At 41.2% G+C, this 144,179-nt stretch overlaps 1 protein-coding gene across 2 annotated transcripts; it reads left to right on the forward strand.

Moving 5' to 3' along the window:
- Positions 1 to 13,311: 13,311 nt before the first annotated feature.
- Positions 13,312 to 102,966, forward strand: BCAS1 (brain enriched myelin associated protein 1). 2 transcript variants are annotated; one of them, XM_075011497.1, is made up of 14 exons: positions 13,312 to 13,378; positions 14,017 to 14,145; positions 19,869 to 19,945; positions 20,509 to 20,596; positions 34,521 to 35,110; positions 45,079 to 45,213; positions 46,042 to 46,086; positions 52,643 to 52,783; positions 57,396 to 57,431; positions 57,757 to 57,969; positions 75,478 to 75,645; positions 88,139 to 88,204; positions 92,581 to 92,832; positions 101,997 to 102,966. In XM_075011497.1, exons 3-14 carry the CDS (start codon positions 19,874 to 19,876, stop codon positions 102,069 to 102,071), a joined length of 1,881 nt encoding a protein of 626 aa, XP_074867598.1. In that variant the 5' UTR covers positions 13,312 to 13,378; positions 14,017 to 14,145; positions 19,869 to 19,873; the 3' UTR covers positions 102,072 to 102,966. The 2 variants fall into 2 exon arrangements, with proteins under 2 accessions (XP_074867598.1, XP_074867599.1); XM_075011498.1 differs by lacking the exon at positions 52,643 to 52,783.
- The last annotated feature ends 41,213 nt before the right edge of the window (positions 102,967 to 144,179 follow it).

Here is a 144,179-nt window from a genome sequence, read left to right on the forward strand (position 1 = left end):
TAGTAATGCGGCCCCACAAGATCGTAAACTTTTAACATTATTATGTAATTTATATACATTAACTATATTATATATTTTATATGCGGCCCAAGACAATTCCTCTTCACTCAGTGCGGCCCAGGCAAGCCAAAAGGTTGGACAGCCATGATCTAGATCATCCCTGGCAGATGTTTATCTTACCTGCTATGAAATATCTCCAGTGATGGAGATTCTGCAACCTCCCTATGTAATTTACTCCAGTGTTTAAGCACCCTGAGAGGAAGTTTTTCCTAATGTACAACCTAAATCTCCCTTGTTCTTTCACTCTTAGCTCATAGGTCATGTTTTCTAGACCTTTAACCATTTTTGTTCCCCTTCTATGAACCCTATCCAATTTCTGTACATCTTTCTTGAAATGTGTTGACCAGAACCAGACACAATACTCCAAATGAGACCTAATCAGTGCAGAATAGAGCGGAAGAATTATTTCTCGTGTCTTGCCCACAACACTCCTCTTAATTCATCCCAGAATCATGTTTGCTTTTTTTTGGCAACGTCACACTGTTGACTTATATTTAGCTTGTGGTCTGTTATGACCCGTAGATCCCTTTCTGCAGTACTCCTTCCTAGACAGTTGCTTCCCATCTTTTATATGTATATAAACATATTTTTATATTGTTCCTTCTATGTGTAGTCCTTTGCATTTGTTCTTATTAAACTTCAGCCTTTTTATTTCAGACCATTTCAAATTATGACTCTCTCCTCCAAAGCACGTGCAACCACTCCCAACTTGGTATTATCTGCAAACTTTATAACTGTACTGTCTATGCCATTATCTAAACAGTTGATGAAGATATTGAACAGAGCCTGTCCAAAAACTGACCCCTGTGGAACATCGCTTGTTATGCCCTTCCAGCATGATTGTGAATCATTAATTACTATTAATAATTTTCTGAGAATGGCTATCCAGCCAGTTACGCCCACCTTATTATAGTCCCATCTAGGTTGTATTTCCCTAGTTCACTGACAAGAAGGTCAAGTGAGATCATATCAAACGTTTTACTAAAGTCAAGGTATACCATGTCTGCAGCTTCACCCTTACCCATAAGACTTGTTCTATCAAAGAAACATGTCAGATTGGTTTGCCATGATTTGTTCTTCACAAATCTATGCTGGCTGTTACCTCTTAGATTGTCATCTCCTAAATGTTTGCAAATGAGCTCCTCAATCATTTGCTCCATTATTTTTCCCGGTACTGAAGTTAAACTGACTGGTCTGTAATTTCTTGGGTGGTCCTTGTTTCTCTTTTTATAGATGGTCTCTGTATTTGTCCCTTTCCAGTCTTCTGGAATCTCTTCTGACTTCCATGACTTTTCAAAGAGAATACCTAATGTCTCAGGTACCACTTCTATCAGTTCCTTCAGTATCCTAGGATACATTTCATCAGGTGCTGGTGACTAGTTTTTCATTTGTCCCTTTACTACTTTAACTTCTAAACCTACCCTACTTCCACTAGCATTCACTACGTTTGGCATACCAACACCATTAACCTTCTTGGTGAAGGCACGGTGGCACAGTAACCCAGTAAGCACAGAAAAGCTACAGTTCAGACAATCCAAGCAAAATGACGGAAAGAGAAAGTTATGAGATTCTTATTTTTCAGAAAATACAACTGCCCATGCTACATTAGAAAAGACCCAGCAGATAACTCTGCAGCATCAAATCCAGTTTCAAGTCTTCCTTGGATTACATCGAGATTCAATCTGCATTGGAATTCAAACAACTATTTCTGTCGTGGAAAAGGTGGGTGAAAAGGGCTGGAAGGATTCACATATTCTTTAAACTAGGGGAAATACTGGTGTAGTGTGTTTGAGGGGATGGGGAGGTGGATTCTAAACTGTGGACTATATCCCTGATGCCTCAGGCCTTGCTCTGAGTAGAACATCAGGTAGTGATTGGTAGTGACAGTATTTTGGGTAGTTTCATGACTTCAAAAAAAAATCTCACACATCATAGAGCTCTTAGTTGAAGATGTATGTTTTCAGGTTAAACAGTGAGGGAGAAAGGCTGAAACAGCTGTATGAATGTGAATTCATCTGTTTCAGCAAAAACGAGGACTCCTGTGGCACCTGAAAGACGAACAAGTTCATTAGGGCATAATCTTCATAAATACAGAAAGGGGAATGTAACACCAGTGGTAATGAGGCTAGTTGAATCAGAGTGGACGTGCCCCCTTCCAACAGTTTCTAAAGAAGAAAAATACCTACAATTAAGTGTAATGAGCTAGCCATCCCCAGCTTCTATTCAGGCCCATTCTGACAGTGTCAATTTGCATATGAATTCCAGCTCAGCAGTTCACAATGCCGTCTGTGTTTGACGGAGTGAGCTGCAGCCCACAAAATCTTATGTCCTAATAAATTCATTAGTCATTAATGTGGCACGGACTCTTCATTGATTTCATAGGATATGAACAACCAGCAGTGCTTACATGCTACATATTTGAAATACAAAAGGAACACAGTTATTTCCTCCTCTCACACACCTCCCCAAGAGCTTGAGCACCTCCTAGTGCTCCCAACTGCCCTTCAAGTTCTACAGCAGGGAATTGAGTGCACTCTGCACTCAGCATCATTGGACTGTGTCTGGGTCTAGTGCCAACAGTAGGCTTGCTTCTAAGTGTTTGTGAATTTATGCTCACCTCACCCTTGTGAGGTAGAGCATCATTGTTATTGTAGTTTTCAAATGGGAAACTGATGCACTGAGAGAGGAAATGGTTTGATCAAGGTCACAAAGAAATTCTGAAACAGAGTACGAAACTGAATCCAGATTTCCAAAGATCCTGTCCTACGAGACCGTCCTTACTCTAGCAGTAGAGATGTCTTGTTTTGAGTGTTGAATACCATATTTGAACAGCCATTTTCTGGAGACCCATTTAAATGAGATGTGAGCCTTTGTCAAAAAGATGATAAATATTTAAATGTCTAAAATCAAGCCCTTTCTTCAGACAGAAAAGGTCGTTCTGAATGTGATTCAGCTTCAAAGCACAACCTTTGACACTTGACTTTTCACCTCAGTGCAAAAAGTAATTTAAGTCCATATCATTTAAAAGACAAATTTGCAGGCCAGGAGTCTTTGGTTTTGTTTCTCCAGCTTTGCAAAGCTCTACTTCAAATGTCAGTTCAGGTCACAAGTGAAAATCAGCTTGGTAGCTTTTTTCATCTGTTTTCCTACTGGAAATTGGCCCACATTGCAAGATGATAAGCACATCATTTTGCACAGCTGTGTGTGTCAAGGGCACAGCAAAAATACTACAATGGCAAGTTAGAGCAAAGCTATGAGTATCAGAGAGGCATGTGTAGAAGTCTGTGTCAATGCTGTGTCTACTATGCATGGCAGTAACCAATGCTATTCAGTAGGGCCAACAGTCACCAGGGGCCCCATGGCAAGGTGGGAGGGGGACCCAGCTCCATGCTCCTGGAAAAGGCAGGGCCAAGGGCAAAAAGGACAGGGCCTAGGGTAGTCAGATGTTAGTGCCACCCAGACTGCTACACTGGGCCCCCCTTCTTCCTTCCCTCACAGCTGCTTGGAGCAGCAGAGCAGTACTACTATGCCACTGAAAGACCGGTCCTGGAGGGCCATTGCCCATTTGCCCACCCCCACCGTCAGCGGTCCAGACACTGTTATTTCACAGCCTTAAAATACTACACTCACTCATAAATTATACATTTAAAAACAATTGTATCCCTTACGAAAAGGATATTTATGTCTAACATTGGTGAATTTATAGTGGGACACAGCTAGCAGGAATGCCCTTCTGCTCGTTAACTGAAATATAATCTTGAATTAGTGATATGAAAATTTTATGTTTCCTTTTTGTCACTGCTTTACACTGGCAAGTCCCCTCCTCCCCTTAACTGATTTTTTATTAGAACACTTCAGAAGGAAGAAACAAATCACAAAGGTATCTATGACACATTTAAAATCAAAACAGGGTAGAAGAAGCCTGGTGTGTCAGCCTGGTGGGCGTGAAAGCATAAGTTTCTGGAACTGAGAAGAGTTTAGCAGAAAACTTTCTCACCCCAGGGATAACTCCTCCTTGTTCCTCCCAGTTCTCTGTTTTTGACGTCTAAATGTTGTGCCAAATCCTCAGCTGGAACAAGTCAGCACGGCTCCACTGACTTCAAAGGGGTGCTAGAAATAGGCAAATGAAAATCCCAGTTCCTAACAATAATAGTAAAATTGCCTTAGTATTTACAAAGGTCTTTGTATCCATTAACTGAAAAAACAATATTGGAGTAATCAATGATTAAGCTTTGGTCTCGCCAGAGCACTACAGATACAGATGTCTGTCTTGTATGTAATCTTGTATTTTTCTTTGTCTTTTATTTACTGCAGCAAATATCTGAAGGGAAAAATGTTTCCATTAGCCCTTGCCCTACAATAACTTAGTTCTCCACTCTAATGGAAGACAGGCCCACGAATTAACTATAGTATACAGTCACTCTATTTGCTCATTGTCAAGGCTGTTCCTCACTCTGACATGCTGAGTGCAGAAGGTGGGGGGAGTAAAAGTGACCTTAAAATACCTTACCCCATAAGATTCTGCTTAAAAGCTTCCCAAGTTCAGGGATTCCCTGACCCTGGGAGGTAGCTGCCACCACCCAAGTGAGAAGAAAAAAAATTAAAACCCAGGAAGGCACACTTGGGATGTCTCCCTGTAGAGCAACTCCAAGCTCTTAACTTTCCCTTAGGAGAGAGCTTGAAACAAAAAGGAAGAAATTAAACTGGAATCTGATAGCTCAGCTGTCAGTCTTAGGCCTGGATATACACTGACACTTCTCTAGGACACAGGAATCAAATCACTGCCTTAAAAATTAGTTATTAACAAAATAAAAGATCGAGTATACAGACAAAGTGATAACATTGTTAGGTGCTAGGTGTTAACACTGCAACTTGAAAAAAAAGGTAGATAAAAGTACAGAGAATTACTTCCCTGGGATTCAGTTTAGAAGTTACAGTGTATGGGGGTACATCAGCCAGCCTGAGAAGTCCTGCACCAAACCCAAAATAAGGTGGGGAGGAACAAACTGGCAAAGGAGTTAGCAGCAAAGAGCAGCTTAGAAGCCAGGTTCTTGAGACTGACAGTTGTTCGGAGCCTTTAAGCATAGAACTCTCGTCAGTGTGATGTGCTTGTCAGGAAAAGACCCAAGATGAGGATTGAGGAAAGTGATGTTGCTCCAATTATGTATTTTTTAGTCTTGTACATCTGATGCTGGACTTGCACACCCTAAATTTCATGTGTGTTTTTCTTTGTGTTGCTTTAGTGCTCATCCATGTGATCCATGCACACTAACACTGCCACGCCCTTTATAATTACCCACTCCTTGTGTTAACACTACTGCTGAATTGCTCAGTAGGAATTGTTTGCCAACAAGTTGGCTTCTCAGAAAAGCAAGGAGTGATCTACTGCAGCCTTGACATGAGTAAGCCATTTTAGGGGAAATAGGGTATTTCATGTGTCATGCCGAGGAGGATGATGGAAGATATCAAAGAGAACACTGTCGTCATGTAACTTCAAAAGTACTGACAGCTGGGGAAATAATTATTTGGGCTTTGCAGAAGCTGTATTAATGAAGTGAAATATTTAACATAGTACTGTTATCACCAGTGCATATTTGGTGGGAACATAAAATGCTCATACAGGAGAATGATTGTGGTTACAAATGCCTGTTCCACCCACCAACCCACTGTACATACAATAACTCCCTGTTTCCGTTCTGACACAGCAACCTTTTATCTGCTCTGGAAGCTCCCACATGAAGAAATAGCTGATTTATATTTTATAACTTGCTTTCAGACACAGAAGTAACTTTTTTCTCCTGGGGATAAGGGAGAAACAGACTTTTTTACATCAACAGTATGAACCAGAACTCATTTGATGGGGAGACTATAAATTATTTTATGAAACTAACATCCCACTCCAAATTGTCAGTTAAAGAACACTAGCAAATGCCTTTTATTTTCTGTTGTATTTTGTTGCAAATGTAGGCTATGTCTACACTTGCCCCTTCCTTTTGGAAGGGGCATGGTAATGAGAGAGTTGGGAAGATGCTAATAAGGCACTGCCATAAATATGCAGTGACTCATTAGCCTAATGGTGGCCGTGCACGATTTGAAAGTGTCACTACCGAATCCTGCTCTGCCTGCGTGGACGGCAGCCTTTCAGAAGGACCCCCCAGACTTTGAAAGCCCCTTCTTCCTATTTGGTTTTAAGAAGAAGAGGCTTTCAAAGTCTGGGGCGGTGCTTTCAAAAGGCCCCCATCTACACAGGCAGCACACTGGAAGAAAGGGTTTTTGAAGTCTGGGGAGTCCTTTCGAAAGGCCTCCATTTACACAGGCGGCACACGATTTAAAAGCAGCACTTTCGAATCACGTGTGCTGCTATTATGCTAATGAGATGCTGCATATTCATGGCAGTGCCTCATTAGCATCTTCCCAACTCGCTCATTTGCCATGCCCCTTCTGAAAGGAAGGGCTAGTGTAGACGTAGCTGTAATGTCTGGGCCAAATTCTGTCCTGACCCCAGGATAAACCTGGAAAGACTTCCTTGAGGGTCAGTGAAGTTATCTGAGCTCTAAATAGAGTTTGACCCTACAGAAATATTAGCAGTATGGCAATAACTTCTGATGACTCTGCTTTCCTAGAGCTTCCTGTTCTGAAGCAATTATTCCCTGCATTTTATACGGCTATCTAGAAAACTATCCCAGGGTAGTTTGAGTACTAAGTAAGTGTTCAATGGACAAAATTGTCTGACCCTGGGAGTTCCTGTGTTACTCTCCTAGAAACAATGTTGTAGCTGGGAAAAAAGACAGGGCATTGTTTCTTACAATATAAGTTGCAGGGCTTTATCAAGTCTAGATGTAAACGTTAGCAAAGATGGAGCCTCTGCCATTTCTCTCACAAGGCCAGGCAATAGCCCTCATAGTGAAAATATTTTTTCCTGATATTCAGTATACATTTTTCCAGCTTTTTAAATCCTACTGGGCCAGATCCTAATGCCTTTAATAGGGAAAAATCCCACAGAGACATACAAATACCTTAGTGTTAAATGTTGCATAGAAAAATTACATGGACGCCTGTGGGGACATTGTTCACTGAGTTCCATTAGCTTTAGCCTATTATCAAGAGTGACTTCTTCTTAGTCACCTTTGTCTTCCTTCAGCCTACACTCCCTTTAGATATTTGCAAATTGTGACTTTGAAATCACCAAATAGTTACTAAAGTTGATCAGGAATTTTTAATTTTTTTTAATTAAAAAATGCAGATTTGTCAAGACCAAAACTTTTTGTGGAAAACTATATTGGATTCATCTTTCAGGAGGAAGGTTTCTCAGGTTTGGCTGAGAATTTCTGCTCTGAGAGAGTAATCCGTCCCCAGCGTAGTCAATAGCCCAGTGAGAGGCCATTTAACTCACACCTGGATCTCCCACATCCCAAGTCTGTGCTCTAATCACTGGATGAGAGAGACCCTCTCTGTATAAGTAATTAAGTATTCATAATTCCAGAGAGATTGGCTCCATAACCCTGTGGTGAGGGCACTGAGATGGGATGCCAGGATCCTTGTTTAATTTGACTGCTCTAACTACAGGGATATTAATTATTCTGGGCCTGTCTCTTTCATGGCTTCCTGTGGAAAACTTCCAACGGGTTTTGGTTCCATTCCATGAAAAAAGAGTACATATTGTGTAACCTCAACTTTCTGTGAAACAAAATTATGTTCTTGCCAGCCTATCTGTCACTATATCAGCTTCATCCCAGTTAAGTGACTCTTGAGAAGTTCTGTGGATTTTAAATGGTTTTCTCAAGAGGCACATAAAGATGTCAGAAATGCCCACAGATCACCCAACGTCAGGCGTCTTGGGTGATAATGCACTTAAACTCAGTGAACATAGAATTTCTTATTGTTGAAATCCTTTTATTTTGCAATGCCCATTCGTAACTATGAATTAAGCATGCCCCAGCACAGAGCTGACTCAGACTTCATAGCTGAATTAATGAATCATACTACAGTGAACTCAATGATCTATCCAGGAACCAACAAATATTGATTCATCTCTTGCTTCAGTGACTTTGCTTAGAGAAGATGGAAAGTGTTAGACACCAGTCATTCCTCTCCTTGGGGATCCCTGTGCAGACTCTAGAATGCCAGGGTTGACTCAGTCTTAGCCCTACTCAGAAAGGGAGGAGATGAGAAGCTCATGCCCCCAAACTACCCATCTGCCAAGTGAATTCTTGCACTTTGGTTGAAATAAGCAATTCACTAGTACAATTAAACTGAATCACAGCTCCACCTCATTCTTCTCCGCCATTGTCCCCCCGGATTCCTTACTTTGCTCCCTCTAGTGTTGGATTGTAAGTATTGTGACCTACTTATTCTTGTTCCAATTAATCAGTTTTAATAGTCCCTATCTCCATCCCAAATGAACGGGTCAGCCCTGTTACTGGGAACACAGATAAGGCAGGGAACAAAATGGATGCACAAAGGACCTAACCTCTACTCAGTGTGAACATTTGATTTGTGCTGGCGTAAATTTTGGACATGAATAAATTACAATGCCTAGTAAGGTGATTAATGATCAGTGACCCTTTTCAATCTAACAGGAAGGGTTCTGAAGCTGTCAGATGCACAAGTTTGAGTTGCTCTGGGATGCAGTTTCTGCACAAGATTTTGACAGTGACGGTCTCATTAAAAATCCCTGAAAGAAAAAGCAGCATTTTTGATTGCTGGAAGATAAATTGAAGCTATTGTGCCTTGAGGAGGAGTAATTTTCCCTGGCACCCACCTTCCCACCACCACTCCAGAACCTTTAGTCAGGGTAAGTAACTGCATAGCTAAGAGCATTGTCCAGTAGCTACTACCAAAGCCTGGATATTAGATTAGATGGGCCAATGATCTGTGCTGCATGTCAGTTTCTATCTCTGGTGTATTACAGTTCAGCATCACTGTGAACTATATGTAAGCAGTACTGATTTTTTTTTTCCTCAGAAATAGTTATGGTCTGGCAGTGGGTGATTGTATATTAAGAGATGTCTGTGGAAAAATAAAATCCTTTTAACGGAAAGAAGACTAGGTTCTGCTTTCATTTATGGGCCAGATTCATCCCTGGTGTAACTTCCTTGACTTCCATATATGTAACTTCTGGATGACTGGAAGAAGGCAAACGTAGTGCCCATCTTTAAAAAAGGAAAGAAGGACAATCCAGGGAACTATAGACCAGTCAGCCCTACCTCAATCCCTGGGAAAATAATGGAGGGAAACCTCAAGGAATCCATTTTGTAGCACTTGGCAGAGGGGAAAGTGATCAAAAGTAGCGAACATGGATTCACTGGGGGCAAGTCCTGCTTGACCAATCTCATTAGCTTCTATGACAAGGTAACAAGCTCTGTGGACATGGGGAAGTCAGTGGATGTGATATACCTTGACTTCAGCAAGGCATTTGATACAGTCTCCCAAAGCATTGTTGTCCCTAAGTTAAGGAAATATGGATTGGATCCTTGGACTATAAGATGGATAGAAAGCTGACTTGATGGTTGTGCCCAATGGGTAGTGGTCAATGGCTTGATATCTGGATGGCGGTTGGTTTCAAGCAGAGTGCCGCAAAGCTCAGTTCTGGGGCCGGTGTTATTCAACATCTTTATTAATGACCTGGATGAGCGACTGGATTGCACCCTCAGCAAGTTTGCGGATGACACAAAACTAGGGGGAGAGGTAGATGCATTGGAGGGTAAAGAGAGAATCCAGAGTGACCTGGATAAATTGGAGGACTGGGCCAAAAGAAATCTGATGCAGTTCAACAAGGAGAAGTGTAGAGTCTTGCACCTGGGGCGGAAGAATCCCAAGCATTGTTACAGGCTGGTAACTGACTGGCTCAGCAGCAGTACGATGGAACGGGACCTAGGGGTTATGGTGGATGACAGGCTGGATATGAGTAAACAGTGTGCCTGTGTAGCCAAGAAGGCTAACGGCATACTAGGGTGCAGTAGAAGGAGCATTCTGAGCAGATCTAAAGAAGTAGTCATTCCCCTCTATTCGGCACTGGTGAGGCCACATCTTGAATACTGTGTCCAGTTTTGGGCCCCCCAATGTAAAAAGGATGTGGATTTGCTGGAGCAGGTTCAGCAGAGGGCAACAAAAATGATTAAGGGGCTGGAGCACAAGACCTATGAGGAGAGGCTGAGGGATTTGGGATTGTTTAGTTTACAGAAGAGAAGACTTAGAGGTGATTTAATAGTAGCCTTCAACTTCCTGAAGGGGAGCTCTAAAGAGAAGGGTGAGAAACTGTTCTCAGTGGTGTCTGATGGCAGAACAAGGAGAAATTGTCTGAAGTTGAAGAGGGGGAGGTGTAGGTTAGATATTAGGAAAAACTACTTCATCAGGAGGAGGGTGAAGCACTGGAATGCGTTGCCTAGAGAGGTGGTGGATTCTCCATCCCTCGAGGTTTTTAAGTCCAGGCTGAACAAAGTCCTGGCTGGGATGACTTAGTGGGGGCTGATCCTGCTTGAAGCAGGGGGCTGGACTAGATGACCTCATGAGGTCCCTTCCAGCCCTGTGATTCTATGATAACTATAGTTTTTGCAGTTTCAAATATTTCTTACCAAATCAGGGAAGAGAAAATTAGTTAAAAGGAAGCATGGGGCTTTGACTTCAGATACCTTCTGAGCTCAATAAGAGCTAAGGACCTTCACTGCCTGGTTTGGGAAGATGCTGGGAATCTAAGTGAGATCCACACTCAGTCTTTCACTTTCAGAATGGGAGAAATTGGGATTAGTTTGATAAAGGATGCAGATTTAACACTGCCTCGCATCTGCAGAGAAGCAGAAAGCGAATAAAGCCTTTAGATTAAAATGTTAAATAAGTTCCACCCACAGCAGACTAAATCCACTGCTAGGGTGAAGGAAAAATGCGTGGGTTAATAATGGTGAAAAGAAAATACCTTGGTAAATAAAAGAAAGCAAACAGTTGACTGTGTACATACCATAGGTGACTATGAAGAATGTCCTGCATATGGACATAGACAGTGACCAGTGCTGTTTAAATGTGTGACACATGATGATGCAGATGACTGTTGTGTAGAAATCCCTGGTCCTTACTGTGCTTCACCTCAGTGCTTACTCAGACAGTCTCTTAATGGAGACTTGCCTGAGTCAAGATGGTTTTTAAATCTAGTTTTTAACTCTAAGAAAATGTTTGCAAGGTATGGTCCTAGATTTGAAATCAGAGAATAAATGCCTGTGCTACTCAGCAATTTTCTGACATTTTTCCATCAAACTGCCAATTTGTCAAACAAAACTCTTGGTGGAAATGTCAATTTTGAGGCATGTTTCTCCCTATTTTAGGAAAAAATAATCGTTCAGTGTTTTAATGTCAAAACATTCAGTTTCCACATTCTTAGAATTGAAGTTTTGTTTTTTCATTTGAAAGCAGCTTTTTTGTTTAAATATTTTATATTTTTAAAAATGACACCTGTCCAACTGGAAAAAAAACATTTTAATTTTATTGGAAGAAAACATTTTGGGGTCTTTTTTCCCAGATTTTTAAATGGGAAATTCCAAAATATTTGTTTTCATTCTGTCTCAGAACAAGGGAAACAACTCCAGTGTGTGGAATTTCCCCCATAATGGAAAATCCATTTCCTGCCCAACTTAATAAATATTAAGTTACATCTCACGGCTCTTTGATAACATATGGCAAGTACAGAGAACCATACAACACACACTAATTGAAAAATATTCAATTGGTCCCCACTGGTTTGAGCTTCCAACTAGGTTTCATAAATAGCCAGGATCCTGGGGATAATGGCCATCCCATCTAAAAAAATGAACTCCAAGGGAAGCAAACAGAGACAGGTTCTATTAGATGTAACTAGAATTTGGTAGTTGGTTTATATTGTAACTCTTTACTCAATTTACTATTCACCACTGCATAAGTGATTTCCAAATTGCTGTTCAGTAGTAACTTAAGATAATTTTTCCATTGTACATCACAGCACTATGGCTTGAAGAAACATAAAGCTTCTTACATGCAGCAGCACAATCTAATACTCTGCATATCACAGAATCATAGAACACTAGAACTAGAAGGGACTTCAAGAGGTCATCAAGTCCAGTCCCCTGCCCTCACAGCAGAACCAAGTACCACCTAGACCATCCCTGGTAGGTGTCCACCTAACCCATTCTTAAATATCTTGAGTGATAGAAACTCCACAACCTCCCTAGGCAATTTATTCCAATGCTTAACCGTCCTGACAGGAAGTTTTTCCTAATGTCCAACCTCAACCTCTCTTGCTGCAGTTTAAGCCCATTGCTTCTCGTCCTATCTTCAGAGGCCAAAAAGAACAATTTTTCTCCCTCCTCTTTGTAACCCACTTTTAGGTACTTGAAAACCACTATTATGTCCTCTCTCAATCTTCTCTTTTCTAAACTAAACAAGCCCAATTCTTTCAGTCTTCCCTCATAGCCCATGATCTCTAGAACTTTAATCATTCTTGTTGCTCTTCTCTGGACCGTCTTCAGTTTTGCCAAATCTTTCTTAAAATGTGGTGCCCAAAACTAGACACAATACTCCAACTGAGGTCTAATCAGCACAGAGTAGAGCAGAAGAATGACTTCTTATGTCTTGCCCACAACACTCCTGTTCATGCATTGCAGAATCTTGTTTGATCCTTGTGTGATTCTTTTCCCGCCTCTGTGTTCCACTTTCCCCATCTGTAAAACAGGAAATACTTGTACTTTGGAAGCCTCTCTGACCTGCCTTCATGCTCCAGCACCCTATTGTGCTTGATCCTGTACAAACACAGAGCACAAAGACAGTCCTCGTACCAAAGTCTATATATAAAATAGTAAAACCTACGTAAGTGCATAATGAGGATTAAATATTTAAAATTTCAAATGATCTGCCAATAAAACTAGCTTTTCCAGAAGGCAATTTAAGATCCACCTCCTTGTCAGTGAACAGGAAAGCAAACAATGGTTTTCACTTTGTCTGTTTCACCAATGTGCGGGAGAACTGTGCTCTTTCACATAGTGTTCAACAAACAGTTGTTCTTCCCAGGGTGAGAAAGAATTTATTGCTGCTCTGACAGCCCAGTGTTAGAACTCAGCAGGGGGGAAAAGAAAAAAATCATGAAGCAAATGGATGTAACTGAACAGGTTTGAGTGGCCCTGAAGTCCAGAAACAGAAAGCGGTTTGACAGAACTGGTGGAGTAAAGCTCTCCACCTCTCTGTATATTTGCACCTAATGTTAGTGAGCACACTGACAGCAGAGTATTAAAGGTGCAACAAGCTACAGTGGGCAGCTTTTTGCTGAGGGACTGCAGCACCTCCAAATGAACAGCTCCAGGTTGGCACAGTGGTTGTGGGACTCTGACAATAGTCTTATAAGGTCACTTGCACTGGAATGGTTTCTCCTGTATCTTGGGTTGTGCTGCTGTTTTCCTGATGTATTATTTCAATACCACAATTCAACCTAGATCTCTCTGTTCTCCTAGGAGCCACTGCCAAGTAGGCAGCTGCAAAGCTGTATGTCAGTTTGTGTATTCTTCAGTGTGGCTTGTGCATACTGGCTTTTGCTGAGCATCAGCATTTGTGACTTGATGCTTAGTGCAAATTGACAGAAAGACAAGAGGAAATAGCCTTTCCAAGAGTGACTCTTACCAAATTGCACATAACTATTAAGCTTTCTTAATATTTGTTAAACTGTCATTTCCCTGTTAAGATTTCGCATGTGAGCATGAGGTGTGTCTGTAAATGCCAGCCTTCGCTAGCTTATCCTTCGCACTTGATTAATGCATGTCTGGCAACACGCTCCTCTCTTGCAAAGACTGAATGGGAAATTTATTGATTTCAATTTTGCACCTTCTAAATGGAGAGCACCAGCTTTGTTGCTGTTTAAATTCTTCTAAGGTGGCTCTTGTTTGTTCAGAGTGAGTAATTTCACTCCTCCCTTGTTGTGTCCCATCCCTTCCCTTCTGTGTACAGTGGACAAACTCTCCTTCTTTAGCTGAAGTTCAAGAGTGCTGTTCTGCCTCCCACAGTTTGTTGAAGCCCAACTCCTGTGCCAGCTATCTTCTGCCAAGGGTGACTGAGAGCTGGATGACTTCTCTAAAGGTAGGAAGGGGATTTTCTGAAGGTCCTGACCCAGCCCTAGTCCTCCCCTGGTTGCCTTTGGGTCAGATCAAAAGCTTCTTGCTCTAGTTGGATATTTATGTAGGAACAGGTCCTCCTACTCATTTGTTCTGCATTTATTTTCTCTTTCTCACCCCAGCAGCCTATAGAGCAGATCTCATAAGATATGCTTACGGGATTTTAGGATGCAGTCCTGTTCTCACTGAAATCTGCAGCAAAATACGCTGTTCCTTAGGCACAGAACAAAAAGTAAGCCTGACTAATTGTTAAGGGACTTTAAGAGAAGCATATGGGCTAGCTCAGTACTGAACTAACTGAATGCCTGACATCCCTGTGTACTGTACTTTCCTGTGTTACTGAATGCTCTGTGATGCAGTGTGGTGTAATTAACTTAGGGTGGTTAATAAATGGCATCTAAAGAATCAGTTTCAGGCAGGCTTCATGCAGCCTGGGCAAGAGATCGCTTTTTGTTTATTGCTTGGTCCGTCTTTACTCTGCAAAACCACATATATACACAGCAGAACCAAATTTACGAGTTTTTGGATGGTGGGGGAAGGGAGGTTGACATTTGCCCATATATAGGGAGCCAAACAAGGACTCAATTTCCCTGTTGGGGAAAATGCATTGGTTTGGGGAAAACAAAAAAAAAAAACCCTCAAAGCAAGTTGGAAAACACATGCTATTTTTGGGGGGGTTTCTTTTCCTGATTCTTAATCACAGAGGTAAAAATTTTCCAGACAGGAACTGCTCATGGATTGTTTCTGACTTGGGGATTAATAGCATGCTTTCCTTTTAACCAGTCAGACCACATTCCTATCTTCCAGATATGACTGATCCTCCTGCAAAGCTACAGTTGCAACTTGATATAAAAAGCTGTAGCCTCTTCCAAGAAATATCCAGGCTGATGACAAAATTACCTTTGTATTCCCCCACATCATAGCAAGGAATTTATCATCCCACCCAATTCCCATGATGGTGTGTCACTCTACTGAAAAAAAAACCCAAAAAAGGAAAAACAAACCTGCTCACTCCAACAAAAGGCTGGGTCTGGGAGAGGTTTGCTAGCAAATTGCATGGGGAATCATGTTTTGCCCACATGCTTGTGCCTGAGGCAATCTACAAAAGTGAGATCTTTCAAAAAAGCCGGGATTCCTCCAAAAGATCCCGCGGATCATCTGCGTGCAAAATGCATTCTTGCGAAAGAAAATCAAAAGAACATGGCTCTTCTTTTGGAAGTGCTCTTCCACTCCCGGATCAGGAAGAGTGCCTTCTTTTGAAAGATTCTTTTGAAGAAAAGCATGTGTAGATGCTCTGCGAGGCAGTTCCTTTGGAAGAGCAGTCCTCTGTGGCACTAGCCACCTGGAGCCCACAGACATCCTGGCCAGTGCCCCGGAGCTCTATGCTCCCTGCATCCAGACACTTTGAAGCTACAGAGACCTAGAAACCCGTGGCAGGAAGCTGCAAGCATTGCTGGAGCACAGACACAAGGTGCCCAGAAGCATGCCCTTGCAGCCTCCCCCTGCAGCCAAGAGATGCCTCATGGTGAGCAGCCAGCATGTTCTATGTCAGTTGGAATTATATTTTTCAATGAAATTTATAAATTTAATTTTATGGAGGAACATAAAATTCAGAGACCATACTCTGAGCTCAATAATTTACCATTCAGATGCAAATGAAATCAGAATCATACTGATATCAAACTGAGGCAAGTGAGATTACAATCAGATCCCAGGCTGTTATGAAAATAACTAGTTACCGTGTTCTTTTCCTTTCAAAAGCACATCTATTAGTTACACCTAGTGCATGAGTGTAAAGTGAAGCACATAGTCTGCAAATAAAACTTAGTGTGTAAGGTTTGTAGTCTGCTTGTGAAATCAGGTAAATCAGATTACACTGTGCCTGGAAAACAGAAATAAAATCTCCAGATTCAACTCAATCCTGAATTTTCCCACTGAGATTAAGCAGCAGGATCTGAAAAATCCTTTTTTAAAAAATCTCCAGATAGCATACTACTTAATGTTGCTAGGCAACAAAACTACCCAACAAGGACAAGAGGCCATTATATATCCGGGGGGAAATACTGGCTGTTTTCCACAATAAGTCTAAAGTCCTGGTGTAGAATTGAATATCAGCTAAAATGATAAACCTCTTGTAAAACTTCTCTGCAGACTGAAGTCAGGAATTAATGCTACTCACACTCATACTCTTACTGAAATCAACAGAAATCAGATGGGTTTATATACTGAAATGAATTGGTATTATTTCAATGTTCACTTCAGTCCAGTATCAGTCCCTTAAACAGAGCAAGGCAACAAGGATGTGTGAGAGAGGATCAGCCATGATCTCACCATACAAAAGGAAGCAGCTGGCAACTAACCCAGACTAGGAGGGAGCGGGAAGAAACCCTACTTGTTGAGGTTTAGCAAAACAACCCCAATCACGGAATCAGAATTCTGGAGCTAGAAGAGACCTCAAGAGGTCATCTAGTCCAGACCCCTGCCTAAAAGCAGGATCAAACCCAAGTTTTGACCTACATATGTGATTGGGGTTGTTTTGCTAAACCTCAACAAGTAGGGATTCTTCCTGCTCCTTCCAAGTCTGGGTTAGTTGCCAACTGCTTCCTTTTGTATGGTGAGATCGTGGTTGATCCTCTCTCACGCATCCTGGTTACCATGCTCTGTTTAAGGGACTGACACTGGACTGAAGTGAACATTGAAATAATATCAATTAATTTCAGCATATAAACCCATCTGATTTAAACCCACCTATCTAAGCAGAATTTGGGCCCTAACTGTAATTTATTATCAATCTTAATGGCTTCAGCTACAGGGAGACCTTGTTCTGAATGAGGTTTGCAGAACCAAAGTCTGCCCTAAGGGTTTAACCATCACTGCATTTCTTCGAAACTGAATATTTAACGATTTGTCTAACCAAAACTCTTAGAAAAAAATTCTTCTCTGAGGTATATTTGTACAACAGAAAATGAGCCATTTGGGGGTGAGTGAGAGAACTCAGCACTTACGGTCTAAATAAAACAACAAACTGGATCCCATTTTTCAAAGAGAGAAACACAGAACTGCCTGTCCTCGCTGACAATTTGGGCCCAAGATTGCTTGGTTTGTGGGATGAAGTACTAAGGGTGAATCTACACTTAGCTTGATCTACACTAGGAAAGAAAGTTGATTTCCAATACGCAATTCTAGCTACGTTCTTACCAGATTTACCCTTACCTGCCGATCGACCACACTGGACTTCAATTTTGCCACGTGTGTTAAAACACGGCAAAATTGATCTCTCCGGGTTCAGCCACCAGCCCTGGTACTCCACACAACATGCAGTAAAGGACACTGGCATGAGCCTGAAGAGCCCCAAGCTACACTAGGTAAGGAAGTCGACTCTGATATATCGATTCTAGCTACAGTAATGGCATAGCTAGAATTGTGTATTGGAAATAGACTTCCTACCCTAGTGTAGACCAAGTCTAAGTTGGACACTGACTATTGAACTGCACAGTCCCCAAATACTTGGGAGTTTCCTGTTTCAAGGTCTGCTTCAGGCTCTTCTCTTTTTATTTATGTAGCTTTACTGGCACATAGGCCCTAATCCCAAGACCAAGCAAGGCAATAGCAACCTATCTACTGATTTCATTTGGCTTGGTCTTGGGCCCATTATGCTGAGCAAGCTGCAAGTCCTTTCACTGAATAGCTTACAGTCTAAAGGCCCAGAGAGTTCAGGTGATAATAAAGAAGTCAAGTAAGGACCTAGCTGATTAAGTGAAACTTATTGCATATGTCTAAGCCAATCATTTAAGGCATAAACTAAACCAAGGAGTCTCTTCATTGACTTTTATGCACATTGGATCCTGTGTTCCCTGTAAGACGAGTGCTTGAGCAGCTGCCCACAAGAGATTCAGGTGCTGCCCAGCAGATTATCAGAGTGCTAATAGCCACCCACAGCTGGCAGCATGTGTTTCTACTGGTGGTGCACATCCCTGTATGTGTTGGTGCACACAACAAAATTTATTCTGCCCATGGACGGAAAAATAAGAGGGAACCCTGGTTGGACTGTCTTAATGAATTAAATTATTACCTAACTACAATATCCTACCTAGACATAAGTCCCATATTTGGAACTGTAACTTGATCTACCCTGCTCTTGTGCCAGGGAATTCTATCCCTGACACTACCAGATGCTCTTATATCTGCTCCATGACATTCACCAAGCACATGAGGCTGTTGGGGAGGAAGAACATCTGTAGGATTTGCCATATTGCAGAAGTCATTCCTCTGACAAGAGACAGACTTTCAAAATGCACAGTCCCCCACCTGCTTTTAATTGCCTTTTGTAAGAAAGCTGCTGAGATAATCTCCATACCTTCCCCCCCACCCCGACCATGTTTCAGTAGTAGATACTCATAGGCTATGTCTACATTAGAAGCATCTGTCGACAGAGTGCATCTACATATAAAAGCAGATCAAAAGAGCAAGCTGTTTTGTTGACAGAGAGCAGCCAAACTGCCCTGCCCTCCCTTGACAGAACAGCTGACCAGAAGCTCTGCAAACAGGGCTGCCCAGTGAACTGGAAGCCCTCTCTGTTGATAGAAGTGTCTACATTGCACTTTTGTCAACATAACTCTATTGACAGAGTGTTATTCCTCAAAGCTGACTTCATTAGTCAGGACTTCATCAGTAACCTCCCATCACCCTGATTACCATGCCCCCCCTTCGAAGAAGGGGGCAAGTGTAGATGTAGCCTAAGTGTATAAATGCTCCCTGAGTTTTGTCGACAAAAGGACACTTCTGTCAACAGACATCACCGTTGACAGATATTTCTTGACAAAACCTCTGTCGACAGAGCATGTCCACACCTAACAGAGGTTCCCCCTGTTGACACCTTCTGTCAACAAAGAGGGGCCAGACTGTCCAGCCCTCTATCGACAGAACAGCCAAGTGGAAGCTCTGCAAACAGGCCTGCCCGGTGAACCAGAAGTCCTCTCTGCTGGCAGATGGCTCCCCAGAACTTCTACACTAATATTTGTTGTCAACAGAATCTGTTGACAGAGGCACTATGCCTCATATGGCCATGACAGAAGTCTGCCGGTAACATTGAGAACAGAGTCTTGACAGAACACATTTGTAGTGTGGACACTCCCTGGTTTTGTCAACAAAAGGCCACTTCCATCAACGAAACTCTGTAGTGTAGGCACATAGTGTTTTGCCTCTCCTCTTAATAATCCTTGATCTCACTATACAAAAGGAAGGAGTTGGGAACTACCCCAGACTAGGAGGGAGTGGGAAGAAACTGAACTTGTTGAGGTCTAGCATACACTTGCATACCCTATGTCTGCTTTCCAGGTAGCAGACACAGGCTCTGTGCTTTTATTTCACACATCTTAATAATTTATATAGTCTTAACTAGCAACCCATGTTGTCAGTTCCAATTAAACTTTTTGAAGAAGCCACAAATGTTTGTGAACCTGCCCTGTGAGCAGTGAGCAGCTGTCAATAGGGCAAGCTGTCTCCAAGTAATGAGGCCTGTAGCATCAAAGAAACAGTGATGTAACATTCTGCAAAGCAAATGGGACTTTATGGGATTTTTAAGGTGCTTGTCAAAACCTGTGGTCTGTAGCTTTCTCTTAAATTTGACAGAGTCCTTCATAGACAGGAATCAACTTTATATTAATAAACTGTTTTGTATTTGTGCAGCAAATATGGGACAAAATTTGACTGTTCAAGAAGAGGCTGAAGACCAAGATAATGTGTGTACAACAGAGAATTATCAGGTAACCTGGAAATCTTCATTCCTTGACTGTTTTCACACTAATAAGAAAAGCGCTCAGCTTCAAAGACACCCCTTTGGTGCATTTGAAATTCCCACCCTTATTGTATAGAACTTTTCTATACTTAGGGATTGATTCTGGATTCCCTGTGCCCATGTGTATAGTGTGGGAGGAAAGGATACACACCAGACCCCAGAATCTTGAGATGTAATTTTGTCTTCATTGATGTCAATGGGGAAATCCTTGTGGACTTCATTGGGGCCACAATTTCACCCCAGTCTCCTTTGATGGGAACAATAAAGCAATAAATTCCATTAATTTAGATGCCTAAATGCCTTATGATCAGGGCCTCTGGCATGAAAACCCAGACTTGCTATTTAGGTATTTCTGCACTCAATTTCTAAGGTTTCTAAGTCAAGTAGAAAATGGGACTTAGAACCCTAAGTCACTTAACCACTTTAAAAATCTTCATTAGCTCTCTTCTGTTTTAACACGGGTGAGTGCAAATTCATGCAAAGGTTTAGTCTAAGGCATGCAGCTGAGCAATCTATCCCTTGATGTTCCAGGTTATGTCTGAACCACCTGCCGGTACTAATAATGGACCTGTTGCAACTCAGGCTTTAAAGGCTGATTCTTCTGAAAACAATGATAAAGGTGCGTACTGGGAAGGGAAGACTGTCACATCCACTCTGCTTCTGCTACAAGCTAGGAAGATGCAAGGTTAAAACTGAAACAATAGAAGCAATGTTCAGCATCAGATGCAAAGATCAGATCGTGTGTCATCTCAGACTTGTGGTTTCCAAAGCTTAGGCCTTTCAAGAAGATACAATAGCAAAAAGTGCAGCTTTTTTCAAATACTCTCATTACTCTGTTTGTTTAATCAAATTAGGTGTCTGGTGCTGCACATTGGCTACATCTACACGTGAACGCTACATTGAAATAGCTTATTTCGATGTAGTGACATAACGTCTACACGTCCTCCAGGGCTGGCAACATCGACGTTCAACTTCGATGTTGGGCAGTACCACATCGAAATAGGCACTGCGAGGGAACGTCTACACGCCAAAGTAGCACACATCGAAATAAGGGTGCCAGGAACAGCTGCAGACAGGGTCACAGGGCGGACTCAACAGCAAGCCGCTCCGTTAAAGGGCCCCTCCCAGACACAGTTGCACTAAACAACACAAGATCCACAGAGCCGACAACTGGTTGCAGACCCTGTGCATGCAGCATGGATCCCCAGCTGCAGCAGCAGCAGCCAGAAGCCCTGGGCTAAGGGCTGCTGCACACGGTGACCATAGAGCCCCGCAGGAGCTGGAGAGAGAGCGTCTCTCAACCCCTCAGCTGATGGCCGCCATGGCGGACCCCGCTATTTCGATGTTGCGGGACGCGGATCGGCTACACGTGCCCTACTTCGACGTTCAACTTCGAAGTAGGGCGCTATTCCCATCCCCTCATGGGGTTAGCGACTTCGACGTCTCGCTGCCTAACGTCGATTTCAACTTCGAAATAGCGCCCAACACGTGTAGCCGTGATGGGTGCTATTTCGAAGTTGGCGCCGCTACTTCGAAGTAGCGTGCATGTGTAGACGCGGCCATTGTGCCTGAACTAGAAAGAGCTATATAGTAGACAAATATTTCAGACCTGATTCATTATTCCCACATCTACACCTGGGCTATACACCTCTTTTGCCAGGCTGGGACAAAGGGGCCCTCTGCCAGAGCTCAAAGTTCAGAGGGTGTCCTGGGTTGGACTAAGGATGAACTGAAGTTGGTGGACCAAAGAAGGTAGGGGGTGATTTAATTGTGAGAAGCAGCATAACTGGGACATCTTAGTTCCCAGGTATTTTGTACTGCTCATAGCCCCTTAAGAACCATTGTAGGAAGGAGTACAAGTGAGGGCAGCCCTGAAGGCCCCATCGGTCCTTGCAAGACCTCCAAGAGGCCACAGCTGCTTTTTCTCTGTCCTGGCACTCACAATCCAGCCAGCATAGGGATCCATCTGTGCCTTCAAGAGGCTCTGAGATCATGGGTACATGTGGGAAAGTGTTTCTCAGAATGGGAGGCAGAACATTGAGCATTTTGATGGTAGCCAAAGGTTCTTGTGAGCAACAGTGATACTCAGTGTTGAGTTGCTAAGTTATTTCATTGGACTTGTGGTGAGAGCCCTGGTCACTGGCTTGGAAACTAATCAGTAGATGGGGAAGGCAAGAGACAGCCAGCAGAAGAACAGCTATTAAAAGGTGTCAGGACTGGAAGTTTCCTCTTCACGACTGGAATGTCTCCCTTATGGTTCAGCTGAGGATCTGCTCTTCACTGGTCCACAGTCCCCTCCTTTAGCTCTTCACCCTGTAGTTTCTCTCTCTGTTCTTCCAGATTAGATTACTCCCTCTTCATGAGCTTGGCCTCCTCACTATAGTTCCAGCTCAGGGACACCCCTCTATCTGGCAACCATATAATCTACTCACTCAGTCTCAAATCCTGTAGTTATTTTCCCTGGACTCCATTCTGTTTTTCTTCATTAGTTTTGGCCCCCAAGTCTTTTTCTGGAGCTTTCTCTATTCCTTGGAGCTAATCCGCCACCTCCCACATTCTGGTTAGAGACTCTGCATTCCCAGGCAGCATCACAGAGTTTACATTCCCTTGGATGCCTCCTTCTTTTTCCCCCCTAACTTCCCACCTCTCTGTAGTTCTTTCCTACAACCCCCTTCTACTACTAACTTCCTTTCTTTAAACTTAGCCCAGTTTAGCGTCATATGCCATTAGTCCTTATCAATCCTGACTCTTCTCCAGGTACAGACAATCATGGGGTTAATTGGCCCCTTTTTCCTATTCAGGCCTTGTGTGGGGTAGACAACCCATCTCAGCTGGGTTGGAAGAATGAGGTTGCACTGGTAAGAAACATATTAGGGGTTTAAAATGTGCCTGTCTCACTGTTTCTAATAGAATCAGACCTATACGAAACAACTATTTGCTTAATCTTAGTCCCTGTGCAGCTCTGCCAAAAGTGTTCATAAGTGGAGGTTGTCGGTGCTCAGGGCTGCTCAAGAATTGGCTTATCATAGCTTCACAAACAAAAAGAAGTCCTGTGGCACCTTACAGTCTAACAGATATTTTGGAACATAAGCTTTCATGGGCAAAGACCCGCTTCATCAGATGCCACAGGACTTCTTGTTGTTTTTTAAGATACAGACTAACTCGGCTACCTCCCTGAAACATACCTTTACAGTCATTGTAATATATATATAAGTATGGATGTTGCAACTGTAAATGTTTCATGAGCCAATTCTTTTTATACATTCAAAACAGGCCAATCAAATGCCCTGAATTTAAAAGGTTTTTTTTTTTCTCCTGCGATTACCTGATTCACTCTAATGATAGTGTCAACATAGGTGTGGCAGAATTGTGCAAGCCCCGAAAGCAAGGATACACCTGATATTGACAGAAGATGGAAGCCGGTGAAATGAGCTGAAAAAATATTGCAGCCCTGTTACAGTGTTGACTTGTTTGCTAATGAGTCACACAGGTAGATTATTTGATCTCCAGAAGGAGTATATGCAAGATGAGGGCATGGAAAACAGATTGGGGAGGGAAGAAATTTTAGGCCAGATGATAGTCAGATGGTATAAATCAACCTAGCTCCATGATCTGGATTCTAATCTGCTCACATTGGCTATAGTCTGATTTATCAATATCCAGCCAAACTGTTTCTGGATTTAAGATCTATTTCTAGATTGCTAACGAGACTGGGCTGTAAGGGACAGCAAGCTGCACGGCATTGCAGAGGCACCAAATAAGGTCTTTAGCTGTATATGGGATAGCCCAGGTGAAGAAGATGGTAGATTTTGAGCTGATCCAATAAAATACATTACTTCTCCCACCTTGTTTCTCTAATATCTCTGGACTGACATAACTATAATAATAACTCATAGCTACATGTGTGACTGACCACAAGGACTGCAGCATGATTTGGAAATATGGTTAACTGAGGATTTAGGATTACCATATTTGAACTTTCAAAAAAAAAAAAAAAGGATACCCCTGAGAAGGAGGGTATCTGCATCAGTATTTACCAACTCACATATATAGTACTATATATACTATAACACTTTAGTACAACATGAATTGGTAGATACTGATACAGATACCCTCCTACTCAGGGGCATCCTCTTTTTTAAAACCTCAAATATGGTAATCCTAAATTCAAGGATTGAGTCACATTGATGCTGCAAGACCAAAGCCTGTTTTGTGTTTGGAGACTATCATAATGTAATCCAGCCCTCTGGTCTGTTTGACTATAATAGTCTGCACTAGGTTGTAATTTACAGTTTTGCATATAACTATAGAGCATAGGTGGAGCCTTGTCTTTTTGTACATAGAACATATGTCGATATCATGTATAAATTGTGGGTGTTAACTCAATACTGGAATGATTAGCACTGTTTGATATGGTTCAGTTCACATCTAGCTTCCTTTTCTTTCCTGTTTTCCAATATATACAGTCAGCCCAAGAGAATGAGAGATGCACATGTATGCTGGGGTGTGGACCCCTCAGATAAGGTTGCACTACCCAGGTGCTTTTGTGCCCATCCATGGGACTCAGCTTTAGAGCCAGTGGCATAGCTAGGACAGCAAAAGTGGGTAGGCCCAGCTTTCATGAGGGTGGGTAATGATGGGACAGGGGAGTGAGATGAACAGCCATGAGGGTCATGGGAGGAAGAATTAGGTGCATAGGAGGGATCCAGTGCCATGGGGAGAGGGTGGGAGGGACCCAGTGCTATGCAAGGGCAGGAAGGGAAGGGAGAACAGAAGGGATCCGGAGCCTTGGAAAGTGATGTCAGGAGGAACAGGGGTATTGCCTCACTCCAAGTCCACTTTGCTACTTAGCAGGCAGCCCTGCTGCATTGCTGCCATGCTGGGCTGCTCCAGTTTCTGCCCCATGAGGCATTCCCCCCCAACCCCCCGGCCAGAGGGCTAGCACAGAGGCCAGAGATAAGACTAGCAGTGCATGGTGTTCACAGGAAAGTGATGCAGTCAGACTGTGGAGTTAGGGGGCTCTGGCCCTGATTTGGGTCGGTCTGGATGCTCAGGGGTGAGGCCATGGCCCATTCAGAATCACCCAGAACTATGCAGAAGCAAAGAGCTATCTGCCGGTATGACCTTGTCTGGTACTTGGTCCCTGAAGCCTGCATATTAAGGTGGAACTCCTAGTTTATTCAATGGAGCGGTATATCCCCAGTGCAAGAATGTTAGAAACTTGGCTGGTTTCCCCTTAAGTGAGCTACTACAAGGGAGGAAAGAATGGAGCTTTAATCAGTTACTGATACATGCATGGTCAGTTTTCAAAGTTGCATATATGTACACACCTCTTCTGCTGAAATGCTAGATCCTCTTTGGTATAACTGTGAATCTACTTTGTTTATGTTTGTCTCTCTCACACACAAACACACACACAGAGCTCCACTGTTACTACCATGTAGCTTTTCTCCAAATTTATCTGTGCTGAGCTGGCAGGCAGTTAATTAAGATATTGGCCAGGCCCACTGACAGAGGGAGCAAAGGGGAAAACTGCCCCCAGGCCCTTTTGAATTACCCCAGCAGTGCTGCGGCACACAGCTGCAGTGGGGCAGTGCTGTGGTCTGGGTGGTGCTGAGGGCCAAATGTCCGTGGCCCCACCCCTTCTGACCCTGGCTCGCCCCTCACCAGGCACAGAGCTGGGCCTGCCTCCCGCCTTGCCCTGGGGCTCACGGCACCTCTCAGTACTGCTGGTCTTGGTCAAAGGCATGGTGAAATTTTTGAAGTGGGGAACTGTGCACGTAGAGTTTATTTTTCCAGAGCCAGGGAAAAATTCTCCATGACTTTGAGTTTCATCATTTCTTTTTTTTTTCTTTTGAATTTTTTATTCTTGGTAAGTTAATGTATGAATGTATTTAAAGCGCCTCCAAACTCTGCAAATAAAAAATCCATGATATAAGCCTTTTACCCTGAGTCTTACTGATGTATTCTGTCACTTTCTAAACCCTTGAAAATGTAGCATGGAGAGGGTTTTTAAAATGTGACTACAAACGGTCAACCACAGGTGTGCCATGCTGCCAACCGTAGCTTTTAAATGTCACTTTGCTTTCCTTTTGGAAATGATTCAATTTCTCTTCCCACTTGTTATTTTTGAAGCCTTGTCACACATCATGCTATGTGCTGAGAACGCCCTGGTTCACGGCCTTACTGTTTCAGTTCACATCTCTACAGATACAGCAGAGTAAATGTTACTAGAGTTTCTCCTGTGTGGGACGGTTTCCCTTTCTCACTGCTTACGGATTGTAACTGTTATTAAATATTGTTTCCAATAGTATCTAGAACTTTATTAAGTGAAAACTACCCGTACGTTACAGCCAGTCGAAATATCTGGCCTTTAAATTTTTGCCAGAACAGTAAGAAAAGGTTTGGCTGCTTTATTGTGTGTAGTGCAGGGGTCAGCAATCTGTAGCTCCAGCGCTATGCATGCATGCAGCTTTTTAAGATGTCACTTGCAGTTCCCCGTTTTGCCGTGGCTGAAACAATGGAACTAAACTGTATTGGTTTAATGCCAAGCTGGGAAATGGGAGGGATCTGGACATTAAATCAATTACATTTACTTCCATTATTTCAGTGTGGTGGACAGGGGGAAGTGAGCAGGAGAGCTGGGAGAAGGGGTGGCCAAGTCTGCTCTTGCTGGAGCCTCACAGCCCCACTGAGAAGGTGGCAGCAGGGGAGCAGCCGGGGGAGGCAGCAGCCAAGTCTGCCTCTGCTGGAGCTGTGCAGCCCTGCTGAGAAGGAGGTGTCGGGAGCAGGGGGAGAGCAGCATGCACCCAGCTAGAGGAATTCATCTGGCTGAGGCATGTTAATTCTGGGTTTGCAGCTGAGAGGGATTAAGCCTGGGGATAGGGCTGGGTTTGGGGCAAAGAGGTGCTAAGCCTGGGGATATGGAGTGAAAGTAACAAACTTCTAACTGGTACAAATCATTGTGTGTGCACTGTTCTTAAAATAGGAGTTACAAAACGTACCGTTTGACTTTATTGCTTAAGGACTGTCTCATATTCACATGCATTGTGGCTCTTGAAGTATTGATTTTATAACTGAATTTGAAAAAATGGCATTTCTTGCTCTTTTGGTTGCAGACTCTTGGTGTAGAGCCTCAGTTCCATATTGTTTAGTTGCAATACATCTTAAATAGCTTGTTAAGGCCAAATATATATGTATGTAAAAATTGTATGGCTGCTCAGCTCATAGAGGATCATCATCATCTCTCTAAAGTTATCATCATCACTTCATTTACACCAGGATATGGACTAATATAAATGCAAATTTAAACTATCTAATTTGACCCTCAGAATTTACCCGATTAGTAGAATTAATAAATCAGTTAAATAAAAGGAGCTCAGAAAAATTGTTACTGCCCTCCCTAGTATGTCTTAGAGATACCTAGTCTCTTTTCAGTATTCTATAAAGTCCTCATCTGGCATTCAAACACACCTTGAGGTACTATGAAAAACACAAAGCTGATCTAGCTTAGCCAAGATAGCAGCACATAAAAATGTATCTGTTGCTTGTAAATAAGAACAACGCCTATGAGAATTCTTCCTTTTTCTTAGGGGGAAATGAATGAATTCAGCTGCATACCTCTGGAACCTTAAATTGCATTCCCACCCCCACTATCAACAAGTATGCATCATCTCAAACTGGTCCAAAGCTTTACCTTACTGTGTTTTCCAGCCATGCCCTTCACATGAGAGTTGTTTGTATTTAACAGGGTAAATAGGTGGATGCCACACACCCATCTACTAACATAACAAAAGCAATCCAGAGAGTTAAACTATGCCTGTGATACAAGCAAATGGAATAATACTATTTGGAAGGCTCCATGACCATCTGGTAGTCATCTGTGTGTGCATATTGGTGACATGTCCCTAGGTATTGTGGAGGCAGAGGTAAAAGTACAGTACAGTTATATAGGATTGCAAAGCTTTTCTAGCTTAACAATGAACTATTGGAAAAGCAAAAGGAAAGTAACACAATGGCTCTTGAGAAGCAACCTTCCTGCAAACATTAAGGAGCATATTGCAGGTCAATGGCCCTTATCCAGGCTTTGGCCCGAAGTTACCTGGCTGTTTGCAAAGAGAGCAAAACACTCCTGGGGAGGAAGATCAAACAACTGGGCATTTTCGCTCTCCTTAATGTAGACCTGACCCACCTTATCTGTCTAATATCTTGAGATAAACAGCTTTACAGCAACTCAGCATGTGTAAGTACATACAGCAGTGGGGGTTGTTAAATGTTCAGCAATTTTAGGAATGGAATAACAATGGTATTTTAAATATCTGTGAGAAGAAATTCACACATGCGGATTATGTACACTGAAAATTACATTGAAAATGTGAAATTTTAAAACAGAAAAATTCATTATTGTATTACTACAAATTTAGAACCCTTTAAACTGTGGATAATTTACCAGTAATACTTTAGTGGCTCATTCAGGGCTGATAAAAACCATCATACAAGTCAGCACTGATGGACTTTTAAAATGTAGAATGTTCCCAAGAGTCCATAATGGTTTCAATGCGGCCATTAAATTCTGTTCTCACTTTGATTTTGAGTGGACCCCTAAGAACAAGACAATGTAACAGCTGAGCTGTTTATCACAAGCTTGTAACCAAAATAGAAAAAGAAAGAAAAAACAACCAAAAATTACATTTTAAACTAAATACTCAAACCATATTTTAGACTGACACAAAATTTAGTTTCAGAAAATAAGGATGTTTTTGGATTGTAGGAAAGGTACCATGTCTGGCATAAAATTAACTTACCATTATTGTGTTTTGCAACCAAGTAAGAGAGACAAAGTGAATGACTTAATATCTCTGCATAATCAGCTTTTCTTGGTGAAAGAGGCAAAATTTCAAGCTACACGGGTTAAGCACTAAAAAGAGATCTAAAAGCGATATCTTGAGAGCTATCTAGTGGGACAGATGAATATGGTAGTGTCAAATAGACACAGAGAATGCATTACGCTCCAGTAACAAAAGGAGGCCAAATTGTTTGCTATGTTTAACAAGTGATCTGAGCTCATTAAAAGCAGAGGCTGGACCTAAGGTTAAGATTTGATCAAGATTCTGTTCTCAGATGCACTGAGTTAATCCTACATGTGTTTCCAGTCAGAGAACTTGTATCACAATTTATTTGTCTGCAGACCTTTACTGTTTTATGACTGAGTTATAAAAACTACAAAGCAGAGTATATAGGAGAAACTCTAGTGACTGACTCTTCACTGGAGTGCACTGAAGACTTCTTACTTCAAAAAAATGAATGTGACTGAACCTTTCCCAGCAAAAGGCCTTTCAAGATTCAGTTTTGCTGGTGACTCCAAACCTCTCTACCAAAGCTAATTATCACAGGGTATGCTCACTGGTAGGTTGCTTCTTACTAATATCTCTGGGAATTAATCATTCACCTGCTGTGTCCTCCTCTCTCCTCTACTGTCTCTCCACCCATCTCTGCAACTGCAGAGATTCCTCCTTCATGACTTGGCCCTCTGCCTAGGTCACCAAGCAGGGTATCAAAATCTCTCAGGGCAAACTGTCCCAGGCAGTCCATTCTGCACTGCCTGGTCTGTGCCGTTTCCACTGTCTGACAGGAGAACTCAGGCCTACCTTCAATTTCAGGTTCCATTCCAGGGCAGTGTTCTCTGTAAGCGCTGAGCTTGGGAGGCTATCCAAGGAGATTCAGGGGCTGACGAGCTGATTAGCAGAGCAGGCATGATGCCTCAGCCAGCAGCATTATTCCCACTGGTGGTGCACATCCACACAGGCCTTGGTGCAGATAAAATTTATTCTGTGCATCTATGATAAAAAATTAGAAGGAATATTGCCTTAGTGGCCTTCTCATCAGCAGCTAGGCTTTGCAATATCCTGTAACTTGCTACAGTAAACTCTTTCATATCTGAAAGCCCAGGGACTGGGTGGTTGCCGGATATTCAAATATTCTGGACAAGAAAGAGGTATACCTAGCAATGCATAACAATGAAGAAAAACAAGTTTAGATATTAAAAAACAAACTAAAATGTATGCAGAGTACTTTATTTACCAACAATAGTATTGTATGTACATTGTAATCTTATCCTGTATTTGCTGTATCTATTTATATTTACTTTCACTATACTGTACTTACTGAAAAAAATTAGTTATGGTTAAAATGGTGGTTATTTGAGAGTTCCAGATGATAGAATGCTGGATATGAAAAACTTTACTGTAATTTTCCCCTGAGATTTTAGAGCTCTCCCCACTCTCAGGCTTTGCTTATCCAAACTCCATCCTCCTGGTTACTATGATTTTTTTCATTCATGTTAGTAACCAGTATAATATAGCTTTACTATACTTCCAGTACAGCACTTGATCGTGCTTTGATACTGAGGCAAGGTCCCTCTTCTTGAGGCCTTTACATGTCCTGATTAGCATGCATTCCAGATCACTGACTATGAAACCTGTCATGAGTTCTTCATCAGTTTTATGGGTATGTTCTTTAAAACTGGTTGGAACCAAAGTTTCCATTCTATGGAAAATTAACAAAATAGTCATTTAGGAGGAGACTGAAAAGCCAAACTTTGGGAATTTCCAATAGAACAAAAATTTCATTTTTTAAAATTTGAAGTCACTGCAGTGTTACATTTTGATAACATTTTGTCATCTCATTTAGAATGTTAATTTTAAAATGTTAAGTATTTTAACGTTATGTTGAATATACAAGTTGAAACAAAACTAATCAATATGATAAACCAAAATTGAAACATTTTTGACAGTATTGAAACAAAACAAGAAAGTTGAAATTAAACTTTTAGACTTATAATTGTGAACATTTTTTTTGAAATCAAGATTCCCCCAAACACTTTGATTTCAACAAGACTGCAATTTGTGGTGGAAATGATTCCACCAAAAATTCAGCCAGCACTAGTCATGTACTTGCATTAGCTGTAATTCATCTACAGGTTGAACCTCTCTCATCTAGCACCTTCAGGACCTGACCAGTGCCAGACAAGAGAATTTGCCAGACAACAGGAGATCAATATTTTTTTAGCACATTACTAACAGTTCTGCTGTTTACTGGGCTCTTAAAAGACATTTAGGGATAAATCACAGCTAAATAACAGCACAAAATTCTAAGAGCCAGGACTGGTGGCTGGAAACAAACTTTATGGGACCACTGGAAACTTGGCCACACCCATAATTAGTGGTCATCTGGCTAACTAAAAATCATGCCAGATTACGGATGTTGCTGGACGAGAGAGTGCAAGATTAGAGCGGTTCAGCCTGTAGTTTGTTTACTAAAATTAACTTGTATAAATTCATAGTTAGATGTCAAATAAAACTCATTTGGGATTGTCCGATAGTCACGGGTGATCCAAATACTTGGAGGCTATTAAAGAGTAAAGATTCAGTTTTGAATGTCTTTGTATTTATGGATTTAAACTAGATTTTCTTCTTGATTGGATGGGTGCTGGGTCGATGACATACCCTAAGTAAAGGCCAGATACCGCAGTCCCTTGTCAGGCAAACACCTGAGGAAGTTCAGAAACTACACTAGGCACTTTAAAAACTTTCAGTAGGTATCTAGCTGCACCTGGAGATGCCTAAATACTTTTAACAGTCTGGTCCTGTGTGCTTAGAGAGAGCTCAATAGTTAGTGGGCCTCAACAGATCAGGGAAGTAGCTATTGAATAATTGTATACAAACTGCTCTTTGTATGCACAGATGAATGAACAGATGCACACTGAATATCAAAGATGCAATTAGATAATATAGTTTTATTAAAGGCTAACAAAACTGTTGCCACCAAAAGTCAGTGAGGGCATAAAATTTACCCTTTCAAGTATGGACTTGGAAAAGGGAAATCTGTTTATTGACAAGCTATAAAACACTAGATATTGAAACACACACACACACACACGACAGACAGAGGAAGGAAGCAGAAAAATGTCATGAAAGTGGCAAAAGCAGAGAAACTAGATGAACCAGTGCTTTTGGCACCTGGTAAGAATCTGGCATTGGTGATGAATTTCATTGTCACAGCCCTCCCTTTTAATCAGCTGTTTCTTTCCTTGCTGGCAAGCCTTTCAACAAATTCGATTTATATTCACCCTGGCATATCAGCTGATTAGGAAAGCTCTGTCTCTTTCTTTTCACTCCATTTTATGGAAATTTCCCACCTACCACTACCTGATAGGTAGCACTGGAATGGAGACATCAGTGTTGCACATCTAAACTAGTCACTCAAAGAGTTAACTTAATGAAAAGAATGCAAATTTGATTTACTTGTGCGTGGATCAAGGAGCCCTCTCTTTATTTTGTGTTTGTACTCACCTGGCACAATGGGGTATACATCCATGCCTGAGTTCCTAAGGGTCTGTCCTTGGTAGACCCCACCTCTATATTTACTGCACCTCCTCAGGTGTCCACAGCTCTCACTGGCTGTGGATCACCATTCACAGCTAATGGGAGTGGCGGGAAGTGACGTCCTGGTCCATGCTGTTTCCTGCCACTTCCGTTGGCCACAAACAGTGATCTGCAGCCAACGAGAGCTGCAATTGCCCAATACTATCAGAGGCACAGATAAATATAGTGGCGGTGGCCTACGAGGGATTAATCCTGGCTGGCTACTACTTTTTTATTGCCCATCCGTGTCCTAAGCACTACTACAATATAAATAATAACATATGCATCTTAGCTACACTGTGCATGCTGCTGTAAACAGGGTTTCTCTTGTGCATGATCGAGAAAAATCCTAACATAGCCATCCTGTTGTTCTTCAAGGACAATGATGTCCTTACTGTTCTCAGGCAATGGGAAAGGATCAAAACAGATATTCTAGGCAGTGGCTTTCAACCTGTCAGCTGCTGCTCAACCATGTCATTGAATATGAGCTGCTACTTTATGCTGCTCCTTCTTAGGTGATACTTGCTAGTCCTTTAACCTCTCATGCATTTCATCTGAAGGGTACAAAAAAAGACAAGATGTTTAAGAACATGAAATTTGATGATTTTTTTCACAGCTCATTGCCAACTAGACTACAGCCTGTTTTACTGAAAACTGGTAATTTTGCACGGGGTTTTGGCTAAAAAAAGCAGGGTGGGGGGTGATTTTCCCTAGAAAGAGCCCATTGCAAAGCAAAAATTGGCCCATTTTACATGAAAATTTTTAAAATTTGAAGTTTGAAATTGGATTTTCAAGATCTGAATGTTTTTGTTGTTGTTTCTATTTAAACTGGACATTTTAATAAGTTCTACACAGGCACATTTGCAGAGTACCTAGCACAACAGGATTCTGTTCTGACTGGAATCTTTAAATGCTGCCACTATGTAAATAATAGAATACAAAATAAAGCAAAATGTAGAGGGTGTCCAACTGGCCATAATGAGAGAGCAACAATTTTTCCTTGAAATTTTGTAGAGAATTGTCACCAGTTTTGTGTAGCTCTAAAGTGACGGGATCTAAATCATGCTTAAATACCGTGGTGATGGTTGTCTGATAGACTAGATTATTTCACTCACACTGTGCAGAATAATAACAGAGAGTAAGCCGTGCGAGTCTATACACTATCAAAACAAAAAGCAGTCAAGTAGCACTTTAAAGACTAGCAAAATAGTTTATTAGGTGAGCTTTCGTGGGACAGACCCACTTCTTCAGACCATAGCCAGACTGGATATGGTCTGAAGAAGTGGGTCTGTCCCACGAAAGCTCACCTAATAAACTATTTTGCTAGTCTTTAAAGTGCTACTTGACTGCTTTTTGTGCAGAATAAGTAAATCTTTTCTTTTCCTTTTCTTCTGTAAAGGAAAGTTAAATGCTGCCTTTGGTTTTTTTTTTTTTTTTTTTTTTGCTAAACTTTTGCAGTACAAGAAGGTGTCAAAGTCTTTATTTATCTTACATACTACTTGAGGTTGACAGAAATATCTGAACTCCCAAGGATCTGTAATGTAGCTATCTTCACACATACCTTTGAGGTAGGGCACTGCAATTATTCCCCTTTTACAGGTGAAATGAGTCATAGGAAACAGTTAAGTGACTTGCCAGGGGATCACAAGGGAAGCCTGTGGCAGAATAAAGTACTGAAGCTAGGTGTTCCAAGCTGTAGGCTAGTGTCTTAGTCACTGGGCCATCCCTCTTCTTCAATCTCATTGTGCCTCAGTTTCCCCTCTGTAAAATGGAAATAAAAATATTTCCTCCTCCCTCCCTTTGGTAGTTTTTGTCTAGGTAGGAGATAAGTCTAAGAAAAGAAATAATGTATTTGATGCAGGGCCTGTGCTGAGCACTAAAGCTCCCACTGACTTCAGTGAGAACAGAGAACACTGGAAATTCTCATTAGGCCTCAAAGCTAAGCAGAAGCTCCTTTTGTACCAGAGAACATCCCATTTACTTAACACATTGCAGTATATATTGTCTTCATGCAGCCTTTGCATTTCAGAATGAGTGTATTAAAGTTCTCTAGACCACCATGATTATAAGGGTATCTTCCCTGCTTAGTTAGATAATTGCTGTTTATGTTTCTCTTTGCAGTGGACTCAAGCACAAGGATTGAGCAGAATAATGTGACCATTTCATCCCAGAATACAATGGAGATAAGCTCCACTTCTGATGCAAACGGAAAGAATCTTGGGAATGAGGCCAAGAAACCAAAGCCAGCTGCAAAATCTCATTTTGTCTTTACTTTTTCACGGTCTGTACCAGGGCGTACTGAAGAGCAAGCTACAGACTCATCAGTTGGACCAGCAAAGCTTGATGTCAGTTCAGAGGTGTCTGAAGTGAACAAAGCATCAAGTGAGAAAGGAGAGAGTCCTGCAACAGCTGTACTGCAGAAAGGGTCTGATAAAAACCTAACCCAGCCTCCTTTTGCAGCAGAACTTGGTGAAACTGAACTAAAAGTGTCATCACCACCTGAGACAGAGGACACAGCCCCATCCAATGCAAAACAAGTAAGCTTCTTTGACAGACTCTTCAAATTGGAAAAGGGAAAGGAGAAGGAAAAGAATCAGGCACAAGCTGAAACCCAAGAGGAAAGCCAGCCTGTGGAAATTCCAGACGGTGGTATCACAGCAGAAGAGGCTACTGGATTACAGAGCACACCAAACAATGTCCCAGAGGGAAAGGCAAGTGTTTGAATAGAAATATCAATTTCTTCCTTAATGAACTCTCTTAGGAATATTAATGGTGCAGGATAGCTACATGTTCTGAGGGTTGTGTGAATCAGGCTGCAAATACTCTTTCTTTGTAGTGACTCCCCACGTATCAGGGATATCTAGCCATCTCTGGAAGAAATGTAGCACTTTAAAGACTAACAAAATGATTTATTCAGTGATGAGCTTTTGTGGGACAAATATGTCTGATGAAGTAATCTGTCCCACTAAAGCTCATCACTGCATAAATCATTTTGTTAGTCTTTAAAGTGCTACATTTCTGCTGTTTAGTTTTGTTGGAGGACAGACTAACACAGCTACCTCTCTGTTACTTTTCAGATCTGGAATGCTAATAACAGCTGTGGCATCTGTGCTTGACAAAATTGGATGTGTCTGATCTACAGCTTAAATTCATTTGTATTTTTTCTGAAGACTTGGGCAAGATAACTGTATTCATGTTCCATTAGTCTAGATCACTGTCTCTTAAACTATGTTCCACAGAACACTTGCATTCCATGAACAGCTCACAGGTGTGCTGTGTGCATTTGGAAAAATAATTCAAAGTATATAATTTCTCATATTAAACCCAGACACAATGTTACTTATTCATTGTTATGATACCTGATTACATTACTTCATTTTGTTTTTGCTGTATATGTTTCTGGTTTGTTGTTTTTTTTTCTTTTTTCTTTTTTTTTTTGGTCTGACAACAATTTTTGAAGAAAATTTCATAAGTGTTCTGCATAAAAATATTATTGTCTGGTGTTCCGTGTTCTCAAAAAGTTTAAGAAACACTGCTCCAGATGATGAACATCAGCTGGTTGCAAGTATATAAAAAATGACTGGGAAGCACAAGTGACTTTCATGCTTTAAGAGCTTAGAGTCAGTTACTGGATGGCTTCAGGAAATTCTTTGGGCATATTTCGCATGAAGCTTATAAAATACTCTTTTGATGAAATGGCTACCTATTGCACGTTATACAACCTTTAATGAAGACTAGACTACAGTTAAAATTCTTTGTGCTTTATATGTGTAGTGCTCTTCATACAAAGAAAAGTCTTTAGAATGGGTAGCAATGAATTTTAGAAACACAGAAAATAAAGCATTAAGGACTTAACTGACTTGCCCAAGGTCATATGCTAGTCAAGAGCAAAGCTGGAAATACATGTTGACACTTTTGTGTGCTCTGACAGTAGAGCTCAGCATTTGAGATAAGCAGCTGTTTTTTGTATCTATTGCAATTGTTCTGATGCTAAAATTGAGTTGCTTTATACTTATTGCAAATATGGTGGCTTATTTTACTGTTTCTGCAGAATTGCAGGTAGTAGCAAAGAGAATGTGAGTGGTTTATTTATGAAGGACTGTCAGCACTTTGAAGTAGAATTAGTGGAATGTGGTAGCAAACGTGATCTGAATTCTCTCTGGCTTTATATTCATTATTATGTTCTTAAACTTAAGGGGCAAATCAACATAGCATCATTGACTTAAAAACAATAATAGTACTTTACAGCAGCTGATTATCCAGCCCAAACTTTCTCCAAGGGATGAAGTCAGGCTTTATCTGTACATTTTCATACTACCAAAATTATTAGAGAGTGATTTTACATGTCAAGGTATTTCAAGCATAGCTATGTTGCTCAAAGGGCCAGACCCTCAGTAGGTGTAAAGTGGTATAATTTCACTATTAGCTTCAATGTCCAATCTCCATCAGCTCAAATATTCTAATAACTTCTGGAAAAAATATAATCAGCTGGACTGCTTTTTATCAGACCTATGGGGGAAAAGGGAATTTTAAGAGCAGTTACAATACTGATGGACCCAGCATAACTCATGTAATTCCTAGAGTATCACTTATAGCTGCTTTGGGCAGCTTTGGCTAGATCTCTGAAGGAGATCTGTTTGCCTTCTGAATATATTATTGCTGTGTGGTTTTGAAGGTGAGTCTCCTTTTTTCCATGCTGACATTCATGCTTTTCTCCCCTCGTCTCAACCCAGTTTGGTTTTTCAGCTCTGGGCTCAGACTGGAGGATCTCAGCTCCAGAATACATCTATTTATCATTTTTTAAAAAGCTTGATAGTTTTACTGTAAGACTATGAAAGAATAGAAATTTACAGATAACAAATGTGTTTTAATACGAGTCTTCCAAAATTGTGCACATCAATGGGTATCTCACACAGCTAATTGATGACATATGGGCTATAATGCCTGTGCACATTTGTGTATATGAGTTTTGACATGGACTCGTGGAATTTAAAAACCCACTGTTTGAAGCACAGCTGAATGCAAAATCCACAATGAACAGTGAAAGCCCGATATTCTCCCCATATTGAAAGCTATTTACAAATGTCTTCGAAGTTTAAGTCTTGGCCTATAGCTGATTAAAATTGTTACCTTTACTGTCAAATATAAAATTCACAATTCATGTTTTGTTTGTTACTCTCTTTAGGCCTGGCCTATTATGCTGTTTCACTTAACTAGGAATGAATTGCTCAGAGGAGAAAGTCCTGAGAGGATATGTCACATACCAGAAAACGAGGGGTTTTAGAGCTGTATCTTATGCCTGTTCCCCAAACTAAGTGACCTATATGAGCAAAACAATATGATTGCTCGTATAACTGCAACTACACTCAGGCTAGGTCTACACAAGAGGGTCTTTCTGGCAAAACTGGGCTTTTGTCAGAAAAACGCATGGAGCATCCACATGCAAAAGGTGCTCTGACAGTCTGTTGATGAAAACTTAGCACATCGGCCAGCAGCTTGATACTTCTCTGTGTTCAGATATAACACCTTTCTGTCAACAAAACAGCCATGTAGATGCTCCGGGGCCCTTTTGTCAACGGACATGGCTTCTGTTCACCAGATAGCCATTCTGTTGAAAGAGGGCTGGGTAATCTGGCTGCTCTCTGTCTACAGAGCAGATTTCTCTTTTGATCTGCTTTTATGTGTAGATGCTATCTGTTGACAGAAGTTTTGCCAGGAAATCCCTTCCAACAGTCACTTCTATCGACAGATGCTTCTGATGTAGATGTAGCCTGAAGCTTTTAGGTAGTATAAAAATGTTGTAAAGAATCACACCCCTAGATATTTGGCAAACACTTACAGTTGGCCTATGCTTCTCTTTTTTCATTAACACTTAAGCAACCACAAAACCCAAATTTCAAATTTCATCTTTGATTATAAAATGTGCAGTGTAGAGGGCATGCTGTGTTGGTTGGTGCAAGCAATGAAATGTGAAGCATATGTACATTCCAATGCGTAACCAAAAGTAGATTTTCACTACAAATCAGAGTTAAACATTTGCATGCTGTAAACAAATTCCCACATCTGTAAGCTTCAAATGCATGTGCGTGAAAAGTGCACATCAATGCATTAGAAATATAGCCAAATCAAAATAAACTTTTCAAACTCAAACAATTACTTGTTAAAATGCTTCAGCTATTCACACAGCTGTAGTTGAGATATTTGGACAGCTGCTATTTTTGTTCATGTTGAATACTACTTTTGAACCCAAACCTATGCATGTGAAATCAATGGGACTATCAGTGTAGTGGAGTTAAGCACATGCACAAGAGTCTGCAAGATTGAAGCCATAATTTAAATAAAGAAGTTGAGCCCCAAGAAATAGCCAGTAACACTGCTGGTAAGAGGAGGATAGACACCACCCTTTTAGCTTAGGAGCTGCACAAGCATTCAGTGTTTGACAAACTGTTCTTTTTTCATGGTCTACAAAACTACATTCACATCACAGCATAATTAAAACAAGGAGAGAATTCATGAATTGATGAAGAATTTACTATTTAAGCCAAAGAAAAGATAAATTATTTGCCTGGAACGTTTCACTGAGCCAGGATTCATACAAACAAAATGCGTTGGCAGCAAAGCATTCTTGTGATAGGTTTTTCTAATGATTGAACTTAGACTATAGTATAAGCCCTTAATTACTCACAAGCTTGTCTCCTTACGTGAATGCATTTGGACCAGAACATTTACCCAAGGCCATTTTGTTCCTAATGTTGACTTTCCTCCTATGTTATTTCCAGAGGTTTCTTTCATTAGCTTTTCTCTTTGCAGAGCACATCATGGAATGCACCAATGCAGAGTTTTTTGTGGGTATTTAAGTATGGCACTAGAATGTGACATTGTGAGGGTCCATATTTATCATCTACTGCTGACTTAAACCCTAAAGGCTTGATGTTGCATTCCTCACTCCAGCAAAATTCCTGTTGGAAGTAGTGATGGACTAATGATTAAAACTCCAGATCAAGACCCAGATTTGGGTTTTCAGTTTGAATGCCAATGGGGACTAATCCAGATTGAAGTTCTCTCGTCCAGCACCCTTGGGACCTGACTGGTGCCGGACAAGAGAATTTGTCAGATGACGGGAGGTCAATATTTTCTAGCACATTACCAGCACTTCCACTGCTTACTGAGCTCTTAAAAGACATTTACGGGTAAATTACAGCTAAATAACAGCACAGAACACTGAGAGCCAAGACTGGTGGCTGTTATCAAACTTTATGGGACCACACGAACCTTGGTCACACCCATGATTTGTAGTTGTCTGGCTAACTAAAATTATGCTGGATTACAGAGTTTGCTGGCCAAGAGAGTTCCAAACTAGAGAGGTTCAACATATAGTATATAGGGAGGTCCTCATGCAAAACATGTAATTATAATGCACAGGTAAACCAATAAGTTAGGGAAATCCTCATACAAAACATGTGATTATAATGCACTGTGTATGCAACTGTCCACTGTCCATACAGGAAGGTATCTATTGTGAGTACAATTTTCTTGTTTTCTCCTATGTGCACCTATTTTTCTTATGCAACTTGGTTACCTAGGTATGAAAACAGGAGCTTAACTATGCCGTGTGTGTGTGTGTGTTAAGGGAGAGAAAGAAACAGTGATACAAAATATAGTCATGCTCTGTGTTATGCTGAGATTTGAATTGGCTCTGGGTAGCAAGGTATCCCAGGCTCTGTACTTCCTTCACCACTCTGTACATTGTGCAGTCTGGCTCTACTGAGAGTGTGTTTCAGGACCACAGTGAGATATGTTGGAATGACTGTATGAATGTAAAAGACCTAGTTCGGTTTGATAACGGTAGTTGCTAGAAAGTGAAGTATGTTGTGTATGTGTCTCTTTCTTTCATTTCTATTTGTGTGTGAGAGAGAAACTCGGGTTAAAGACACTAGAGAATTCCACTGAAGTTCTTTTGCTGATGTCACCATCTTCAAGCACTCTGTTGAGGTTAATTTTGTTTGGCAATGTATACTCTGCATTCTGGTTTGTTATTTGTTTTTGTCTGGTACCTCAGATTTTTACTGTCCCTTTTATAAATGAAGCTTTTATCATGTGTCCAGTAATACTATAGATGACATCCTTGGAGGAATGGCCAGTGAAGCTGGCACAGACTGCATGCATTTTGCGTGGGACATACTGTTCTTGGAAAGGTTTTGGCCTATAATTGGCAGCTCTGCAAACAATTGTGTCTTGTCCTGACAATAAATGTCTAAATAGCCATTGCGATGTATATTCTTTCTGTGACAGATTTACAAAATGTTGGGTGGGCATTTCAGCAGCTAAAAACCTGTTGTTGCTAATGAAACCAGTATACTTAACTCCTTGCTTACAGGTCTATGAACGTACCCCACTCTATGCACATTTCTCAGTGCCGAAGAAGGTCCATAGTAAAATCCTTTAACTGCATTCATAATTTTACATGCTCAGAATTCCACACCCCTTCTCTCCCTACTCACCCGCTTGCCCATATAAATATATATTCATTTGTAAATCATATACATAAAGAGTTCTTTTAGAATTCCATGATCTTGGTGGTCACTCAGTAATAAGTAGGACCCGTTCATGTCACCCTCCTATTTGTGAGCCTGTTGATAGCCGATCAGCCCAATTCTGGAGCTACAGATTTTACCACAGAAGGGGCAGGTGTTGGTGGCTGTTGGGGGAATGCGGGGTAGTTTCTCCTCTGCCTCTCCTCATCTGCACTGCGGCAGGACGTCTCAAATTGTGCCAGCCCCTCGTGGATTACCATTCTCCACTGGGGATGGTCCTGAGCAAGGCTCTCCCAAGTGTCAACGCCAATGCTTCTCTTTTTCAAGTGTGTCTTCAGCATGTCCCTTTATCGCTTCAGCTGGCCCCCAACGCTCCTCTGTCCTTCTTCCAACTTGGAAAATAGAATCTGTTTTGGAAGGCACTGATCAGACATCCAAACCATGTGACCAATTCAATGAAGTTGATGATGGATGATAATGTCTTCAGTGTTGGTCATGTCTGACTCTTTCAGGGTGCTAGTGTTTGTGTGCCTATTCTCTAAAGAAATGTTTAGGATTCTCCTGTGGCAGCATTGGTAATATTGTTCAAGTGCCTTCAAATGATACATGTGTGTTGTCCAGGTTTCATATGCATACAGTAGCTTTGGAACAACCACTGCACAGTATACAAGTTGCTTTGTCTTGGAATAGATGTCCCAGTTCTCAAAGATCCTCTGTCTTAGGCAGGAGAAAGCAGAGCTCGCATGGGTCAGACAATGCTGGATTTCCACGTCAGTGCTGACTTTAGTGAAAAAAATGACTTCCAAGATATGGGAAGTGCTCCACAATGTTCCTCAGTTCTCCACTGACTTCAGTAGAAGGCACATAAGATTATCCCATCGGTGAAGGTTGATGGGGCACCTTGGTCCTTTTGATGTTCAGTGTGAGGCCAAGATTCTCATATGCTTCAGTGAAGGCACTTAAGATGGTCTTAATGGTTGCAGGAGAAACAGCAGCAACCATATTTTCATCCACATACTGGAGCTCCATGATCAAGGTCTTGCTTTTAACTTTCAGTCTTCTGAAACTGAAAAGCTTCCTGTTTATTCTGTAGACAATCTTCATGCCATCTGGAAGCTTGCCAGCAGTGAGATACAGAACGGTGATGGGGCAATGATGCAGCCTTGTCTGATTCCTGTTTTGATGGCAAAGGGGTCACTTTGGGCTCTGTTGTTGCTCAATACTGTGGCAGTCATGTCATGAAGCAGCCTTGAGATGCTAATTATTACTACTTTCTGTGTCATAATTTTTGCTGCCTCTGGTAAATCCATACTTCAGTTTCAAGAAAATATACTGCAAGCAACCAGAAGGCACACAATATTATGGTTTTTATTTATTTGTGTTCAGATAATGTTTAGAGGCCACTATCAAGATCAGGGGCCACTTGTGCTAGGCACTGCAATTGCGCATGTGTGTGTTCATGTGAGCACATGACCTATGAGGGGAGGCTGAGGGATTTGGGCTTATTTATTTTGCAGAAGAAAAGACTGAAGGGTGGTTTGATAGCAGCCTTCAACTTCGTGAAAGGGTGTTCTACAGAGGATGGAGAGAAACTGTTCTCAGTGGAGAGAGAGGCCAGAACAAGGAGTTATGGTCTGAAGTTACACAAGGATAGGAGTAGGTTGGATATTAGGAAAAACTGCTTCACCAGGCAGGTGGTGAAGCACTGGAATGCATTTCCTAGAAAGGTGGTAGAATCTCTATCTCTAGAGGTTTTTAAGTCCCGACTTGACGTAGTCATGGATGGGATGACTTAGTTGGGGTTGATTCTGCTTGAAGTAGAGAGCTGGACTCAATGACCTCTTGAGGTCCCTCCCAGACCTATGATTCTTTGTGTATGTCTGTCTGTATCTGTGCATGGACAGCCAGTCCCTGCTCTGAAGAGTTTATAGTCTAAACAGACAAGGCAGACAAAGGGATAGAGAAATATTGTATTTATGCCACCCCCACTTTATAGAGGAGGAATTACACTCAGGAGATTAAGAGGTAGAGTTACAAAGGTATTTAGGTGCCTAAACATGCACATAAGTGCCTAATTCCCAATGACTTCCAATGGAACTTAGATGCCTCATCTCCATGGGTACTTTTGTATCTAGAGCTAGGCACCTAGCTGCATCTTAGTGTGCCTAAATACCTTTGTATTTCTGGCCTTGTGTGATTTGCCAGGATTATACAAGAAGCCTATAGCAAAGCGGGGGAAAAAAGTCTGATCTCTTAAGTCTAGAGCCTACCTCACTGCTCAGCTTTTTGGTTATCAGATTTGCACGAGTGTCCCTTTCTCATCTTGTCCCTTAGTGCTGTGCAAAGGATGTAGATAGCCCCTTTATTACCACTTAACTGCTGCTGGAATGTTCCAAAATGGCTTCTGGTATTTCTGTCAGGATGCACTGAAGGGGGAAGCACAATGAAGGGTGTCAGGAAGCACAGCAAAGGGCAGCAGGGGAGCCAGGCCCTCTATCCATAGCCAGCTCAGAACAGTGACCCAGCAGCCATGGCTTCTCCTTGTGACCATGCCGAAGACAGCAGTGTGGGGCAGCTTGACGGCCAGGGGTCAGTTACCTGCATCCTCACCCAGTTGGGAGCCTCTTTAGTCATTTTGGCCCTGCAGCCTTACCAGGGGAGGCCAAAGCATGTGCAGAAAAGAGGAGGCATCTGCTGGGTCTACACTCAGAGTCGAAAAAGGGGGAGGCGTTGGCACTCCTTGTTATACCTTGTCCATGCCTTCCCTATGGTCAGCACCACAGGCACCACACAGCTTTATTCCCACCTAAGTGTGGGGACCCTGTACCACTGCACAGGCTGAAGAGACCTAGCAGAGGTATAGAGACCCTCCCCCATTTGCTTCCAGCAAGTCAACTCTGAATGGTGTCTTCCAGGTTTCTTTCTTTCTTTTTTTTTTTTTAAGGACACAAGCACTGCTCTGGATAGCAGCCCTCATAGTAAACATCCCCCAAAACAACAACAGTTTCTCCTTGTGTAGTGGATGTATAAGGACCCAAGGAACCTTCTTTCCATACTCTGCCTATGGCCCAACTTGTGTAGTACCCCTAGATCTGAGGCTGAATTCAGTCACTGTGCTCTCTGTGTGCAAAAATCCTCCCCACTTACTAGGGAGGTAGGTGACCACTACCTAAGGGATTACAGGGAAGAAATGGAGCCAAGCACCCAATGCCCCACAAGGGAGCAGGTTCCACCTATGACTGGGGAACTCTAGGTTCGCAAGTGCCATTAGCAAAACTACCCTCTCCTGGGAGACTGCCTTTCTTCTGACAAACCTGTGGCCCACTCAGATGGAGGGCCACTCATACAGCCCACTCACTAGCTTTAGTTGCCCCTGGTTGACCTAGGGGCCACATTTTCTAAGAGTTCCAAGATCTTCCGAAAAGCTCAGCATAGTGGATATTGTGATCTTTTGAAAATCAGGTAGTAAATGTCCTAATGGCAGCTATTGAACACTTCTGAAAATCAGGGCCTGATTCTCTGCCTATGTGGCAAGTGGGCTTCTTTGAAATTAGATTCCCAAGTGTGAATGTGGAACATAAGAAAATCTGTCCTGATTGTGCTATTTGGAAAGTCCAGCCCTGGATACATGAGAGACAGCTATGTGCAGCCTAAAAAGCTAGCATTATTGTTAATGGTTGGTGGTGATTTGTTCTTTTTAACACTGTGTGTTCGAGATAAAAAATATTTCTGGAAACTGCAGTATATCAAGGAGCAAAAGCTTTGTTTGTATCTTATAATCAGACACTGAGGCTTTAAAGGCCAAAATCTCAGCCATTTGTTACCATGAACAAGTGTTAAACCATATTAATAGAAAAGGAGGATTGTTTTTGATGATGTATGTAACTTTACTGGCTGTGTGTGTGTTATACTCTGTAGCTCAGAGCAACATTCCTTGGCCAAGTGCAAATGCTTACCACATTAGACAAGAGGGGCAAAAAGATGTTTGTGAATGCTTGATTGTTCTGAATATGTAGGCTGCAGAAGTATGGCTGGAATTGGGGTTGTGACTCTGAGAGCAACAGGATGCAAATCACAAGTATTACTTTTACATTTCACTGGAAGTTAAACAAGTTGGGACTGAAGAAGCTGTGCTGTGTTTTTAGGACATAGATGACTGCAACCAAAAAGCTGTGCAGCAAGGTGTCGATCCTGACGAGGCAGCAGTAAAACAAGAGAACTCCAAAATATTTGCCTCAGAAGACTACAATAATTCTGTCATGAGTTTCTTTAAAACGCTGGTAAGTCTTTGTCTACAGTTCTGCTTCATAGTGTACACCTAAAAACAAAGATTGCTTATTAAATTCCAATTAATATGCACCTGTGAATCTCTCATGTTCTTACCTTCTCAGGTACCAAAAATTAATGTTCTAAAGCTGAACAGATGCCTTATGCAGTGCTTGGATTGATAGAGGGAGACAAACTGTGCAATAGTTACTTAATGATATTCATTAGGAAAGCTTCCTCTACTCTCATAGACTATTTTAGAACTGAAATTCCTTTCTGTTCAAAGTATTTTCCATGTTTTAACAATTGCTTTGCAAATTTCTAAATATACCATCATTAGTTACTGGCAGCACAAATGTAAGTCCGGAAAGAGAAAGGAAACCCATGAAATACAAGGAAGAACAATAGTTATTAATGAGAGTGGAAGCTTAGTAAGGAAAATACTAAAGTAGCAATACAAAAGAACAGCAAATGACATATGTTATAATCTGGGAGGATCAGAATTCATGATTGAGTTCATCTTTTGGGAGTAATAAATCATGCAGATTTGTCTAATGTATACTTTTAGCCTTATTTTTTTTCCATACCAGACATTAACTCAAAATTACATTCAGGAAATGAATTTCTCATATTAATAAGCAATAAGTCTTCCCCATTTGGAAAGCAAAATATAGTTTTGTATTTGTAAGTTATACATGTATTCTTTCCCTAATTCTTATAGTTACACCTGCTAGGTTCTAACTTATTGATGAAATTTCAGATCCTTCTTTGTGAGAGAAGAAGAAAGAATTTAGACATATTTCATCCACTGTTACAGTATTTTGTTTTCTCAAATATTTTAGGTTTCACCAAGCAAATCAGAAGCCAAAAGAGATTCTGAGGACAAGGTAGGCAGCTTTCTCAATGCTTTTCTCTCTGTTGTTGCCATTACATTGTGCTCAGATAGGCTTCAAATGCTATCCTTTCTTCTCCTGTGCCTTCTCTTCATCAGTACATGAGGTTACTGTTCGTTGTACTGAAACAAGCAGTACCCTCTCAGAAATTAAAAAAAGAAAGATGATCATAAACCAATCTATTTTTTTCCATTCTGTTTCAAATATTGTACTGAATGTACTACTCAATTCACTCCCCCCTCAGAGACTTGAAACTGAAATAGTAATATTATTTTATTGGAAGTTATTTATATTTTCAAACTAGGTGACTTTGGGGGTTTGGGATTAAATTCTGACACCCTTTAATATAATTGCAAAAGTCTCACTGGGGTTTCTGATTTCTTTTTGAATTTGCTTATATAGCTGTGGAAAGGTACCAGTTTTCACTTCCCAATTATTTAAATGTAAAGATAGAAATTGTTCTTGAGACCTTGCATACAGGATGACATTCTCACCTGCTTGAACACAGGGCCACAGAAGTCCTTCCGCATAGCAGAGCTGTAGCTATTCAGTACAGGGTTTGGACAGATGTGGAACAGTTACATAGGAAGACAACAACATATTCTACTCTTGCTGGACCAGGTATCAAAACCCAATGCCATTGGTGGGAACATGCCCACAAAGGGTCTGACCCAACTCCCAATTTAGTCAGTGGAAAGACTTCCAGTGATTTCAGTGGGACCAGATCCTGACACCTTCATTGTGTGTCTCTAGCAGTTACAGCTGGAGGGGCTATACTTTTGCTCAGTAGCTGAAACCTGCACCCTGATCCTGGTTTGTGAGGTAAATTCTCTCCTCCGCCCATCTCTGCATAATTCCTTCATTTATTCAGGTTTTAGAGGCTCTGAGGAAGTGAGAGACAGTTTCTCCATAATGACTATAAAACGGGGTACAAAGACTGTCCAAACTCTCTCCTTGCCTCCCTACTCTTAGCAGCTCATGAAAATCAGTCTAACCTTCAGCGGCACAGACCTTATTGGATCTGTATATATATTCTTTTATACTAGTTGAAGGTATGGCCTGTTGTGTCAGTTTCTAAATGCTGTTACATCAGTGTAACTCTAATGTCTTGCTGCATAAAGCAGAAGAATGATTCTGGATTTACATAATGTGACAGAAGAAAAACGGCCTCTCAAATGTGTGAGTGCCTGAAATCATTATCATTGTAGATCTGTGAAGTATTATTATTGTAGTAAGGACTGAACCTCTCTGGTCAGGTACACTCAGGAAATGAGTGGTCCCAAATGAGGAGCTTTGCCAGACAGGGGGAGATCAGGCCTCCAGGCTGCCCTGGGAGGGGCCACCAGCCTGCTGACCAGGCTTCCCTCCTGGCTCCCTACTCTCAAGCTGCCTGCGGTGGTGGGAGCACCACTGCTGCCGGGGCTGCCTGCCACCGGGCTCTTGGGCCAGTGTTCCCCATAGAGCTCCCCAGTCAGCCCAGCTTCCAGCTGGGGAGTTGCTGGTGGAGCTCCATGCCCCAGCTGGGCTCCTCAGCCTGGCTCCCCACCACGAAGTTTCTGGAAATGCTCCCCAGCATGGGCCAACTCGTCACCACCTGGGAGCTGCTGGTGGGGCTCCCCAGACCCAGCCAGACTCCCTGCAGGGGGCTCCCTGACCTCAGCTGGGCTCCCCACTGTGGGACTCCCTGGCCCTGGCCAGGATCCTCCCAGTGGGGTTTCCCTACTTCAGCTGGCTCCCCACTGCAGGGCTGCATCTGAGACCCCCCAGAGCTGGCTGCCAGCAGAGCCCTTCTTGGGCCCAGTGCAGCTGGAACTCTCTGATCCAGGTGATCTCTGGCTCAGCAACATCTGTGGTCCTGCCAGCTGGATGATAGAGTTTCAACCTATATTTTTCTTATTGTGCATATCTGAAACTTGGTATTGTCCGAAGTGTATGCATCTAATTTGTGCAGATTGCACATGTTCTGGAAACTGTTTTTAAAAACACAAATCATTCTAACAGAAACAGGTATGGCTTTAAGGATGCTCCTGATCCCATTCTAATGTCTGTATCAAAATTATAATGGGTTTAAGAGCAGAACTGGACCACGCAGGATATTTAATATAGCTTTACAGTGCAATGTTACAGTAGCCTACAGGAAAACTGTTGACAGCGTGAAATAGACAGGAATTCCAGGTGAATCTGGTAATCAATTCATATGACTATAACTAAATAACCTCAGATTATTTTTATTAGTTAAATTTTATCAAGTGAATTCAAAGAAAAAGGAGCATGGAAAACGCTTTTGTGAGTAGCATCATAATTCTGATATTTGGTAATAAAAATGACTGTTATTGTTCTTTTTTTATACCAACTTCCTGGCATTCTTTATGCCCCTTTAATGCTAAGAACCAGTCAAATTTTGATACTTTGGGCATGTAAAAGATCACATGCACAATTACCTAATTTACGCAACTCCGGCAAACTGCCCCTAATGATTGAGGATAACATTTTAAAAGGAGCCATAAGGAGTAAGGCACCCAAATCCAATTTAATTTCAATAAGGTTTGGATATCTAACTATCCCAGGAACCTCTGAAAATCACAGCCTACTTATACAGTTGCACATCTGACTTTCTGAAAACCAGCCTGGTATTTGTGCAACATGTGACTGTAGTTATAAATACGCTGTAGTTAGGAAACAAATACATTGTTTGGATTTGGTTTGCTAACACACCTGTAAAAAAGTAAACATGTCTGGGTGCCTCCCACAGGATATGCCAGTTAGCCTTTGTGCACAATATACGGAGACCTCTGGGAGTGTTTTCTACAAATAACATATTTTTACTCCCAATATTTTTTTTTCTCAATGTTAATTCTGGAGTAAGTATTTAGATTGTCAAGAAAATTAAATCCTCACTCCTGGTGAGAAATCACATTTTCACTCAATTCAATTAAAATAAAATAACAAGGAGGTATCATTTTGCGGGTCTGTAATATTTTACACTCAATTTTACTCCCACTCTCCCTGCCCCCATTTCAAAATCAGTTTGGTAAGGAAAGAGTGAGGAACAAATAATGACTTTCTGATAGAGGTGAATTCATAATCAATGCTTTTGCTCAGAAAAGGAATTTTTCCACCATATTTAAAATCCTGTCAGCAAATGGGAGTATTAAAATTTGACCCCAATTCCAGTTAGGGCTTGGTCTTCCCCTTAGTGAGATCAATGGGAAATTTACAATCAATTTCAAAGGGAGCAGGAGAAGGCTGTTCTTCAGGAGTAAAACAGAATAGCTTTTATAATGCAACTACTTCATCTGCAGAATATGTTCTCTCCAAGTATGTGTGTTCACTTCAGAGATAGCCCACACTCTTACTTACCTGCCTCCCCTAATTCTGTTCTCCTCTTCTCACCCAACTTGGTGGTGCTTTCAACCCAAGCTAGTTGGCAGAGCTAGTGTTATAGGTTACATAGAATCATAGGGCTGGAAAAGACCTCAGGAGATTATTGAGTCCAGCCCTCTACCCAAAGCATGACCAAACCTAACTGAATCATTACAGCCAGCCTTTGTCAAGCCGGGACTTAAAAACCTCTAGGGATGGAGATTCCACCGCCTCCCAACGTAACACATTCCAGGGCTTCACCACCCTCCTACTGAAATAGTTTTTTTTCCCTAATATCCAGCCTAGACAGCCCAAACTGTAACTTGAGACCATTTCTCTTTGTTCTGCCATTCATCACTTCTGAGAACAGCTTCTCTCCATCCTCTTTAGAACCCCCACTTCAGGAAGTTCAGGAAGACTGCTATTGAATCACCTCTCACTCTTTACTTCTGTGAACTAAATAAGCCCAAATCCCTCAACCTCTCCTTAGAGGTTATGTGCTCTACCCTCCTAATCATTTTCTTTGCTCTCCTCTGGACTCTCTGCAGTGCATACACATACTTTCTATACTAGGGAGCCCATAACTGGATGCAATACTCCAGATGTAGCCTCACCAGTGTCAAATAAAGAGGAATAATAACTTCTCTGGATCTGCTGCAAATGCTCCTCCTAAGACACCCCAGCATGTCATTAGCCTTCTTGACTACAAGGGCACACTGTTGACTCATATCCAGCTTCTCATCCACTGTAATCCTCAGGTCCTTTTTCTGCTGCACTGCTACTTAGCCAGTCAGTTCCCAGCCTGTAACAATGCCTGGGATTCTCCCATCCCAAGTGCTCTGCACTTGTCCTTGTTGAACCTCATCAGATTTCTTTTGGCCCAATCGTCTAATTTCTCTAGGCCACTGTGGACCCTATCCCTTCCTTCCAAGATTTCTACCTTGCCCCCCCCCAGTTTAGTGTCATCCACAAATTTGCTGAGGGTGCAATCCATCCCCTCATCTGGGTCATTAATAAAGATATTGAACAATACTGGCCCTAGAACCAATCTTTGTGACACTCCACTTGAAACCAACCACCAACCAAACATTAAGCTATTGATCACTACCCCTTGGGCCTGACCATCTAGCTAACTTTCTGTCCACCTTACAGTCAATTTATCCAATCCATACTTCCTTCATTTGCAGGCAAGAATATTGTGGGATACTCTATCAAAAGCTTTGCTAAAGTTAAGGCATATTACATCCATTGACTTCCCCATGTACACAGAACTAGTTACCTCATCATAGAAGGATTTCATTCTAGTTACATTCTGGGTTCTATTTCATCTCAGACTGGTTGCCTACCTGTTTTACACGCAGGATGCATTTGAGTCTCACAGTCCTCCAGGGTCTTCCCACAATTCCCCCCAGGACAGATATTTCCTCAAAATTCCCAGGGAAGGCATAATAGAGCAGCTCTAAGCACCATTCAATAGGCCCCCAAAATTCGTAGAGGGACACAGCTGTGTGCAGCACTACTGATGACCCAGTAACTTGGACAGGCCTTTGTAATGTGGCTAATGAGCTGGGTAACTCTGCAGTGAAAACATTGCCTTAAATCTACCCAAAGATCATTACGAGACTCCTCACCTTCATGCCTGCAAAGAACAAATTAAGTTAGGGTTGAATTTGGCATCTTCAACTACACCAATATGCTGTTACCCAATAAATGTATGGGTTTAACCTATTTTTAAAGACAGACATGCTCTCCTAACATGGGTGGCACTTTAATGATGTCATTGGTGTTTCACCCACACAGAAGCAGAATTTGGCCAATACAGTAACTGTGTACTTTTTATCCTGAGCTGAATTACATTGTCACTGGATTACCTGGTTCTTTACAAGCTGCTATTGGCTAAAGTTATCGACTTGACTGGAACAAAATTGCCCTCAACTGAACATCAATTTGACAATTTGCAGTACTCCTGAATCTCTTCTGCCCTTTCGAGGAGTAATTGGAGTATCAAAAGCACTGCAGAATGGAAGAGGGTAAAGCAGAACTGGCCATTGTTAATCGTAATAGCTAACTCAACTATCACATAGTAAAAGATCCAGAGATAGGCTGCAACAGATTTATGGGCAACTACATGTCAATGGAATATCTAGGTGTCAGGATGATGTCTAATTCTATGTTGGTTTTACAGCTTCATGCAAAATATTTCATATTATTCTGGATGAGCCAGTGAACAATATGTCTTTAATTTTGTTGATGGCATGATGGACCAAATAATATGTATTAGAACTTGGACCATTCAGTGTTCTTCTGGTTTCTTTGTCAGTCAACTCTGATTGGTCAAAGTTTCACTAAAGTTGGTAGTTTTTCATTTTGGAGTTGATTGTTTTAGTCTGTCATATTAGTAATTTTGAATGAATTCAGCCTGATTTCTTATTCATTCATGTACATGTGAATCAGGAATACCACGTACAAAACGAGTGGAATTACAATGGGGTAAGAGATCAGAACCCAGTCCAAGTGCACAATTAATACCCTTTTATTATTATGTATGTTATTCAGAATTATTTTTATGTAATCATCAGAATAGCATTAGAAAAATCTTAAAGCTAAACCCTGACCTTGAAAAAGATTTACATACCCACTTAATGTTAAGCACATGAATAATCCTTATGAACTCAGTGGAATTATTTTGCTTAAAATTCACGACATGTTTTGATTTTTGTAGAATTGGGGACTTTGTATAAAGATGAATCTGAGGGGCAAATTTTGATTTCATTTATTTCAGTTTAATCTGGAGTGAAGTTAATCTTGGATTTTATTGGTGTAAATTAATTCAGAGTTTAGCCCACTGGACTACAATTAGACATTCACATTCTTCTCTTAGTTTTAACTCTGTACAAATCACCTAAATTCCACTGAAGTAACAGGAAACAGGAGGTTTGCCAAATGATGACAATCAGACTTTTGTTGCTGCTCACCTAAAACGAAGTGAATGAGAACTGTGTGATAACTTCTAAACAAAACATGTAACATTCTTTTTACACATTGTCCAGGATGAAATGTAATGTTTGGCTTTAATAGACCACATAAGTGTTTTATGATATATTAATTAATACTTCATTATGTATAATTAATAATGCATTAAAGGAAATGGAGTATGTAATAGACTATGAATGCTGTTACACAAAAGGAATCCAAAGTGGAAAAGGGCCATGGTGAGCTTCCTGCTCAGAAGACAGCAGCAGAATCCCAAGCTAAAGGAGCCAAGAAAAAGAAGCCAGAGAGTCCCATGTTAGGACACAAAACATTTAGCAAAATCTTTAGGCATAAGGTCTGTATATTATTCTAGCAAAATGGAACCCTGAGTATTAACAGATGGCTCTTGTCACAGGACAAAGTATTAAAATAATTTGATGTAATGTGGTGTGACTGAGAAAGGAATCTGGTTGCCCTTAAATAATTTGAAAAAATAATGAAATGAGCATTTACCTAAAACCTATGGAGAAAAATATTTTGTAACATGGAAAATAATTCCTTCTCATACCATCTGTGAATTCAGGATTCTGAAAAATCTGTCTAATCCTCTAAAACCAATGTTCTTTTACTATTGTAATAAGTCATTAATACTAACTAAACTGACAATGGCTATAACCAGAGTATGCAGAGGATCAGCACTGACAAACAATGAATTGATGGGCTTCAATGGGCTTCTAGCTCTGAGGCTGTCTAGATTGCCAAGAACTGTCAGCAAAAGATATGCAATTGTGCAATGCGTTTGCGTCCATTTTGCCTACAGTTCTGTTGGGGTTTTTCTGACATTTGACCTGTTCACACAGGGCCAAATGTTGGAAAAAAAACCCTCTGTTGAGACTTCCCTTCTTACTCGTGGAACAAGGTGTACAGGGATGGGACATCCCTTCTTCCTCATGGAATGTACTGGGATGAAGTGTACAGGGATGTTGATGGAACACTCCCAACTGTTGACAGAACACTCCCAACAGCAGAAGTTTTGTCAATGGAAGTTTTTGTGTAGACATAGCCTTTAAAAATCCAATCCAACTTCCACTAAAAATAATGAAAAGATTCCCATTGATTAATTGGATGATTCACATACTTAGCGTTAGGCATATACTTAAATGCCTTGCTGAATTGAATATCACCAAACATACATTCAGTAGAGCAGCTTGGAAAATGAGGTATTTGCCCACAGAAATGTTTGATTTTTCATTGTAAAACTGAAACATTTTTGGCTGAAAACTGAATTTTGTTTTTGGTTGAAAATCTGTTTGTTTTGTTCCCTCTAGTAAAAAGTTGAGGAAAGCGACACTTTCCATGAAGATTTTTATGTAGCTGAAAATCCAGTTTTCCGTAGGAAAAAAGAAGTGTTGACAGAAACAGACTAAATATTTAATATGTTAGATCTTAATCAATGTTTCTGTCTGAGGATGATCAAGATTGGTGTTGTAATGCACTGTGGCTGTGAGACAAAGAAGAGTTGCATTATATCCTGAAGAACGTAGAGTCCGACACCCTTCAGTTGAGGGAGGAAAATAATATTAATTGCATGCAAAAAGTCTACTCAAACACCCACTTGGAATTTTTTGAAAATAGGAAGCTTTTATAAAAGTTGGGTTTGGAAGTGGGGAGGAACCCCATTAAGACAAAAAAGAATACTTTATTCTCCACTGTTCACTAAAAGCTTCATGTTCCTTAAGTTTGTTTCTAGAGCATAAATGCTCAGTCTCATTATACCTCAGTGAATGGTAGCAGTCCTTACGCAGCAGTTAAAACCAATGGACCCTATTTAGACTACAAAAATAGGTCATGATTTGAAAACGTGACAGCTAACCTATTTTAACTAAATCATTTTTAAATAGCATAGACCATTTAATACACTTAAAATAATATAGATGGTCTCAGTGAGTCCCTTTTGCCCTCACTAGTGTCAGATGTGTGTAACTAATATGCTTTTATAGGTATTTATAGGGCATACTTTATAAGTTGAGGCTCATATGTCTTCTATGGAGATAATTTTCTTGTGTTTTTCAAAATATGTAGGTGTTTTGTTGTTAAACATAAAAGAAACTACCACACTATAAAATAAGTGTAAGTAATATTACAACTACAAAGCATGAGACTCTTCCGTGGAAGGGTAGAATGTTCAAAGTAGAGGCTAAGATTCGCCTCCATTAGTTGTGACAGAGATCTCAGTTCAGAACACTATCTTTTGTGCCTACAAAGGAATGTCAGTCCTTTGTGTTGACTTGCTTCAAAGTCTTAAATTACTAACTTTAATAACTTAAAAATGAAATTCCTCGTGTCTTAATGTCTGGTTCTGTGACATGACACGGTTTATGATTTAAGCATGACATATCTTCTGAGATAATTACTGTAGGTAAAATAAAATGTACTCAAAATGACACTTAATTGATTTAATAAAAAAATTAAATATGAACACTTCAGTCTAAGAACCTTAGCTCCTCTAAGGCTATATCTACACTAGGCATAGTAAGTCGACTATCAATACATTAATTCTAGCCATAGCTAGAATTGCGTATCTGCACTTGGCTGCCCCTACTGAGGAATACAGGGGTTGACTGCAAGGTCTGAGAAGTTGATTTCATTCTTCCTGACCTGAGCAGGTCAATCTTCCCAGCTACTGTAGACTTAGCCTAAGAGAGGGGTGTGTGTGTGTGTGTGTGTGTGTGATGGTCCTTCCAGCATCAGTAATCCCCCTACGGTGCGCATCCTAGTGAAGAAAAAAAGCAATGATTTTGAGATTTTTTTAGCCATTGTTATTCAGTGTTGTTTTTATAGAAAATACTAACTTCTAGTCAAAATAAGCATATTAAAACTAGTTTCACGTGGCGCTTGTGAGCAGTAACATAAACCCTAATAACTGGACACATGTTAAGCCTAGTGCCCTGAGATTCTATCAGCTTTGATGGAATTCTCCTGGCTGGACCCCTGCACATCATGCTATTTAGATCCTGTGTGTTGCTTTATGTTCAGATCTGGTTTTTAAATGTAACTTTATTGGGTCACAAACTTCCAGCTGGGGAGCAGAGAGTTAGTTAATTAACTTTCAGGTAGTACTGCTGAAGCTGGGTTTTGGCATTCACCCTGCACTTCTGCAAATTACTCTGAATCATTGGCGCTAACCACAAAAAGGGGAAGTACTTATCTCCAGCAGAATACTCACACCTGTTCTCTCAAGAAATCTCCCAACAGCAAGGTTGGGTGCCTAGATTCAGAGAAGCAGGAAGAGCATTTGCCCAATATTCTAGTTTATTTCCTAATATAAGCTGCACTGTAATTTGGAGCGAGCAGTTCAAGGATCTCGACAGCTGGTTCAGATCATTTTCTGAAAATTAGTCTAGTGCAATATGGATCTGGTGGTGTAAACGATGTGCTGCAATAAAACCAAAGATCACAATTTTTGTTTGACCTAACTCCCAACTCGAAACACAAATCCCAGCCAGGACCATTGAGTTTTGCCTGATTTTTTTTGTACATAAAATTATTAACTGGCTCTGAGTTAACAGGCTTTGGATAGGGAACTCTGCAGGGATGGAGGGAAAATGGAATCAACATCCAACTACCAGTGCTGCCTCTCTGTAGCCACACCACCAGATTTCTGAGGAGGGAAATTTTGAGGAGTAAAGGCACTTCGAAGTGCCTGCAGCTACACGCATGCCTGCACTTCAAAGTTGATACTTCGAAGTTGCTGCAGGGGAGAATTAGCCTAATGAAATGCTGCATATTCACCACAGCACTTCATCAGTAATCTCCCATCACCCTAATTAACAGGCCCCCTTTGAAATTGGGGGCAAGTGTAGAAGCACTAAAGGTCTCAAGAGTACAGATCATTTGTCTTCTATATTGAATTAGCATATACAGTGCTTTGCAAAACTTTGCAATAGGACCAGATGCTCAATCAGACATAAGAAAAAATAAAAAATCTACTTAACCTGTTATTGGTAATAGGTTTGGCTAATATTTGTTCCATGCCTCAAAACACTAATTAAAACAAACATTGCATGGCCCCATGTAGCCATGAATCCATCATAGGCTACTCTGCCTCAGCACACCTAACATAATCAGATCCAATAAAATAAAAGGCCTGATAAAGCAATTACTGCAGCACAACTTGCAGTATCCTTTCTGTATTTTTCTACAAAATCTAGATCACATTATAGCATTTCTTTTTCAACTTTTCTTATCTCAGAAATTAAGACCCAGATTTTCAAAGATACCATTTTACAAACTGTCCCCATATAAAAAAATAAGACAGGGTTTGTACACGTGCCCTGATGGTTATATGGGCGTGTCACAAACATGGACATACATACACTAATGTGTGCCTTTGAAAAATTATATCTATTTTTTATTATTTGTTATGCCTTATACTAGGAAATGAGCTAGGGTTGTTTTTTCCCCTAGGAAGTACAAGTCTGTGAACATAAATGCACAAGAACGGGCCACAAAACAACTTGATGTGAAATTGCTGGGTTACTAAAATAAAAATAGGCAGATTTGAAAAGGACACAGAATGTGTCAAAAAAAGTAAATGGTTTATTAATGGATGATTTGAGTTTGATCATTTCCATGAAGTTGCCAATCAGCTAGCTCTACTCTAGTAAGGTCCAAGACTAAAATTGATGAAGACTGTATTATTCTCTATTAAAGGGGAATTTCTTTAGGTCAGGCAGGTGGTTTATTGCTGGAGCTGCTCAAACTACAGCTGTCTTTGTTCTTACAATAGTTGGTAGAAGCAAAGTAGTGCAATTTCATTTATATGGTAGCAGGAGTCTGGACTTTCACACACACAAATACTCGCTGAAAAGAAAATAATTAGCGATGCAACCAATTCCTAAAGTGTGTAACTGTGAAGAATGGTGTTGTCCGAAACAAACTTGCCTTTGTGCTTTGTTTTCCTTTAGTCCACAAAAGAAGCCCAACAGACCACTAATGCAAAAGTGAGTAGGATTATTTTCAATCATCCATGTATGATGTAGTCATTTTGTAACTAATATCACTGCCACATCCATTCTGATGCAATATATGAATGTAACAATTACCAGTCTTTGCAATGGATAGATTGCTACTTCATTTACATCTTCCTTGCCAGGAGTTCACTGCAGTACTTAACTCAGAAGGGTATGGCAGTGCAGTTTGTATGAGTGATGTAATATGAGTTGTGCTGTGCTGGGTTTGTTTCTTGGGATCCTGCAATATGTTTTGAGTCTGTTTTCCTTTACAAAGTTCTAATGACACTATTATGATTTATGTGTGCGTTTCTAGGTTGCTGAACAACAGCCTGTCACTTCTGTCAGTGTAAAATCAGAAAAAAATGCCCCTCCCTCTCAAGAATCACCGATGACAAAGCAGAATGTAAAAGCCCCTGAACCTGCAGCTCAGCAGCAGGCAGCAGCAACTACTGAAGCTTCCAAAGATACGACTAAGGAGAGAACTACTCCTGCTCCCACACCACTGAGCAAGCTCTTCAGAAAAAAGGTATGTGTAGATTTCAGAACTGGTTCGTCCACTACCACCACCCTAGTTTTGAGGGATTTCTGATGAAGGACCCACAGCCAAAAAGTTAAGTAGAATTCCATTTTTAAACAAGTTAGGTGAGTGTGAGGGTAGGTCTCCATTACGGGGTGGATCAGTGCTGGGGTGATTGATTCACTGGGATTGATTTGGTGGGTCTAGTGAAGACCTGCTAAATCAACTGCCAATCATTCTCACATGGACTCCGGTACTCCACCAGAATGAGATGAGTAAGGGGAATTAATGGGAGAGTTTCTTCTGTTGACACAGTGCAATATGGATCTGATTCTAAGTAGAGCTAACCTATGTCAATTTGAGTTACACTACTAACGTAATTCAAATTGTATATCTTAGATGAACTTGTCCCATAGTGTAGGCACACCCTGAACTTTTGTGTGGTTATGACCACAGTGCATGTGGTCTGTATAGTTGCATGTGCAAATGACTACTGATGGTAATTTGCACGTGTATTTATGATCCTCCTATTAAAGTCCCATATAATTTAATAAAGAGTAATAACTTTCTGTAGAATTTTGACTAACTCTATGAATAGGCGATATAAAACTATTAAATTATATAGGTTGGTTTAAAAATCCTTTAGATATTATTCTTTAATAAATTCTATAGCTTTTAGAGTAATTTCTATAGAACACTGTTTTCTTGTATAGGATTCACTTGATTTATTTTTACTCATCTTAAGTGTATCAAAAGCATCCCTCCCTGGAGATGTTTATTCTAATGGGTTTCAACCAAAGAATGAACTTGCTTTAAGGTTTGTGAGTTCCAATTGACTGCTTGGAAGCCCTTAGTTAAAACAAGGTATATGATAGAAACTAGCAGGAATTATGAAAATTATTGCTTGTTTGTATTTAGATGCCAAAAACGAAAAGCTTCCAGATAAATAGATATTGATTAAGTGAGGCCCATGAGATTCTTTGGCTGTACTTGCTTGGCTGGATAGAGGAATAGCAGATAGTTGTGCATGTGACTTATATTGAACATTTATACCACTTGCTAGTTCATAGATGAAGCAAGCGTCATTTGGTTGTTTAATTTCATATTTAAGAGAGTTTAAAATATTTCTCTAGGTTTAATATTTTTCTATAGCATTGGATGAATCAGGTTTTTTTAAATGAAAGGAAGCCTGGCTGAGACTAGCTTCTGTCAGTGGGGAAAGTGATGCTTGAGAGCTCTTATTGTTACCATTGTAACAGAAATCGTATCCACTTTCTGAATATGTCTGGCTCAATTGAGATGCAGACTAGGATGCATTGAGTCTCAAGATGGGATAAGAGGAGAAATAGCTGAAGACCAAAGGGACAAATCTATTATGTTGTAAATCTGTTGATGTTAACGGGGTTTATACCAGAAATCCATTCAGTCCAAGATGTCATTTTTTTTTAAATAAAGTAACCTACTGTGTAGGAGGAAAAGAAGGGAAATGTAGATCTGTCCCCCAAAGTTAACTCTCACTGAATATTTATGGGCCAAAATTCCATTAGGACTAACAGGAAAGATTCTGCCCTTTACAGAGAGTCAACACGAGGCCTGTGTACTAGGAAAGTCCCACTAAACCCTTCTCTGTATTACTCCAATTGGGCTCAAGTAGTGCAGAGGCCTTCTGCACTGTGGTGAGTTCCATCCAATCTGAATGTCAGCTGCCTTCACACACCACAGCCCTGCTCAAATTTGGCAACTCTCTTCAATTGTGTTTTTATTTTTCCTAACCCCTGTCAATCTGAAGGGAAACTGAAGGAGTATGAGGCCATCTCAAGGTCCTTCCTGGTGCAAAAAAGCCACAGAAAAGTTTGACCTTCCTATCAACAGTTCCTTGTTGCCCTCAAAATTTGGAACAAAAATATACACTCTTATTGCATGGTTCCATTCCTCCTCTACCCTTGGGTTTATGATGTTCCTCACTACATTGTGAAAGGTGATCAGGGTGGAAATTTGCCCCATTGGTGGACAGGAACTGTGAAGAGCTCCCCATATCTGTGTGCCAACCTTGCAAAGGGTCTAAGGGTCATGGATGAGCCTCAAGACTTTCTGTGTATAGATGGGTCTTTTCCAAACACCTAAATCCTAACACTCAGGGACTTTTGAGGTATTTGAAACTTGGACCCAAATTTTGCTGCACGGGCCCATCTTTGCCTAATTTTGAACTATCTAAACTTCCTGATTCTGCAATTTTTGGCTGGAAGTCTTGTGAGAACTGTGGTCCCTCCTGCTTGTAAAGGGGATAGAAATATCACGAGCTAATTGTAGCCAAGTAAAGGGACAATGAAAAATAACAGAAAATGGGAAAATTGCTCAAACTTTTACAAAACTCAGAAAAAAATGTGTTTTGAATTTTATATGAAAACCCTGTCTTTTTTCTCATTTAATCCAAACTAGTGTTCATCTAACTAGAAAACTCTTTGATTTTTCTCACAGATGCTGTAAAATATTTGCATCATTAGCTAACATGTGTTGTTCGTAAATGTTTTGTTTTCTTGGTAAGAAACAAGGCATACTGTAATTACTTCATAGTAAAATCCCTGGTTTGGCATTAACGATTGAAATAACGTATTGCACCAATCTTCAACTCCCCTGTTGGTTGTTCATGTCCATTCATGTTCTCACTCATTATAGCATAGCTAATGTAAAAATGCATAAAATGTGACTTTTGTCTCCATCAATGAAGCAGGTGTTGTCAAAGGGAGGTTGATTGTCGTAGAATAATTATCTTATCTTATATGTGGCAGGCACAGTCAAAATTAGGTTATTTAAAATATGAGCCAGATCCACAGCTGGTATGAATTCACTCTTCATTAATTCCAGTGGATATCTTTTATTTTACAAAGACCAAAAAATAACAAGAGAAAGACAGAAGGACAGTTAGCAACCCTATAAATAAGTACAAAAATTAAAAAAGGACTGTCCTTCCTTAAAGCGTAAAAAATATTTTTTATGGACAAGAAACACAAAACAAATTAGATATTTAAAAAATATTTAAATTGTGTTTTTTACAAATTTGTTATTTTTACAGAAATCTACTGGAAAATAAAAGTAAGGAACATTTGATAGTTTTTTGTTTTTTAATGCAAAGAGTGTTTTTGCATCTTTTGACACAAATCTGCTAAATATTAGGGACAACGCTGGAGAGTTGGAGCTTCATATCAGGTGCAGCATGATGTGATTTTTTCTGAACACAACTTGGGCTGAAGCAGTCCGAATTGACTCTGATTGTTTTGACACAAGTAACATAACAACTATACCATTATGAATCTTGATAAATATTAATACCTGCAACCTAAATGCCATTCAAATAGCTTAGTATTTTGACACACACAATTTCATATTTAATATTTTAGAAGGAAAAATATTGCTAGCATTACATTTTTTTCACAGAACACCAGTATTGCACGGAAAAGGATGGGAAACCCTGCTCTAGACCATTTCTGATGGGTGTTTATCTAACTTGCTCTTAAGTATCTCCAGTGATGGAGATTCCACAACCTCCCTAGCCAATTTATTCCAGTGTTTAACCACCCTGACAGTTAGGAACTTTTTCCTAACTTCCAACCCAAACCTCCTTTGCTGCAGGTTAAGCCCATTGCTTCTTGTCCTATCCTCAGAGGTCAAGGAGAACAATTTTGTCCCTCCTCCTTGTAATACTCTTAAGTACTTGAAAACCGCTATCATGTCCCCTCTCAGTCTTCTCTTTTCTAAACTAAACAAGCCCAGTTCATTCAGTCTTCCCTCATAGCTCAAGTTCTCTAGTACTTCAATAATTCTTGTTGCTCTGCTGCGGACCTTTTCCAATTTCTCCACATCTTTCTTGAAATGTGGTGCCCAGAAATTGACACAAACTCCATCTGAGACCTAATTAGTGCATAGTAGAGCAGAATGACTTCTCATGTCTTGCTCACCACACTCCTGTTAATGGATCACAGAATCTGCTCACCACACTCCTGTTAATGGATTCCAGAAATATGCTTGCTTTTTTTTTTTTTTTGCAACAGCATTACACTGTTGAGTCATATTTAGCTTCTAAGCCACTATGACCACCTAGATCTCTTTCTGCTTTACTCCTACCTAGGTAGTCGCTTCCCATTCTGTGCGTGTGAAACTAGTTATGCCGTCCTAAGTGGAGTACTTTGCATTTGTCCTTATTTGTCATAGGTCTGCCTAAGACTCAGGTTGCTTTAGAGTTACTACTTGTTAGTTTTTACTTTTACCTTATTGATTCCTTTTGCATACTTAACATATTGTTCTCTTTAGTATTAGACAGCAGAAACTAGTCTCACTCAAAATAATGTGTGCAATTGACACCAATATGTAGTTTTGCTTTTGAAGTAACAAACAAACCACCATCAAACAGATCCAGTTACTTCTCCCTTTTCAGCAAGACCCCCTGGAATCTAAAATCCTTGCCTCCAGAAGGATCTTTCACTTCAAAATATAATGAATGAAGTGACTGTCAAAAGGCTGTAGTGCTAATGCTTTAATGAGAGCTCAGTCAACAGTGCAAAATAATAGCTCTGAGTGCTTGTTTAGCTTTCCAAATGAATTCACCTCTGCTGTGTTTGGCCCTGTTTTGTGATCACTTCCCAGAAATATTCTCACACACAGTTGGAATGTTTGCCAATATAGCCTTTTAATTTTTTTTAAGCAACTGCTGGATACTAATTGAAAAGCAAAGTTTTGCATTTGTAATCGCAAATGTTTGTGCTGGAAACCTGATTCCACAACTTGAACATACCTAGGCATAAAAATATACCATATGACCATTGTGAATATAGAATAATTACAAACAAGCTGCAGGCTAAGAAGAAATCAAAGGAATTTGTCAGTGAATTATGTAAAATAATGGATACATTTTGGAGGCGGGTGGAGTCCACAATTAAAAATGTTACAGTTTTAATATGGTAGATAGAAGACCTGTATCTCTTACCAAGAGGGAAGGATTTATCTATTGGCAGTACAGGCATAAGCCCAGTCCAGCAGAGATAATAACCACATACCAAACTGCAACCTTGAGCACCAAATCATTAGCACAGAATTTGCAGAGCAAACAGTAACTGCAGGGTGGGAATCATAGAGCAGGGAAATGAATATGTGGGTGGGGAAGGTCATTACAATGTATTCCTCAATCCTTACCAAGTCTCTGAAATGCTTTGTCAAACTCCATTACAGAATGTGCTAACAGCAAAGTTGCATGGAAAAAAAGGGTGAGGATATCAACCATACTCTGATCCTTTTATCTTAATGGGGCCGCAAGAACATGAAGGGACTTTAAAGGGGCAGTTCCCTTGTGCATGATCTGGGGAAGAAAGGCACTGACTGTTTTCTGAGCAGCCCCTTGTAATAGGGTGACCACATTGCCCCATGGCAAATATAGGACACTGGTCTCCAGTGATGGGGGGCAGGGCTGCTGTCCTATATGAGGGCTCCCTGGTGATGGGGGCTGCTGCTCCAGGGTGAGGCACCAGGTATGGAGCTCTGCAGCTTCCAGGGGGGAGGCACCAGGGATGAAGGGGAGTGGAGGATGGGGGCTCCAGAACCCCCTAGTGGTGGTGAGGGGGCTGGTGTTCCAAAGCCTCCCAGAAGTCAAAACAAGGAAATGATGCAGGAGCTGCCTCCCTGAGGTGTGGGAGTCTGTGGAACAAGGCAGACAACCATGGGGGGGCTCCCTTGAAGTGAGAGCTGCCTCCCCTAAGTATAGGGCACCAGGGAGTGAGGCAGCCACACCGTTGTGGAGTTTGCTGGCAGCAGGGGCTGCCACCACGGGGTGCCAGGGAATGGGGCACCTGCCCCACAGAGGAGCTTCCCTGCAGCAGGAGTTTCTGCTGCAAGGTGCAGAGCTCCAGGGAACAGGGCTGCCACCACTGGAGGAGATACCTAGCAGGAGAGGCTGCCACCCCAAGACACAGGGTTCCAGGGAACAGGCGCCCCACAGCCAATGGGACAATTTGCCTATTTTCTTTAAAAAAGTCAGGACACTTGTGAGACAGCTTAAATAAGGGACTGTCCCAGTAAAAACAGGACAGATGGTCACGTCCCCTTGTAAGCCCTACAGTAGCGGGCATGCTATGATGGGGCTAGGGATGGGCTGGGCCACAGCATGTATTACTATAGAAGTTCTTGACAGTGCCACACCCCATAGGCAGGCATGGGCAGGCTCCTGTAACTTAAACAGACCCTAAGTCATGCAGGAGCCACCCAAAGCCAGGACACATAAATGGCACTTAAGCAGCAGAAATCTAAGTCACACCCAGTTGCACTTTAACTGAAAAATTGCAAAAGGGGAACTCATCGTAATACTTATACATGAAAAGAAAATACAGTTTGCTTTGTTAGATAATGAAGGCTACGTCTGAGAAAAATAGAAAAGTAGAATCTTATTGAGGGTGATATAAAATAATTTATTAGGTGATCTGGTCTGAAGAAGAGGGTCTGTCCCACGGAATCTCATCACCTAATAAATTATTTTGTTAGTCTTTAAAGTGCTACATGACTTCTGGTTTGTTTTGTTTTGATAGAATACAGACGAACATGGCTACATCTCTGTCACTTATATAGAGGGTGGAGATTAGACTCAACTAGGGAGCACAAAGCTGAACCTACTATATGACTCTCACATGGAAGACAAGGTATAGGATTTCCTTCATACTTAAGGAAGGATGCCCTGTGAATAAAACAAAGCCTTATCGACAGCTCTTTAAGTCAGGCCCATTTTCACATTCACAGTATTTTGTATCATAGTAACATAAAAGCAAACACTGAAATGAAAACTCCTAACTCCTAGTGCCATACCAATTACTGAATTTTTGGAAGGCTTCAGGGACTTGGAAGTCAGAGGAAGGATTCAAAGTTCAGACAACAACTTATACACATACCACTGCGACCATTTTAACAAAGATTTTTTTGCAAAAGAAACAGGAAACAGTGTCTTGTAGGAAATAGAACAGTGCTTTTCAACTAAGAAAGCCGCAAAAAAGCTGTAGAATACTGGTGTAAAACACAACAGAGGCAAAGAAAATTATTATTTTAGATAATACAAATGCCCGGGTAGCTCTGCAATAGTGAGGCTCTACTGGGTGGATTTAAACTAGTTTAGGATTTGGGCTGCTCTCTGCAAAGTTTGTTTTCTGTCTTTTTAAGGAATTTAAACTCAGTCACATTGGTGCCAATCAGGATTAATACTTGCATTTTGAGAAATTAATTCCACTTTACAACTGTGTCACTGACAGCAGCTTTTTAATTTAGAAAGCTCCGTCAATGTCTATTTATGGCACCAGTAATATCACTGTATGTTCAAGACAAAGTTGATAGAATTTTCTCCCTAAAATGTATTATTACACAAATTGTAGGTTCCTCCTTATAAAACTACTCACAGAACATAGTATCATTTTTAATTTTTATTTTTGCTTCATGGAGTAGAGACAAAGACAGGGCCAATACCACACAAGAGAATATAAGTGGATGTAAAATTATTCAAATTTTATTGACCATTCATCTTTGTCCAGATTATCCCATTAACTTCAGCTGCTGTCAAAAGCATCTCTGAAGATCTCTGGGATGGTAAATGCAAATATTTTTCCCGGCCTTCCATCAAAAATAAAGCCTTAAATGTAAGTCAAAAATAAAGTTAGTTATGTGAAGGGGTTGTTTTCCCTTTGGAAAACTGTACTCTGAATTCGCTTAGAGGAGTTATAGCCTCTCTGCTGTCACATTCCAGGATTCTGTAAAATGTAAGACCACTTGGCCTCTCTTACTGTGTGGGGATTTTGTCATGCCTCGCTCTGAAGTGTCCCTTTGTATAATGCCAGGTTTGCATTGCCTGCTCTGACTCTTTGTGGAACTAAGCTGCTTTCATTTAGACAAACAGACAGGGACAATTGTCAGAAGGGACAATTGTTATCATCTAGTCTGACCTCCTGCACGTTGCAGGGCACTAGGCCTGCCGACAGGGGGAGGGTGCAGCAAAAGGGGCAGTTGCACAGAGGTCTGGCATTTCAACGCAGCCTGGAGCTCCAGCTACCGCTGCTGCCACTTCAGTACTCCGGGTCCCTTGGAACTGCACAACAGCACTGCTACACCACTCCATGCAGCTGTGTGTATGTGGGGACCCACCTGACTGGCACTAAGAGCTGACTTCCCTTGGGCCCCACCCTTGGCCCCGACTCTTCCAAGGACACAGAGGTGGGCCCCCTCCCACTTTGCCCCAGGGCCCACAATGCAAGACACTGAATCTCACCCAACTGCTCCTGTGGTAGATCCCTAAACTCTGGGTGAGTTACTGAAGTCCTCAAATCACAATGCAAAATCTTCAAATGACAGAGAATCCACCATTTTCTTCACAAACTGGTTTCTTATTTAGTCTAACATTATATGTAAGGAGATCCATTAGAGAGACAGCCTAATGAAAGATCATCTCTCTTTAGAAAGCCGTTATCATGACAGCATTTTCAATTGTTGTTTTATAAATATACAATGAAAAAGTACACTTTGAAAGGGTTGCTTATGTGGTTTCAACCACCATGCTCATTCATTGTTCCACAAATAGCGAAATAAACTCTTCAGGACCTTTCACAATCTTCCAGGGCCTAAACACATATTAGGTAAAAACATTCAAAACCTTCTTAGGCTTGGTCTACTCTAGCTGTGGAAAATCAAAGGCTTAGGTTCGATCTTCCGAGGCACCATTTCTCACATGCATGAAACTGCATATTCCAGGATCAGTGTTGAAGCAGGAACTCCTTGGGAGCTGCAAGGATTGAGGAATGTCAGTGGGAGGAGCTCTCCCATCGACTTTCTTCTGTGAGGACAGGGATCAATGTCAACAGCTGCAAAATCAATTTTAGGTACTCAGTTGGCATACCTAACATTGCATAGCAGCTGTTGGCATTCTCAGTAGGTGTAGACGTAGCCTTATAACAGTGAAGAGCTTGTCTACATGGCACAGCCTTGGTTAGAAGTACTATGCTGGCATAGCCTCCTGTTGGAGATGCACCATAAGCTATCAGAAATTCTTCTGCTGGCATAGCTTTACCACCTACAAAATGATATTAGCTAAGGCTTTGTCTTTAATGCATGGTGGATTGATGCTGCAGTGCTTGAGCCACTGGCTATCAATCTATTGCATCTACTGCAGGTGTGGTAAATTGATCTCCAAGCTCACTCCCGTTGACACCAGTACTCCCCAAGCCAGCAGAGTAGCCAGTGTCAACCTTACTGCATGTAAGATGCAGAGGAAAGTATGTTGAGTTTAGCCACACTATTTGCATAGCTGAAGTAGGTCAACAGTGCAGTTAAGTGTAGGCAAGGTCTTAGCCAACCAAAACACTCTTTTATTGACATAGTTGCATCTACACCAGAGGTTTTGCCACCATAACAATGTCAATTGTATAACTCAAAGTTTAGTCAATTGCTTAACTACTGCAGTTTGATATTTAAAATATTGTAGAGACAAAATAACTAAACAGCCAATTTATTGTCTGAGGATCAAGCAGTATAGTACAGGAAAAAGTAAGTATATCACCAACCCATTCAGAAAGTAGTTTCTTGCAGACTATTCAGTTTGCAGATGATGAAGGTCTAACTCCCAAATATACCCCCAAAATTACCCCTATTTAAACTCTTTCTTATCTGGCAGCCCTGGAACCGAGAGGTTGCCAGATATTCAAATAGTCTGGATAATAGAGAGGTATACCTAGCAATGCACAACACTAAAGAAAAACAAGACTAGATATTAAAAAACAAATAAAAATATATGCAGAGTACTTTATTTACCATCAACAGGACACTGTAAAATTGTCCTGTATTTGCTGTATTTATTTGTATTTACTTTAATTATATTGTACTTAAGGTAAACGTAACCAAAATGTACTTACGGTTAAACATGCCAGTTATTTGAGAGTTCTGGATGGTAGAATGCTGGATATGAAAGAGTTTACTATATATGTACACACACACCAAGTCTGCTTACAAGTATCAGAGGGGTAGCAGAGTTAGTCTGTATCTTCAAAAACAACAAGTCCTATAGACTAACAGATATTTTGGAGCATAAGTTTTTGTGGACAAAGACCCACTTCATCAGATACATGAGTCAGGGGCTCCAGAGGAGGGTTTAAATATATGGGCTTATGAAAAGTGGGGAGTCCTAATCAAGAGGAGGGCCTCCTCTGGAACACCCCCCAACTCTTACATCTGATGAAGTGGGTCTTTGCCCATGAAAGCTTATGCTCCAAAATAGCTGTTAGTCTACAAGGTGCCATAGGACTTCCTGCTTACAAGTAAGAACTTTCCTCATGTTGCCAGTTTTAACTCACTAGTTTGTAGTGGTTCTGTCCCTTTCATTATCTTTTATTTTGGGGAGTACATCCCAGATGCCAGTGGATGTTGAGGCACATCCCGAGCCTTTACCAGGAAGAATATTTATGTATCTTGACTTTCACAGGTGTTTCTATCTCCCTGTGTCAAATGCTGAATTGTACTGTTACGATATATTGTGGTGTATAGTTTAGCATAAGTTAGTAAGCAATACATAATACAATTTAGCGTGACTTCCAAACACTCTCATTTAATACATACCATGTTAATACCAGGTGCATATTGCCTACTAATGTGTGTGTTGGGGTGGTACAGTACATATAAGCTATATGTATTGACTAACAGCTGGGAGGTATGATTTTACTTTAACCCTCCTAGCAAAGATAGCTATGTCAGCAAAACTTGGCAGTGTAAACTAAGTCCCACTGAAAGACACTTGGGTATGTTCATGTGATCCATTACTAAAAGAAATCTACTTTGACCTTTCTCTGCATTATATTATAAAAGTTCATGTGGGATATAATACTGTTCTGTGAATGGATTCTACAACCTAAATCAACATGTCAGAGTCTCCTTCTACAACCTACTGAGGGGATGTCAACTGCTCATCATCCAAAGTCAGAGATCATAGACCAATGTACTTTCTGTCTTAATCTGAGGTACTTACATGGCCCCCATCATCATTGTGTCTGGTTGACTCTCAATATCCCAAGGAGGTTGGGTAGTATTTATATTCCTGTTTTACAGATGGGAAACAGAGACATGATACTTGTCTGCATGGTGCACTAATCTATATAAGCGGTGTGTAAATTCTACTGCACACCAGTGTGTTGTGTACCAACTGTCCATGTGGATCCCCACTGGCTTGTTGGATGAGCATTGACACAGTCCCAGTAAATTAGCATGCATTGGGGAACTTTAATTACGAGCAAGCAGGGTCCACAGAGACAGTGTGTCACACATGAACGCAAACTAGAATTTACAGCCTAGCTGGTACATACTATTGCATCATTTCAACAAGCCCAAAGACCCAAATCCTCAAAACACATTTAGGTGCCTAACTCCCATTGCAGTTCAACCTCCTATTGTTCCCTGTTCCTCTTTCAATAGAAAATTTAAGTAAAATGTAAGGTGTGTGAAAATTAGTGTCTGACCCCTGAATCTTCCCTGGGTCTAAGAACCTTGCCAAAGGTCAGAGAGGAAGTCTGTGGCAGAGTAGAGGAGGGTTTCTGGAGTCCCAGGAACACAGCCTGTGTGCCATCTTTCTGGTGAGGCTTAATGGTATGAACAGTATAATGGTTTAAATTTTGAATATTGTATTGGGTATTAACCCCTTATTGAGGTAGCAGGGCTTTGAGGAAATAAGTCTTCTGGTTTTCTGTGTCCAGTGCCCTCCCACTTCCCATGGATAACCAAACAGGAATAAGGGGATTGCGAAGTGTGTGGGGTCCTTTTGAAAAGGACCCTGTGTAGATGAGCTGTGTGCGATTGAGACTGGCACTTTCGAAGCGCTGCGGCTGCCATTATACTAATGAGGCACTGCATATTCACTGCAGTGCCCCATTAGCATATCCCAAAGTGTCTTGTTAGTATCCTCCTCTCAAAGGTGGGGTGTTAGTGTAGACACAGTCTGTAGGCTTAGCTATTTTGAAATAGGGGCTGTTAAGATAGGGAATAGAGCCTTTTTTGAAATAAGTCATAGTGCACCCAAGGGCTCTATTTAGAAATAGGCTTTGTTGTGCATAGACAATGTATTCTGAAATACTAAAGGCTATTTCAAAATGCTTTTTGTGTTTAGCAGTGTTATTTCAAAAAAGGCTATTCCAGAATAGCTCTTCTGGAAAGGCTTATTTTGAGATGTCTGCTATGCAAACATACCCTGAGTCTCAATGTGTGTATGTTTACATGTGTGACACAGAGAGAAAGATCAGTAAAATCAGGAGTTTCGAAAATAGGTGTAATATGACATGCAATTGTACATCAAATATGTACACACACATCTAGTAGCAGCACTCCAAATGGCTATACAGATTTCATCTGTCAGTGACTGGTTAGGTGCATGGGGTGGAATTCTGACATAGCTGAAGGCAAAGGAAAAGCTTTTACTGATTTCAGTAGGGTCAGAATTTAAGTTCTGATGAGTCATAGCACAGAAGCTCTGAGATTTGCAGTAGTGGGTTGGGCAAATTAGACATATACATACACAGCCTACAAAGTACACACAAAGTTTCTGTCTCAGAATAGTGGAGCAACAGGTATGTAATGCAAAGTACGAATGTGGTAGTGAGTGGTAATTATATAGCCACATCTACATTTGTAAAATAATTCACAGATCTGCTGTGACATCCAAAGCCAGCACATATTTAGCATTTAAAATCTTTTAGATTTGGTATATACTTGTAAGTACAGGTTGAACCTCTCTAGTCTGGAACTCTCTCCTCTGGCAACATCTGTAATCCATCATGATTCTGATTAGTTGGACAACCAGGTATCATGGGTGTCGCCAAGTTTCCCATGGTCCCATAAAGTTTGTTTCAAGCCACAAGTCCTGGGTCTCAATGTTCTCTGCTGTTATTTAGCTATAATTTACCCCTAAATGTGTTCTATCATCCCAGTAAGCAGTGGAAGTGTTGGTAATGCTGCTAGATAATGCTGACCTCCCAAGGCCTCAAATTCTCTTGTCAGGCACCGGTCAGGTCCTGAGCAAGCTGAATGAGAGAGGTTCAACCTGTATAAAGAAACCACGATGTGACAACTGTTCACAAAATTTCATTCAAAGAAACTATTCCACACCAAGTTAATGATTATATTTTGAAAACTGTGAAGGGGATTTTAGCATATGTACATACACATATGCAATTGTACATATAAACATAACCAATTTATTACAAAAAAATGTCATTCCTAATAACAAGCTAAGAACTGCAGGTTAAGGCACCTTTTAGCTTATTCAGAAACACTGTAGTATACCTAATTAAAATGTATATTAGGAACACTGTTCGAGTAAAATGAGAGATTTAATATACATTTGTCATCATAAATTAGATGGGCATTTTGTACATTTCTGTTTTTAAAAAAAATCTGGCTCTAATTTTTTTTTAAGATTGAAAGTTCTCTTTAACTTTCCTAAAGCTTTTTTTACACTAACTTTCCAACCCTTAAATTCTACAGGCCTGACATCAAGGATAGTGTTGTAAACATGGCATTTTCAACAAATAAATTTCTCTGAATGGCTGATTATCTCTTACTATTTTTTAACAAACAACACTTCTTTCTCTCTTCCTTCTCTCCAATATTTGGCATTTCCTCCCAGGATGCAGTGGTTATCCTTGAGAAACTAAATCCCTGCACAGAAAATGCTTGAGAGAAAACTCATTTGGGCTTCAGCTGTAACAGCCATAGCTGTAATATAATTCTAAATGCTAATCTCTGAAAGATGAATTCCTAAAAGCTAAGTCACTGCTTTACTGAGCCACTTTTCCAGCTCATGCAATGAATCAGTTCCTTCTAAGGAATTGATTGTGTGCATTTATAAGGCAAATCAAATAGAAACACAGATTAAAATTACTGAGATTAACTGTTCCATTACATTTCATACATTTAAATTCTGTTCACAGCATAATTTAAGAACATCCTTGATAAATTTTTGCAGGTCAGGTCCATAAATGGCTATTAGCCAGGGATAAAGTATGGTGCCCTAGCCTTCATAACAAGGGCAGGAGATGGATGGCAGGAGATAAATCACTTGTCTTCTGTTCTCCTTCTCTGGGGCGCCTGGCATTGGCCACCGTCGGCAGATGGGATGCTGGGCTTGATGGACCTTTGGTCTGACCCAGTATGGCCATTCTTATGTTCTTATGTTCTTATGTACACACCGTAATTACTATAACAGGAACATTTTGATGAAAATTAAGTGTAATGCCGACAAAAGATATGATTTTTGAACATTTAACGTTGATTCCTATCAAAAAAAGGAATTCACATCCCAATGAAAAAGCGGAAAAGTAGCAGAGAAAGAATGGATCAAACAAACCCATGTTTAGCAATATACCACAATGGCTACGTCTACACTAGCCAAAAACTTTGAAATGGCCATGCAAATGGCCATTTTGAAGTTTACTAATGAAGCGCTGAAATACATATTCAGCGCCTCATTAGCATGCGGGCAGCCACGGCTCTTCAAAATTGACGCGGCTCGCCGCCGCGCGGCTCATCCAGATGGGGCTCCTTTTCAGAAGCACCCCAGCTACTTCGAAGTCTCCTTATTCCTGTCTGCTCATAGGAATAAGGGGACTTCAAACTAGCCGGGGTCCTTTCGAAAAGGAGCCCCGTTTGGATGAGCCGCATCAATTTTGAAGTGCTGCAGCTGCCCACATGCTAACGAGGCACTGAATATGCATTTCAGCGTTTCATTAGTAAACTTCAAAATGGCCATTTGCATGGCCATTTTGAAGTTTTTGGCTAGTGTAGACACAGCCAATCTTTTTAATTGCATGTGAGGAAATCTCAGGTTAATTTATCTGAACTAATGTATGGTCTGAGCATTCTACCCTTACACTGAAGGGTGCAGTTAAAGTTGTCATTGCAATCAGTGGGATTACTTGTGTGGGAAAGTTCTAAGCAATGGGAATCAGGAGGGCAGACCTGGGCATGTAGACACTTGGCTGTGACCACAACTGAGCAGGGTATTAGGAGGTCTGTGCCACGTTACCGGATGTACCTGTTTACTCCAGAACTCTCTCTTCTAGCAATATCCGAAATCCATCATGATTTTAGTTAGCCAGGCAACCACTGATCGTGGGTGTGGTCAAGTTTCCCACAGTCCCATAAATTGGGTTTTCAGCCACCAGTCTTCCCTCTCAGTATTCTGGGCTATAACTTACCCCTAAATGTCTTCTAGGAGATCAGTAAGCAGTAGAAGTATTAGTAATGCTGATAGGCAACATTGACTTCCTATGGTCTGGCAAATTCTCTCATCTGGCACTGTCCCAAGGGTGCCGTATGAGAGAGGTTCAACCTGTACAAACAGCAGCCTCAGCGTGGGAGACCACTTGTACGGGGCCACTTCCATGCAGGCTGGTGTGGAATGGGTGGAAAGGATTAGGACAGAAGGGAAGGATTAGAAGTGTCTTTGTTATGCACCTTGAGTTTGCTTTCTAGATCAGTGGAGTCGGAGTGATTGGAGAAGGTATCTGTATGTATTCAAACTGCCTTCTCTTGGAGCTTGGGGAGAACCAGTAACCACATTTTGTGTTTGTGACTATTGCTGGTCTTGGGGCAGCATGACTATGCCCTCAGGGGCTGGTAGCACAGCTGCAGACAAGTTCTTAGTGGATCCAAATGATCAAGGGTGGATTCTGCAGTGGGGATGAACAACAGATCCTGTGAACCCTTCACGTTCATATATGCTATGCAGAGAGGCCACAGTCACTTGCTGTTCATCAGCTGATGTAGTAGTCATGGAGAACAGAGACTGTGTTGTGGACACTTTGAGGTGGGTGGAAGAGGAACATCTATCTTCCCTTCTATCTTTCCCTTCACCAGCATCCATGCATTTCATGCACAAAAGGTTGCATTTCACCCAGACAATCAGGATTAAACACCACAGGTTATACACACACTTTACCAACCCCATTTTCAAAAACGTAAACGATTGCAGTTTTACAGCCTCTAGCAATAGAGCTGTGGTTCTTTAGATCAAACAGTAGCAGCTCATGCTTTTTAGGCTCTCAATTAAATCCACTGCATGTCAGCCAAGAAGAGGTCATCATAAAGGTGTGTGCATTAAAATTAACTCTACAGAGTGCACATAAATATTGCCTGTCTACAAAGTGATTGACAGCACTTTGTACAATATTTTAAATTATATTCATGATGTTGGCAATGCAAACAGCAGGTCATGTTTAAATGTCAATGTCTAGAGTAACTACTTTCATTTTAGTTTGGTGTTTAAGTGCTGAATGTAATGTAAGATGCTTTTATGCTGTTATGCATTATTCTGCCTTTGGTTGTAAAATGCTACAAAGGCTGAGTCCAGGTCAAATTATTTGAGTTATTTCCATGATAATAGCTTGATGTCTAAGACAGAAAGGCAGATATTTCTGCATATAATGACTGAGTTCCAAATTAATTAACACTTCTGTAGTGCACAAGAGATGGTATTTTTATTGTTTATCTGGCAATGGAGGTTGGAACAATTTTTATGGTGGGGACACTGAAAGCCATTGAATCAATCTGTAAAGTTGTACATAATGGAAATCAGTTCAAGGCGGGAGGTGTGACACAGTTTCTGAAGTACCTGAGCAGTTATAAAAGAGGAAATGGTCAGCCAAAGGAATGCACAGTTAGCCCATGCCCAGGTGGGATCTGCAGCCTCTACACATAGATGGAGCACAAATGTTCCTCCTGGTTAAAATCTGAATTGTGCAGTTTGTACTACTTACTTTAACACACTATGCTCTCAGAGATGTGACCTTGAGTAGGCAGGCTGTGGAATGAGGCATACAAGTGAATAATAATAATAGACAGTGTTTATTAATACTTGAGAGTTCATTTCAACACAGACCGGCTAATGCAAAGCACTTGTGAAATCTAGTGAAGAATCAGACTGTTTTTTTTTTTGCACAAGATAGTTAATCCTATTCCAATTTCTGTTTGCAACCCCCTGGGTCCAATCCTCTCACCTCACTCATGTCCACTTTGTATAGGGAGGTATAACTGACTTTAGTGAAATTATTTCTGATGTATTCCTCTGTAACTGTTCACATCTTTGCTGATTAAATTTTGTTTTAAATTTTGAGAAAGATGAACGATTTGTCCTTGAGAACTAAGGCTCCAACTTAAGAACACAGATTTTTCAAGAAAGTTCTCAAACACATGTCTAACAAAGCTTAAACCCCACTGAAGTAAGTATTTTATTGAATAGGAATGGACTTATGTACATGCTTCACTGCTTTCCAGAGTAGGGACTCTAAAACATACAGTGCAATTCATGAAATAATTGTACATGATGTTCATTATTCTTGTATAGAACTACTGCATTTCTACATCAGGACATCATGGTTAAACTATAAGAGCATGAAAGACATTATTGATGTAAAGAGTATGACAGATGAGTGATTTCTGCCTTCTTAACATTTGTCAAAATAACTCTAGACTACACCAGAAGACACTGAGGTTGTAAACAATGAGAAAGTGGAAGCATCTTTAGAAGCAGTGGCTCCTGACAAAGATGAGACTAAAAGCTTAGAAGCTGCAGAAGTGAAACCTAGAAGACAAGAAAATAAAAACCCCAAAACAAACCTGCGGAAGTTTTTTAAACTGGTAAGCAGGGTCTTTGAATAAAAGCATCTCAGGGTGACTTGCTCAAAACTTATCAGTGGTAATTTTTTAAGCAATTGTCACAATGAGTTTACAAGTCTGTGTACAGCAATGAAAGCTAGACAGCTATATAATGGAGAAAATCTTCAGTGCTGACCAAAGGTATATAAATGCTCCTGTAACACAGTGAAAACATTTGTGTGCCTACTTTGCATGCAAACTTACTGCTAGTGCACATAAAATATCATTTACATTTCTGTAGAGACCAAAATGTGCTAGGTGCTATGTCACCCACTATATATTTTGTGTTACGTATCTCCCTCTAGTGGCTGCTCCACAAATGTTTGAGTCTGCTACAGCTCCTAACAAACACATAGGCTGACACAAAATACATTTAAGTCACTATTTTTAAGCTAATTTCAGTGGGCTTGGATCATGCAGACAAGTTTTTAGGTCAAGAGATGGAGGGTTTACCCTTAGCATTCTGAGGGTTTCAGACTGAAGCCCCATTGTCAGCCCATGTGGGGTTAGCTACCTAAGTACACCCCTTACTTCAAAGATCATACTCTCTAAAAAGACAAAATCAAAATGTAACCCTCACCTGCTGACAAAGTGGAGCAAAAATGGGGATAATGTATGAAAAATGATCAAAGTAATGTGCCTTGTACCTTATTATTTCTATGAACATAACCACTATCCCTGAACAATGGCAGTACCAACCATAGGGTAATAATCTAAAATTGTATACTCATTTACTGCAGTTGAAGTCAGTTCTTCAAATGATCCTAAAGAAGCAGAAAAGAAAAGCCATGATAATAAAGAACTATCCTGCTGTTCTGATTAAAACACTATCAGGTCTCTGACTTTCCATATCATTTTATTTGTTTTGGCAAGCTGGTTCAGGTGCTATTTTATTGGATAGGTGGTTACTTGATACGGAGTTGTAGCTATGCAGAACTTAGTTTTTATCTGATGCTATATAATGGCCCAGAGTGTCATGCACAATTATGGAAAGTGTATGTAGAAATTAGCTAAATGTGTAGTTTTTGAAATCTGAACCATTATCTGGAGCAACGTACTTTTTCTAAGAAGTTAGATGTGCATTTGGCTCTACTGCTACACATCTAATATCAAAATACCATTACCACAGGTGAATTCACAATTTTTTCAGCACATATGTGGATTCGAGGGTCTGCTCTAGTTGCTGAAAGCATCTGTAAAGCTGATTCAACCAATTCCCTGAGGATTGATCAGGAATACCTAGAAGCAACTCTCCCTAACCTCCTGCTTCCAGAACTGTGTGGGACATGTACAATTATTTCATGAATTACACTATATGCTTTAGGGCCCCCAGTCAGGTATTCCTGGAAGACGCTGGTTTGTGCATCTTTACATTACCGAAATCCTCAGCTTCTAGAATGGCTACTTGGGCCATGGGCAGTCAGGTAAAAGTTAAAGTAGATCTGAAAGGTTGTGGAGAATTATTTATAGTAGGACCTATGGGTGCCAATTCAGTATCAAAGCCCATTGTGCTAGAAGATGGACTGACAGGCAATTAAAAATAGCCCTTGCCCCCCAAAGAACTCACCCTTTATGGTTTTGGCATGATGAAACATGTGTCTGAGACAAAGTGAGAAGAGGGTAGAGAAGGGAAAGCAATGAGAACAAGTTTTTATACTCCTGGCTCTTTTAGCCTGAGTTGTTCGTCAATGCATGGAGGTTGGCACTGGGTTGTTTGCATTAAGAGGAGAAATTGATAATGGAGTCAGGTATTTCTTGAGTGCAGTCTTGTTTACGTGCAATGAATAACACAAAGTCCTGTTTCCTTGAGCACAGCAGGCTTGCATTGCCAAGCCTCTTTCCAGTGCCCCAAAGCTCTCTCTCTCTCAGCTTCTTCCTAAGGCGATCCTAGAAGTGCTCCTTTGGCTGTCTCCTGGCTTTCTGCTTCTCTTCTGGCACAAATGCACATGTTCAGTGCTGCAATGCAATCCAATCCAATCCAATCCAATCCAACTCCCTGCTTCCCCTATCACTGAAGAAAGAGGGATTTAATTGCTCCATCCTAGAGACATGAATGGAAGGCTTCCAGCACACCATGCAGCTCAGCAATACAATTAGGATCTAATTTAGGATATTCTGAAGTATCTAAAGGAGTTAGGAAGGCACCTAACAACCATTTAATTTCAAAAGGAACTGGGCATTTAACTCACTGGGACTTTTTTTTAAAAAAATCCTAGCCCCGCATTTTTGTTTGCCTGTGGACATTTGGTTATTGCACATGACATTTGTCAGCTAATGAAGCCGTGGCTAGCTCATTAGAAAAGCAGGCCCTGTGATTCAGCAACCATGTGCAGCAGGCTCCATTTCTGAAAGGCCCGTGGCTTCAAAACACTCCCACCACTGACAAATAATAGAAAGTAGCAATGACTATAAAGCTCCCTTCTATGCCAATCTTAAATCACTGTGACAAAACAAACAAGGCTATTTCAAAGCATGAGCTGTAACACTGCTCTAATCCAGCTGGGCCTGCCAAGAGAGTAGCAGGGGCCATAAAAGGGGCAATTGCCACTGGGCCCAGCCTTTCCAAGGGGCCCAGAGCTCCAGCCTCCGCTGCTGGCCTGGGCTGTGCTAAGGGCTGGCTGCCCTTGGCCCTGCCCCTTCTATACTTGGCCATGCCTCTTCGAGCCAGGGCCCCCTCAGATCTTGCCCTGGGGCCCACTGGTCTAATTAGAGCCAGGCACTGCTCTTAGATCAGCTTCTCTGTTTTCAGCAGTGTAATATCCTCATTTTTAAAGAATAAAAACAAGGAACTAAGAAAAAGACAGATATCTCCTCCAGGCTGGACACAGAATTGAACTAACCGCGTAACTGAACCTACAGCATTTTGAACAGTTTGTTGTTGATGCCGTTCATTTTGGTGTACCCCGTCATTCCCAAACAGACCCTGATTTCCTTTGGTTGCTCTTGCAGTATGTCCCAAATAGTTTCACTGAAAGATTTTCAGTTTATTGGATACTATCCATCTGGCTGCCGAGAATACTAGACAGTGAGTAGGCATAGTATTTAGTGTGTGATTGGTCGTCTAGGTTGCATGGTGTTACTTTGCTCTCTGGCTGATTTTTAAAAAGAGAAGGGTAACAAATGAAGAACAACAAACATTCCTAACATTTTTCAGCTCAATCACTTGCTGAAATATGTAGGAAGTGTTTAGGATGCCCCAGCTGGGAATTATAGCTTTGTATTTCTCCACCTCATCCTGCTTCCCTCACATGACCTTCCACTGCAGAGGATGATGTGGAGGGAAAAATTCTTGTGCTGAGGTTATGCTTGGTATTACAGATATGTGAGCTGTGTATTGTGAAGAATCTTTGCACAGAACACTTGTGTACTATGGGGACCTTTGCCAGTAGTTTTTAATTACTACTCAAAGGCTATTCGAGTTCATCTGTAGGCCTCCCTTGAAGGGACATGATGGGGTATCTGACTGAGCTGTCAGGGCCATGGTGCTTGTATTGTGCCTTTCAACTTCTCACATCTTTCTGTATGCCTCCTACATGTGTGTGATGAATTTAACCCTTAGCCCTGCTACATGAATTGTCAAAGCTAATGCAATGATTTGTGTGTTTAGGTCGGCTTTACACATGCTCTCCTACAAAACAGGAGAAAGGTCCATCTGTACCAAAATGTTCTTCCTGATATTACACCTCAAGAATCATAACATGTGACACTGTGGCAAGGATCAGAGAGGCAGCCATGTTAGTCTGTATCTTCAAGAACAACAAGAAGTCCTGTGACGCCTTATAGACTAACAGATATTTTGGAGCATAAGCTTTCATGGGCAAAGATCTGCTTCATCAGATGCAAGGAGTCTGGCAAGACCTGTGAAAAATGACTAAAAAAATACCCTCAGCTGTGCCACACACTGGATAGAGGCCAATGACTCATCTGATACTTGCTTAGGAAATGCCCATGTTCTCTCATCAAGTGGAAGAACCTATAAATCCTTAAAAAATAGTATCTGAAATATTCAAAGTTTCTCAGGCCAGGTCTACACTAGACTAAGTTGACTGTAGATGACTCTGCCACAGAGTTTCTTTGTGACTTTAGACAAATAACTGACTCTCTGAGCCTCAGTTCCCTATCTTTAAAATGGGGAAATATTCCCAATCGGTGAGTTGCTCCAAAGATTTGCTTGTAAGATATTCAGAGATTGTGATAACAAGGGATCTTTATGGACCCAGATAGATACAAACCAATCAAGCACTAACCTATGATGAGTTATATCATACCAGGACTCTCCACTGGGATTCCAACACCTCACTCTGTTGGTAAAGTACATTCCAGGTGGAGGAGCAATTTACCGGTTCCTCTTCCTCCAATAGAAGTGAGCAGTTGTGGAGAATTATTGCTTTTGAAAGAGAAACCAAAGGTCCTCGATTCAACTAAGTGCCAGATAATCCCATTGCCTCCAGGGAAGGGAGAATGGGCAGTCAATACTGTCACCACAGACTTCGAGAATTTCAGAAAACCTGCTGGGAGAAGCTACTGCAAGGAACTAGTACATGCCATGCCTCCCTGTGTATCGTAGTGTGGGCCTCCCCATCAAAATGAAGGTAGCAGTCACTTCCCAGAATGACAACCTCCCTGGTTGCATTTTTACAAGTAGGGATCCTGAGTCTGGAGCAATTTGACAGCCACTAGTCCAAAATCTATATTTCAAAATAGGCACTATTCCTTGGAGAATGAGGCTTACAGAATTTGAAATAAGCTGTCTGTTATTTCGAAATAGACGTTTTGCTGTGTAAACACTCACAAAGTTATTTCGGAATAGTGACCATTAGTCCAAAATAACTTTGCTGTGTAGACACATGATCAGAGACCAGAGCGAAGAGAAAGTGGTGCTACTCTACTCAAACTGTGCCAAGAACATAATCTTCACTCACAAGGAATAGATTCCCTGGGACTGAAATCCTATGACTAAAGGAAATTTGTCTCAATCAGGAGCAGTTGGGCTTGTCTGTTAATATTATCACCTTCAGTATGGTTAACATTCTGATATCTAAAATGTTATCATTAAACCTCAGAATTAATAGTTCTTATTCTGCAACAGACAGCTCAAATATTACAAAGCTATTTTTACAAAACTCAGTAAAGTAGCACTGTACTCAATTCTGTTTTGGAAGGAATTGCTTGCAATTACAAGGGCCAGAAATAGCTTTTTGTTTTTGTTTTTTAATTTGTTTTTGTTTTTAATGAGCTACTGTGATTCATAATTTCAGATGTAAAAAAAATTTTAAAAAAACCTGAAAACGGATGGCAACTTAACAACTGGACAGTAACATATGGCAGTTGTGATCAAACCTGGTGATATTTGAAACAAAAATGCTCTCAGCCATGCTTGTTGTGGTTTCTATTACTTCATACTAATTCAACAGAGACTCTAGGCTTCAGAGTGACATCTGGGTATTTGTGCAGGCTTATTGTGTCATGTGGATTTGTACAGGCAGTGGATGAGCAATGTGTGCTGCCATGAGCTGTTCTGTGTATTTGGGATTATTGCTGTGTGGCTGGTTACATTGATGTGTACCCAAGAGGTGTTGTGCTGGCAGATTTAGGTTGGGTTGTGCAGGGAGCAGTTAGGCTCTCATCCATGCAATCTCTCATATAACCAATGAAATTGCTGCATGCAAATTAGCCATAGAGAAAGAGTGGTATTTGTTTGAGTTACCTCTGATCTCATAATAATCTTGGACTTGTGACATGGCATGTCTGCATATGATGTCCATCGCACAGGGTAGTTTGGAAAGTACAAATTTCTGGGACCTTAAACACTGGACAGTAACAGACTAAGAAACTCAGTTATGATTCAACCTGGTGAACAAAAACTGCTCTCAGCCATTTGTGTAGCTGCTTCATAACCCCATACTGATTTGTACATTTTAAGTGTCAGAGTGACTCACAGAGAGACAATCCTAGGACCTTGTTATGTTGAGCAAATACTACAACACCTATTGCAGCTCTCAGAGTTGGACTGGTAGAACACACCACCAAGCACTGACTCAGTCCAGCCCTCCATAACAATATGAAACATAAAGAAGTGTTCACATTCTTTTGCTTCAGCTGTAGGCCATGTCAAGCATGAATGCAAAATCCTGTCCTGCCACTAAGGCTTAATTGATCAAAACAAGTATATGTCACAGGTCATAAATATCTGCAGATATTGTGAGGAATCTTTTGAACAGTATAAATGTTCTCTTCATTCTCTGACCACAATGAGAGGCGGTCCTAAACCTGAGGTCATTGGAAAAGCTGGAACTGAGCTGTTGTCTACTGAGGGGAAATTGACTGGCGCACCTCTTCCAAAAAATATTCTGCTACAGCTATTCTGGCATAATTTAGATATCCTGAAATAACTCCCCTCTCTGGACATTATTCTGAAATAAAAAGGTAACTTTATTGCATAATTATTATTCTGTTCCTGTTGCAGTATCATTATTCTGGAGTAAAGTCACTTTGTTTTTCAGAATGAAGTACTCATGTGTGGAGTTAGTCCAGAATACCATGCCAGTCAGTTTCCCAGCATTAGACAAGTCCTGAGGAACAATTTCCTCTTAAGTATATTGTTAGCCGGTGGCCAGGTAATGTGCAGTGAGGTACTCCTCTGGGTCCTAAGCAACCCAGTTTTTTACTGTTAGAGCAGGCAGCTCCTAGCACTCTCACCCACGGCCAGGCTGTAGTAACCAAATGGTTAAAGTTCTTTTGTTGTGCCGGCTGTGTTGCAGTAACAAAAGGGTTAACAAAATAGTTAGGCTTGGATCTTAACTAGTTACAAGTTTATTAAGCTACAGTTATAAGCGTACGGTTACAAAAGGCTATTGTTTACTTCTTATATGCTAGCAAAGTACAGGTGTTAACAAGTTACGTTACAATCCAATACAAAGATATCTGTTACCATCTAACACAATGATATCTTGACACTAGTTACAGAGCTCTAATTCTTTAGCTGTGCACAAAAAAAGTCAGAGACCTAGCATGGGTGTATCTTACCCTCTCTGCGTCTCTCGATACCAGCGCAGCCAAGCCGGATCGGTCACTCAATTCCGCGGAAAGACGAATACGAGGTTGGGTGTCCCCAGTAGTGGACCTTGGGAGGCAATCACCTGACCCGACCAGCAGGTAGTTGGTGGAATGCACTCAAAGTTAGAGTTCTGCTGGGCCCATCTTTTATACCCCTTCTGGGTTACATATTCTCTTTCTTATCCATGGTGCCAGATCATACTGGTCTGTCTTTGTGACGCCAGTTTGTTACAAGGGCATTTCTTCTTAGTTTGCACTTGTAAGACAAGAGATAAGCAATTTAGGAGTACAGGACATTCTTTTGTGCGGGCGGGGCACGTCCCCTTCTGGGTGATTGTGTGTGTGCATCACATCGATCAATGCCAGCTGGGGTGATTTCTGAGGGTCTCCCTGCCTCTTGTTGACAGTCTGGCCTGTTAGCCTTCTAGCTGTACTTTCTGCTTCTCAGGGTCACGATAAGCTAGCATATCTGGGCCTCAATGAGGGCATCAAAGACTGTGCTGTCAGCAGCCATTTCCGTGCCCTGTGTGCTCCTCGGTGGGGGGGGGGGGCAACGAGCAAGCTGGCTTGTAAGGGGGAGACTTTGTCTGGCTACATATATGTAAAGCCAACAGACCCTAGTCGTCAGCAGGTGAGATTGAACTTGGGACTTTACAGGCTAAAAGCCATGAGCCTCTACCACATGAGCTAAAAGCCAACTACTTCTTAGCCAAGGCTACAGAGCAGACTTCATGGTCCCTTTTCAGTGGTTGCACTGCCTGTGGGCTACATATGTCCCTCAGCTGAGGAAGCAGGTCCTGAGCTTCAGAGCCTCCCAGCAGTTCATCCCAGATGAGCCCCACTTGAAGAGTTAACGGACTCCAGTTGTTGGCAGATGAGACTGAACCAGCTACATTAGAGCCTAAATCTAAACCATAAGCTAAAATTCAACTGCTGCCCAGCTAAAGCTATGGAGCAGACTTCACTCTCCCCTGTCAATGGGCTCAATGCCTTTGGGTTATATAGGGCTTGTCTACATTTGCCCCCACCTTCAAAGGTGACGTGTTAATCAGGGCAAGGGGAGACTACTAATGAAGTGCTGCTGTGAATACACAGCACTTCATTAGGCTAATTCTCCCCCATGGCAGCTTCAAAGTGTCAAACTTCGAAGTGCTGGCATGTGTGTAACCGCAGGCACTTTGAAGTGCCCGTGCTACTTTGAAGTGCCTTTACTCCTCAGAATTTTGTAGTAATTAGTAATCGCCCATTGCTCTGATTAACATGCCCCCTGACAAGTTGGGAGCAAGTGTAGTCCCAGCCATATACAGATATTTACACTGACCAAATTCTGCCAGTCATTACTCACAAAAGTGTACCCTCGATTTATCAAGGCTATTCCCTGTCCCCATCCTGTCATCCTCTGTCTTGTCATGTTGACTCTTCTTTCTTATCACGGAAAGATCTTTAGGAGCCCACCAACAGGAGCCCTAAATTGGTTAATGTGGGATATAAGAAAAGAGCAGTTCTTTAAGGTGAAAGCATAAAGTCTACAGATAAAGCTTCCATTGAAACTAACAGGAATTGTCCTTGATTAAGGACTGCAGAATTTAGCCCATGGTTGAATTATACTTCACTGATGAGAATTAGTAGTTTGAATTATGAGAGATTACTAAAGGTTAGTTATTCTTCTTTCCTATGCATAAAAGGCAGTATTGTGGTAAACTTACTTGTCATTAAAAGTCACCTTAAACCCAGTGCTGTTTTGCGCCAGTACTGAGTACCAGTACTTCTGGAGCACCAGCTGCAAGATGCCCAGCCAAGGAGCAGGGGGACCCTGCCAGCCCCATGGCTGGGGCACAGAACCCTGCTGGCAGCCTGAGCTGCAGGAGCTCCAGCTAGGGGAAGAGGGAATCCACCAGCTCCATGTCTAGGGGCGGGCTGGGGTACAGAGACTCACTGTCAGCCCCAGTTGCTGGAACCCTGGTGGTGGGGAGAGAAGGTGGAATCCAGCTGAGTGCCAGGCGTCTCTTTTTTTTTTTTATACAGAAAAAGCACTGCTTAAACCAGGGGTGTCCAACACATGGCCCACAGGGAGCCTTTTCATCTCGCCCACAGGGTTAGCAGTGGCACCATTTTGAAAGCTGGCTGGGTGACTCTGACCTGCTTGTGACTCTTTCAGGAGACATTTGTGGCTCCTGCCACTGCTGCTGTTAACTCCTCTTCCGGCTCCCTGCTTTGCTGTGCTGAAAGAGTAAAATTCAATTTCATTGGTTTAATGGCCAGCAGGAGGGATGTGGCTGGTAAATCAATTAAATTGAGTCTCATTATTTCAGCACAGCAATGTAGAGAGCCGCATGCCCTGCAGGTTGGGGAAGGAGTAGGAGAGCTGGGGGCAGGAGGTGGCAGTTTGGGGCTGCGAAAGGTTTAAGCCTGGGGGCAGGGGGAGTTGGAGATGCAAGGGATTTAAGGCTGGGGGCAAGTCTGGGGCTGAGAGGGGTTAAGCCTCGGGGTAAAGGGAGTGGTCTGTGGCTGAGAGGGGTTAAGCCTGGGGATGGGAGGCGGATTTGGGGCTATTCTGTGTTCAGCCCCCCAGAACATTTAAAAAAATGCCATCTGGCCCCCAATGAAAAAAGGTTGGACACCCCTGACTTAAACCTGTGTGAATAAGTAACTGAAATAGAAATGCAAAGTTGATCTTCTTCCTCTACAGTCATCATACACCAGGGATTAGAGTATTAGCCTCTGATGTAACAAAGAGCACCCAGTGCTTCCTCTCCCCTGTTTCTTCAACCTTTCGCACAGATAGCAACCACCATGTATGAGAGCTTTGGGCTTATTTACTTGGCAGAAGAAAAGAGTGAGGTGCGATTTGATAGCAGCCTTCAGCTTCCTGAAGGGGGCCTCCTAAAGAGGATGGAGAGAGGCTGTTCTCAATAGCGACTGATGGCAGAAATAGAAACAATGGTCTGAAGTTATAGAGGGGGAGGTATACGCTGCATATTAGGAAAACTATTTCACCAGGAGAGTGGTGAAGCACTGCAATTCGTTACCAAGAGAGATAGTGGAATCATCATCCCTATAGGTTTTTAAGTCCAAGCTTGACAAAGTCCTAGCTGGGATGATTTAGTTAGGGTTGATCCTGCTTTAGGCAGGGGGGCTGGACTTGATGACCTCCTTAGGTGCCTTCCAGCCCTAGGATTCTATGATTTCTGTGTATATAACTAAGTAACTGATCAACAAAGCTAAGATATATTCCTAGGAAAATAATGCTTTCCCCAAATTTGATAATAAACCCCTTTACATTTTTTAGCTTTTGAACAAGTTTCTGTTTAGTATTGATTTTCAGCAGCTAGAAAGAAAAGAATCATACACCAAAAACAGATCTTTGCTATGAGATTACACTAAGGATTGAACCGATAATGTTATGTTGCAAGTGATAAATCTATAAGCTGCAGAAAACCACAAATCCGCTTGGTCTATCTATAGAGCAAAAGTCACATCCTTTCATTCTTTTCATTGCATTTATACAATGAAAAATGACATTCAGACTCAGGAACTTTGGTATACTGGGGTTTATTTTATGCTTTAATACTCCATGGCTAAACAATGTACAACTGAATACTATAGTATATTATTTGAAACAGAACCCACATATGCACTTGGAGGTATCTGTACATTTAGTCAATCATTTTTTTACATTATTAATACTAACCTGAAACTTAACCTATATTTTAATGAAGTTTTTTGTCATATCCATCCATAAAACTAATTATATATCATATTAAAATAGGGTACATTGGATCATTCTTTTAAAAAGTAATTCAGAGTCAGGGTTTACTTTGAAAAAGCTGCTTGTGATACAACCTCAATCTATTTTGATTATTCTGGCCAAGAAAAGCTCAGCCCAGGAAAGGTTGTTGCTTATATGCACATGCTCATTTGAGAGTTAAGGCATAAAACAGAATAAGTTGAGGGGAAATGTAGAACAATGATAAAATTCTGTATATCAGCAGATTTTAATTGTCAACCACAGATTTAAACACATATGTAGAAATAACATATGAGTACAACCTCAAAAGACGAAAGTTCTATTAGGGTGAGTTGTCTCAGTGCTCTAACTCCGAAACATGTCCCTAGTTAACTCTGGATGATAGCACCATCCATCAGCGCCATCCTTAGGGGACCAATGCAGTACTTTTAAATTATTAAACCAGATGCCTGATTGCAGCTGAGTGTGGGGACGATTATTTAGAGGTGCGATTTATTAACCTTCAGCAACACACTAAGGAGATATTTTTTAAAAAATGTTTAAACATAGGGTACTTTTACACTTGCCAGGAGATCAAGTCGGTCATGGTCAGTCTTCTGAGGCTCAATTTCCCGCACCTAGTGGGGTTGCGTGAAATCAAACTACCAAGGGTTGACAGTCGACCCCTTTACTCCTCATTTCCGTGTGGAGTAAGGAAGGTTGATGGCAGAATTTCTCCCATAGACCTCCCTCAGTGAGGATGGCCAGCTAAGTTGATCGTAGATATGTCAGTTTCAGCTACACAATTGCCATAGCTGGAACTGCATATCTAGGATTGATTTCAAAGTCTAGTGTACACCTGCCCTAAGGTCCTGTTGACTAAGGGGTTGGCAAATACCTGCTAAATGACTTCATTACCACTTGAATGGCTCTTTCCCAGGTTCTGCTAATAGGTCTGTGAGGCTTTTTCACCTTTAAGTTAACTAGATCCTCTCCTGAGGAAGCGGAGTCACAGACCAAGAATAGGAAGAGGCAGGTGAGTGGGCCTTAAAACTCAGTGGCACCCCAAATTTCCCAGTGTCTCACACAACTGTGTAGTCAGTGTATAGGTAAGGATGGCTCTGCCATCTATAGCAGTTTTCATGCTGCAAATCATCAACCTCATGAGAGACTAGTAACAGAGAGGAAGCTGTGCTTGTCTATACACTATCAAAACAAAAAGCAGTCAAGTAGCACTTTAAAGACTAGCAAAATGGTTTATTAGGTGAGCTTTCGTGGGACAGACCCACTTCTTCAGACCATAGCCAGATCTGGCTATGGTCTGAAGAAGTGGGTCTGTCCCACGAAAGCTCACCTAATAAACCATTTTGCTAGTCTTTAAAGTGCTACTTGACTGCTTTTTGTTTTGATAGTGAGAGACTGTTCATATTGTACATGCCTCTACAGAAAAACTGCCTTCCAAAAAATATTCCAAAAAATGTTACTGCAAAAAAGTAACATTGAAGATACAGGTTCAGGATGGAAACCATTTCAACAGTGTTTGTGAATAGTTTGAGATGCAATGGTTTGGTTTTGTCTGTTTGCTATTAGGAATAATGTGCTTAAATTAAGCCTTTGTTTTATTTGATTTTTGAATCTGTGCTTAAAAAGCAAGTGTCTGCTGGGAAGACCGATATTTCTTTGTTATTTTAGTCAGTCAAAAATGATGAAGGGGCTACCAGTTCAGAAGAGATAAATGGGCCAGACCCCAGTCACCAAGTAAGTGTTTGGATTTATTCATGTCTTGGTGATGGGTTTCGCTGTGGCTTATTTCACTCTTAAGTTTTTGATTGGCTTTTTTGTACAAAAATAACTGATTGTAAAACTATGGTATGTTACCGCATTCAGGGAATCTCTTCTGTTCATTATTGCCTAATAAAAATCAATTAGAAAGGTCACCACCAGATTAAACATCATGCTTTTTAAACAGGTTTTCCATTTTCCATAATAAAATAATTAATAAAATGCACCAATTCTTATCTTCTATTTTCCTTTGCATCCTTTATACTATTTGTTTACTGTTTTGCACTTTACACAGCTTGGACAGTGAAATTAACCTGGTCTTTTCTGAGTTAGTTATTTCTTAGTTGTTCACATGTAGTATTGGAGAGAATATTATTTTGATAACAAACACATTGGATTAAGAGTTAAAAGTAAACATTTTCACTGAAATTTAACAAAAATCAGGAAAACATTCTTTTGTTTTGTTTTCCTTCAAACAGATTATAATGTATAGGTCAAAACTACCTATTTGTGTTCCTTTATAGTCCTTATTATGCCAAGATTTTTTTTCATATATAAAAATGCTGACTTTTCTAGTAGAAATTCAAAAGCTATGAGCCAAATCATCAACTGGTGTAAATCAGCAGACCTTCATTCAAGTTATGAGACACCAGCTAAGGATCTGGCCATGTAAGGGATGTTATGGTTTTCTATAACTGAATAGCAAAATTAAGGCTGTGATGAAATTTGGCCTATCATAATTTCTTTCTTCATTTTCTTTTTTATAATCAGGAAAATGTTTTTCTATTGTGTATTGTGCTGATAATTTAAGCTACAATTTAGCTGATAATTCTCTTACAGCGATCACAGAATATATAGTGTCTAAGCCTGCAACTTTTATACTTTTAAGCTAACAGTTCTTTACTTATAATGAGGCTTCCTTGATAACCAAATGTTGCCTACAGTCCTGGAATCATATTCTCTTAATTTTTCTTTATTTCATAAATTATCAGTTGCTATCAATTACCTACTGTATTTCTAGGGGAAAAAATATCTCGTGTGTTTGATTCTCCTCTCACTTACGCCAATGTAACCTCCTGGATTTTCATTAACAAAAATTATTAGAGAAGAATCACCCCATTATTTATTTTATTCATTTTCTTAACCTGTTTTTAACTAGCTGTGCTATTCTATAAAACAACTGCTGTAATTTATCATTTGCAGCTTTTCCTGGAATGCTCTGATTCCATTTGCCTCTGCATTAAGGCCACATTGTACAGGTTGAAGCTCTCTAGTCTGGCACCCTCAGGACCTGACTGGTGCCAGTCGAGAGAATTTGCCAGACCATAGGAGGTCAATATTTTCTAGCAGCATTACCAACACTTTCACTACTTATTGGGATGTTAGAAGACATTTAGGGGTAAATTACAGATAAATAACAGCACAGAACACTGAGAGGCAGGACTGGCAGCTGGAAACAAGCTCTATGGGAACACAGGAAACTTGGCTACACCCATAATAAGTGGCAGGCTAGATAACTAAAATCATGCCGGATTATGGATGTTGCCAGGCAAGAGTGTTCTGGACTAGAGACGTTCAACCTGTACATTATAAACACTAAGGTAGCTCCAAACTTGATGTGTCATCTTATGTGCCACACCAGAATGAGGGAATTTCAAAGACATGATATCAGTTTGATTTTATATAAAGGCTGAGAAATCACTATACAAGCCAGCAATACATAGTCAGACATGCTACCTACCCATAAGAAAAAGGAAGGGCTCTGTGGTGGGGTGAAATCACAGAAGACCTTTTGGGATGTTTCCCAGTATGCTGATTATGCCACTGACAACTGCCCTCTTGCTCTCTGGGGCTACCCACCAACCTGTCCTGCTGGGCCAGGTCCTCAGGACTCTCCCAGACAAGGCACAGAGCTAGGTTTCTGCCCCCCATCAAGCAATACTGACACTTACCTACTTCAGCTCTGGGAGGGAGTAGTTTTAGGGCACAGCACCCAGGAAATAGGCTCACAGTTAAAAATAAAGAATATATTACAACTGAGGCCATGTCTATAAGTACACCACTGCAGGGCATCTATGCTGACAGGAAAGTGCTGACCCATCAGAACAATGAAACCATCTCTGGCAGCCACATAGCTATGTGTCATGACATAGCTCAGTTTCTCCAAAGGCTTATATTGGTATAACTTTTATTGCTTGGAGGGAGGAACTTCTACAGCCCTGAGTGACGCATGCTATGATAGGGATTACGACACCGTCAAATTGTCAAGAGCAGAGGAATTGGCAGGGATACACAATGAAAGGTTCCCTGACCTGCGGGACGGTGGTGTGAGCACTACATTTACTGAAAGCATGTAGAGAAACTGGAAAAGATCCAGAAGTAAGTGACAAGAATGATCAAAGGGATGGAATGCAAGCCAATCAAAGGCTGAAGAAATTGGGTATGCTAACATGAATATGAGGAGATTAAAGTGTGTGTGGGGGGGATATTATAGTGCTCATTAAATACTCAAAAGGCTGCCTGGAAAAAGATGGAGAAAAGTTTTTTCTTGCTACAGAAAGTTCAAACTTCAGCATAGCAGATTTAGGTTATTAATCTATACTATAGACTTTAGAGAGGCACAGCTGTATCATTGCAGCTGCACAGCTGTAAGATCTCTATAGAGGCAGGAGAGAGATCTGCCATTAACATAATTAAACCACTCCCAGAGAGCAGCGGTAGCTATGTCAGAGGGCAGCATCTTTCCCACCAACACTGTCCACACTGGCCCTTTTGTCGGTGAACTTACATTAGTCACGGGATATTTTTCCACACCTCTGACTGAGCAAAGTTTTACTGACAAAAGTGCTCATGTAGACATAGCCTTAGATTAATCTCAGGAAAAACCTTCCTAACTGTAAGAACAGGAGGACAATGAAAGATTGCCTGGGGAGGTGGTGGAAGGAAACTCCTTCACTGGAGGTTTTCAAAGAAAGCTGGATAACCATCTTTTTTTGGATGGTTAGGCACAACAAATCCTCCATCTTGTCAGGGAGTTAGATTAGATGACCCTTGTGGTCCCTTCAGACCACTTGAGTCTGTGGCAGGGGTGAGCTGTGATCACCTGCTACCTGCAGAGATGCAGGTAAATATAGAGGTGGAACAGTATTTGCCCACCCTTGGAATGTGGTGAAAAGTTTAAAAGTAAAGATGGCCTTATGTGAAATAGACCTGACAACCCCAATAAGTAGATTGGGGAGGGAAGTTGTTTGCTTTCTGGTTTTTGAATTTTTAGAGTTTATACTTTAAAGTTTCTCTGTAAGTTTCTCCTTGTTATCTAAAAGATTACTTTGTTTTTAATGAAAGCTGATATTTTCCGGTAATCGCATGATTCCAGGATATGAAGTTTTAAGAAAAACAACTACTATGAGACTGATAATAAAAACAAAAGGGTTGGCAATGCTGCAGTTTATTAAACCATGAGGTCATTTCCAGACTGCAAAGGCCAAATTTGCAGAAGGCCTAAACATATCTAATGTGTAGGTTCCCCTACTATATTTCTTTTTAGCTGACTAAATAAGTCATATCATTTTCACAAGTCTTATATGATGCAAAAAGAAATTCCCATTTGCAAGCAAATGTTTTAGCACAAATGTAACCAGTAATCTACAACTGCAGAAACTGACAGTCTTCATGTTATTTTATTTGTCCTTCAGATCTAAATCTTGATTTGTGAACGTTGACCACATCCAGTGCTTTCGCAGTTTGAGTTCTTACCTTCTCCGTATTAGTCTGCTCTGTAATGTTGTTTATCTTCTAAGGAATTCACAGTGTCTCCTTTTGCATTTCCATGCAGCATTTTCTCTGGCATTGGACTTCCGTGGCCAAATCATGGCTTGTTAATCACCTGGTGGAGTATTGTAATTTTATAGATGGGATATTTTTACCTCTGCTTTCTGCGCCTTGCTACCTGTCTTTATCTCCCCTCCCCTTGTACTTTCAAGTTTCTATGGTGACTTTGCCACTTAGGGTGCAGAGACGGTTATATCTTTGCAGCTGTGGGAACATGCTTGTAATTCTATCTATAAATATACGGGTTTTTTCCTTTTATCACACACTGCTGTGTGGTAAAGCTTCACCACAGAAATATATAAAAATAAAGGCTATGCAATCAGGGCCTGATCCTCAGTCTTTAATCACAGGAGTGATCTCAATCTCCTTGGGGTTCCTCTCCCAAGTAAAGGCTGAAAGAATCAGGCCCAAGTGGAATATCTTCCCACCCGGTGGCCTTTAATTTTTACTATATTTATGAACCTCCTGCCAGAATGTTTATATTTTCCACTAAAAATAACCATGGTTTGAAACTGCTTTAGACATCAGGCTCCACAGAGAGGCCAGTCCCCCCAACGGAAAATGAACCTGTGGGCCAGAAGAGCAAGGAGAGTTCAAAAGACAAAACGCCTTCGGCAGAGCTGAGCAAACAGGAAACCAAAGATCAGCAAGACTCCAGAGAACAGCAAACCACAGCCACCGACTCAATCCAGAATGGCGGAGAGAGTGCAAAGGACAGCCCTCTCAAGAGGATGGAGAAGAGACAGTCACTCGGAGGGTTTTTTAAGGGCCTTGTATGTTAATTTATTTTTTGCTTTTAAATCACGATTCAGCTGCTTTAAATGATGATCCTGCAAGCTGCCTCTTGTGAGCAGACCCCTACACTGATACCTACAACGAGGTGGCACTGGAGTCCACTTACATGGGGCAGCTTTCAGGATCAGGGACTTCCAGCAGCACATTTTCAGCCAGAGGCAGGGGACATAGGAACACAGCTGCCAATCTGCAATAGAGCAGATAGAAATCTTTGGGGAATATATGCCTGGATGTATCTTTACCACTTTATTTTGTGGCTTTTCACACCCCTGACATTAAGATTTTTGAAAAAATGTTGTGCACTGAAAATCTGAATTCACATGAGCTTGAGGACTGTCAGTGCATCTAACAAAACAAAGCAACAGAAATGTAGCTCTTTAAAGAATAACAAAATGAATTATTCAGTGATGAGCTTTCATGGGACAGACCCACTTCTGCTTTGTTTTGTTGGTGTACAGTCTAATACGGCTACCTCTCTGTTACAGCGCATCTAATGCATGTTGAGGGAATACAATGGGTATGGTATCTTCTGCTTCCCTCCTGTCCCTTGCCTAGTAAGACTTCGGTGAGTAATGTTTCTGTCCCTGTGTTGGTCCCAAGATATGAGCGAGACAAGGCGGATGAGATAATATCTTTTATTAAGTCAGCCAAACAGCATCGTGGGCAAAACCAAACAATCCCTAAGCTCTCAAATGAACTGTCATAGAAAAAAAGACAAACATCCTGTCATCTTTGAGTGAAGTTTTCACAAAACAATCAGTCTCCGTATCTGACCACTCAGTTCTCACCCTCAAATGAAACTTGCATAACACCTTCAAAAGATGAGCATTGGAGCTAAAATTCATACCTTGGTAGACATTAAAAATCATGAATTGAGACACTGATTTTATGTCTCACTACAACAACTTGTAATCCACTAACTTTCCTGTGTCCTATGACTGCAGAGGTATTCACTGTCCACTTCACGGCGTTAATGCCTTATGCTTAATCTGTTACACTTCATATTTAGCTGGCAGACTCTGACTACACTTCCCACACCTGAAGACGAGCGCTGTGTGAATAAGAAACTTGTCTCTTTCAGCAACAGTAGTTGGTCAAATAAAAGATATTACCTCACCAACATGGTAAGCAGTAAGAAAGCTAGTTCACAGATCAGCCACTTGCCTCTGATAAGAAGTCTTCTTTCTCAACAACCAATGCCAGGAACACAGAAGTCAGGCTCTTTCTAGTAGCTTTTTATAAATCATTTGGCAGGAAGCAACTTTTCCTCTCTCCTCACCACAACAGAGAGACTGAATGTAACCTGCTGTGAGGTCACTCCTGACTTCAGACACTCATCCAAGACAAGCTGCACCCTTTGATATTCCCACTGCTGGGAAAATGATGAGGACATCTTATTTGTAATTAATCTGCTTGTGATAGGTTATTTAACACTTATTTCCCGCAACTCTACTTGGCTATGGCTACACTGCAGCACCATCTTGAAATAGCTATTTTGAAATACACAGCTACACAAATTTTTTAGGAATAAGGTTCTTTTGAAAATGGGATTTACTTTTGAAAGAGCCACATCTATCCTGCTTTTTTCTTTTGAAAGAAGAATATGCAAATGAGGTGTCCAATATGCAAATCTGCACCTCATTTGCATTTTCAATTTACCTCATTTGCATGCCTCTTTGAAAGCACAATGCTAGTGTTAACACAGCCACAAAATGCATTTTGAAATAGCACCCAGATATTTTGAAATAGCATTTCTGGGTCCATAGAACTATTTCCATTGGAGCCCATTATGCCTTATTTTGAAATAGTGCTCTTCCATGTCTCAGTAGTCCCTATTTCAAAACAGCAATTTCGCAATAGGCATTATTCCTCTCACTTTGGCTGTCGCTATACTACCCCTTCCGGAAGGGGTGTGCAAATGTGGCCAATTGGAAATGCAAGTGAGGCATGGATTTAAATATCTCATGCCTCATTTGCATACTCACACAGGATCTCAGTTCTGGAAGAGCTGATTTTGAAAGCCAAAACAGCCGTGTAGATGGGGTTCCTTTGAAAGGAAATCCTGCTCTCAAAAGCACTGTTCTTCCTAATATTTTTAAGGAAGAAGGGTGCTTTCAAAAGCGGGATTTCCTTTCGAAGGAACCCTGTCTCTATGGCTGTTTTGGCTTTCAAAATCAGCTCTTCTGGAATCGAGATCCTGTGTGAGTATGCAAATGAGGCAGGAAATATTTAAATCCATGCCTCATTTGCATTTCTGATTGGCTGAATTTGCATACCCCTTCCAAAAGGGAAGGGCAGGGTAGCCACAGCCTTTGGGGATTACCAATTTCAGAATAATTCACCTACTATTTCAAAATTATTTTGAAATAGCATGTGGACAGTCTAGATGACAGCTCAGTTATTTCAATATAAGTGCTGTTATTTCAGAATAACCAGGTAGTGTAGCTGTGGCCCCTGTGAGGTGGATAGGAAAGAAACTAAAACTGAGCCCACAACCACTGCCCCGAAGAGGAAAGAGGAAGTAGAACCAAACTTAAATTGACATGGATTCGAAAACTAGCCTTTTTTAGAACATTAGCTTATGAAGTTAAACTGTTGTTTGGAACAACATGACTCATTTTGAGGCAGATGTTTTTCTGCCTCATAAGCAGTGTTTGATTTACATGCATTTCACAGAACTGTAATCTATCCAACACTGCTGTTTGCATTACCAAAAGAAAAAAAAAATCTATATTGGCTGGGGAAGGAGAAGGACGGAAACTTAATTCTTTCTGCATAATCTCTTAACAAGAATTAAGCCACTTGCATTTTTATGTTCTGTTTAACATATATATCACTTAGAGGCCTTGGGTGAAATCTGGCCTGCTTAAACTCTGAGGATATTTTGCCATTGAAATCGGAGCAGCCAGTATTTCACCCACGATCTTCAGAGACTCCAAGTATTAATCGTGTCCATTGACTTCCATTCACCTGCAGCCACTGCTTAATTTGTGCTAGAGCTTTCCAGGGCTGAGCCCTGGCACCTCTGGGCTTGGCAGTTTGTAGTCCCTGCACCAATGTGCTTGCCACACTAGTTAAGAGAAGAAAAAAAATCCTTGAACCCCAGCACCTCTTTCATTACAAAATAACACTGGCTGCAGCTCCCACTGAAGTCAAGGGGTGATCCTGTTGCTCAGCATCCTTTGGGAGAAGTAGGACTCTAGCTCAGAGCTCCTTTAACATCATTGCACCCCAACCTCCTTCTGCTGACAAAGTCTCAGTCAGGGAGGGGGGCAAAGCCTAAGCCCTACCACTCTGGGTGGATGGGAGGGGACGCAAAGCTAACCTCAAGGACTTCATCTCCAGGCAGGGAGCCTTGAGCACACAACCTGAGCCCTGCTGCCCAGGCCTTGACTATGGCCCTGGGCAGCGGGGCTCAGTAGGCTCAGCCCTAGGGCAAGATGAGCAAGGCAGTAGCCTTGGACCCCACACCTTTAGGGCCTGGCACTCCAATTGGCTATAGCATCCACTGGCTGAGCCCTGCTGACAGTGTGCCACCTTTGGTCCTGCCCACCAGCCAGGCCCCACTGGGCCAGCTCTGGGGCTCAGGCTTCAACTCTTGGCCCCAGCATGTCTAGGCCAGCCCTGGTGACCCCATTCAAAGTAGGTTGCTACCCTCTTTGGGGTCCCAACCCACAGTTTAAGAACCACTGTCCTAGTTAATGCCTACTGTTCTTGTAAAAACTGGTCCCAGTTATTACATATGTGCTCCTGGGTACCTGTAGTCTCCCACACACCCAAATCTGTGGGCACACACGTATAACTGGGGGTGTATGCACCATTTGACTCACAAGCATGCTGGGTGCTCACGCATCTTGAAAACTCAGCTCATGTTATGTATACTTGTAACCAACCCCACTTTGGCCAACAGTATGGATTGAGCATGGGACGTCCTAGTGTAAACCCATGAGCTTCTATTGCTTGATCTAAAGGATTTGGCTGCCAGTGATAATAGATTTGTTAACCTCTTATGTGAACTGAGTGGCAAGTCTTCACAAGGATTACAAATTGACCAGACAAATCTTTGCTATCTCCACTGTTTCTAGAAATAACAGGGAATTTCTTTCTTGGTTTGAATTCTGCAGAAATGAAATACTGTAGGCCAAATACCAATGTCTTTTCTCCAAGTTCTCACTGAAGTCAATGAGCAAGCAAGGGCTTCTGTATTTGTAGAAAACAGGTTTTTTATTTATATTGTGTTGTTCAGACAAGCTGCATCCAGGATCTTTTCAAGCAATTTAGGTCACCAGTACTTATGTCAGCAGAACTTCTGTCGCTCATGTGTGGCAAAAGCCAACTCCCTGAGCAACATAAATATGCTGGCATAAGTGCTCATGTGCGCAGAGCTGTGTTAGTGGAGATTCTCTCCTGCTGACACAGTTACTGCCACTCCTTGAGCTGGTTTTATGATGCTGATGGGAGAATTCTCTTCTGTCAGCATAACATGGCTACATGAGCTTTATCCCTAGAGCTGAGCCACGGTATGCTTGTAAGTGTAGATGTGGCCTTTAATAATTACAGTATTGGAATAATTGCAAAGAGATGAGGAAGCAAACAAGAAAATATATTTAAATATGAAAGTCAATGAGGTGGGAGAATGTCTTAGATGCAGAGCAGAAAAAGCTCCTGCAGCAAGAGAGATGAGACTGTGTATGGAAAGGAGAGGTGGGTACTTCTACAAGCACATGAAGCGAAGTGAGAATAGACAAAGACTCCCAGAGACATTTTTATTGCTGCTTTGTATTTCTCATGCCTGATATTAATATGGCCATGTAGTGAATAATTTTTTCTTGTATTAACAGAGCCCTGAAGTACTCTGGGATCTTTTTTGAACAGAATAACCCCTGAGTTTTTTAATTAACACACACACGAAGAGAGAAAGTAAAAGTTTAGATTTATAACAGTACAGTTGATCTAGCCAGTTGGCTAGCTCTTCAGCTGACAAAGACAACCCACTCCTCAGGTTGTTACAAGATCCTTTTTTTTTTTTTAAAGTGATTGGAGTTATGCATCTCCTAGAACTGGAAGGGACCTTGAGAGGTCATCTAGTCCAGTCCACTGCCTTTGGGGCAGGACCAAGCATGACCCCTGACATCTATTTGTCCCAATCCCTGAATGGCCTCCCCAAGGACTGAGCTCACAACCCAAGGTTTAGCAGGCCAATACTCAAACCACTGAGCTATCCTTCCCTGTACTACACAGGGAAGATGTGCAGGAGATTTTTACCACTTCAATCCAGAAAAATATTCAGCATTTAAAACAGAAACATTCCTCCAACTGAAATATGACAGTATATTATCACACCTTCATGCACTTACAACTCAACGTTACCCATGTCTAAGAAAGCCAATTCCAAATCCTTCCAAAGATCAACACTTTCGAATACAATAATAGTTCTGAGAAGACCAAACCAATCTAAGTAAAAAAGTCCACACTGCAAGTTGTAATAGTGAATCTAAGAGTAATAACATATATATAACATCCTTCATTCAACGTATCAGTCCAGAAATCTGATAACAGCTTCTCTGATTAAGTGCTGAGCTCTGGACTGATAAAATTGGTGGAGAAGATATTTTAGCAGAAGTGGAAATTCTCTAGACCTATGTGTCTCCATACTCCATTGTGCATTTTCATGGTCAAAGTCCTCTATATTGTCCCTTGAAATCTGGCCAGCTGTTTTAAAACAGAACTCTGAATCTATTGATTCTTCTGAGAAAGGACACAGTGTAAAGGAAACAGAATGTGCAGGTATGGTCTAGATTAGAAAGTCCAGATCAGGCATCTGTTCCTAGATACTAGTGGAATAGATTATGCTATTAAACGAAATGTACAGCAAAAATGGTATAGGTCTTTCAGAGATCAAGGGTTGACTACTTGAACTTCATTTAGAAAAGCAATACAATTTTGTGGATGTTACATAAGCAAGAGAGGAATTCACAGCCTAATAAAATGCAAAGGAGTTTAGGGGAGAGTAGGAATCAGGAAAATGTACATTTATAAAAGCTAGGGATTAATGGCCTGAATTTCATAAATTGGACAACTCAAAATGAAATAAATGGAAACCATGGATACACGCCATGTCTGAAAACACTCTCGGAAACTATCTGAATCAGGATCTACTGTGCGTATTGAAGCCATGCTTTTGCCGAATGCATTCTGAATCAAAATTGCCCTTCTACCACACCATTCCTGATCCCACACTAAGAATAGATACAATCCAAATTAAATGAGTTCCAGGTTAGCACTCATCAGGGTTGCACAGGAGTAACTGAGAGCGGAGTTTGGACCAGTGAAGCCACACCTGTTCTTTTATCTGAAGGCAGATCTGGAATTTGCTTATTAAAACCAGAGATCTCAATACTTTGTTTCATAAAAACAAGAGCCTTGAAAATTTGAGTTAATATTAATGGGAGGCCAGCCTACTTTATAGTTTCCAGTTTTATTCAGTAAGCCACTGAAAACTGGCACCACAAACAGGATGACCTGTAGGTAAACATTAATAAATGATGCTGTTTGGGAAATCTGCTAAGTGAGTCAAAATGAGTTCACTTCCAGCCTGTAGTATTTAAAGGAAACAGGGCAAAGAGTCACCTCTTATTTCCTAAGCTTAATATATTCATGCATTGCACAGACATAATTACAGTTGACAGACTTCAAGCTCATTAGCTAACACTGGCGAATCTTTTAATTGATGTCCAGTTTCTTTTTGCTGGCTAAATGTGGAATGATTAGTGTGTTTTGTATCGTCGATTTATAATTATGGTCAGCTACCAATATTGATGCATTTCAAAAGTAATGGTCTGTGCTATCTACAGAGCCTAACTAGTTGGAGGCCATTTAATTCTAGACACAGTGGTTCAAATTCAACTTGGGTGTAAGCAGATGCAACTCAGGTCACCACAGATTGTACAGGATAAAACACAGCACTTGTTGTCCCACTGTGGTGGTGGCTGTTTTGAAAGATAGTTTTTTTTTAGGAATGGGGGCAGGTTGGGGAGTTATGCTGTGATTTTTTAGAACAAGAAAAATAAAAGGGAGCAGCTCATTAATCTGACCACATCAATTAATGTCAAAGATCTGCTATTGCTTTTCTAGCGGAGGACGTCAAGGGCCTGATTCATCATGAGATTACAACCAGTCTCACATTGGAGTAACACAGTGGTGAATCAGGCCCCTAATGTATCAGGCACAGTCAAGTGGCAAGTGCAATAAGAATCCTCTCAACAGTGATTTGTTAGACATTTCAGAGCAGTAGCCAGTGAGATGGCATTTTCTGAGAGGATGAAGGACAGAACTTATGGGGTAAGAGGATACAGTTGTTGTTCCAGGCTCTCTCTCTTGTATGCATTTCAGCTGAGTATGTAACCAGTTCACAACCTCATCATCATCATCACCACCATGGGCTCAGCGCCCATTGGCGTCTGATGTCTCTCTCGCTATTTTCTTCCATCTTTCCCTGTACAGTACAGAGTGGCTTAATGTAGTTAGCAACTAGACTAGCTCTAAACAGAATTCACCACCACACACAAAGTAATTAATAACTACTGTGTTTTGCACTACACTGACACACAGGTGTCTTCCTTTACCTAGCCTGCATCATACATAGGATTCCCTGCTCAGATTAGTTTGGCTAGTCCCCCTTTCTTCCACTTCTCTGTAATGCTGTATGTCCCAGAATGAATTTAGCAGTGCTCCATGGATTTCTGGTGCCACTCCATGTGCATGTTCTCTCCAACAATAGAGCTACCACTAGAGGCATGAGTGACAGATGTCCAGATTCTCTAACAGTGCACTGAATACACACAGACAGAACGGTACTTATAGCTGCAAGCTGACACGTGGCACTTGTCTACAGAAGGAAATCTTTTAACCAGTTTTAAATTTGGTCCAGCTGAACTGTATTTTAAAACTGATCAGCTCTGTAGTTTAGACGTGGGCTTCAAGTTAGACCGTTTAAAAAGTACGTCCTTCAAAAGTACTCAGCTGCTTTTTGCATGTTTCTATTTATTGTGCTGGTTTCAAGATGGGTGAAAATAGGCCTGGGCACTTCACATCACCTACAACAGGTTTTACAGTATGGCTTTAACAACTAGGCAAATTGCACCTAATGTAAGACAAAGCCATATCTGTGTTGTGAATAGAGCTGATGTACCTCACTATGTCTGTTATAACTGAAACAGAGAAGTGTCAGGAACAGTTCCCCAAACAGTTGGATTTGTAGCATATTTTATGAAGAACTATTCTAGAACCACAATATGGTATGGTTGGCTGTAGTGCAGTTCTCTGATAACTGTAAACCCTGCCCAGGAAATTACCAGACAGAACGAGCAACAGACATGTTTAGCTTTAGTTGTGATTTGCATAATTTTACTCCCACTGTGGCAAGTGTGCAGATGTGGCTCCTACTCTCAGTACAGGTTAGACCTTTAAAGGCTGGACTTCCATAGTCTTTCATCCCCCTGGGTTCTCTCGATTTGGAGCATTCACGGGGAGAAAACAGGCTGTGCTCAGCAACTCCTCCCCTGCCCTCTTAGAGGTTTGTGAGCCATTTGCAGCGCTCAAGCTCAGGGATGGAGGGGAAGGAGCAGGGATGCAGTCGAGCCTCACAGACCTGCATTCCTGGCCCCAGCCACGGGGCTCCACAGCGCCCCCCTACTTTCCCAAAACACCCCCTCCCCGAGTCTCTCATTGGTCAGGTCTGCCCCCCCTCTGCTATGACCCTGCAGCCAGCAGGCCAGCATTTACTCCCCTGGTCTGGCAGATTCCCTAGTTCAGGACTATTGTGTTGGAACTAGGAGTGGGGGGTGGGGTGCTGTAGCAACCACTGACTTGAAAGAGTGTCCATTATACACATGGTTTAAAGTTTGATGGCTATCAGCACCCCCACTAGAAAAATTCTTCCCCACCAGTCTATTCACCCAGATGCTAGACCAGGGAGGTACAAACTGAGGAGACTATTAAAAACTGAGTAAGGGAGGAGAACTGAAGAGAGGTAACACCAGTGGAAAAGTCTGTTTGTAAAGATCTAAAACATAACTGCAGATGTAATTGTACTTTAGCATTGTTCAACTATTTTTACATGTTTCTATATATTCTTCTTCAGGGGCCGAAACGGATGTCTGATGCTGAAGTGCAAACAGATCCAGTGTCTATTCTACCTGCTGGAAAATCCAAGTAATGAATATACTGCCTGCTGAAGAATCAGCCACTCTCTCTGAGCTCCCTTGCAGTAAAGCTGTCTCATTATTTCCCTTTCTATGGCTGTCATCAAAAGAGGGCCATGCTGAAGACTAAAGCAAACATTTGTGGACATTTGAGTGTATCATTTATAAAATGCGTTAATTAGATGTTAGTAAGCAACTGTAAAGGTCGTTGTGTAATATTATAATTAAAGAGAAGTCATGTGGGTGATTGTTAATCTGTGGGGCTGAGATGGTGTATAGGTAAAGTGAGAAGGTGGCAGTGGAAAAGGATGGAATAAGTGCACGTGATGAAAGGAATGCCATTTTTTGTGGCAAAACAGTGAATAAAGATTTCTCAGCTCGAGGGCCTTGGAGAAGTCATGCAAAAAAATCAAATTGTGGTAAATTTTATTTTTAAAAGAAAATACCAACCAGCCTGACATAGTTTGTCATTATGCTGTAATTAGCAAGGTCTGCAGTATAACAGAATCCGTGGTTTTAAGGTTATGCTTCAGATTGTTCTGCACATTATTAATGTAAATTAAAAGGCTAAAATGCAAAGGCTTGAAATGATTTAAAGCACAATTTCGTCCTTGATTTGGTGAGGTGGAATAACACAAAAATAACTAAATAAAAATGCTTAAGTTATTAATACAGCACAAGGGGGCGCCAGATTCTCCACTCCTATTAATTCAGAGGATGTATCTACAATCTTATGTTGTTAATGTTTTTCAGAGTTGGGGGAAAAATACCTTAGTTGTTTTGTCAGATAATCATCTCCATTCATGTCTGTATTAAATCCTAACAAAAACCAACCTTAAGACTGACCGTGATTTTCCCTGCTTTACAAAACTCCTGGAATAATCAGGGTTAATAAATTTTACAAAATAATTTCAGATTTCTGTGGTTTATTCAACCCTTCTGCTAACTCAGACAGGAAACTGTGGGACTGACTTTTTAATACATCACAACATCTGAATTATAGATTATTAAATCATGCATAAATCCATATATGCAACCAAATAGTTTTCCTTCAAAAATAAATCATTTGCATCTTTAATACTTAACTGAAAATCCTTATAAAGGGACTCAGGTTGTCCCTGTTCTTAGATCACTGAAACAAAAGCCATTCTTGGGTGCTGAATAAATATCTGTCATCCTCCCTGAGTGCAAGAATAGATTAGAATTGAAAATCAGGTTTCAAACTTCAGTCCTTTCCAGATATCATCGTTGGAAGCAGAATGGATTCTGTAGCATCTGCAGAACTACATTCCTGATGAGTATTAGGAAAGGAGAGGTGAGGAGCTTTGTCTTCCTCATTAGGATCCTTTGTCAGTAGATAATAACGCTTCAGTGGGCCTCTGCAAACCCATAGTCTTGTGATTGATGGCCAAACTAGCGCCTGTGTTATGTGCTCAGAAAACTACATTTGTCTTTTAATAATTACAGCACTTGCTATTCTTCTCCCAAGCACAATGGGCCTTTAATCTGATGTCATATACAATGATATAAATCAAGAGAAACTTAGAAAACCACTGTATACATCTTAGGCCTTATCCACAGCTCACTGGTTTTACACCTATGTTATTCCATTGACTGCAACGAGTCAATGAATCAGTCCTGTTAGAACCAGCTCTGTCAAATTTAAGTTAGCTTCCTATTTTCCTACTGCTCTACTCCACAAAGGAAAAAGTAATGTGGCACAAAATCAGCAATAAGCCTTATAGTTACAAAACAAAAAGCAGTCAAGTAGCACTTTAACCTTCTAGTTACAGTGTGAGGCATCTCTATTCCAACTGAACTGCATCTACAATAGAAGTTGTACCAGAATAACTAATTTCAGTTACCAGGAAAAAAAAATCTCCCCTAACCTGACCTTTTATAATGCAAAGTCTGTGTGAGGGCCAGACCTTCCTTAGAAGAGAAATTTGTCACTACAATAGAAACAGGGAAGTGACTGCTCAAAAGAGCAGTATGAATAATGATTTTTTTCTCCCCACTGGCATCTTCATTCCTAGGTTGTTGAGGTTTTTATTTTTTCTTTGTTTTTTAGCAAATCAAAAAAAGTAAGAAAAAGTTTTGCAGATTTTTGTTTCAACATTTAATTTCCTTTTCGACCTTTAAAAATCAAATTGAAGGAAATTTTGAAACAAGTCATAGTGAAACAATTTTTCAGTTCAAAAAAGCCAAGTATGATTGTGGATGACTTCATGTCACTAAGTGGCTAATACCAATGAAATAGCATTGGCAGGCCCCGTTACACAGGAATTACCCCTTTCATGTGATGCCTCTCTGCTTCTTCAAAGCTTGTAATCTTCCTGTTATCAGAGTCAGCCTTCTCATAAAGTAGCACCACATGCAGCCCTAAGAGGAAAAAAGGTCTTAGGGGATGAATCCACCATTCAGCTGAGCTTCCTGGTTCCCAGTGCCATGTTACTAAATTTAAATATTTTTAGATGTTAGGTGTTCCCATAAAGATTGAGAGTTTATTTGGTAAGTGGAGCTTGGTCAAAGCTGCAGCCAAAGACAAAAGGGAAAGGTTGCTAATCTTTCTAGGTTCCCGGACCAAAATGCTGCATTTAGCTGCAGTTGTAAAGGACTCACAGGAGGAACATCACTGAATCAGTGCTATCTTTTCCTTTAAGATTTTGGAGAGCAAATCACATTGTACCAGAATATTGCAACATATCCAGTGATCTTAAGGTAGCATTTTGAAAGAAATAAAATTTTAAAGACAAATATGCTGTCTCAGGCATAAGTAAACTTCCTAGGAATTGAGTTTAAATAAATAGCTGCCATTTGGGTAAGAAATGTCTCCCACTAACTGGCAGTGATTTATAGACTGCTCTCCATAAAAGAACTCATTCAACAGTTGAGTTGCTTTGCATTCTATGGCCATGTGTTCTCCTCACTACAGGATTAGTTTTCTTTCAGCCAGGCTATGCAGTGGAAATGCAGAAAAACAATTTGATTCTTGTAAAGTTCCATGCTGCAGGTTTTTTAAACTGCAAGCAAATGATCTTTGATGAAAATACCCAAGGACTCAGTTGTTCTCCTTTGAAAACTGGCCAGGGGCCCAACTTTGTTAATCTGAGTGAGGCCAATAGTTGATATTTCAAGGCTAAAACTGTCCTGAGCTGACTCAGTAGCACATATGTATACATATTATACATACAAATGTGCGCACACACACACACACACACACAGCTTGAGTAAACCAGTGTGATTTCCAGCATCATGTAGTCCAATGTGGATTTTATGCAGAAATAGCCACTGAATTATAAAGGCAACCGAAGTATAGAATTTGACTTTAGTGTTTTGGCTTTAGTGTTTTATTTCTGTACTAAGTCTTGCCTAGAGACCTGTGCAAAACCAAGATCCCATTGTGTCTCACATCTGTCTGGCTACATCTACTATCTTTTGTCTCATACATATACTACAAATTTTGTGGGGTATAGGGCACATTTTTTTCTGTGTGGCACAGGGCATTGTTTTTGTTCTGTGTGTGTACAGCACCTAGTACAATGTGGTCCTTTCGCAGGACTGGAACTGGTAGGTGCTATGGGAATACAAATCAACTGTACACTTGTGCTAGGCACTGTACAGACTGTGAAGAGCTCCTTGCTGAAAAGCTTAGGCACAGATCCACAACGGGCTCTTAACTTCCCTTGAAATCAGTATGTTTGTGGATCTAGGCCACAGTATCTAAATGGGCAAAGAGTGGGGAAAAGGAAGTGTCGTTATTCCTATTTTATTGATGGGAAACTGAGGCACAACAAAATTCAGATTGAGGCCTTTAGCAAATCTGGCCCTAAATCACTTGCCCAGGGTCATTCAGCAAATCTGCAGCCAGGAACTGAACTCAGCTTAAATGGATACCAGTTTGGTGCCTTGCCAGGGCCACAAGAGCCTTCCCTGGTTGATTTATTAATGCTACTGGCATTAATTGTTCACTCTGGCTTTTCCTACATGTGGGTCAAGACGACTAGTTTGTGACTACAGATCCAGTAAAAGTTTTGTAGGTGCTTATATTAAAAAAATAATGCCTGTAATGCTGGGAGCAATCAAAAAAAAACATAACAACTCTCCAGTGAAGTGAATGATGCGGATTAATTATGAAAGCACTGTGGCATAGGTATTATTCCTATAACATTCTTACCTGATTGGTTGTTTATTTAAGCTGCGTGCCCTAACTGAACTGCATGCAGATGTAAAAATGTTCATAATGTTTGCAGCCTGAGAGTTGGCCTTTACAGATGGTGACTGAGTTGAAGATTTATGCTGTACTGTGTATTTAACATTTGCAAATTAGTGGCCATATAGGACCTGGTTCTGGTCTCTCTTGGGCTATGTCCACACTACAGATTATACAGAAGCGGTAGGGAACCTCCAGCATGCCAGCCGGACACAGTTTGCCAGGGTTAGCCCTGCCAGTCCACCAGACATTTTGTTTACTAGAGTATCTGCAGCAAGCACCACTCGCAGCTCCCACTGACTTTTGTTCACTATCCCTGGCCCATGGGAGCTGTGGGAAGTGATGGCCCAGCCTGTGCCACTTCCGGCAGCTCCCATTGGCTGAGAACAGTAAACTGTGGCCACTGAATGCTGCAGGTGGTCATACCTGTGAATACTCAGGTAAACAAAGCATCTGACAGCCCATCGGGGTGAACCTGGTGACCTGTGTCCACCTGGGTGCCAGAGGTTCCCCACCACTGCCTTACAGACTTTACAGCTGTACCTCTGAAGCTGTGCTTCTGCAAGATCGCCTGTGCAACTGTTCTATGAAAATGGCAATGTTCTCTCTTGTCAGCATAATGAAACCACTCACAATGAGCAGTGGTAGTTACATTTCTGTCCACCCTGGCATGTCACTCAGTTAAACTTATGGTCAGTGTGGGGCGGGGGTGTTTCTTCTTTCCCCCACAGCCGTTGCTGATAGAAGTTTTAACAACAAAAGTGCTAGTGGAAATAATAGCCTTACATCAAAACCCTCCTTATGTGAGTCAGATCCAAATCCTATCAGAGCAGAATCTTACTCGCTGTGTACAATGGCATTGTTGCTTTAAGAGATTAGGAGCCAGGTTCAGATCTGAGATCCCAATCTAGCTCTGCAAGTGAGTAACAAAGCACCAGCCAGTATGTGCAGATGAACTTCATATTGCAGTTTGAGTAAGGGCTCTTGTTTTTTATGGCAAGGCTGCTGCCTGTGCCTATCAACACTCACAAGAGTCCTTTCAGCTGATGTATGCAACAAAATCCATTGTTTAGTACAAAAACAATAGCCACACTTCCTTTGTGAAATGATAAGCAGAAAGTGCTACCAGCATTTGTGGAGAGAACTGTTCCCATTTGAGGGGTTACTTGTGGAATTGCTCTAACTTCCCTGTATGTCCTTGAGAGTATCGGTGAAGGGCCTGGCATAGCTACAGACTCCACCTCTTGTGGATAAACACCCTAGGTCTTTACTGGCAATATGAGCAGGTTAGTACTTCTAACAGCACAAAAACAGGAAATTCTGCACCAGCCCTAAAGAAAGCTGAAGATACATGCAAAATAATGCATGAAGTGTCCATTATTTATTTAAAAATACACGCACACATCAATGAGGAGCCTTGGAGAGTAAGTCCCTTATCAAGATTCCTTAGTTTTACTTACTCATTTTCTATTAAATTTGTTGCCTAGTAAACCATTAAAAAGAATCTAAGCTACTTAAAAGGAAGTATTAACCAGCGTTTAAATCAGTAAAGAACAGAGTCCAAACTTATTCCTTATTTCACCTCACACACTGCATAGGTAATGAAGTTCTTGAGGCATTTGAGATTACCCATGGTTATCTAGGGTTTTTTTAACATGAAGAATTTCCTGAAAGGAGAGAAAAGCACTTGCTGATTATTGCAGTCTATTGACTGCATGTGTGTTCAGTAGAGCAGGCCAGGAAGCAAAACTTTGTTATAAACAAAGCCTAAACTTTTGACAAATTCAGCTCTGGATCTGTACATTGTAGACTCGCCCCAGTTAGGGTATAGAATCACAGAACTGACACTGGAAAGAGCCTCAAGACATCTAGTCCAGTTCCCTACACTCATGGCAGGACCAAGCACCACTGAGAGCATATTTAGAGAATTCTTAAATACATTTAACCCTAATAAGGGCAAGAGGATAAATCTGCAAAATTCTCACAATCCAATATTTTCTCACTGAAAGTTTATTTTTAGTGTTTTTTCCAGCCCACTCCAGGGCCAGATCCTCAGCTGGTGTAAGTTAACATCACTGACTTCAAGCACATCAGTTCACACCAGCTGGGACTCTGGCCTCTATTCAGTCTTTTGAACCAAACTTACGACTAAGAAAAAACAGGAAATCCTAACTGAGTAATGTTAATTGTGGCTGATCCCTATGTATACCAGAATGGTGTATTCTGTCTCCATACTACCGTATTCCAAATGTAAATAAATGACAGTTTTAAAACCAGAAATTATGCCCTGAGCGTACCAGAAAGAAAACTCTGCTGGCTATTTAACATGACACTTGCAATACTAAGTCACTGTAGGAACTGGCCCTTTTTTGGACCTGCGTTATGGGGTGCATAGAGCTCATGCTATCACAGGCTTGAGAGAACTGGCAAACAGCTCCTCACCTGGGGCTGATTAGTAGCCCTGCAAAAGCTGGAGGCGGATTAAAAGGCTGCAGGACAAAAAGGAGAGAGGTGCCTACCAAAGAGGCTGAGGAAGCTACCGAGAGCAAGGGTCTCCATCAGTAGACAAATGGGAAGATGCCCACATAGCCAGACCTGCAAAAGAAGGGGAGTCTGGGAAATAACCTACAAGAGACACATGCAAAGAAGCAGTAAATGATGCAGAGAAACTGATTCTGACTGCTGCACAGAGGATCTCTGGGTTCCTCTACCAACTCTAGCAATAGAGCTGCCTGTCCATAGGATGAGGTGAGGCGGCCACCCCAGGCCCCATGCTTTTGGGTCCTCTTTGGTAGCCACCCCACCTGTCCGATGGATGGAAGAGGAGGGATTGCATGGAGTAGGCAGTGGGTGATGTGGGCCAGCGGTAGCAGCAACTGCAGGAGATTGCCTCCACCTGGCCTCCTCCCTCCCACACTCATCACATCGTACTCCCCAGCTACCTCCCAGCTTGCTGTGCCCCACTTCTCTGCAGGTGGCTGTGTGGGGGTCGGGGAGGCAACCACCTGCATCTGCTGCTGCCATTTGCCATCCATCCCCTACCCTCGGTAATCCCAGTCCAGGATGGTCAGGGAGGGGCCAAGGGTGGGCCTGGTGACATGGGGGAGGATAAGGAGGATGCCCAGAGTCCCATTCCTGAGGCACAGGGAGGGCTTGCCACAGGCCCCACCCCCATTTGGGATGGGCCTACCTAGCAGTAGTGCTAGTAAAGCCTGAAAAACAAAGGGGTCTGAACCAGTGTTCCCTGCAAGCGGAGCACTAGCATGGCCATGCAGGAGAAACTCAGATGCTGCCCAGATGATTAGCAGAGTGCCCACAGATACATCTTTGTGTTTCTACTGGTGGTGGTACACATTTGCAACTGCCTTGGTGCACATCAAAAATTATTCCACACAGGCAGAAAAAATCCATGCACAGATGACAAAGATGAGCAGGAACATTGATCAGAATCACAAGAAGACAGATTCTACTGACCCTTCATGAGGGTGACTGGCCTTCTGACCTACAAGACCCTCCTACCCAGAGAGGAGACACACAAAACATCTAGCTGGAGTCATAGTGAGGAACTTACCAGACAAAGGTCTAAATTTGCTGAGTGCAATATGGTTACCACTCGCCACATGTGGCGAATGGAACACTGCAGTGTGGTGATTCAGCTCTGGAGCACATGTGGCTCATGGAGCCTTTAAATGTGGCTCCTCCTAGGGCTTCATGAGAGTGCTGCCAGCGTATGCATGCACCCAACCCATGGTGGGAGAAGTGTGTGGAGGCTCCATCTGCGAAATGGAGATGGGGGCAAACAAAAGGGAAGCTGAGGCAGACTTCTCCTAACACTCTGCTGAACCGCATGGGGGGACACCATCAGTGTTTCTTCAACCACTGGACAGTAAATAGGATACACCATTAGTACACAGAGTTTTCCTTTTGGAACTACATACTGAACAGAAAGAATTAAACTAATGACACCTGCTCTGCTTAGAAATCAGAGGTGCCAACAGGGTTAAGCTGCCACCTTATTTAGGTTAGAGAGTCTTTTAGGTGTCAGGCAAGTTCTCTGGGGCCAAATTCTATGCTCTTGACTCCTATGAACAGTTGATTAGATCATTAGACACATTAATGCTGGGTTGTCTGGATTTCTGCATCCATTTGGCCACAGAGTAATTTACATATTGAGTAAAAATACAAGACAGAAGTGAATGTAATGTCTTTGGTGTCTTCTCTGAGTGCTGACATGCTGTGCCAAATTTGCTTTGCTACACCCCTGTAATTCTAGACAAAACCCATAGGCTGTGCCTCTGGTTCTCCAGATTTACACCACTGTAAGGAGATCAGCATTTGTCCTGCTGTGTTCAAACACTGAATTCACAGGAACCTCTCTCTGCAGTTTTGGCTCATTTACTTTCTTTGGGCTAATAAGGAAGAAGCAGGGAACTGCCTATAGGAAAATTTGCATGGAAAATTAAACCTGCCTCAAAAACAAATTTTTAAACATGCCTGTTTGCATCTTTGGAATACGTGCACTTACCACATCACCTGCTTCCACATGCTGTAGTTACATAACTCTTTGTGGAAGATAGCTAGAAATCCTCCCACCTCACCTTGGCTCTTAGAAGGTTCAATTCAAACCAGAACTGGTTCTAGTGCACCTCATGCAGTGGGGGTGGCCAGGTACATGGGACATTGCAGGAGGTTTCGCGAAGAGTCAGAGGAGTGATATTGAGAACAGTCTGGAGGAGTGGTGGGGATTTTGCCAGCAGGGTTCTGTGGCTACTGGCCTCAACTTACGACTGGGTATGTTTATGGAGTGGAAAGTAGCTGATAGCATTAGCAGACCACAATCACTACTACAGTGCAGCAGCTGTAGCCTATGCGTGCAGAAGTCCTGCAACCTTGTCTCTATCCCTACATTGCTCCCTTTCCCAAGGGCTTTCCACAGAGGACTATAACTTCTCTGTGAACACACAGACTTGTGTATATTCTACAATATTTCTTCTGATATTGGATAATGAGCAGAGAAGCACTTGTTTCCACCACTCAATAGATAATGCCAAATCACTGATTAGTGTAGGAGGTACTCGAATGCTATGCTGACAAGGACCATACAAATACAGCTTGGAACTCTGTCATCCAGCAATGCCTGTATAATCCAGCATGATTTTAATTAGCTGGATGACTACTTATCATGGGTGTGGCCAAGTTTCCTGCATCCCATAAAGTTTGTTTAGAGCCACCAGTCCTGGCTCTCTGTGTTCTGTGCTATCATTTAGCTGTAATTTACCCTAAATGTCTTCTAAAAGCCCAGTAAGTAGTGAGAGTTTTGGTAACATGATAGACAGTATTGACCTCCTGTGGTCCAGCGAATTCTCTCATCTGGCACTTGAGTCAGGCTCTGAAGGTGCTGGATGACAGAGGTTCAACCTGTACCTGGGTACATAAATAGATATCTTAGATTAAACACAGCTGGTCAAACAATATAATTTCCTCAGGATACACCTGCTAAGATGACCACCTAGCTATACTTAAGCCACATGTAATGACACACATACAAACAACAGAACGCAGACCTTGCCTACACAAAGTAGTTGCATCACTTTAATCTAGGTTTAAGACCAAGGTTTAAGCAAGCTGGTGCAAATCCCTACAATAGGCACCTAAAATAAATCTGAGCACAATTTCAAGTGTTTCAACTGAGTAATTTAAGCCTTAGAAGAAATTTACTCATTTTTATGTATTTATTTATTGGCCTAAATATGGTAGTGACTGAATAGACAGAGAAAATACAAGGTCCCTGACTTAAAAGGATTTTCAGTTTATATTGGTATTGCATAGGCATAGAAAGATGATACAAAATTGAATATCAAAGGCATGCAAGGTTCTTAACTGACAGCATAGCATACAATCTAAGCCTAAGGGATAGAATACAAGAAACTCCTCCAGACTGCTCTCAGTATCACTCTTCTGGCTCCTGGCGAAAGCTCCTGCAATGTTCCACATATTCTAGATAATAGAGAGGTATACCAAGCAATGTGTAACACTAAAGAAAAACAAGATTAGGTATTAAGAAACAAACAAAAATGCATGCAGAGTATTTTATTTATCAACATCAGTAGAATGGTACATTGTAAACATACTGTATTTGCTGTATTTATTTGTATTTATTTTCATTATACTTTACTTATGGAAAATGTACCTAAAATTTACTCATGGTTAAAATGCTGGTTATTTGAGAGTTCCGGATGATAGAACGACGGCTATGAAAGGGTTTACTGTAAAACCCACATCCCTCACTGAAACAGATTTACCAGTACAATTGCAAAGTGTACACCAGCCCTTAGGCCTTCCTATATCTATATTTAGGCACTGTATTTTTGCCGGGGGGGGGGGGGGAGTAATTTTCCAGAGGTGCTCCTCCCTGCTAAAGGAAGTAGCAGGTTCTCACTGCCTCTGAAAAGCAGGCCACATCCATTCAGTTGCCTGAATATGGATTTACCAGTCTAATCTTAAACTCTTTTGCTGGAAAAACTTTCTCTCGGTCAATATTTATTTAAAGATAAACAACAATGCTAAAGTGTAACATGACTCAGGAATACGGGAGAGCATGCAGAAATAGATTGCCCCCCCCCGCCCCCGCATTAAATTCCTTTGTCACTCTGATGCTCAAAAGACATTCCAGAACCACCCAGTGCCATCGCACTGACTGCATTAATACACACAGAGCTGCACTGAACCTATGGACATCTTTGAAGTTAGAGTGAGGAACTCTGGAGTCTTTGTCAGCAAGTGGCACAGAATTTCCAAAGAAGTTAGGTTATTTTCTTAAAGGGGAAGTTGAGCTTTTATGGTGAATGTTCTCATCAATCTATTTTTTTTTTCAAGTGGTGCCTTTTAGCACAGATTTCCAGCCTTGACTCATTGTTTATATTACTACTGCAGTTCTCCTCTAACAAAAACACATTTGATATTGCATACCTCCTTTTAAATATATGGCATTCCTAATGCAAATGGCTGTAAAGGGAGCAACAAAAGAGACCTGAGAAAGAGATTCTGGATCTGTCTGGAGAATGTCACTCAAAGTGGGGAGGAAGGGGTTAAGGAAACTCCCAATGACTCAAAAGTCTTCACTTGTTCACCAGACACTAACGTGACAATCATCATGGCTAACTCAAAGTGATGTGATGATGTAAAATGGATCCTGAAGCACTTAACATATGGCACCTTGACAAAAACATATACTTTAAGAGGCAGTTCATTGTCCGTTAGCCTGAATTGTGTGTTCATCCTCCTGTCTCCTACTGGTGGTTGCGTTAGCTTAGCAAGCTGTGTATCTCTTTTAGCTGCTAAGGGAAGAAGTGAATATATTTTATTCCATTTCCATCAGATATGTTTTGTTTTCCCATCTTTAGAAAACAAACATCTTACTAACCACTGTAGGTGAAACAAGCACTGGCATTTACCATTACATAGAATGGTTATTGCTGGGAAGCAAACACCACTGAAATCACAACTGACCACTGACAGAACCACTTGTAAATGTCTATATTCTAGGACAGAAATAGTTGTTAAGGTTTTGCATACAATATTCTTCAGGTTGAGGTGTCTGATTTAAAGAACCTTGAAAGGGAGCCAGTTTTCAGAAAATCTTGAACACTCACCCTTTGAAAAATCAGGCACCCATAAAGTTCTTTACATTGAGCATTCAAGAACAGCGAGACCCCAAATCAATAGTCACTTGCAACTACAGTATTTTATCCATTGTGTGCCCAGTCCTAAATGTATTTTCCCAGATTAACAGAATGTAGGATTAAGCCCTGTATGTTTTGGAAAACACACTAAGGGCCCAATCTTGATCTTAATTATGCTGCAGTAATACCAGTAAAAATTTAATTTAGTGTAGCTCTTTTGAAGTTGTACTAGATCTATACAGGTGTAACTAAGATCAAGTCTAAACTAATGGGGAAGATGGAATTAGGACACACAAATCCAGATACATTACTTACGATCTTAATTCATGCATCTGAGCAGTCTCCACTGCAGGAGGTCACTGAAAGCAAACACTCTCATCAACTACCTTTACTCCTCGGGAGCAGCTGGAGTACCAGCACTTATGGGAGCATCCTCTGAGTTTGATTCAGCATGTTCCTACCAGATGCACTAAAATAGAACTCCAGCAGATTGACCATGACAGCTTTGATCTACTGCTAAGTGTAGACAAGCTCTTAAATCAAGGTCTACCCCTATGTTATTAGAGCTGGTGCATTGATCTATATGCTTCCCTTCATCCCACAAGATCAGTTGTTTGTTTTGCTCCTCCTATTACACTCATCACGGTCACTTGTTTGGGAAAAGAAATAAAAGAACAAATTAATAGTCATGAGTGGGATTTTTCAGGAGTGCCTAAGGAAGTTAAGCATCCCATTCTCCTTAAAAGTCAGTGGGAACCCAAGTTATGATTCAAAACGGTTACATGCACCCAGTTAGCCATGGTTTAGTCAACACTGCTTTTCCAGCTCAATCTTCTTCCATTGCATTTTTCAGAAATTCAGCAATCAATATTAAAATGAATCTTGAGATGGTTACGGTTTAATATCTGGCTTGTGAGTGGCTTATGTGTCAGGCAAATAATGAACAGTTTTTGACATCTAGAGGTCTTGTACTTTGGGTGAATGATTTCAGCACTAAGTGAGCTGAGGCAAGGCTAGCAGTGTAGTTAAAGGGATGTGCTGATGGAGAGAATGACAGACAAACAAACAAACCACAGCAAAGTCATAAGTGCTGACTACTCCCAATAGTAAATTATTAAAGATGGAGCTGATAAAACCAACACTGACATTAAAAATAATGTTACTCTGTGTGTTGATATTAAAATCAATCCTTTCAAGAGTAGACAATGGGAGAAACAAGATCACATTTATTTTACTCAGAAAGAACCAGTCTCTTTAGTATATAACTGAAGATACTTCAGTCAATACAACATTTTAAGCTTTTTAGGCTAAGAATTGTCTCTTAACTACAAGAAGAATTCCTGTGGCACCTTACAGACTAACAGCTATTTTGGAGCATAAGCTTTTGTGGGCAAAGACGTGCTTCATCTGACTGTGCCAGAGGACTACTTGTTGCTTTTGTGGATACAGACAAACACGACTACCCCTCTGATACTGGTCTCCTAACTACACATTTGTATAGGTGCCTAGCATAGTGGGACTATATTCCTCAATCCAGATCTTAGAGTACTATTGTAATCTAAATAAATGAATAAATAAATGAAGCAACTCCTCATAGGGAGGCCTGAGTACTAGCCAAAAAACAATTCAAGAATCTTTGACTCTGAATTGGACTTTGATGCTATTGTTTCACACACATTAAAGTTATTTAGAATTCTGATCTTGGTTAAATTGACATTAACGGCACTACCACTGCACAAAGCAGGCATAAGTGAGACTGGAATAAGGCCTGCCATACAGCCCCTAACATATCACAACAGGGTAATTATCCAAAACCTGTGTCAGAAATGCACTTCTGCCTCTGAGAGGCTGATGCACCACAAGTGGTAAAGCAGAAAGATGAAATGATGACTGCAGAAATGCACAGACTGTCTGCTTGTTTTCAAGTGAGTCATTGCAATATCATCCAACTTTATTAAGGTTGTAGCAGATCACAGTAGTTCCCTCCCCCACCCCTGCTACCCGCCAGGCAAGACTGCAACTTTCTTGAATTGCTTCCTCATGCTGCAGTTGAACTTCATTCTTAGCCATTAGAAGATGATTTGAAGTCACGGCCCAGTTCTCCTGCTTCATTGCTAACTTCTCCAAAGTCTGTCTCCCTATAACAGCCTTAAGCCCACCTGGTCTCTAAACTAAAACAGAAGAAAACACCATCTATTATACCACTTAAGAAAATTTCCCAGATTTAAAAAAATATATATATTATTTTCACCAATTTAATTATTTATACTGTTGAGTCATAGGGCCCCTATGGGTTATTGGTGCTGAGCCACAGTATTAGTTCAGTTTGTTTCTCGCTTTTACTGAGGTTGTGATGAAGACTCTGCAGGGTGTTTATTGCACTCTATACATTGCAGAGCATTACATATCAGCTCCCAAGTTTAGAAAACCACGTTACAAACTTTTGTCAGCACAGTGACTCCACTTGGAGCAATCAAACCTCACAAAGGTATCTGCTGCACTAACAGAGCTTTGGCAAATTGTATAATCCCAAGAAGCCTGTCCATGAAGTGCTTTCCTCAGTGCACGTGTATCCATATTCTCCCCACAAACACACAGTTTTTAGGGTTTCATGGATTAAGTTCTCTTTTTTCCAGATCTACTTTTGTTGCACAACTTCATTCCTTAGCAGTAAATACAGACATTAAATACTGAATATTCACAAGCCCAATTCGGTCTCTCTTCCAAAATGAAGTAATTAAAACAAAACCGCAAAACTACTGTGTTAAGTCTCTTCTGTTACTGGAAAAAGTAATGACTTAAAATAGATTTCAAATCCATTTTTCCCCAGACAGAAGTTGTTTCAACATCCTATCTTGTTACAGGGTTCAAAATAGCAGGACGGAATTCAGCATGTACTGTACATTACATTATTAATTGTTGGCAGGATTTGTTGTTAGTCCTGCTATCTGAGTAGCTTTCAGCCCATGCCCAGGTTGTTAACACAGTTTCCTTCTACTGTTGCTTAATTTCACTTCCTTCTTGTTCTTACTGCCTTTCTCCCCACCCACACTATCAATGCAAATTTCTTTCCCCAGTGGCCGGTAGAGGGCAGTTGAATTTAGTTTCTTAGCAGAAGTCATTAAAACTATTCAGCCAGTTGCACTGCAGTCTTTTTCCTGTGGTTCTTTCTCATAGAAACTGAAAGGCTCAGAAAGTGGGTGAGCCAAGAAGGATAAAGGAAGATTTATATCTAGATCAGCAAGACAGCGATAAGATGGCTTCAGATCCCTAAGCATCTGATGAATTTGTGATATTATGGCATGAGAAGACAATGGAAGACTCAGTGCTTTCTAGTTTCTCTGTCACAATCATCTGCTCACAGAGGGCTTGTTTATATATTTACCAGGGGATCAGCACTGAGGTTGATTTGGTGGATCTAGTGAAGACCCACTAAATCAACTGCTGATTGCTTTCTTGTTAACTCCAGTACTCCAACAGTACTCTCCTCACAACCCTCTGAAGCAGAGACCCTGCAGTAACTTGACTTAAGGTATGTCGACTCCAGCTACGGTATTAGGGTGACTTTGCCCCATAGCGTAGACCTGCCCATAGAGAGGCTGAAGAGGGACTGCTTAAACACACACATTCAGATCCTCACACATTTCCATGACAAGCAAAACTCTCTTGTATTGTTTCACACAGGCATTGTATCAGATTTCCACAACAAAATGGTGGCGCATCCTAAGTGTGGATGACATGGTGCAGTAGCGCATCTCCCCTCCTATTCAGCCTTCTCTTTGTCTTCTACCAAAGGAAAGTAAATGACACAGCTCAACCTCTCTTGTCCTTGGTAATCACTGCATGATGTACTTGTAGATGACTGCGTCCACTTCCCTCTCATGAAAGGAGATAGTGTTTATATTCAATAAATATGCATACAGTCTCCTCAGAAAGATCCCTGTTCACCAAAGAACTTAAATATGTGCAGATCCATGTGAGGATGTATGCACATGTTTGATTCTGACCATTTATTTAAATCAAGTGCTTTCCTGAATCAGGGCATACAAACCTGGGGAGGAGATGGACAGATAATTTGTGACACTGACAGGAGGGGCAGGAGAAGACACTACAAAAAGGGACAAGAGTACTGCAGCTGTCCCTCCCCTTCTCTAAATATACCCTTCCATGATCTGTACAGTTGTGAAATCCATCAAAAATTACCACAATATTCATTTGAATGTCTGTGTACACCAAAAAGGTCTTTCAGGTAAGGTGAGCACTACAAAAACACCTTTACCAATGTGAAACAAGAAAAATGTCTCTCCCACTCCTTCGGAAAAGCCCCTTAAGCTTTCTCAAACTCCTGGCTCCTCCTATCATGTTACCTGCTCCAGTATACCCCCAGTCCCCACTGCTTTACCTCCTCTATCCCTGCAATAAAGTATCTAATGCACCAGTCAGACTATAGTATGCTGCACAGGAAAAGGTTCATGTTTAACATTTTTCTCCTCTTATTTTTGTCTTGCTGGCCCATTTGCGCATATATAAAGTTTAAATAAATAACATTTTAATAATAAATATGGAAAGGTTGAACTCAAAACAACAGAAAGGGTGAGCAATCGACTGCTGCTTGCAGCAAGCAGGAAACTCAGTGGCAATGAGCTCATTTACTTACCTGTGTACTTTACCACACTGCTTTGAAAAAAGTTTGACACACACACTTATCATATCCTTCCTGGAAAACAACTTGCCTTCTTCTGTATAAGGCCTGAGAAACATCTGTTACTGAAAAAAAAATTTCAACCCACCCATGGCTTCTAAAGGAAAAAGCAATTCTATTATCTATAACTAACTGACACTATTCATTCATGATGGATAGAAAAAAAAGATTAGGGTTGGTGACTGAAGTTGTAAGCTGTTAAACCAAGACCTACACAATACGAATTTTCAGACCTCCATGTCAAACCTACACCCACTACTGCATGACTAGTTTGTGCTTGCAGTAAAGCACTTACCAGTGCTTTGTTGGGGAAAAAAAAATAAATAAAAAAGAGGAGCAGGTACTTGGCCAGCTCCTCACACCCATTGGGCTCCAGCAGCTGGGGCTGCCGAGGTGCCAGTACTCAGTACCGGCAAGTACCAGTGCACGTGCACACGCACGCGTGCACACACACAAGTCACTGCCAATTACTAATGCAAAAAAGGCCTTGTCTATATCTGGAAAGCTAGGGATCCATAATTTACCATCCATGTAACTACCAGGCAGGTAGAACTAGTCAAAATGTAGTCTTGCCAGAAAACAGGTGTTTCAACTCCTCTGACATTCAAACCTTCCCAGAGCACACTCAGCCCACTGCTCGAGCAAGAAGTGCCAAACATGTCTCATATGCCATTTTCTGTAGTCTTCTGCAAGTGCATTTGGGTTTAAAAAACACATCAGGGACAACCAATACAGAAAATGCTTTAACCAGTGGACTCCCTTTATTATTAAAAAATACTTATCTTCATTCTCAACTGTAAGCTCTGTGGGACCTGTCTTTCTATTCTGTGGTTGCACAGCACCTAACACAATGGGGCACAAACCTAGGACAGACTCCTAAGCCTTATGGCAATGCAAATACTTAATTGAGGAAGGGGAACTTATTTATGCATACTAATCCCAAAGATTTCCCAATCAACCCTTACTCACACAAAGCCAATGCCTGAATACTTGAGTCACCATTGTACATTTTGAATAAAGATGGGTCTTTCAGAAACAGAGAGGTAGCTGTGTTAGTCTGTACGCCAGCAAAACAAAGCAGCAGAAATGTAACACTTCAAAGACTAATAAAACGATTTATTCAGTGATGAGCTTTCACGGGACAGACCCACTTCTTCAGATCAATTTCATTTCAGATCAATTTCATTTCCAATACAGAGGGTCTACAGAGTTATCTGTAAAAGTTTGGACCTCATTCATGTCAACCTCCCAAGTTCCAGCTGCGTAGATTCACAGTTCTAATTAGCCCATTACAGAGATCAGAGTCCTGAATCCGCTTCCTAAGCTTGGATGGGCTATGTGGGACTGGGAATAATACTTTAACTTCAGAAACAGACCTATCTGGTACAGAAGTCCATGCTCCATTACACAGAGGCAATGGTCAACTGCTGCTAAATAAGGGATTATTAGGCTCAGAATAACTGATGAGCACTACAGGTGGGTTCCACTGTTCATGTTCAACTGGTACTGATCTGGCCAGATACAGTATGCTGGGGGCTCTTGGGTGACAGCAATATATTATTCAACACAGGCCTCTTGTCCAAAACAATAAGCCCACTCCTTTAATCTTACTTGCACAACTAGGAGGGGTGGGTGGAGTAATCAGTATGGGGACAGCTACTTAACGTGAACTGGAAAAAGAAAAAAAACCTGAGGCCTTTGTGGTTAAACATTTCATTTTTAAGCATTGGAAGGTTTGGTTGGAGTGGAAAGCTGGATCCATAGCTACCTGCCTAATGTATCATAAGAGACAATAAAGTATAAATGATTGGGGCAATCCTGTCACATTTCCACTCAAGCAACACTTCTGCCAGTGCCGTTCACATACTGAAGTCCCTGTCTTAGGCAGGAGGAGGTGGCAGAGAATGGAACAAATTCTTAGGTCACGGCTCTCTAATGTAGCGGCTCTAAGCTGACAGGAGAGAGAACTCTTCTGTCAGTTTAACTACTTCAGCCCTTGCAAAACCCAGTAGCTACGTAGGCAGGAGTGTCATTCAGGAGGTAGATTTACTCACCTGCCTGTGCAACATATATTATGCCAACATAAATGGTAGGGTAGACATGGTCTAAGCGACTTGCAAGCAGGAATTAACACCCTCATTGGCAATTCAAGCAAGGAGAGCCCTCACCTTGACTCAACTGGTGAGCATAGGGGACAGTCAGAGACCAACTAAGCATCCACGTTTCAAACAGACTACCTATGCAGGCACTGGTTCTCTGGCTTCTGCTCATATGCCTGTCTGCTGACAAAGTGAGGGAAGGTTCTAATGACTCACTGAGTTTGATTATACTTTAGTTAGAGCCAGGGTAAGGGTAAGACCACTTGTTATCAGAAAGGGCCAAATTCATCTCTGCCGCACAAGCCTGCTAATGGTGCGGGGCAACGTAGCCATGATGCACTTCAGATGATGCTGAGGGCTGGCTGCCTCAGCCATGCCCTTTTCCCCTGAGGCCTCTCCCCTCCTGGGAAAATGGAGCCATGGCCCCCTCCACCTTGCCCAGGGGCTCCGCTCCTGTCAAAGCAGAATGATTGGGAAGAATTGAGCTTAACATCTCTAGTCTATTTTACATCAGCCTAAGCATCCAATGTACCTATTGCCACAGGGGAGCAGAAGTAATAACTTGTCAGTAGAATCAGAGGTAAAAAAGAGAGTAGAAATGTTCAGCACATTTTATATAATTGCTCCTCTGGCCATAACCCCACTTGAATGAATAACAACTTAAAACAGTGAGAATGTAAATAATTATATACTACTCAGCTACACAATAAATACAGCCAAACTTGTCTTCTTACTGAGACTGGAAACACGCGCACGCACGCACGTACAGAGAAGCGCCGCTGCACATCTGTCCCTGCATATGCAAAGGTACAGTGTTACTCTGCTTCTAATAAAGATCTCCCAGCTGTTAACTTAGTATCAAAGCCTAACAATCAAATTAGTGTGTGACTTACCTCTCAGGGTCTGAGTACTGGTTTTACTGTAGCACACAATGGATGGAACATTGTGAGCAGAGTGCAAAATGCCACCGTGTAATATGCTTCTGAGCCTGTTGGTACAGATTTTTTGAGAGATTCCTGTGTTCTTGGAAAAAGATTGTGTTGGCGCTGAGAACTCTGCTCTCATTTTAGGTTTGTCAACAGAGTTCTACAAGAGCAAACATGTTACATGAGTACAATTAAGGATACAGCTTGAAGAATACTGAATGACTCCTTGCAGGAAACATTCTTAACTCTAAGGGGATGTCTACACTAGCTCCATACTTCGAAGGGAGCACAGAAAGTAGAGTGTTGGGAGTTTATTAACGAAGTGCTGAGGTGCATATGCAGCACTTCATTAAGCAAATGCCCCCCAGCAGCAACTTCCAAGTGTTAAACTTTGAAGTGCCAGCTCACGTCTAGCCGCGTGTCACCCGCCGGTACTTCGAAGTGCCCGGGGTACTTCAAAGTCCCTTTACTCCTCAAAATTTCTTTTCTTCTATTCCTATAGTCCATATTTGTTTTTTGTTTTGTTAGTCAAAACTCTTCAGCAAATGGTTTATGCAAACACATTTTAGCCTACAGTTTATTCACAAACTGGCCAATGCAAGGATTAACTGTAATTACTTCTTGTCATGTGATTGGTCACATGATACTATTTGTTTCCCAACTGCATGACTGAAACAACATATGGGAAGAAGGGGGGTTCCTGCTGCAAATTACCTATTAGGCAAATAATGAAAATGGCTTTTCAGAATGGCTACAAAGGCACTACTGGATAATGAATGCTCTACAAAATATTCATTCACACTGGGATTTGTGCAATGTCTGTATTCACAGAACATTCTTGTGTATAAAAACAGGGCCAGTGGCAAACAAGGAAATAAAGGGATCACACACTTGTAATATTGAACTAGCACTAATCTATGAATCTTTGCCAATTTTAAAACGTAAATCAAAACTTTAAATTCTATAAACAGAGGGGACACTTTTGGAGGTCTGGCAAATTGTTAAGCTGTCCTCATTCCCCCAGGACTCTACTTCTGGAATTCCAAGCACAGATTGGGTAACTATATGCCAAGTGGCCATTAAGAGACATCTGTGTGCATACACAAATTAGAGGTGCACTTATGTATATAGGTGTCACATACCATTGCATGCCTAAACTGTATGAAAAGCAGGCCTTTCAGCTGAAATGAGACTGCTGGTAGGAATCGGCTCACCTCTCAAGCTGCATAGTGATGAAACAAAACAAAAGCTTTCAGTCCAGTTGATTAATTTCTTTAGCATAAATAACTTTCAATAACTCCAGCTTCATGGTTCAACCTCAGTTGTGTCAATCATGTAGACTAAGGAAAATGACATACCACAAGATCCGATGAGTAGAAAAAAGCAGAACATTTATCCTAAGCTAAGCTACGTGTTTCCTAACAACACACATTTTGAAAACATTTTAAAACCTTCAGATCTGGAACAAAGCCAAATTTTTAAATTTCAAAATTCTTCACAGAATAGGACAGCTATCTCTAAATAGCTCTAACAGACATATTATTTAATTTCAAATTACTAATGAAACTCAATTCAAATAAATACCACAAAAGCACATACACTAAAAAGCATAATGGATTAAACAGGTGTTCCTAAAGCAATGTAAGTTGATCGTGTATAAAAATGGCTTTTACACACATGTACATGTATTTTTAAAAGAATCAAATTAATCCCTCATGTTAGCTTCATTGACTTCCTTGGAGAAATTTAAAATTTGATTTTGACTAAATAGAACAATGAGAGTGATCACTGTATAGTTTTATCACATATTTCCAACTTGTTGTTTATTCTGGCAGGATATCCATTCGGCCCCTGTGAAATCTCTAGTTGGTATGTTCCAGATATAGCTATTTTAGTGAGGTGTGGGGGGAAGAAAAAGAAGCAGGGAGCTTCCATTGTTATAAAACCAGTTTTAGCTTTTATGGATTCATATCTGAGTATTTCTATTCAGTCCACAATTTACACAGAGAAAAATTTCCTAAAATACAGCTTTTTAACTACATCTTGCAGAGCTTGTGCAGCCTCCAAATGTAGATCCGTTTAAACTTGTTTAAGCTCACTTAAAATCAGTTTATCTTAATTTGGGTAAATTAAATTTACACTAAATTTTCTAACACAGGCAAGTCCTTAGAACTATCTTAAAATGTAAATTCATAAAAATAAAAAAAAAAATCAGAGACACAAAAATCACTTAGATCACCAACTTTTTTCCCCCCTTACCATTGGTTCCATATATTGTATGTGAGCTTGTCTACATGGAGACATTGATCAGAATAGCTCCTCAGGTGGAGACAGTTATTTTAAAAGAAGCACCTTTTTCCTGATTTTGGTTACTTTCCTCTGTTCGAGGATTTTAAACTGCCTGTCTCCACCACAGAATTGCAGCACCTTCCATTTAAAATTAAAAGCAATATTGAAGTCCCAAGCCTCTGGTGCTTTCATTTTCTGCGATCCAAATTCTGCTTGGGGAAGTGTTTTTTTATTGGAAGGGTTTCTTTGGTTAAAGGGGTTGTCAGTGTCCTGAGTGTCATTCTTATAGTAGAAAGGCGTTTTTAATGGGAAAGAAAATTTTCCAGCATTTCCTAAAGATGGGCAGACTCTAAATGTGCCTGACCTTCTCTGGAAAATCATTTTATAGCTGGATCCCTGTGGTCAACAATGCTTTGACCCCAACTCCCACACACTTCATTCTGGGCTTAGCAATCTACATTTCATCAGAGGACCACAGCTGCCTCAGGGGCTCATAGCTTGAAAACCAGCCTTTGATATAGCTGGGTCCTGCTCCTGATAGTATATTCACTTGTTATTCATCCAGTATGGTTTTTAAATGACTTAAGCACACCCTGATCCCCTTAAGAAAATATTCCAGTCTAGAAGATCTCATTGCTATTCAGCCTGATTTTGACTTTGGTCAATTTCATTCTCAGCCTGTACTATTCACCCCACTCCTTGCTGCTGGAAACCTTCAGATATCTGTGGACTGTTATCATTTCCTTCCATAGTCACCACTTGACCATGTTACACGTTTAGTTCTTTCACTTTTTTTCTTAAAAAATACATCTCTCCAGAATCTAGTTACTTGTACTGCTGTTCTCCAAGTTCTCTTGGAATTGTCAGTGTAGACCCCCAATGACCAGGGACAGGGAGCTTCTGCTAGAGCAATCTTTGTGAGGGACCCTTTCCTTGGGAATGCTCCTTGAGCCTGGCCTAAAACTCTCCCCAAACAAACTCACCTTCCAGACCTGCTTCAGAGTCTATTTGTTTCCATCAGGCTATAGAAGTTAGGCAGGGGATTTCTGTGTAGGGCAGAAAGTAGGTTGAGCTAGGAATTGTAATTAATATGGGCATCTGCCAAATGCTGATGAATGTTAGATGTGCTTGCAGGGCAGGAGTGAAGGAGAAATGCTACTTCATTAATTCAGGCCCTGAATGAATTCTTAGATATGTGTTTATCTTTATAAGCCACAGAGCTCAATCGTTGAAGGAGGCAAGCTTGCTGGTTTGAATCAAACAAAGCACTTGTTTTAACTTGAACATCTTGTTGGCTTTAAATGAGCAGTTCACGTTTACCCGAGCTGTGGCTAAAAGTCAGAATGTAATACAGAAAAGAATATTCTGTGTAACATCCTCACTCTTTGTACACTGGGAGAGAGGTAACATTTGAGTTAGTTTCACTCAAGGTTTCATAAGCTTGGGTGTGTTCCTCCAACTCAGTATGGCAAAGGCAAAACAGGTCAGGCTCATGAAGGGTATGAGGATTTGTCCACCCATCAGTTATGAAAGCATGAAACTCAGACGTAAACAAAACATCCTTGATACAGTAAAGTAGGCTCACCTCAAAATGTCCTACTGCTTATGAGCTAAATAGCTTCCATTTGGCAACCTACAGTGGAAGAGTACATTTGAAAAAATCAAAAACTGATATTTAACCAGCTCTGAATCTCACTATGATATCAATATTGACCAGCCCAGTGACCAATCAAGGGTCTTCCAAATTTATGTCCTATGCTCCCTCGCTAAACAAAATAAGCTTGACTCTGGATATTGGGAAAAGACAGTGCTTTCCATTATTGTAGTGCTATGTAACCTCCTCCCTCTGACCCAAGGCTGGAGTACATAAACCACTCGTAACCTGTGAACAGAGATCTCCTACTGGAATTCACTGTTTATAACAAAGGAATTGCCCTGGAATTATAACTAAGAATTGGTGATTTTGAATGGAGTTGAGACTATTCATACTAGGTTTGAATTTGGCTTGAAATTCATTTTCAGAACTATTACAACAGAAAAATTCTCTGCTTTAGTCACAAATGATGCTCAGGGACAATGTTGAAAACCAAAAGCGTAAATGTTCCCTATTCCTCGTTCCCCTATTCCTCATTCCTCATTATGGGGCAGTGCATTGGGACTATGATAGTCACCCTAGCACATAGTCATATAATTGAAGCATTTGAAGCCAACCAGAGCCATCTTATTGACATGCAAAATAATTGTTAGAATAGCTTGGTGTGAGAGTGAACACTAGTTGTTATATCTCTTCCTCACTCACTCAGGCTGCTACTACACTACCATGGTTCTGTCAGAAGGGCCATGGTAATGAGGCAATTCGAAGCAAGCTAATGTGGTACTGACATGGCTATTCAGTACCTCATTAGTACAATGGCAGCTGAGCAAACAAACTTCAATTTTCAGATTGACAGCGAAGATGGGGGCAGCTTTGAAATAAGCTTCCCAATTCGACATTCCCTTACTCTGTTCTAGTTCTGCAGGAGTAGGGAATGTCAAAGTGGGGCGCTTATTTCAAAGCTGCCCCCATCTTCACTGTCAATCTGAAAATTGAAGTTTGTTCGCATGGTTGCTATTATACTAATGAGATGCTGAATATGCATGTCAATGCCTCATTAGCTTGCTTCAAATTGCCTTATTACCATGGCACCTCTGGTGGGACCATGGTAGTGTACCAGCAGCCTCATTGTGCTAGTTAAAGATGAACAGAAGCTTTGTAGCTAGGTTGCAAGGGATCGTGGGCTCAGTCTTGCTCTTTTCTATTATCTTGACAGAAAGGGTTTGGGTTAAAACAGAAACACAAATATGAAGTCCATTCCTATCTGAATTTAGCTCCTAGCAGCCCTTTCTTTTCCACTCAAAACATGAATAAAGTCGAAAATAAAGAAGGACCAGCATGCTATTGTTTCAGTTTTGTTTCAGTTTCTAATCAGTTCACAAATGGCAGGAAATTAGCTAGCTTTCCACGAACATCTGTTCCACTTCTGGCTCAGAACATTGGAGGCAAATGCTGTGTCAAGTATAATCATGGGCATCTCTAATATTATATATACATATACTTTAGTCCATAGTCCTATTGCTCATTCATCATATTATGCCACAGCAGAACGCATCACATTCTCTTTCCCCTATAGAGAATGACATTCTCCATTAATAGAATGATGGACTGCCTCAAACTGAGGATCAGGGGACAGTATCACAGGTCTGGGTACTTAGTGAACACCTTGAAAGCTAGTACATACTAATACTTAGCATTTTTCAGGTAAGATTTTCAAAAGCTTATAAATGACTTTAGGTTTCTGAGTCCTATTTTTGAAAATAGGCACACTGGAGTTTAAGGCTTTGTTTACTTTAGAGTAAGGCTGACATAGGAGAGCCCATGTTGGCCTAGGTCTGTAAGGCCTTGTCTACTTTCACCCCTGCACCTCTGTCAATCTGTCCTGAGTAACTGAAGTCAATATACTCACTTCGGCATCTTCCATATGGTAAGGTTAGGGGCTGATGCTCTTCCATCAGCTCCAACTACTCTTCTTTTTCTAGTGGAGTACCTGAGTTAATGAGAGAGTGCTCAGAGATTGATGCATCGTGTCTAAGCAGACACAATAAATCAATGGTGGGTGGCTCGATTGCAGCAGCGTCAATCCACCACCACTTCCCCTGCTAATGGAAGCTGCCACTACACTGACCTAATAAATCCACCTCTATGAGAGAGGTGGCAATTAGACTGATGCAGTTGTGGGAAGGCAGTATCTCTACAGACTGTCATGGCTGTACATCAAGCTAACATTGCACATTTAATAAAAAGCAGCACTACCATTTTCTGCAACTATTTTGTGTTTCTAAGAGGTGCATAAAGCAGATCTAATAAAAGTGGAAGCAACACTGCCTGCTGTTAAATGATCATATTGTGCTGCCTGCACTCCTATCAATAATCTTTAATGAAAAAGTCAATGGGAAAAACAGAGGAAAAACAAATGAACATTATCTGACTGTTGTTAATAAATGTTAGGGGTGGGCAAAATATGGCCCACAGGCTGGATCTGGGCTATGAAATATGGGGATCCAGCCTGCAGCCCAGCAGGAACCTTGGGCAGGCTCGCTGCCTGCCATGGCCCCAAATACGGCTGTGGTCATTGGGTGCATCTCTGTGCAGTATGCTGCATGGACATCAGGGATCCCTGCTTCCTGCCCTCAGCACCATCCTCACAGCCAATCGGAGCTGCAAGGGCAGTGCACACAAAGACCGTTCAGCATGCAATTTCCTCCTCCCCACAAGGAGCGTGCCAAGCAGAGACACATGCTGGTCCCGTTGGCTGGCCACTTTGGGTGGCCTGGTGAAGCTGCAGCAGCCAGGGAGCCTGTCAGAGGGTCCTGCTGGGCTGCCTCCCAACCACATCCTGAGCCTGACATCCCACCCCTTCCCACACCACAACTCCCTGCCCCAGGTCACAACCCCCACCTGCATCCAAGGGCTCTACACCTTCCTCCTGCCGCCATCTCCCTCCCAGAACTCTGGATGGGCAATTCCCCATCCAGAGTTTCCTACTGTGCCTAAACTCCATTCCAGACCCTGCACCCCCTGCGCTAATACTGTAGAAAACTGCAGCCCCTGGTCACTTACCAAATTCTTGGAATGCCCCCAACTCCAGCAAAAATTCCTACCCACCTCATGTTACAGCATTAAAGAAGCCAACACATGCTTCATTAATAATAGCTTCATAAAGGTGTTTCTCTAAATGTTTCATTTCAAATACAGTACTTTTGGTGCCAGATTGCAAACCCATTTTCCACTTAGTAGGATGAGTCATGGTTCTGCCATCTTTACTGACTTAGTGTTGCACTCTACTACTTGATTAGTTCAGCAATGGACATACTTATGGAGTAAAGTAATAGTGGGTGAAATGTGCTGATGGAACTGCACAGAGCACACAAGGCCAGAAGTGGAACTTAACATACTGGATACATTTTTGCTGTCTCTGCACAGGAGTGAATTCCATTCAATGTGAGGAAAGGTGGCAGACTCAGTATCTTGAGTATTCTGTACAATTACAACATATGACAGGGCTAGATTATGCAAGAATTCTTGGTGCTCGGGTAGTTCTATTGAGCTCAGTGTCAAACTGATCATGCAAATGCACACTAGTGTGAGTAAAGATTGCACAATACAACCCAGAATTGCAAGAGTTGAACTTGCACATATTTGATTTTCCACGGAATAACTCACTCTAAAGACTGGTATACTTTATTATGGGTTCTTTTCACCCACTCTGCCTCTGTTTTCTGAGTCCTGGGGGCCTAGTCTTCCAATATACAAAGCAATGCCACTGTAATTTGGTCTTGCTGAGAGTGCATGAGACTGGAGTCAATGACCTCTTGACGTCCCTTCCAGATCTGAGATATGTATTTCTCCATACGTATGTCTAATCAACACTAGTAGCTTTTGCAGACGGCAAAAACCAAACCTATGAGCATTTGAGCTTTGTTTTTGCTTCGGGTTCTGAGTTGTGCCAACAAGGCTATGTCTACACTTCAGAAAAACTTCAAAATGGCCATACTAATGGCCAAATCGGAGAATACTAATGAGGCGCTGAAATGAATATTCAGCACCTCATTAGCGTGCTGCTGGCCGTGGCACTTTGAAAGTGCCGTGTTTCGCTCGTACGCAGCTCGTCTACACAGGGGTCGTTTTTGAAAGGACCCCACAACATTAAAATCCCCTTATTCCTATCACTTTATTTTTGAAAGAAGCAAACTGAGCACTAGATTTTTATACCCGAGTCATTTTGAGTAGTTGTTCCATTGCAATCAATTGAGATCAATATGGAGGATGAAGCTACTTTATATGCAGAGTGGTGGCAATAACACTCCCTCTAAATGAATCAGATTATGATTCAATATCAGACAAGATTCTGCCACCTTTATTCAGTCTGAGTTGTAAATTACAGGATAAGTATACCCACTAAAATCAACAGCAGAGCTCAATGTGACTAAGAATCTGGCTCTTACAAAACAATATAAATGTCCATTGTGCTTTTATTAAATAAGCTTCCTAACAAAATCCATAAAGTGCAATTAGCATGCTACAAATGTGACCTAGTTATAGCCTCTGAAAAATTATTATTAGAAGTTATGGTAAATCATAGTTCAAAAAAAGACACATTTGTGTGCGTCTATGTGTATGGTTTTTAATGGGATTCTACATATTTTGCATGCATTTTTGTATGTTTAATGGGGTATACAGTTTAAACCATTCTACTGTAGATCTGTTTCCCCATCTCACTGACATATTTTTTTGCATAATATTAGCACTAACCTTTGAGTCACCCACATCCTGGTATGCATCACCACATTTTCTTTATGAAACAGAAGAGAATCTTTGCATACTCTCTGACACTCACAATGATAAATTGTATTTTTTTCCTCCTCTCTTTCTTTGTGAAAAGGGGCCTGTGTGGGAAAATTCTGATACCAACTCCTACTTACTCTCAGGAGGTATTGTCTATGAGACAGAAATTGATATGCTCTTCAAAAGCCATTTTTGGTATGCAATTTACAATGCCTGATTTAAAAAAAAGTACAGACTGAACATTGTCCCAGTTTTGTGTATATCTCACTTGGTGTAAATGATATCAAAGTCATCCTCAGAACTCTGTGGCTTTGTCTACAACTGGAAAATGACCAGGTATGGACAATGCTAGGCTACTTTGTCCCTTCTGCACCAGGATTGTTAAAGAGTCTGGAATGTTGACAATGCTCATGACTGTATCATGAGTCTTTCCATATTTGATGCATTTCATAGCATTTATTTGGTGTATTACTTTGCAACTTGCCTGACGCAGTCAAAAGATTACACAAGAATCTCAGCTTCCTTTAGTGAAATATACCGACATCAACACACTGGGCCTCAGAGGAAGGAAGGTCCATCCAGTGGTGGAGCCTTAGTCAGGGACTTGAAAAAAATAAAATAAAATAGAGAGGGAGAGAGATAGTTATATTACAGGTTGAACCTCTCTAATCTGGTGTACCCTTGGGACCTGACCGGCACCAGATGAGAGAATTTATCAGACTACAAGAGGTCAATATTGTCTAGCAGCATTACCAACACTTCCGCTGCTTACTGAGTGCTTAGAAGACATGTAGCGGTAAATTACAGATAAGTAAGAGCACAGAACACTGAGAGTCAGGACTGGTGGCTTTAAACAAACTTCATGGGACGATGGGGAACTTGGTCACAACCACAATAAGTGGTTGTCTGTCTAAGTAAAATGATGCCGGATGACGGATGTTCCAAACGAGAGAGATCCAAATTGCAGAGGTTCAACCTGTAGTGCAAAGTTCAATAATCTAGATAAACTAAACTCTGGATTCTAAGGGTCTACTCCAAATATCTGAAGAAGTTGGTCTTACTCATGAAATGTTATGACCTAATCTATTTGTTAGTTTTTAAGGTGCTACAGGACTGCTTGTTATTTGGAACTGAGTCAGTTAGTCTTGACCTATGCAGGAAAAACTCCCATGAAATTTGTGATCAGTCACTGTATTCCAGACCAATGTATACTTGATAAATGTGGGGAAATAAAAAACATGAAGGCAAATCTTTTGTTCTTCATCCTCCAAATAATCATTACTTACAGTAAACAAAACCAAAACCCACTCCTCCTTGCTCTATACATGGCCTACGTATAACAATTTTAATCAGTAAGAAGCCTGTATTGTAGCCCTTTGGTGTTTTGAGAAAAGGAAGCTACCGTGATTTTGGCTGTCTACACTACCACCCTCCTTCAAAGGACGGATCGTGATTAGGGTGTTGGGAGTTTACTAATGAAGTGCTGCACTGCATACGCAGCACTTCATTAAGCAAATTCTCCCCCGTGGCAGCTTCGACGTTTTAAACTTCAAAGTAGTGGCTCACATCTAGCTGTGGCTCACCTGCCGGTACTTCGAAGTGCCGGGGCAACTCTGAAGTCCCTTTACTCCTCAAAATTTTGAGGAGTAAATGGACTTCGAATTTGCCCTGGCACTTCGAAGTACTGGTGGGTGAGCCGCGACTAGATGTGAGCCCGTACTTTGAAGTTTAAAACTTCGAAGCTACCACGGGGGGCGGGGGATTTGCTTATGCAGCGCAGCACTTCATTAGTAAACTCCCAACACCCTAATCGCCATCCTTCCTTCAAAAGGAGGGTGGTAGTGTAGACACAGCCTTTGTTTACTAAACCCTATGTGGCTGGCCCCAAAATGAACACTATAATGATCTGAACTAGGAACAAATATCACATCCAGGAAAAAAGCCAACAAGAATGGTCAAATGGATCCTCATGTAAGGATTCAGAAGAAGAAATCCAGTGGCTGGAACAGCTTTTTCAAGAACCCTGAAGTCTATTACCAGTAATTCAGTACATACCTACTCAAGAAAAGTTGTCTAACTGGTTTTGTTGTTTCAGCTGTACTGAACTAGGAGAAGCAAACAAAGACTTAGCATTCCAATTAAGTTTGACTCTGAACATTATTTTTGAGTAAATATTTATAATCATTGATGATGTCCCATCATCCGAGAGAGGCTGGAATACAAAAGTTTTCTGTTTAACAAGTTAATCATTGCAGCCTTGAACAAGTCTGGTGAGGGTGGACAAAGTGTAATATTTACTACCCTTCTGTGAGTATAAAATTTTTAATAGTAAAGAAAAAAGCTGATTTCTTGTTCTCTTTTATTGATGTAGCTGCCAAATTGACTATTACTGATAGAAAAGAGACTGTCCATCAAATCAATAACTCATGTATTCAGAGTTGTAATCTCAGGGCAATTTGTACTTTTCAAAAAAAAGTTTTTTTTACTTAATTCAGGAAATGGGCTGCCGCCAAGCAGTAAGATTCTTTCGGCTCTGATGTTATAAACAAATGCTAAAGGAAATCAAGCCAAACTTTATTTCAGTTTCTTTTACATTTCAAACTACCATGAAGAAGAATGAAGTATTGAGTTTTTTAAATCTGCAAGTCTCAAGGTGAAGTTAACAGAAAAAACTATCAAGTTTTGACAACCTGTCAAAAATCTTTCAACCCCCCGTCCCCCATGCTGTTAATAACCTCAAGTGCAGCATTAGCAATAAACTGCATGCTTTACTGTGATATGGCAACTTCAAAGTAATTGTGTGGTGGAGATTATCCAATTGCAATTCTCTAAAGCAGCTGTTAAAACAAACTGCAGAACCATGACATCAGAGCTAGGCAAAATAATATGTCAACTTCTAGTGGCAAACTTAAAACTTGTATTCATCCAGTCATTCTTATTCAGGTAAAACTAAAAGAAATTAATAGAAGGTGGACAAGGGCCTAGGAAAGTACCAGTCACCAGACAGCATGGAGACAGCTTATCGCATTGATCAACAGATACTGGTTTTAAATCACAGGTAAACAGTCCTCTAAAATGCATGAGGCTACTTTAAAGTTTAGCCGCCTACATATTTTTTACCCATTGTAATTGAAAAAAAAAAGTGGGGGAGGGAGGGGGAACTGTAACTTTTAACAACGTTACTAGGTCACCAGGCAAGATTATAAAGTTCTTGCCACACCCACACTAACAGTTTGCTAAATGCAGTATTGTATAACTGAAAGAAGAGAGACAATTCATGCAAAAATCTTTTACAGGTACATCTGCAAAATGAGAGCAGTTCTGACAACTGTTCTTTAGCCCAGTTAACACGCTCACACTCACAGTGGTCTCTATGCCTTGTCTCTTTGGAAAAGCTGAATATTGGGAGAAAGAAGCACCTACACTCTCTGTGAATGTCTGGCTTTTCCAGAAACAGAGCTTAATATTTGTCAGGGCATGTTTGCTTTGCTGGAAAAAGGGTCCCTCCCTCCTGCATCATTTTTTCAAAGTATGATTACTCCCAGTAACATGCTAAGAAAAATGGATGAAAGAGATGAGAGCCCCAATGAAAGCTTTGTTTAGTCATTTAACTAGCCTTTTATACACAGACCTACTGCTCCTTTTTCTTATTGACTGTTTATAAAGACATTTTTTACCTTTTGGGGCTGGGGCTGCAGATGATATATACTGTTAATCTAAAAATAAGGAGACACCATTCCCACCCATCTTGGCTAATAGCCATTCATGGACCTAAGCTCCATGAATTTATCTACCTCTTTTTTGAACTCTGTTAAAGTCCTGTCTTCACAACATCCTCTGGCAAGGAGTTCCACAGGTTAACTGTGTACTGGGTGAACAAAAATTTCCTTTTGTCAATTTTAAACTTGCTAGCCATTAATTTCATTTGCATTAACTGAAATGAATGCTGTTTAATCCCTTTTGGGTACATCTCGCCGATACACAATTTTTGTATTACACTATAGTCCAGATTTCAATAGTCAGGCAACATCTGTGATCTGGCATCCCCATGGGTGCTCCTTGGCCAGAGCTCTCATAGGGAAAAGTTGATCCTCGCATTCAGCAGCTCTTCCCCTGCGCTTCCAGATAATTCAGTTGTGGCACTCAAACTCAGGAGGGAGGGAGAAGAGGAGGGACTGGGAAATGGTATCCCTAGCCTCAGTTTAAAATGTCAGAGGCTGGAAAGAGAGAGATCAGTCAATGACTACATGTTCTTTTCACTCCCTCTGGGACACCTGGCATTGACCACTGTTGGAAGATAGGATATTGGGCTGGATGGACCTTTGGTCTGACCCAGTATGACTGTTCTTCTGTTCTAATTCAACTGAAACATACACCTTTTTACTAGTCTAGATGTGGCCCATATGTGGTCACAGTAGTTGAGGCCATACAACAAACCAGTACTCACATGCGTTAACTTTAGAAATGATTCTATGAATTTACACTATCAAAACCGGGAGGGTGTGTGATCTGATTGCTAAAGCGGCTTACTGAGAATCAGGACTTGTGTGTTCTGCTCCCACCCTGGCTGTGAGATGTGCATGTTCCTCAGTTTACTTAGAAAATGGATATGTTAATAATGGTGATGAGCCAGGAGGGAGGAAATGACACTGGCTGATTGACAAGGTGGAGGTGAGGACACCCTTTAAAAAATGCCCTGACTTGTAGGTGGAAGTCCAAGTTCCAGAAGGAAGGGCCACCTGGAGGAACATAGGCAGCGCCATCCCTAGAGGGTGCTGGGGCTACAACCTCTCTGCAGGGTCCACCCCCACCCTGCTCTGTTCCAGCCCTTCCCCCAAGACTCACCCCTGCTCTGTCCCCACTCCACCTCTTCCCACTGCACCTCTTCTCCCAACTTCCTCCCCCTCAGATATGAGCTGGGGGATTACTGGAGGCCCTGGGTCAGCCCCCTCTCACACACACCACAGCAGTGGGAGCAGAAGATACCTAGCAACATGCTTGGCTGCCCTCTCTTCTCTCAGCTCTTGGTGCTCTGCTTCATCATGGTGGTAGGAAGCAGAGTGCCCCAGTCACAGCCTGCTCCCCGCAAGTGATGCAGGGCTTGGGAGCGTGGGCCAGGGTCAGGGCTGGTGCTGGGGTCAGGGCACTCTGTTTCCAACCACTGCAGTGAAGCAGAGCACGGTGGGCTGGGAGATGGGCAGCAGGGCAAAGCAGAGCTGTGGCTCCCACGGCCATGGTGAGCGTGGTGGGGCCTGACACCTACCACCACCCGGCTCTAGCACCTCTTCCTCCCAGTAATCCCCCAGGCAGCCTTGAGCCGCACAGATAACATGCAGTGGAGGGTGGGAGAGGATCATCCCATCCATAGGACAGCTGATGCAGCAGCTACAAGGCTACTCCAAGAACAGGGCCAGGGGCAGCTGCTATGAATCATCCTATAGACAGGACATCATTCAACATGGGCCTGTAACTTACTTATAGATGGTATTCCTTATTGGGTGTTTAAAGTTTGGGTTTGGGCACTTAAGGGCCGTGTCTACACGTGCCCCAAACTTCGAAATGGCCATGCAAATGGCCATTTCGAAGTTTACTAATGAAGCGCTGAAATGCATATTCAGCGCGTCATTAGCATGCGGGCGGCAGCAGTGCTTCGAAATTGACGCGCCTTGCTGCCACGCGGCGCGTCCAGATGGGGCTCCTTTTCGAAGTAGGTGGCTTCCTTTCAAAAAGGAGCCCCATCTGGACGCGCCGCACGGCTGCAAGGCGCATCAATTTCGAAGCGCTGCTGCCGCCCGCATGCTAATGAAGCGCTGAATATGCATTTCAGCGCTTCATTAGTAAACTTCGAAATGGCCATTTGCATGGCCATTTCGAAGTTTGGGGCACGTGTAGACGTAGCCAAGAAGTCCTAGTAGGCTTTTCTACTCCTCTCTGAACTGGGTCTCACTGGCTGCAATACCCATCCACAATAACATTACACTGAAATTATCAACATAGGTGAAAAGCGCATTAGCGTGTTAGCATTTGCAAATCATTTCACAACCCTCAGACACATGAATGATTGTAACATTCTTGCTGACATGTTACTGGTCAGTTGTAGTATTAATTTTGAGTGAAAGTGAAATAAAGCTTCTTGTGAGGCTCTCTAGAAAGTAAACAAAAATTCCACTTTAAATAGCAGAGTGTCAAATACATGTTTTGCAGAAGCAGAGTCGTGTATTACAATCTTAGTTTACAGGCATCAAATTAGGTACAGGTTGCACTTCCATGGTCAAGTCCCAAACAAGTGAATTTGCTGGACTGGGCAGGTCAGGGGGCCCTGCCTTCAGGTGGCCCCAGCCTCTTGCTCTCCTGGGACTCCAACCCTACCTGGGCTTCCCAGATCAGGAGGGAGCTGTGGCTGCATTATCCTCCCCGACCCCACCCTGGCACTGCTAGACACTGCTCTGGCCCCGCTCATGTCCCCTAGACGCCATTGTGACCCCAGCACACACTGCTCCCAGAACATCCATGGAGTACTGGATTTTAGAGGCGTGGATTAAGAGGTGCAACCTGTAATTATTGTTTGTGTCTTCTGTGGGGATATTAATAGCACCTAAAGTTAAGAATGTGCATGAATCTTTTTCAGGAGCAGGCTGCCAAATATGTTACAATTAGCTATAAAAAAATAAAGTTACTGTTCCTTTTGAGTAATGACATTCTACTGCTCACAACTCTAGACTTGGATCTAGTCTACTGTCTACTCCTACAACACAAATCAATTCTCAAGACTGTGAAAAATTTCTCCCCAAGTGTCATGATCAGGTTTACCATAGACACAGCTAAGTGGATGAAGCAATGTTTCGGCCGATCTACTTACCACCTCTTCAGAATTTTAGTTACCTCCCCCCGCCACACAAAAATAATAAAAAAAATCACCTCACTTTCCATGATTGCATTAAGCATCTTTTGTAGAGTGGAATTGCACTTCTGCCACTGAGGAGCTTAAATGTACAAGTATGTCAATAATCTAAAATATAAACTATATAAACTTCTGAGAGCTTTGAAGGTGGTACGATGATAGGGAACAACCTGCATGGATTTAAAGACCAAATCACGTCAAACCAATCTGATAGCTTTCTTTGATAGGATAACAAGCCTTGTAGTTAGGGGAGAAGCGGTGGATGTGATATACCTAGACTTTAGCATACAGGCTATATAGATACAGACTAACACAGCTACCTATGTGAAACTACACTTTAGTAAGGCATTTGATATGGTCTTGCATGATATTTTTATCTATAAACTAGGCAAATACAACATAGATGGGGCTGCTATAAGGTGGGTGCAAAACTGGCTGGATAATCCTACTCAGAGTAGTTATTAATGGTTCTCAATCCTGCTGGAAAGGTATAACAAGTGGGGTTCTGCAGCGGTCTGTTTTGGGACCAGTTCTGTTCAATATCTACATCAACGATTTATAGAAAGTATAGAAAGTATGCTTATTAAGTTTGCAGATGATACCAAGCTAAGAGAGCGTGCAGCTGCTTTGGAGGATAGGGTCAAAATTCAAAATGATTTGGACAAATTGGAGAAATGGTCTGAAGTAAACAGGATGAAGTTTAATAAAGACAAATGCAAAGTGCTCCACTAAGGAAGGAACAATCAGTTTCACACATACAGAAAGGGAAGTGACTGTCTAGGAAGGACTATGACAGAAAGAGATGTAGGGGTTACAGTCGACCACAAGCTAAATATGAGCCAACATTGTGATGCTGTTGAAAAAAGCAAACGTGATTCTGGAATGCATTAACAGGTGTATTGTGAGCAAGACATGAGAAGTCATTCTTCTGCTCTACTCTGTGCTGGTTAGGCCTCAGTTGGAGTATTGTGTCCAGTTCTGGGCACCACATTTCAAGAAAGATGTGGAGAAATTGGAAAGGGTCCAGAAAAGAGCAACAAGAATGACTAAAGGTCTAGAGAACATGACCTATGAAGAAAGGCTGAAAGAACTGGGCTTGTTTAGTTTGGAAAAAAGAAGATTGAGGGGGGACATGACAGCAGTTTTCAGGTGTCTAAAAGGTTGTCATAATGAGGAGGGAGAAAACTTGTTCTTCTTGGCCTCTGAGGATAGAACAAGAAGCAATGGGCTTAAACTGCAGCAAGGAAGGTTTAGGTTGGACATTAGGAAAAAGTTCCTAACTATCAGCATGGTCAAACACTGGAATAAATTGCCTAGGGAGGTTGTGGAATCTCCATCTCTGGAGATATTTAAGAACAGGTTAGATAGATGTCTATCAGGAATGGTCTGGACAGTACTTGGTCCTGCCATAAGGGCAGGGAGATGGACTCGATGACCTCTCAAGGTGTCTTCCAGTCCTAGCATTCTATGCAGTGTCTTTTAGTCCCTTAACAATAGCAGCTGGTAATTCCTAAAGGTAAGAAAGGAAACCATTACTAGCTGAGCAAAGCAAGGGCCTACACACCACTTGATGACATTTCTGCCTGGTGACACAATAACTTTTGGACAACATATTGAATCAAGAATTTTTATGTAAAGGGGGCACACCTCAGCCTTTTGCATTTGGAAGAGGAGGGGATGAGGAACACATGAGGAGTTACAAGGAGTTTCTGAAATACAGGAGGGGTGGCACACAGGCAGTTCTTTAATGGGTATTGGAGAGCTGGAAGGAGTCTGTGATACATTTGAGAAGCACCAGACAGTGTTTTACCTTTTTTTTTAATAACAATGAACACTGGAAGAAGGCCCTTCCCTGCTCATAGGAGAGGCAGCCCCTGCTTGGAAGCTTGGGTCATAAAGGACAGGGGTATGAATCACAGCTCCTGTGAGGCAGTGAAGCATCATACCCAGCTAAAGTACTGTGGATTCTGGGGAAAATATTTCAGCTCTTTGTTTGATTTTAATACCCACGTTTCCCTTAGAAGACAGTTTTGATGGAAATCTTTTGATTCTTCCTAGTCATAACTAAAGCTCCAATAGTTATGGAGCTGGGCTTTTAAAAAAGTTATTTGCAAAATGAGCTTCTATTTATTGCACTTTTTTCTCGATGCTTTGCCTTATCACTTCTCTTTGTCGCAGATACAGCAGAGCACTACCGGGTGTGTGCCCGTGTTTACTTTTTTGAGCAGACTTGTGAAATGTAACATTCTCTGCCTTGCTTTCATCTTAATTTGTCTTCACCGTTACATTTGCTTTTGATTTCCTATTCTCCCTCTTTAGCCATATGCATATACAAGCTCAATTTCTTGAAACAGGTTACTCAACATGGTAAAAAAAAAACCTCTTAAGATTGCTCTCCTCATTCAGTAACTTGGAGTACATCTTCACTAAGCGGAAAAATTGAAACTGTCGTGTTCAATCTTCCAGAGGTCAATGTAGCGTGCCTGATGGAAGCGTTCTAAATTGAACTCAGAGGGCAACCCCTGCCAGCACTGGTACTCCTGTTCTGATTAGCCTCTCGCCATGGAGATGGTGCAGAAGCTCAAATTAAGATACATCAACACCAGCTACATAATTAATATAGTTCTAGTTGCATCTCTCAATTTGACTTTCCCCTTTAGGCTGATGCCAGGTCTATAGTTTCCCCAGAAGTTCAACAACAAAGAGAAGAATTTCAGGGTATCTACGGTGTATGGTTTTCATTTAATCATCTTAAAGCTTCCCAGTGTACTTATTTGCAACATCCCTCCTCCTTTGTATCTCCAGTAAATTCATTTCTTCTGACGCTACAATTATTGTATGCATTTTTATCTGCCAGCCATTTGAAGCCAGTAATTACTCACCATAGTGTGATGGAAAACCACTGAAACCATAAGCTTAGTGCTCCACTGCAGGATTTAATATTTGGTAAGTTGATCTCTCATTATATTTGCTAAATAACTCACAGTCAGATAACTTCATTCAAATAGTTTATCCTTTTATCTGTCGTTAGCAGGTCATCCCCTTCTTTAAAAATAAAAGGGGGAAAAAAATAAAGATCAGCCAACCTGTACTGTGGTTAAGAAGATCACCTGTCAGTTAAGGAAGAGACTTTGAGGAAAGGTTCTTGCAGCTATAACAATCTGAAATAAATTAGCTGTGAAAATTAATCAAAAGCTTTTGAAATGGGATCAAATAGAACTGAGAGACTACTCCTGCTCCCAGTTAAGTCAAGTGCAAAACTTCCTCTTCTTGCAATGGAACTTTGTTTTTTGGGGGGAGTTTTTTACACCCCTCCACCTCCATCAGAATGTTTGCAAAAGTTCTGAAAGTATCTTAAATGAGCGTGAGCACATTTCATGACTTTCTAAAATGATGATCAGGTAAGAGGAAGAGGAGGAACTGTTCTTTAACTTTGAGATAAAGTCCCATTAGGTCTGAGTACTATGAATAAATGTCCATGCACATACTGGAAATACAGTTGGAGTGAGACAGAGGTTAAATAAGAGATTTCTGAAGGTTAACAGAAACAAATGAAAAACCAATAGCCCAGCCCTTTACCTAAAAACATTCTAGGGCAAACTCCTTCCATCAGAACTGCATAGAATAGCTGACTTCAGGTTTTCAGCTCCTGCTGGTTGTACAATAAATCCATGCGATATAGAGTAGGACAACAGAACAGGGGGAAAACTCTTCTATTTGCTAGACAACTGAAGTTTGAAAAATGTACCTTAAATATACAAATACATCTTGGGATAAAAATAGATGCAGAACTGTCATCACACTTTGACCCACATTTTTTTTCCATGCACTGTTGTGGTCTACACTTATCACTTATCTGAAGTGCACCATTCTACAGTGAGACTCTTACTTCCAGCTTCACTAGAGGAAGTTTCTTTCTTTATATTGCCTACCTGAGTAGACAGAGAACCAGCTTCCAGTGCTGTCTTAATTTTTGTGCCTGTGTATCTCTTACTTCTCTGAGCAGAGCACTCCTCCTGTGGTTAACCCAATTGACTTCAGTGGGACAGCTCCTGTAAGTTTTGTTGAATGAAGCTCCTTTGTGTCTTTTCCCCCTTCCTCTGACTATTTTTATTTGTATTGTACTATGTTGGTTCCTGAGTATCTGACCAATAACCATTAATACAAAAGACAATGTAAAAGTTTCTTTGTTCCTTTTTTCTTGCATGTGAGATATATAAATGCAGAAGTAAAACATCCAGTTTTGTACATGGTGATGCACTTCTGCAAATGCTGCCTATTTCACTGTTTTTATACTTCATTTACAATGAAATTGGTGGTTTTCAGGCTCAGTGTAAAAGCTGAGGGGGAGCTGACAGATCTGGTGGGAAGGGAGGTGAGAAACAATAGGGAAATGTTAGAACTTGCATGTGGGTGGTGGTCAACAGAGTTACTGCTGAGTCTCCACAAATGACTTGGATGTGTGTGGTACAGTCTGGTTGCAAATGCCCAATGGACACCTCCCCAAATTAATGGTGTGACAGCTCCAGGGCTGCAATGATGCTTCCCCAATACAGAAAACACACATCAGGAGAAAGGGGCACCTCAAGAGTGGGGATGAGACATAGCACAGCTCCCTGATGTTGTGGCAGTCCTCAATCACCCTCCGTCCACCGGGGCTGTCCATGAGAACAGATGAACGGTAACTTGTTGCCATATTTTCCACCATCTCTCCTGCCACAAGCAGAGCTCTGGCACAGGGGAAACTCTTGGATCTGTCTGGTAAATTCTTTGGCTTCTGGGATGGCCTGGGCAGACCCCTGCTTTTTTTGGAGACTTCAAACCAAAGTAATAACTGACTAACAGAAAAAAAACCACTCTGAAACCTTGGTACTGATGCATGCCATCCTACTTACACAAAAATTAGTGGAAGTTTCACCATTGCCTGCAGTGGGAGCAAACCTGGGCCTATGTGGGCTAGGCAGGGGTGACATGGCAGTATGCACAAGGGGTTGCGTGCACACCCCAGCACACAATCCCATCCTGTGTACTCACCACTTACTGCTGCTTCTAGTGACTGTGGAGCAGTCTTGCTCCTTTCCCAGAGCAGCATAAGTAAAAGAAGCTTACACTGCAATTAGATGTTCTCTCTTGTTTGCTTATACTTCACTCCACTTTTCTACTTTTACCTTATCCCTTTTATGTACCAATTTAAAAAAAAAAAAAGGCAGAAGAAAGAAATCCATGAGTCCCCCTTTGAACAGTCTTTCTGCAAGCCACAGGTTTTATTGTGGGAAATTACTTACCTTAGAAATAAAGACTTATAAAGCAAAAGTTATAGAAGGCCAAATCTACACAGAAGGGAGGACTCCCATAGCACTAGATTTCTTGCATGAAGTCTTTCTGCATCTCTCTCATTTGGGGTCTGAACCATACATTTTCTCTTTATCTGGGCCATAGTAGATTGAGTGTTCCACTTCTACCCAGATTGTATAAAGGGTAAATTATTCTTTGGCATTAAATCCCATTTTTATATTATGCCCAGGACTGTAAGAAACAAGTACAATGGGGAAACCATGCATTAGTAGACAATTCATTACAAGGAATCTGTACATCTTAAAGTTGGGTGAACTGCTGCTTCAAACAATATTGGCTGTGTCTACATGGGCACATATCTTCAAAATAGCCATATTTCGAAGATTACTAATGAGGCGCTGAATTGAATATTCAGCGCCTCATTAGCATTAGGATGCTTCCAGCCATGGCGCTTCTGGGATAAGGGGATTTCGAAAGGTGCGGGGTCCTTTTGAAAAGGACCCCCGTGTAGCCACGCGCAGCCGCACGCTTTCGAAGCACCATGGCTGGAAGCATCCTAATGCTAACGAGCCACTGAATATTCACTTCAGCGCCTCATTAGTAATCTTTGAAATATGGCTGTTTCGAAGATATGTGCCGGTGTAGACACAGCCTATGTGCAGTTCTATTACTAGTTTTGTGTTAAATGCCTCCCTGGGCTTTGGTTTATCCATCGGGGAAAATGATACAAATGTCTCTCAATGGCATTGTGAGATTCAGTTAATTGTTTGTTCTTCATTTAAACCACCGGCACATGAAGTGATCCTTAGAATCATAGAACACTAGGACTGGAAAGGACTTCGAGAGGCCATCGAGTCCAGCCTCCTGCCCCAATGGCAGGACCAAGTACTGTCTAAACCATCCCTGATAGACATCTATCTAACCTGTTCTTAAATATCTCCAGCAATGGAGATTCCACAACCTCCCTTGGTAATTTATTCCACTGTTTGACCACCCTGACAGTTAGGAACTTCTTCCTAATGTCCAACCTAAACCTCCCTTGCTGCAGTTTAAGTCCATTGCCTCTTGTTCTATCCTCAGAGGCCAAGAAGAACAAGTATTCTCCCTCCTCCTTATGCCACCCTTTTAGATACCTGGAAACCGCTATCATGTCCCCCCCTCAATCTTCTTTCTTCCAAACTAAACAAACCCAATTCTTTCAGCCTTTCTTCATAGGTCACATTCTCTAGACGAGCAACGAAGGGTCCTGTGGCACCTTATAAACCAACAGAAAAGTTTTGAGCATGAGCTTTCATGAGCACAGACCCACTTCATCAGATGCTGGTCTAACACGGCTACCCCTCCGATACTTGACACTATTCTCTAGACCGCTAATCATTCTTGTTGCTCTTTTCTGGACTCTCTCTAATTTCTCCACATCTTTCTTGAACTGCGGTGCCCAGAACAGGACACAATACTCCAGCTGAGGCCTAACCAGTGCAGAGTAGAGCAGAAGAATGACTTCTTGTTCACAACACACCTGTTAATGCATCCCAGAATCGTGTTTGCTTTTTTTGCAACAGCATCACACTGTTGACTCATATTTAGCTTGTGGTTCACTATAACCCCTAGATCCCTTTCTGCTGTAGTCATT

The sequence above is a fragment of the Carettochelys insculpta genome, chromosome 17 (assembly GCF_033958435.1).
Source record: "Carettochelys insculpta isolate YL-2023 chromosome 17, ASM3395843v1, whole genome shotgun sequence".
Taxonomy (NCBI): domain Eukaryota; kingdom Metazoa; phylum Chordata; order Testudines; family Carettochelyidae; genus Carettochelys; species Carettochelys insculpta.

What these genes read in the sequence shown, in the direction of transcription:
- BCAS1 (XM_075011497.1), top strand. Translation starts at nt 19,874, where the DNA reads ATGGGACAAAATTTGACTGTTCAAGAAGAGGCTGAAGACCAAGATAAT. An exon ending in TTCTGAAAACAATGATAAAG is followed by an intron (nt 20,597 to 34,520) that starts GTGCGTACTGGG and finishes TTCTCTTTGCAG; the next exon opens with TGGACTCAAGCACAAGGATT. An exon ending in GCAAAATCTTTAGGCATAAG is followed by an intron (nt 52,784 to 57,395) that starts GTCTGTATATTA and finishes GTTTTCCTTTAG; the next exon opens with TCCACAAAAGAAGCCCAACA.